Genomic DNA, 125,469 nt, shown 5'->3' on the forward strand with positions numbered 1-125,469 from the left:
TTTCAGCGACCTCCTCGCACCTCCCTTTTTTGTATTCCACTTCAAATAATTGTTTCAGCAAATCCTTTCCATCTTCCTCAATTTTCTGTCCTATAATTTATCTTAACACATTCAAACCTTATTTTTCCCTGTATTCCATTTACCATCTATTGTACTTAATTCTTTATAACAATTCTGCTAAAGCCATGTAACTTCATTTCAACATCTTTCTAACATTCATTAATTTTACAGTATTTCTGTAGATAATCTTTAAATTTCTTCCAATCTTCTTCCATCGTCATCATCATCATCATCATTTTATTATTTATACTCCACCCATCTGGCTGGGTTGCCTCAGCCACTCTGGGTAGCTTACAGCATATATAAAGGTAAAGGTACCCCTGCCCGAACGGGCCAGTCTTGCCAGACTCTGGGGTTTGTGCGCCCATCTCACATTTATTGGCCGGGGGCCAGCGCTGTCCGGAGACACTTCCGGGTCACGTGGCCAGCGTGACAACGCTGCTCTGGCGAGCCAGAGCCGCACACGGAACGCCGTTTACCTTCCCGCTGGTAAGCGGTACCTATTTATCTACTTGCCCCCGGGGGTGCTTTCGAACTGCTAGGTTGGCAGGCGCTGGGACCGAGCAGCGGGAGCGCACCCCGCCGCGGGGATTCGAACCGCCGACCTTTCGATCGGCAAGCCCTAGGCGCTGAGGCTTTAGCCCACAGCGCCACCCGCGTCCCTGTTACAGCATATATAAAAACATAGTAAAACATCAGACGTTAAAAACTTCCCAGTACAGTGGTACCTCGGGTTACAGATGCTTCAGGTTACAGACCTCCACAACAAATTGAGATCCATTCTTAACCTGAAACTGTTCTTAACCTGAGGAACCACTTTAGCTAATGGGGCCTCCTGTTGCCGCCATGCCGCCACCGCGCAATTTCTGTTCTCATCCTGAAGCAAAGTTCTTAACCCAAAGTACTGTTTCTGGGTTAGCGAAGTCTGTAACCTGAAGTGTCTGTAACCTGAGGTACCACTGTACAGGGCTGCCTTCAGATGTCTTCTAAAAGTTTGAGTTTGGATTTGATATCCCGCTTTATCACTACCCTAAGGAGTCTCAAAGCGGCTAACAATCTCCTTTTCCCTTCCTCCCCCACAACAAACACTCTGTGAGGTGAGGCTGAGAGACCTCAGAGAGAAGTGTGACTAGCTCAAGATCACCCAGCAGTTGCATGTGGAAGAGTGGGGAATCGAACCCGGTTCACCAGATTACGAGTCCACTGCTCTTAATCACTACACCACACTGGCTCTTTGTTGCATAGGTCTTTATCTCCTTGACATCTGAAGGGAGGGGAGGGACAATTGGGAAGCAAGACAGAAGGGAAGCTTGCTTGGGCCCATCCAGAGGTGGAGTTCTCCAGGGTGGAAGACCTGTTACTCTTTCTGCAGCAGGATTCCCGTCTCCAAGGTCCTTGAGCCGCCCTATCAGCATGTCGAACATGGATCTTCTTTGCCACTGAGAAGTCTTCTCACCCTTTGGGTTGACTGGAGATGAGTCAGCCACAGAGATCTGGCTGCTAGAGTCACTCTGGAGAAAGATGTAAAGGGACCCCTGACCATTAGGTCCAGTTGCGGACAACTCTGGGATTGTGGCGCTCATCTCACTTTACTGGCCAAGGGAGCCGACGTACAGCTTCCAGGTCATGTGGCCAGCATGGCTAAGCCGCTTCTGGCAAACCAGAGCAGCACACAGATATGACATTTACCTTCCCGCCGGAGCAGTAACTATTTATCTACTTGCACTTTGACATGCTTTCGAACTGCTAGGTTGGCAGGAGCAGGGACCAAGCAACGGGAGCTCACCCCGTTGCGGGGATTCGAACCACTGACCTTCTGATCGGCAAGTCCTAGACTCTGTGGTTTAATCCACAGTGCCACCCGTGTCCCTGGAGAATGATGTACTATGCGCGAAATCTAAGCATTTGGGGACACTGAAAACACAAGCTGCTTTGGTTTCAAGGGAATTACGTGCAAGTGGAACTTCAAGGAACACCCAACTTAAGTCACTCTTAAAGAAGTTTGAGCACTCCAACTCCTTTGCCCATGCACACGTACAGAAAATAGCTCTGCAACATGAGATCTGCCTTGATTGCTGCAATACATCCTCAATTATTATTATTGCAAAATTGTTCAGATTCTTATATAGATGGCATGGCTGTGGCTATTATGAACAGACCATGTTGCAGCACTTCTGGCCGGATATGGTTTTATTATCTATTGAATTTATATACCGCCCTATACCCAGAGGTCTCAAGGTGGTTCACAGAAAAGATCAATGTAAAACCCCCACAATTTATATATAATCAAAATAAAAACAACAACCCATTATTGAGACCCATTGCCTAATGGTTCCGTTGAAAGGCCAGGTGCAAATGTTCAAATGAAATCCATGCATCAGTATCTATGCTTCGGCATCCATGGAGAAATACGTGTTTGATGGATGTAATAATGGAATACTGAATGGTTTTGTTTATATAAAATATGCAGGGATTTATGCTATGCAAAATGAACCATGGAAGGGAAGAAGGGAAGTTTTTGTTATTTTACAGTTGTTTAAATGAATATTCTAAATTGTAAAACAGAAAATGTAATAAAAATTATAAAAAAGTAAAGTAACCGAAAAAGAAGAGAGAAATATATGTGCCAGCTTTGCAAGTTAACTTTCACATGTCAGAAGGCACCTTTTATCATATGTGGTGGATATGTAAAGTAGTAAAAGAATTTTGGGAAATGATTTATAAGGAGTTGAAAAAAAGTTTAAAATAACTTTTTCTAAAAACACCGAAGCTTTTATTTTAGAAATCCTAGGTGTGAAAATCTCGAGTGAGCAGAAAAGACGATTTATGTAGCGACCATGGCTGTGCAGATGGTATTAGCCCAGAGATGGAAAGAAGATAAAGTCCCTACCAGAGAAGAATGGCTGATTAAATCGATAGATTATGCCAAATTGGCAAAAATGACTGGAAGAATAAGAAATCAGGAGGACCAAAATTTTAATAAGGAATAGGGAAAATTTATAATTAAAGACCATTGTAAACGGCTAAAAGCTTTAGCAGGACTGGAATAACACTTGTAGTTTAATGGTGAATTTTGGACATCATGGAGATGTAAAAGATTTGTATCATCATAAAAGATGCAGGAGGAAATGATTAACAATAGGAACCACAAAGGGGAGGATATTCTTTGGAATCTTGTTTTTATGTTGAATATGCGATTGTAAAACTTCAATCTGAAAACCAAATAAACAAATAATAATAATAAACTTTCACATGTCAAAAACGTGTAAATTTGTTTCTGCAGGTAAGATACGCTTCAGGGGGCTGCATGCAGAAAACAGCAGAGCTTCTTCACCCCATAAAAACTGAGAGCGTATTGTTGCTTTAAAAAAACAACAACAGGAACATTTTGGAGCAGCAGCAGAAGAGAGAAAGCGGAGCCCCTGCTCCCCTGCTCAATCCACGGGCAAGTGAGCCGGCGCATGCGCACTCCGGCTTCCCGAAGGTGGGGGAGGGAGGGAGGCGAGCGCGCTCTCGCGCCGGGCCAGACAGACGGCCGAGGCCCCGGCTCTCCTGTCGCAGTTCGGCGGTGGCAGTGCGCCTGCGCGGCCGCCGCAGCAGGCCGGCGGGAGGCGGGGCCGCGCGTTTCGGAGCGGCTCACTATTTGGCAGGAAGGCGCGGAGGCCTCTCTCCTGGCAGCGGCGGCCGCGCAAGGCTGAGGGGGAGGCTCCCAATGTGGCAAGGGAGAGGAGGAGGAGGAGGTGGAGGGCTGAGCAGCGGCGGCGGCGGCGGCGGGGGCCGAGCGAGACAAGGGGAGCCGCCGCAGCAGCAACCGCCGCCGCCGAGGAGCTGAGCGGCCTGGCCGGGCGAGCGGGGGGTTGGCGGAGCCTCTGCAGCACTGGCACCCCCGCCGACGCCGCACCCCCGCCGGGCACCGCGCGCCCGCCCGGGTGCAGGCGGAGGCGGCGGAGAGGGCGGACGAGGAGGCTCGGGCAGCGGCAGCAGGTGAGGTAACGGCGGTGAGGGGAGCGGGGGGGGGAGGGGAAAGGGAGCGGGAAAAGGAGCCGCCGCCGCGCCGCCCTTGGCCCGGCCGGGCAGTACCGGCCACCGCCGGTGGGAGTCGCTGTGGGGGAGCCGCTCCCTTGGCCTGGCCCCTCCCGCCCCGCGTCCCTCGGGGCTGGCGTTATTTATTATTCATCCGAGGAGGGCGCGCGATCCTCCTCCTCCTCCCCCCCCCAACTCGCTCGCTAGCTCGCGCCAGGCTTTCCCCCCCCCACCCCGCTTCTTCTCTTCTCCCTCTCTTTCCCCCCCGGAAGCTGTTGCTAGGAAGAAACGGGGGGGGCAGCCCGGCGGGGGACCCTTTTCTCCTCCTGTGGGGTGGAAGGAGCGAGAGGGAGACGCTCGTGGTCTTCAAACCCCCCCCCCCAAATCTTCCTTATACACACATTGCTTCCCTCCCCGCTATTTTGTGTGTGTGTGTGTGGGGGGGGAAGCCTCCGGCCTTTTGTCATCCTGCAAAAATAAAATCCCATTATTGGAAACAGAGAGCCACGAGGGAGTGAGGGGCGGGGGTAGGTGAGGGGGAATTGTGTGTGTGTGTTGGTGAATCGGGGGGGGGGGTGATGGATCTGTTGTTGCTAGTGGTGCCCATGAGAATGTGGCAAGCCTCGTCTCTCTCTCACACACACAGGCTCTTGCACACTCACACACACACACACACTCAATCAATCACACAATCTCACAAACACACACAATCTCAGACAGACACACTCACACAGGCACACAATCGCACACAGGCACACACAATCTCACGCACTCACACAATCGCACACTCACAGATTCTCTCTTACACACACACACACACACCCTCCAGAAACTTCCCACTAGGTAACGAAAATGGCCAAGGAGAGAGGCAAACAAAGCTGCCCCAGTCCCTGCCACAGCAGCTCTGTGTGTGTGTGTGTGTTGTCAGGCTTTGCTGGGTTCCTTTGTCTGCTGTTGCTGCCTGTCTCTCCTCCCTTCTCTCCTTTCTTTCTGCTTTTCTCCCCTTCTCCTTCTCCTCGCCCTCTCTCCCTCCTCCCCCTCCTTTTTTTTTCCTTTTTCCTCTTGCCTTTCCCTCTCCCTCCCCTCCCCTCTTCCTTCACAGACTCCAAGAGCTGCTGCAGCTGCAGGTTTGTAAATACTGGACTCACATTCACACACACACACACACGCAAAACATGGCTGACGCTCTGCTGCCCCCCCCCTTCTGTAGGGCTCATTTTCTCTCTGCTTCTTGGTCTTTCATCCACTTGTGCTTTGCCTCCCCCTCTTTTATTTCCCCTCCCCCCCAACCCACCCAAAAAGGAAGGAAACTGCAGTGTGTGTGAGAGAGAGGGAGGGAGAGAGACTTTGATGGGATATAAAGGGAAGGGTCTTTGCTCTGGAGCTTTCTTTTCTTTTTTGTACAGTATGGTAGAGGAAAAGTCCAAAAGATTCTTGCAAGCTTAGAGAGGCCTGGGGAGGGGGAGGGGGGGTGAGTGGTGCGACCTCTGCTGAGAGGCTTGACTGGAATGTGCGTATCTGTCTTCCTAGGCATGGGGGGAAGGGAGGCTGATGCACCAAAAAAATGTTGGCGGTGATTAAGGCTATTAAATAGGTGTTACGTTAGTTAGCAGGATGCTCAGGGCCATTCCTTTTATTTTGGGATATGCCTCATTACCTGGCATCATACAGTATGTTAGCTCTGAACACAGGGTGGCAATTCCCCACCCCCCAGTCTGATTTATCCTTTTTTTAGTGCTTGTGCCATTCCAGAATCTGAAGTAATTGTTGAGCTGCGAGAGTTAAAACATGCATATGGTGATGGTAGTTCAGTTTTATACAATAACTTTTCTTCATAACGACAAGATAAGTGCATACAAGGAAGTGCTGCACCTCATTTTTTAGGGTTTCAGTGACTACACAAATCTAAGATTCCTCACTATCCTGTGTTGCTCATCGAAAGCATCCAAGACTTTAAAAAACAACAACCACCCCAAAGATCTTGGCCAGCTACCAGCACCTCCTTCTGGCTTTGACAAAACTTCATAAAACAGTTTTGAACTACACACAAACACATCCATCTTTAGTTGACAAGGCCCTTTGCAGTTTCTTCTCATGTAAAATGACCTTGGGTATAATTGCATGCTTTTCTTTAAAGGAGGGTTGTGCACAAGAGTTTTCTTTGGTTCTGTGCTGCCTGTGGGTGACTGGTTGCTACAAGAGAGATCCCCCCCCCCATTGTGCATTTTTACTTCTGAGCATGTTACTAACGTTTAGAATGTTGGCTTTGTGTTACTATTCTTTTGTCCACACAATAATTTTGTGGCCTTTGCATAATTTATCACCAGCAAAGTTAGTATCTTTCAAAAATACATAATGTAACCAATTGGAACTTAAATGCTTGGTGGTGATTGGTAAAATTGATTTTGAAATTGCAGAGCAGATGGGTAGAATAATGGAATATTTGTCAAGCTTTGGAAATTGGAACTCTTGGGTTAGCTGCCACATTACAAAATTATATAAATGCATAGTTGGGAGCCTTTGTTTGAAATATTTATGTTAAGTGGTACGGATATAGATTGTATAACTGAAAATAATTCTAAGTGGCTTACAAGAAAGAATACAGTAATAAAAGCACAAAGCTAACATATTGCATATTATGTATACATTATCAAATATGTTCAGTATTCCTGAATGAAGAATTGCACCTGTACTGAAATGAAGCTTTGATTAGTCTCTGCCCACCGATGGGACCAAGGAAAATTAGTTGCAGCCCAGGTTTCACAATTGGGAACCTTTTGTTCAGTTTTTGTTGGGCTTTGCATGCAGCATTCTTGTTACAGTTGACTTGTTGATCAGCAAATGATGCCCTGCATCCTGTTCTCAGAGCAGTTAATAGGGCAGTCTCCATGGCGGCACACCACTACAGAGTGAAAGTATATAAATATTTAGCCATACTGTATTTGTATTGACTTGTTTTTCTAACTTTGCTAGGTCTAGATGCAGAGGAAGCAAGAGTCAAAGGATGTTCATGAGGGGAAGTTTCTGAGAAGTCTGTAGAACCTGAACTCTTTAGGACGTTAGAGAAAAGACTGACCTCAAAGCTTAAAACACAGGATAAAAAAAGACATTTAAATGAACATTCTGATGTAGGAACCTTATCAACCCTTACAGACAAAGAATAATGGAAATTCAAAGGGTTCTGGAGTGGGTTGTGAAGTTATGAACTCAAATACATGTGAGGGAGCTAAATTAAGGCCTTTAGGATCATCCTCTTATAGGGACTACTTTCTCCATTGTGGCAGTTTGAGGAATCTCTGTCTTCTAACTTGATTATATGTTGATAGTGATTAATTGTAAGTTGGCTTTCCAGGGGAGGGAGTAGAAGTATGAACAGAAAATAAACAGAGCAAGTTTCAGCAGGAAGGTACTGGTTCTCTGGCCAGGGTTGTTCAGTTCCACAGGGAGGGGCTTAAGCAGAAAGCTGAACTGTGCTTAATGGCTATTGCTTTGCTGTTTGTAAGGGGTAGGAGTAACAGAGAGGTGGGGCTTCAGGATAGTTATGTATATGCAGTTGGTATGCTGTAGGTGATTAGGCATATAGATGAGGCTTTTTGCAAATTGAAATTCCCTTTGCCAGTCCAAGTCAAACTTTATGTTGAACCAGTGAGACCTTTGGTTAACCTGGTGCTGTTTATTGCATCTGAAACAATTTGAATCTGTACAGTGGTACCTTGGGTTAAGAACTTAATTCGTTCTGGCGGTCCATTCTTAACCTGAAACTGTTCTTAACCTGAGGTACCACTTTAGCTAATGGGGCCTCCTGCTGCCGCCGCACCGCCACCACACGATTTCTGTTCTCATCCTGAAGCAAAGCTCTTAACCCAAGGTAGTATTTCTGGGTTAGCGGGGTCTGTAACCTGAAGCGTATGTAACCCGAGGTACCACTGTACTTTGGAACAACGCAAGCGACCTCTAAGACTTCCCATTGGAACTCATACAGTGGACATATGTCTCCTTTATGCTACATTCTTCCTTCACTACTACCTGAGTGTAACCTGAAATTATCTTGCTGTGCACCCACCCAACCTATTATGCACTGTGCCACAGTATTGAGGCACAGATGTGCAGGGTTCTCAGTTTTTGCTGTAGCCTCAGCATGCTTCAGTTAAGTCATACCTCAGGCAAGCAGTCATTCATTTAGAGCTGGATTCCTCAACTTTTTGCCCTGCAAGTATTTTGGACTACAACTCCCATCAGCGCCAGCACAGCTGGTGGTCAGAGATACTCTTCTTCTTTGGCGATCACTCGTAGCCGAGTAAGATTGTCTTCCATAAACATGGTTTTAACAGTGAGTCCGTAAGTGACTGTGGAGGCCAATTCTGGATCCACACATCCTTCCACAGTGGGGACATTGGTTTCTGGGCGAGAGTTGATCACGGTCAGGGATACTAAGGAGTTGCAGTCCAACAACATCTGAAGTGTGCCATGTTGCGGAAGGCTGATTTAGAGGGATTGGAAATGTTGATAGTTGGTAATTCCAATGACTTTGCTGTTTAGACCTGAATAAGGAAGGCAGAGGTGGTTGGGTCATGTTCACTTGATAGCTTCCATAGCTGCTAGAACTTTAACTAATGGAAAGGTTTTGTATGTTGTATATGCCAGGTTTGCACCTCTAGCTGTATTCTAAATCAGAACTAAAAAGTAGTATCTAGTTGGCATATTTCAATCAGACACAAGCTCAAGACCATTCTCAAGTTAATCCTTGTCACTTGGTAGGTTTATTTCACAAAACTTAGCCAAATAATTTCCCAGGATATTTCTGGTTATCAGTAAATAGGAGGAGCAGAACAGTGGCTGGATAGGCCTTCTGCAGAGCAATTCTTCAGACCCGAGGTGGCCATTGTGGCACTTGTTAGGTACAGTGGCACCCTTGGGATCTAAATTTGGTGCTCACAAGGTGCACTCCCTTGCAATGATGGCAAAGAGGTGGGGCTCCTTTTTCTCCCAGAGAACAAATAAGAGAGTAGAAGGGAGAAAGGACATCTGGGTGGTTAGAGGGATGAAAATTTAGTTGTTGGGGTGCAGGGAGAAGGATGTGAGGGCGATTTGGCTGCAACATCTGTCACCCCATTGGTCGGCAGGGAAGGAGATGGGGTGCTACAGGAGTCAGGAGAGAATGAAGTACCAGATACAGAGAAGGCTTGCATGTGTTTGCACATGCACACTAGATCCTGTGAAATGAATGCTATTCAAAATGCATGATTTTTTTCACAGCTTCCCTCTCCCCCAAATCAACATCAATTTGCAGATCATTTCTGTCTCCATTGACTGAATAATACAAATCATGGTTTCAGTGTGCTTTAGCACTGCCCAGGTGCATAATCATGGATCTAAGGCAGGGATCCTTATGTATCATAAGTTTTACAAGGGATCATCTCAAACCATAACAGGTAGCTCTGTGTACACGGATGTGTTATGTTATTTGTTTTTTGCCCTATGAGGAGGATTGCTGCCTTGGATCAATGTTTTTGTTGTGCTGGCAAATTCCAGATTTATATATTTTTTTTCCTATGCAGTTTCATACTTTCATTTGATAGTGGGTTTGTTTTTTTAAAACCTTTCATACGCAAAAGAATCTGTTTTAAGTCTGTTGGAACTGACTTTTACCCAGGTTCCATGGAAAGCGTGTGCACATGCTTTCTGTCTAGTGAGATTCCAGCCTGGAGAGAGGAACAACCCAAGTTAGTAGTACCCATGGCACTCACTGAAAATTCTGAATGGACCAACAAAGGTTGGCTATTTATCTAGTGGGGGAGCCTGTAAGGCTATCTCAGTCTGACCCGTTGATAAAAAATAATAATCTGTTATTTGAAATTTTCCTATGACATCCTTTTCCTTGTTCTCCCAAGTATATCTTCCATCTTCTCTATTCTTATCAACCCATTATCTACATTTTTCTTGCCTTGGTTGTTAAACGTTATACAGTGGTGCCTTGGTTTACAGATGCTTCAGGTTACAGATGCTTCAGGTTACAGACTCCACTAACCCAGAAATAATACCTCAGGTTAAGAACTGCTTCAGGATGAGAACAGAAATCGTGCGGCGGCGCAGCAGCAGTGGGAGGCCCCATTAGCTAAAGTGGTACCTCAGGTTAAGAACATTTTCAGGTTAAGAATGGACCTCCAGAACAAATTAAGTTCTTAACCCGAGGTACCACTGTACTCTACCTTCATTTGTGACTTGTCAACTTATGTAAATTATCACTTGCTGGGAACCCCACCCCCTTAGTTGTAATTTTTATTGATGTTATTCAAAATATCAGCAAAGTTTGTTAAAACTCTAACCTGATTCAAGAGGACTAATTTTTGGTACTCTGTGGGCCAATAATGTAGTGAGGAAACGAGCAAATCGAATGTTTGGGATGTCTACTTGATCCTAGTGACGAGGCCGAAGACACTTAAATCAACAGCAGAGGTGTAAATGATATTTTTATGATAGAAAACAATTAGAATGAATGTCAGATAGCTTTCGTGCTTTGGAACAAACAGAAAACTCATTTCACTGTTCAATGTATTATGTGAGATTGGTGAGGCATCAAACTGCCTTAATCTTGTGGAAGTGGAGGAGACCAGATAAATCTTTGTATTCAGACCAGTCTAAGTCATATGGGCAAGGGTGGCAGATGAGTCAAACATACAAGAGAGTAACTCATACTGCATTTTTAATAATACACTATACTGGTGTTGGAAAGCTAGAAAACAGAGGGATATGCTCTAATTTGGAAGGGAAGAATGAGACTCTATAAATGCATGCCTTTGTCTCATTATAGCATGTTTGCTAGTAGCTACCCATCTCCTGTTTCATTCTTACAATTAGTTTCTTCCACTTTTCCTTCTGACCATATATGCCTACACACATGTCACCCAGAGAATTTTCCTGAGGACTTGTGTGGGTTAGAAGTGCCTTGGGTCAAATATGTGCTGCTACTCTTCCTTTGAACCCTCTCCATTTTTGGCTTAGGGCTCTTTTACAGGGTTCTTGAGTAGAGAGTATGCAGGGGGAAAGCAGAAATATGAATTAAGCCTCACACCTGGTTTTTTTTGGCTGCTCATTATAACCCATGAAAGGGTTGTTAGATTCTGATATGCTTTTAGATTCATAATTACAATATTTCATGCCTTATGCAGAAATCACTTTAGTACAATACTAAGACATATATATTTGCTTTATAATTGTTAATAATACTTGTTCATGTTAGACTTAACAACACATGATCAGAGTTACATGGTGAGAAGGCTACTCGAACCTATAGCTTATGTTCTAAGGACGCGGGAGGCGCTGTGGTCTAAACCACTGAGCCTCTTGGGCTTGCTGATCGTCAGGTCGGCAGTTCAAATCCACGTGACAGGGTGAGCTCCCATTGCTTTGTTCAGCTCCTGCCAACCTAGCAGTTTGAAAGCATGCCAGCACGAGTAGATAACTAGGTACTGCTGTGGTGGGAAAGTAAACAGTGTTTCCGTGTGCTCTGGTTTCCGTCATGGTGTTCTGTGCGCCAGAGGCAGTTTAGTCATGCTGGTCACATGACCCGAAAAGCTGTCCGCGGACAAACGCCAGCTCCCTTGGCCTGAAGGCAGGGTTGAGTGCCGCACCCCATAGTTGAATTTGACTGGACTAAACCGCCCAGGGGTCCTTTACCTTTCTAAGTACATTCTCTAGCCTGAGAAATTAGTAATAGGGTTATTATAACATGCTTATAGCCCATTTTGCCGTGTTTAATAACACTAAAGAAGACTTGCAGTATATTCTTTTTGAATTTCAACATTTATTTTTTGAAAATGGCAAGACAGCAGATAAAAATAATTTAAAAAATCATTCTTCAGGTAACCGGCACTATAGCTTTAGCTTGACAAGCAAAAGTTTGCAAGCAAAAGTCTTGGCTAGCAAAGGTTTGTGCAACTCAAACCTCTCTAGGTAAGCCATTGCATAGCCTAGGGACTACCACAAAGTGGCTTTCCCTTGTCCCCACTAGACACTTCAACTACTGATGGAATGCAGAGAAAAGCCCCTCTGCTAGATTTTATGAACAAGAAGACTCAGGGCTTTAAAGGCAAAAAACAGGTTGTTGTTTTAATTGTCCCCATAAACAGGCCAGAAGCCAGTGTAGCTGTTGTAATCGCATACTCCCAAGAAATTATTCCAGTCAATACTCAAGTTGCTGCATTCTAGACCAGCTGAAGTTCCTGGACATTTTAGGTGCAGCTCTATGGAGACGGCATTGCAGTAATTCCCTCTAGGTGGTAATTAAGGCATGTTATCTTGGCCAGATATGATCTCTCTAGGAATGGATGGATCTGGCACACCGACTGAAACTGTGCAAAAGCATTCTTGGCAACAGCTGCTCCCCAAGAACCCAGGAGGAAAACTGGATCTGGAAATGTGAGCCTGAGTTTTCACAGGGAGTTCTGCCTGTCTGAGTGGCTGATTTCTAATACCATCAATTAACCCTAGTTCAATTTCTCTGCCGTCTGCATAAGATCTCATAAAAAGTGATATTGGGTTATTATTTTTATTTTATATATTGTGATCTTTTCTGTGAACTGTCCCGAGACCTCTGGGTATAGGGCAGTATATAAATTGAATAAATAACAACAACAACAACTACTATCCAGGGACTTTCATGTGCACTCCTGAATTTAGAAAACAAACCCAAAACAATTTTGTATGGTACCGAGTCCTCGCTCTTCCTTGAATGCATAAAGCAGTGTTTCTCAAACTTGAGTCCCCAACAACTCCCAACAACCACTGGTCCTGCTAGCTAAGGATGATGGGAGTTTTAGTCCAACAATAGCTGGGACCCAAGTTCGAGAAACACTGACATAGAGCCTGTTGTATAGTGGTCATCTAAACCAACCCCACCTAGTAACCTTCTAGTTGTATGTACATCAGTGTTGGACAGTGTTTCATATTGTTTAGTACAGTGGTACCTCGCAAGACGAATGCATCGGAAGACGAAAAACTCGCAAGACGAAAGAGTTTTTCGTTTTTTGAGTTGCTTCGCAAGATGAATTTCCCTATGGGCTTGCTTCGCAAGACAAAAACGTCTTGCAAGTTTGTTTCCTTTTTCTTAAAACCGCTTGAAGAGGTGCAGTTGCGACTTGACCATGCTTCGCAAGGCGAAAAATTCGCAAGGCGAAAAAACTCGCAGAACGAATTAATTTCGTCTTGCGAGACACCACTGTAGTATTGACTTTGTCATTTCTTCCCAAGCTCTTCAGAATGTTTCTATTTCATATTAACGGCTTACATTGGAAATTGTGCTGAACTACAGTAAATTGGCAAGCTCAATACTCCTTTGGTCACAGTGAATCCACTAAACCAGTATGAGGGTTGAGGCAACTGGATAATCCCAGTCAATTTTTTCACAGAATTGTAGCGCCACTCTATATTGCAAACTTTTAATTCTTACAGTACTGACTAACTTGAAACTTTAGCACTTTCTTCATTTCTATGAAGGTACAATACAGAGAGCTTGGGGTCATTTTCTCTAGAGTAGTTGACTTTGCCATGTGGGGTTTTTAATTAGTCTGTATAAAAATAGTATTGGGACTCTCTTCAGAAATAGCTTGTTATTTTACCTATAATTATAAAGAAACCGGTGTGTCTCCTGGATGTTGTGAGTGCAAAACCTCAGATTTTTTTTACCCAAACTTGATGATTTGGATACAGGCTAAAGTAAAGATGTTTACTGACAAGAACATTTGCCATGCCTGATCATGCATAATAAGGTGAGCCAAGTTGGCTACTTCTGATAGGTCAGTGAAGTAGCCATCACTTAGTGGTAGATTGTGCAAAAACAAATCATTTGGCTTGATGATCAGGACTTTACAAGTGGGGCATTTCTCAGATGGAGAGGGATTTTTTATTTATTTCATAAATAATGAAATTATAGCACGTTTGAAAACAATTGCCAATCAAATTATTTAGGCAATAATTATTTAGGCAGTATGCATTTTCAAGTCCCTGTGTGTGTGTGTGTGCTACTAGAATAGGCAGATCGTAGAGTCAAACAGAATTGCATTGTAAATCCTATGGGAGGAATTGCACTAACGTGAAAGTTACATTAGTGCAAGCAGTTGAGCTTGCCTGACGGAATGTTCTCCCTTCTCTTCCTTGTGTACTGTTCTGGGGGTTCTCCTGACCGTGGGAACCAGTTGTGGGAGCATACAGGGAGGTAACACTGTGGCACTGGTAAAAGTCTTTCCATAGGCTTATACTAGTGGGATTAATTCGTTGAATCTGGTCTTAAGTGTACAGGACGATGATTTTCCCCATTGTATCTTGCATGTATGAATGGTAGACAAATATATCACATAACTTGTCATGAAGTAGTGATCCTGTGAGCAAGTATCACTGGGTGGGGCCCCTCAGGCAGGTGGTAACAATTAGTCCCCAAAGTAGGAGCATTTGATGGGGCTGTCTGGTTGCCAGCATTCCCCAGCCCCTATAAATATTCGCGATAACCTACCGGGGAAGAGAGAGAACCTGCCGTGTTTTAGACTTGCTGTTTGATGTTCTGTAGCTGGTGCCAGAAAATGAGCCAATAAAGCCTGGTAACCCATTCGGTTTCTTCATGTGAATGATTAGCAGCTTGGAGGGAGGACTCAGAAAAGCAGCCCCCTCCTTGACATTTCTAGTCCAAAACAGCTCTCTTTCTTGAGCTCAAGATGCTAAAGTCTACAACTTCTATAATTTGAGATTCTGATTCTTGCAGGGCTATCGAAGCTTGTGAATACACCCTACAGTTCTGTCTGGTAGTGTTGCCTCAAGTTTTTTAAAAAATAGATCTAGATAGTCCTATCGTCAGCTCTACCCTTTACTAGATGTATCCAGGTTTTCCCCTCTATTCTTCCTAGAAGCAGCAAACTTGCTTTAGATTATGAGATCTTCAACAGTCATGGTAGGGTGTGATATCATAACTTGAGTCTATAAATAACTTCTTTGGCTGTACACAGGCTGCTTACATTCCATTGCCCTAAAGGAGATTTAAGTAGCCTGTGTTCAGAATTGGAAAATAATTAGTAACTACATGCTAGACAGAAATGCACCCTGCTAAGATCTGGCACCTGGGTCACTTCTGGCACCCTTAGTGAGCAGCATGAGCCATTTTACTCTCACAAAAATGTGTTCCTGCCTTGTTTGTGAAACAAAAGATAAAATCTCATCTTCTCTGTTTGCTAAAGGTGCTAAATGTCCCTGCAGGCTAGACTTTGGTGTGTATAACAAAATTTGTATGCTGTTCACTTGTCTTTATCTCCCGGACGTCATAGGATCAGCACTAGTGATAGATACCGGTAGTTGCTGAGTGAACAAGTATATGTTGTTGCTGTGCCAGCACATAGGAAATTGGAAGTAGTAATAGTAATATTTAGGATTACCATTTCAAGATGATGATGATGATTATAAAACAAAATTTCCAAATGCAGTAAATAAATCGAACAGAAATACTTCATACTAACAGTCATAAAAAAGTACTATCAGATATAGTCCATGGTGGGATGCAAGGTTCATATTTATACAGAGTAGACATTTGCCAGATATAATAATATTTTAGTAGGAATGTACCAACCATGCTATGGTTTGGTTATATAAATAACAAACCACCCCCATATTACAAGTCTGAGGAGACTGCAACCCCCCTCCCCCGCGGCACATATCATATGGGTCAGTTTTCCAGAGATGGTAGTGAACATGTCTCTTTAAAACCAAAGAGTAACAAGATGACTCCTTCTATGCTTGACAGATAACTAAATAAGCACTGACCAGCAGATATAAAATTTGTTGTTGACAAATAATATTAACACCATCAAAAAGGGATAAAACACATAACTTAGCATCCAAAGTGACCTGTTTGCTAATAATAATACTAATTTCTGTTGCAGCCCGCTTTCAGAATTTATGTTATATCCCCACTACATATGCTAGCATGTTCCTCATATTTTATAACCCTGCTAGCATTAGGGGGAGACCAGATCTTACAGTATGAGCTAGTCGGACTGGCGTTAAAAACCAGTGGTGGACCACCTTCAAAATATCCTCCTGAATGTTAGCTGACATGGACCTAAAGTGGGTGAGTGGACCAGATCTTAAGCCATTGAGAATCTTTCAGTTCGCCTGTAGGGTCCATCTCCCACATTGATTTCCAAGTAGCATGCAGAGAGAACTGGGATTGTAACAGTAACAGGTACAGTATAACAATGAGAGACCCTGCTTTTTGGACCACTTGCTACATCCAGATGTTCATAACATCGTTGTGTGGCTGGACAATGCACCACAGGATCTTTCAAGATGATGTTAATCTTGTAGATGTGAAGCCAGTCTAAGCCTGAAGCTGTCAAACTTTCCAAGAGTTGTAATTCTGTAAGTGGCACATTTTTTAAATAATAGACTTGCAAGTGGTGAATTCCCACTTTATAAAGAATAATAGATATAACAGATTTATATTGGGCCTGAACTTGTGCTCTACAGGGAAATGGGATTGAGCTTGAGGGTGTGGAGGCTAATTTCTCAAACCATCTGTTCCACACCTCCATAGTACTGTGTGTTGAAAGGATTGGAAAGAGACTTCCTTGTCAACCTCATCTGGGGCAAAAGTGGAGATTACAGTTAAGAGCAGGCATCCCCAAACTCGGCCCTCCATATGTTTTGGGACTACAACTCCCATCATCCCTAGCTAACAAGACCAGTGGTCGGGGTGATGGGAATTGTAGTCCCAAAACATCTGGAGGACCGAGTTTGGGGATGCCTGGTTAAGAGGGAGGAAAAGGAGTCTTATGTCCCCAGCATGACCCAGGATGTTACTGTTGTTATTGCAGAGTCCTTTGCACAACGGAATGATGAACAGTACGTGCCACATGCTTTATGCTGCTTTATTTTCAGTTCAATGTAGAGAAATTACAAACATGCATCTTGCCTCTGCTGGAGCAGAGAAGCAACCGTCCTTCTCTTCGGAATAAAGAAACACCGAGAGAAACAGTGAAAAACAGGAAACCAGTGTACGTCACATCCAGCTTCCCATTCCTGTGGGAAAACCCAACAGTACTCTGACTGTGGAATGTAAACATTGTCTTGTGACAAGCACTCTGCTGCACAGTGAAGAGAGCAGAAACCAACATCCTCCCCCTTTCCGTGAACATCACTGGGCAGCGTGTTCGTACAATATCAGTACAAACCCAACTTCTGTACATAGGTACAGTGTTGATCCCTTGATACAATCTTGGACAATACATCAGCAGGAATTTCATTACCTGGCATATAGGACACCGTTACAAGTCCCTTCTGAATATATTCCCTAGCATGTTGCACCTTCAACTGCAAGTGCTTCGTGCTTTGCTTACAACCTTCCGAATTCAGCAAAGCCAAACATGCTTTGTTGTCCTGGTAAACCTGGATTGGACATTTGACAGGAATTTTCATGTCTTTGCACAATTGTAACAACCATTCACAATCCTTAAGTGAATAAGACAGTGCATTCAGTTCAGCTTCACAAGTACTTAAGCTAATTGTTGTTTGCTTCTTGCATGACCAATCAAATAGACCCTGATTGTACATGTAGCAAACTCCAGACGTACTTTTCCTGTCTGTAGTGTCACTTCCAAAACTTGCATCTGCAAAAATCTCAAGACCACCAGACTTCTGATTGTTAAATCTCAGTCTGTAATGCATAGTGCCTTTCAAATAGCGTGCTATGCGTTTCAGAGCTTTCCAATCCTTAACAGTAGGATTGTTAACTTGTCTGCTTAGCAAATTACAGCTAACAGCAATGTCAGGTCTTGAACATCTGGCAATGAAGTTTAGCTTGCCTAGCACACTTCTGTACAGTGTAGTGTCAGAAAATGCTTCTTCAGTGTCTTCTACCTGATAACCTGTTGTCATCGGTGTGTCTACAGGGTTAGCATCCATCAGGTTCAGTTTGCTTAACACATCAGCAATTTTCCGTGACTGGTGTACTAGAATATTACCACTTTGATCTTTCTCTATTTCCAGAGATAGGTAGTTGTTTACCTCACCAAGATCTTTCATGTCAAAGTGCTCTTTCAGTTGAGCTAGGGCGTTATTGTACATTGTGACATCTTTCCAAAAGAATAAAATATCATCAACATAAAACAAACAATACAGCTTCTTTTGCCCCTCCTCTTTGACAAATACACATGGATCAGCTTTCCCTTGCTGAAAACCTAGAGAAAACAATGCTTCAGTGAGTTTTGTGTGCCAACACCGTGCACTTTGTTTGAGACCATAAAGGGACTTCTTCAGAGCACAAACAAATCCCTGTTTTACCTGTACGCCATCAGGTGGAAGCATATAAAGTGATTCACCTAGAGATCCGTACAAAAACGCTGTATTCACATCGTGGTGACTAATGTGAAGATTCTCCTCTGCAGCTAGCTTGAGCATCAGCCTAATGCTCTCATACCTCACCGTGGGTGAGTAGGTCTCATGATAGTCTTCACCTGGTACCTGTGGAAAACCTCTGGCTACCAATCTGGCTTTGTGTCTGACTATCTTGCCATTTTGGTCAGTCTTCGCTTTGAAGACCCATTTGCTTCCAAGCAGTTTCATTCCTGGAACTACTGGAACTAGCTCCCAAGTTTTGTTCTTTTCTAAGGAATCAAGCTCAGCCTTCATGGCATTTAACCATGGCTCAGCTTCCTTAGAATCCAAATCCTGGATTTCTTGGAAACTTGAAGGTTCAAATACCTTCTTGGAGCTTTTAACAGCTGCTACTGCTGTCTTAGCAAATTCATCAGCAAATCTCTTTGGAGGTCTGCCTTTTGTGGCTCTTTGTGACCTGCGAATTAGCCTTTGGTCTTCAACACTTTCCTCTTCCTTCTTAGGAGAAAAGTGACCTATTGTGAACAATGGTTCTTCCAATTCCTGATCAGAGCTTTCAGAGGGTCGCATAGAGGCTTTCGCACTCTTGAAATCCTCTGAAGTATCCGATTCAGTTTCAGACTCAGAATCAGAACCTTCATCAGTGGGTGTGGGTTGTTTTTGCTTATCCTCAGTCTCATCACTGTCATCAGGATAACATTGGAAAATTCCCACATTCTCCCCCCACTTGGCATTGTACTCAACACTTCTTGTGAGCTTAATTGTCTTAGAGTCAGTCATCATTATTCTGTAAGAACCTTTCTGATAACCTAGAAAGATACCATGCAATCCACGTTTGCCTAATTTGGAGCCTTGTGGTGAGTGAATCCACATGTCAGAACCAAAAATTTTCATGTGTTTGATGTATGGTTTCTTGCCAAACATCTTCTCATACGGGGTACAACCAATCGCTGAAGATAACCTGCGATTGTAACTGTAAACAAAACACGAGAGAGCTTCGGCCCAATAACTCTCTGGAAGATTGGCATCATGCAGCAAGGTTTTTAACCCTTGAAGCAATGTCTGATTTGCCCTTTCGCAAAGTCCATTCTGCCATGGCGAGCGAGGACTGGACAAATCGTGTTGAATTCCTTTCTCAGTCAGAAAAGCTTCAAACTGCTGAGAAGTGAATTCTCCCCCGCGATCTGTGAAAAGAATTTTTATCTTCTTACCATGCACATTTTCCAACCAAGCACAGAATTCCTTGAACCTTGGAAAAGCCTCTGATTTCTGCTTGAGATTGTACACATAAATATACCTGGAAAATGCATCAATGAGAACCATGAAGAACCTATTGTCACCCAAAGAGGGCGATAGTGGACCAACTAAATCAGCATGAACAACCTGGTATGGTTCTGTAGCTTTCCTACTAGACACCTTACCTTTCGCAGCCATTTTCACCTTGTTTGCTGCGCATGCCTTGCACTTCATGTGGTACCTGCAGGGTTTAATAGTCATACCTTCAACCAAAGTAGGCATTTTAGATACTGCCTCAAAATGCAAATGACCAAATTTCCTGTGAAAATCATGAATACATCCTGCATGCAAACTTTTGTTAGAACCTGCAATGCAACAAGTATCATTCTGCACAACATCATCATAATACAAAACAAACAAACGATCAACACATTCAGCATGCAATACATAATCGTCTTTCTTTGTGATGGTGCATTTCTTGTTCTTGAAGGAAACGTCAATGTTCCGTTCATTCAGCTGCATAACGCTGAGAAGATTGTGTGTGGCATCTGGAACATAAAGTACATCCTGTATCGATAAGTCCAAACTGTGAAGAACAACAGTTCCGTAGCCTTGACTGGGGATCGTGTGGTCATCCGCCTGGTGAATCGCACCTTCCTGCGGTGTAAAAGACACGAACAGTCTCTTATCGTTGCACATGTGGTGGGTAGCTGCTGAATCAACAACGAAGAAAGATCTAGACGTCTTCTGGACCTTTGCAGCCTTTGGAGTGAAGCGTGAGACCATTGCCTTGTGCTGCGTTGTCCTGGACACTGGACCTTTGCCTTTGCTATGGCCTTTTCCACGCGATGAACTTCCGCTGCGCTGCTCTGTCTTGGCCCTGGGATATCTGCATTCCCTCTTCATATGGCCTAGACGTCCACACGAGTAGCATTTCACTGCCTTCAAAGCTTTGGCGCCCTCTGGTGGTTCCACTGCATTCTGGGATGACGTCTGTGAAGACTCCCCTTTATCCATGCAGCTAGCACCCCGGCGATCTGCTTCATTCTGGATCACGGCAGTAACATAGGCTACTGTGAGCTGAGCAGTTGGTTGAACAGCAATCTGAGTGGCAACGGACTCCCAACTTGGACCCAAAGAATGTAGTATCATGAAGGAATACACAGCCTCTGGAAAGTTGAGTCCTCTCTGTTGCAACTCGTGTCTCAGATTCTGCATCTCCATCAGATGTGTACGCACATCTCCACCTTCAGCAAGAGCCATACCATGCAGCTTGGCATAGTAGTACATTGAGGAACCAGCTTCTGTCCTCAAGTGAGCCTCTCTTAAAGAGTTCCAAATTTCTTTGGCTGTGGTCTTTCCACGCAACAGACAGAGCTCTTCTGGGGATACTATCAATGTAAGCGTTCCCCTTGCTTTGGAATCCTTAGCAATCCATTCAGCTGTAATTGGAGCTGGGGGGTTGTCTGTAATAACATTGAACAGACCTTCCTTCCGCAGAATTGCCTCTGCATACTGCACCCACTCCGTGTAATTTTTCTTATTGAGCTTAGGAATCCCAAAAGCTTCAGCCAGCTTTGCATTTGCCATCATTGCTGCTTTAATCGAGCTGCGTCACAGTACAGCTTCCAAAAGCACTTGTAAAAAGTACTTTCACTTTTCCAGCCATCCAAGCCTGTTAGCTTGTGCCTTAAAGCCCTTGCCTGTTTCGCGGCAAAACGGCTTTTAAAAGTACAAAGTCCAGTCATAAAGCCATAAACTAGAAACTGGCAGGCTGCTCCGGAGCATGAGCACATACCTTCATCAATCAAACTTGACGCGCAGAGCAGATAACGCGATCCGTTCCTCTGTACCTCTGCCGGCATTCCTCAGTTTGATTTACGTCTTTCTGGGCCCGGAACCAAAATGTTGTTATTGCAGAGTCCTTTGCACAACGGAATGATGAACAGTACGTGCCACATGCTTTATGTTGCTTTATTTTCAGTTCAATGTAGAGAAATTACAAACATGCATCTTGCCTCTGCTGGAGCAGAGAAGCAACCGCCCTTCTCTTCGGAATAAAGAAACACCGAGAGAAACAGTGAAAAACAGGAAACCAGTGTACGTCACATCCAGCTTCCCATTCCCGTGGGAAAACCCAACAGTACTCTGACTGTGGAATGTAAACATTGTCTTGTGACAAGCACTCTGCTGCACAGTGAAGAGAGCAGAAACCAACATTTACTAGATCTAAAATCATGGGAATGATCTGCTGAAGTTGGAGGGCTTTTTGTTTTGGCACCCACGACCCAGGTTCCAGGAGCCTTTGGGCAAATAGTTTCTAACACTGCATTAGAGGTGTCTAAAATGTATATTTTACAAAGCAGAAGTGGATAGAGATAGGCCTTTGCCCTCTCATATTACGCTAGAACTTAGGGTTATACAGTGAAAGCTGAAACATCAGTACAGGACAAAAGGAAGTGCTGCTTTACATAGTGCATAGTTAAACTACAGAATTCACTCACGACTTTAAAAAGAACTTAGATTGATTCCTGGGGGATAAAGCAATCAAATCTTGATGGTTATATACTCCTTGCAGGATCAGAGGCATGTGTCTTTGAATATCATTTGCTGAGGAACAACAGCTGGAGAGGGCTAATCCCTTCATGTCTTGCTTCTAGGCTTCCCATAGGCATCTGGTCCTGGGGGTGGTGGAATGGAATGCAGGACTAGATGAGCTTTTGGTCTGATCCAGCAGAGCCTTTTTTATGTTCTTATTATCCATGGCAATTGTCAATCCATGAAGTTTTTCCATCCTAGGAGAGGTTCTATTTCTACCTCCCTCTGACATTTGAATGTAGATTGAAAGAGTCCAGATCTTAACTGTTCTTCCTTCCATGACGCTTAAGGTATGATTCAGAAGGTCTGGGGTGGAGTGTAGACTTGCCTAGGTGGACTTTCAGGTACAGCTTGGAGTTGGTTATATGTATTTGTAATGGTATGGAAAAAAGCTGGTTCGCATGAAGTTCTTGCACAGGCCATCGACATTCTCATACACAGGTCTTTGTGTTGGGCTTGGCTGAAGACATTTTGGCACCTGGGGCAAACCACACAGTAGTGCTCCCCCCGACACCCACACCAGGGAAGAAGGAGTGAGTGAAAATCCACATCGGGAACAAGATGGGGGGATCAAATCAACCCCATCAGATGGCTGAAGTGGGAATCAAAGCCACCTCACCTTGCCCCATGGGCAGGCCAGCTCTGTATGGAATGGTTATGGCTGGAAAGTCATACAAGTAGATACAGCTGCAATCACCAAAAAGAGCTTCACAGATTTGCTCACCGTGAAATGTATTTGGCCTACTTTCACTGTGGCCCAAGAAACGGCTGTGCTACTGTGGTTAACTGGCAGATGTGCATGAGAAACCATGAAGCAAAAGCTACTCCTTTTTTGTAATTGTGAAGAAAATGTTTCCTTCAATTAACTTGAAAGCTGGCCTTTGGATATGGGCTACTTCTTAGCAGTTGAGTATGATGTCATTGGGTTAAGGTGCTGTGTTATCTAGGTTTATTGTGCTTTAAGATCAGGGAGGCGGTGTGCTAATTGGGAATTAAGTAGCTTCAGCTGTGGGGAAGTGCAGAGTCAAAGTACCAGAAAGTTCTAACTTCAAAACCTTCTACAGGTAATTGGTTCTGGGGAGTCACCCTACTTACTATCCTTTTTACAATAAAGCTAAGCTTACTCCTGATCTGTTTTTATTACGTCGTCTCTCTCTCTAATAGGCTATAACTGGTAATGTCAATGCCCTGCAATTTGTATAGGGTTGGGAGAAATTAGCATTGTTATTTTATTTGGGTTTATAATTTCTAACCACTTTGTGAATTTGATTTTCTAACGGTAGTTCTTATGTTGGGTCCCATTTTGTGCTGCTATCTTTAGTTTTGCTATTTATCTCGTTTAAAAATATTATTTATTATTTAGTAGGTGTCTCTCTACTTGGTACTAAATCCAGTTCCTAACTTGCTTGCTCACTTGCTACTAAATAAGTTTGCGACCCTGAGACTCGGGCAGCAGAAAGCCTTCTTTTTGGCTCTTGTTTCTCTGGAATCCTGCTGGTGTCTAGTAATGTCTGAGAGCCTCCTGACACAGGCTGGACAGAAGGAGTGGTAGCAGTGTAAGTTGCAGGGTTGATGTTGCAGGACCAAGTGACTGAATCACCAAGATCTGGATTCTGGGTTTGGGGAACTGGACTTGACTGTAATCAGTTGCGTAACTTGAGAAGAGTATTTCTTAATAAAAGGAAAGTATATGGGGTTTTCTTTGGGTGAGCGGGAGGTGATTTGAAATTAATGATCCACAAGATTTTGGAGAGGGTTTTTTCTTTAAAAAATAACTGTTTATGGTGCTGAATGGGGACCACTTGAAAGGGCCACAGTGAATTCAGAGTTGCTTGTGCAGAACAGTATCAAGAAGGTCTGACTGCGTTGGTGCTTGAACATAGAACAGCTACTTGAGAAATACAGGTAAACTGTGGCTTAAAAGAGGTACTAGGGGCTCTAGTGTTATCTCTTGAACAAGTTAAGAAAGCGAATAGAATGGAGCACACATGTGAAAATGGTGAACTTTTAGGTAACAATCTGCTTCCTCCCAGCCACAACAAAGGTGTAAAGAGCCTTGGAGAGGAATGGTTGGCTCAGAGAACTCTTGTCAAAGGTGGTAAGGAAAGCTCACCATGCAGGAAGGTGAAGTGGCTGGAACGACTAAAATGGTTAAGTTAGGCTATCTGTAGAATCTGCCACAAGAGGGTGTTACAGTGCTTATTTCCTAAAGGTACCAGTTGCATCAAGCATACTTGCGGTGTGTAAAACCTATGATTTATACTAATCCTTTTGAGGAAACTTTAAATCAGTTCCAGCTACCAAAATCATGCGCCATCCATTAGCTGATTTCTGTGTTCATAGAATTTTAACACTTACTACTACTGACTTGAGAGTTCAGCAACATTCGCCAAAAGTGGTCTTCAGGTACTAGTCAGAACTTCATATGTTAATATACATATAATATATCAAAGCTGTTAGAAATGAAACAATTGGAACAAACATAATAAGATTAAGTGTATAAGATCAATAGAAAGTTTCTGAACTTTTTTCAAAAATAGAAAGGATATAGGAACTGCTTAAAGACCAGAAGAGGCAATGGGGCTTGGCAGAGTTGTCACAAGGGAATTCAAGTATGAGACACCACTGAAAAGACTATCTTTGGTACCTGTCAATGGACTAGACATTTACAGTAGGGACTGTAGATAGTTATCTGTCTGGGACAGTGGAGTCATAAAGCCCTCAAACCCTATTTACAAGTACCGGTACCTTCTCTTCCCCTCTCCTCCCCTTGGCCTTCCTGATCAGAACAGAAAACCCAAGTCCATTGCATGTCTTGCCACATGTTTTGTACAGTGGTACCTCAGGATGCGAACGGGATCCGTTCCCAAGCCCTGTTCGCATCCTGAACATAATGTAAGACGTGACCATGCGCGGGTCGCGTTTCGCCACTTCCGCGCATGCGCTTGACGTCATTTTGACCGTCTGCGCATGCGCAAGTGGCGAAACCTGGAAGTAATGTGCTCCGTTACTTCTGGGTCTCTGCGGAGCGCAACCCGAACGCGCTCAACCTGAAGTGTATTTATCCCAAGGTATGACTGTGCTAGACATCAGTGGCAACAGGCCCATGGTTGCCATAGAGGCCATGAATTCCTGAGCAGCCCCAGGCAGAAAGGCTTCAGTATGGAAGTATTTGAAGATGACTAACTTTGAAGATCTCGGGACCACCCTAAGACCATCTCAGCCTGATCAAGCAGAGAGACTGTTAGGCAGTGGTGTGAATGGTGCATTAACAGAATCCCAATTAGGTCTCGAGAGCCCAGTACCAGATACAGTTTTGAAACCGAGAGACTTCTGTGTGTTTTTTAAAAAATAATCTTGATTGAACATACAACACAAACTTATACAACAATACACCATATTAAAAATTGTACAAACTGCATACACATACTTTACAAAGAAAGGAAAGGAAAAGGGAGAAGATAAAAGATAAAGGATGAAAACAATATAATTCTCATTGTACTATATCTCATTTTGTTATTTTATGCACAGCATCTTATTATTTATGTTCCCGGTTCTTTTCAAAAAATTCTATTATTTATACCTAAATGTTACAAGAGTCAATCAAGGTCTGCCAGGAGGTTTTTGCTATCACAATAATTTTTCAAATACTCTTTAAATACAATCCATTCTTTATTCACCTGTGAAACTGAGAGACTTCTGAGTGGGATTTTTTGACAGAAGAAATGTATCCTTGTGGACAACAATAGCCACTCCTCACTCAGATCACCCAGTTGATTTAAGAATTACTCTGTTTTTAAGCGTATTTAACTGAGGGGGAATTTTTTGCCTTGGAGGCACCCAGCCAAATGAGGGAAATGAAAATATTCTGTTGCTGACTTGGATACCAAGAAAGAGGAGAGGTACCTCCTTTTTCTCCAGGTAAGTATGTAAGAGTTGGTAATGTAACTCTTCAGCCCAGACAGAAGTGGGGAAATGAGGCAACAATATGACAGTAATGCTAGAATTGGGACATGGGAGGAAAAGAAGTGGGTGGGAGGTTGTCATGGTAAGGAGAGAAAATGCACGCTAGCAAGAAGCTCTTCACTGGCAAACTGGGTGCATAGAGTTTCTGGACATAGTTGCTTACATTGCTCATTAGCAGTCCTTAAAATCTTGCTATCTTTTTCTCTTGCAGAGTATTATAATTGAAAGAGCATCTGTTACACTTGTGGGAAAACATACTTCATATTTGGATTATTATAGTTACTGTTTCAAGACGGAGGAGGACTTCACAACACCACCCAGAACTGGATTTTCACCCTAGTTCAGCAGCTTTGCTGCTCACTTAAATACAGATGAATGAAGACCCCATTTGGAAAGGCACCAGGTCAGCGGTCCAGAGCTGATCCAGGTAAGTAATGTCTCTTAACACATCCCACAGGTGGATAAGAAATTTTGGTGACTGCAGATCCCTTTTTTAAAAACCCCCACTCCTTTGGCATATCAGACACACCTCTTGTGGAAGTCCATGTGCATAGAAGCCAACCTGCACAGGATTGGCACATTTACATATTTGGTCTACAGACACCAGGCCATTATGTGCTTGTGCCATCCAGCTTGTGGATGTTGGGCATTCTGATTGGGATGGGGGTCAGTTGATGGAATTGCAATTGCAAGTCCACTTACCACCAGGCATAGGTAATAATATTTCTGTAATACTAGCATACACCTGTTTTCAATGTATCTGCTACTCTCCAAACTGAACTACTCTGGTATGGCAAGTCTGATATTTATTATACAGTGCCTCAAATGTGGTTTTCAGAGATGAGAGCATGACGGGGCTTGCCCACAATGGTCTAGGTAAAAATAAATATAATTTTTTTAAAAATAAAATAAAATAATATATACTTGGTTGTATTCAGTGCTGCCTGTGCATGAGCAAAGTGGACTTTGCTCATGCAACAGGACTCCAGTTTCCTCTTCTCCCCTCTGTGTGCCCTCAGAATTGCTCCAGAGGGTTGAAGGAGCCTCTGGAGCAGGCTTTTGGGACGTGTAAGGGTCACAGGGGGGAAGTTGAGGAAAGCAAAGTCTGTTACTGCTTTTGCAACATTAGATTCTGCCCAGTATTCTAAACTCTGTGAAGGCTGCATATTTGCATTAGTAGTGGACAAGGTGTATAAAAATCAATGATTTAAAAAACAATATTTAAAAAATCAGATTTTTTTATTTAAATTGGATTTTTAAAATAAAATGTTTTTGGAAGCAAAATATAACTAAAGATTTTGTATTTACGTTACACTATAGTTCAAAGGCTATTCATCAGGAAATAAGGATTTGTTTTAAGTTTTTCATGTGTGCTTAAACTCAGTCTGGTGTTTTGTTTTGTTTTGCTTTGTTTTTAAAAAAATGTTTAACCACATCAGTTAACAAACATGGATACATTTGCAATAATGTTATTGTTTTAGTTAAATAAATTTTTATTAAGGAAATGATTTTTTCTCTCTTTACAATAAAGTACATCAGAAAAGTTGTCCAACTATAAACAGTTAACTTATTAAACCTCACCATAATTTCATAATTATCTGTCTATGTATTTCTAATAGTATAACCAAATCCAGCAATTTTTGATTTAACTGTAAAAACTACTCTGAAAAATTATTATTACAAAAATGAAACAGTCCTCTGGTTGTCAATATTAAGATGATACCAGCAAGAATGAGTCTTTCTGTAAAAAATGATTTAAATCAAGCCTTACTGACTAGTGATTTAAATCGATTTGATTTAAATCAAGTCCACCCTGGTGGTGGAACTTACCAGACTAGCTACTTCATATATAAAAAAAACTGGTCCAGCATTAATTTAGGCTAACTAGAGTGCTCTGGCAGTTCATCTGCTGTTTTGGTTGTAGCTGACATAAAACATTCCTAATAAGTGAATCAGAGTACTGCTTTATGCAGAATTAAATTAGTAATTCTAAAATTTACTATATTTGTTAAGTTAAGGCAAATATACAGTATTGCTTCACCTTTACATACCAAATTTAAGTTGGGGAAGTTGCACACATGGTAAGCAAATATACCAAAGGAGCTTTTAGTGATGTGCTGGCATTTAAAGTGGGTACTTTGGGGTGGGTGGGTTGTGAACTGGGAGGAGTGAATGTCTGCTTGCGTATTCTAATTTTCCAGAAACTACCGCATTTTTCGCTCTATAAGACGCACCCAAACAAGAAAAAAAACCTCTCCATCTCTGCACAGCACCTCTCCAGCGAAGCGGGAGGAGAAATGGAAGGGGCTCCGTTTCTCCTCCTGCTTCGCTGAAGGGGCACTATGTAGCTCTCCCTCTCTGCGCAGCGGCATTCGCTCCATAAGATGCACACACATTTCCCCTTACTTTTTAGGAGGAAAAAATGTGTCTTATGGAGCAAAAAATACGGTACTTAATATGAAAATGCTTCTGCTAAAGCTTCTATCAAAGTAGAATTGAAATAGGCCTAGGTATATGTGAGGACAAACGTTGCAATAACTTGGTTCCCTCAGTTTATATTGGGGTATGTCCCAATTATTTGGACCCTTTCAAAACATAGTGAAGAGAAGCCCCTGTGTGCACCATGTGTTGCCAAACAAATTTAATTGAAACAGTGGAAATTCCTCCTACATGAATAAGATTTCCTCATCTGTATGTAATTTAACATATTGCTATCTTGTGCATTAATTCAGCTGCTAGTCTTCAGTTCTAATAAGTCAACAGGAAAAACAGCTTGCTGATTCTCAAGGTTGGAAATCTGAGTTGATATCCACTCCTACTCCACAACCTAGGGTGAGCGCTGTAGTCTGAAACTTTGCCATCCGTAAAACATAGATAAGTGTCTTGTGTTGAAAAGAATACTGTGAGAATTTAATGTCAAGGCATCTGTTTGCACAGATCATGAGCGTCATCGGCACTTTTCTAGAAGTTCTGGGTCCTTCACAACACTAGCCTCGATGCTGTTGCATGCTTCGTTAATACTGAAAAACTATTACAAGTCAGAGATAATACCTAAGATTTCTGCTCCATCTGGAGCACTGAACTAATTAACTTGTTCAGATGAAGATTTGTGATCATCCTCTATGTAATAGGATCTTCAGTTTTTAACTAAAATAATCTTCCTCTGGGTTTTACCACAAGTATGTTTTGATGCTCCTATATCCCTGCAGGGTATTATTTCTACTCTCAAGTAAGAATAACTTTTGGGTAAAGGTCTTAACACAGTGTCTCTAAGAGTGCAGGTCTGTTACTCTCCCACTCTCACAAAGTCTTCAAGTTTATTTTCTGGGTTCATCTTAATATTATCATTCATCATTTATATATTAATGCCTTCAGGTGCCCATGATTGGCTTTATTTGCAGTTTTTAGTTTATTGAAGATTAGAGAATGACTTTAAAAATAATAATTCTTACTATCCTTGGGAGCTGTGTGTAGAAAGTTGGGAAGTTGATATAATAAATAATAAAGACTACTTGCATATCAAAACATATGCATATCATCTCTCAGAACTGCAGTAGTTCAGCATATGAGGATTTCCCTTGCTCAAAAAAACAAAACAGACAAGGATCAACAAGTAGCAGTTACAGTCATACCTCATGTTACGTCCGCTTCAGGTTACGTGTTTTCGTCTTGCATCCCGCGGCAACCCGGAAGTACTGGAATGGGTTACTTCCGGGTTTCGCCACTCACACATGTGCAGATGCGCTATAACATGCTTTGTGCATGCGCAGAAGTGCCAAATTGCGCTGCGCACCTGCACAGTCGCAGCACTCCGAGTTGTGGGCTTTTCACGTTACGGACGGGCCTCTGGAACAGATCCCGGCCGTAACACGAGGTACCACTGTATAGAAAAGAAGCCAAAATTAGACACTGACAGGCTTTGTGCCAGTTCCCCCCCAAAGCCTAAGGTACTAGGCAGAAAGTCAGTATTCCCTTATTGATTTCACACTGTTGACCTCGGGGCAGGTGTGGATCCAGCCAATGAAAAAGTTTAATTTTGAAGCTGCCTCTTCCAGGGTGCTAATTTTTAATGCAGATAAAGAGTATGTAGCTATTTGATTGCAGATATTTTTATTTAGACAGGTACTTATCACAATGCTACACATTGGATGGATGGAAAGTGTACTGGTCTCAAGAGATGATGGGTGCAATCCATATCTCTAGGGCACATAAATGGTTTCCTTGAATATGCACATATGTCCGCCTTGAAGCTAATTTTTATAGCTAATCGGCCTGATCTTACAAAGATCAGGGGCTTTTCCTGTGTCTATGATACAAGTTGTGCCTCATCTACGGACATCTGTGTGTGTGTAGCCTTTGATAGCCAGGCTTTGGGCAATATGCTTACCAAAACTGGGAAACGGTGGAAAAGCTACTGTGCAAGAAAGGCACCTTGTCAAGAGTCTCCTAGTGTATTAGTTCTGAGTATGCTTGAAGTTCCAAAGCATATTGATGATCTCAATAAATTGGACAGAAGCAAGGCCTGATGCACACTTTCTTTACACGCTAATAATTGGGTGACACATGATCTATATCTGGGGGTTTTCGGTTCTTATCTCAGATGAAACTGTGATAAACAGGGTTTGGCATTTTTCTCGGTATCGTGCAATGTATGAAAGAGATGGTGCATTCTAACTGTTTTTAATTTTGATTTTTATGTTGTTGTAACCTACCCTGGGACCTGCTGATGAAGGATGGGTAATAAATCTGATAAGAATGGTCTGTACCACACTCAGCATCTCTCTTCTGATTCTGTACCCCAGGCCAGCCTAACTAAGTATTTGAACACCTAAGGCAGGGGTTGTCAAACTGGTCCCTACCACCCACTAATGGGTGTTTCAGGATTTTAGGTGGGCGGTAGGGGGTTCTATAGTGCAAGCTGAATCCTCCTTCCATCGAGCACTGGTGGGCGTTAAGGAAATTTTACTATCAAGAAAGATGCATTAGTGGGTAGTAGGTATAAAAAAGTTGACTACCCCCGGCCTAAGGTGACTGAACTTGGTTTTGGTGGCATTAAGCACATACCTATGATGACATAAAGTGGGCAGAGAAGCAATTTTGGCTGGAGGGCTGCACACCAGCCCATCAGCTGACTTCCCATGCTGTCACGTGAATCCAATCCCGGCTGAAGCACTGCTGCTTAAATTTGGCACCAAATGCAAGCTGCGCTTGGATCTACTCAGCAAGTCTCAAGTGGATAAAAAGCCCTGGCAGAAAAGCAGCACAGCTTGCATTTGATGCCAAATATAAGTTGTGCTTGCAAAGGATGCGTTGTGGTTTGCAAGCACAGTGTGCATTCAGGGCTATTTAAATTTGGCACCAAATGCTAGTCTCACTGCTTTCTGCCAGGGTCATATCCACTCAGGAGCTTTTGAGTGGATACAAGTGCAGCTTGCTTGCCTTTTCTGCCAAATTTGCACAGCACTGAATGCGAGCTGTGCTCACAAAGTAACCATTCAGTAGCACACAGTAAGGCTCCTGATTCTTCCTTTGCAGCTGTGGCTTTACCTGTCCCATACCTGATGTCACCACATCAGATGAGCAACAGGTTGTTGTCATTAGTTATTGGACTTGTTTATTGACAAACCCCACCCCTCTTCACCCTAAGGTCCCAGATTGAGATGCAAAATTAAAATACAGCGTTAAAAATAGTTTAGAACAATTTGCAATCCTAAAAATAAGGTGGGCATTATCAGGGGGAAATGGGCTTCTGGGCCAGATTTAAGAGGCACGGCAGGTCTGATTTGTCCTGCAGGCTTCCCATCTGTGGCATGAACAGGGTGGGTGCAATTCATTTCTGTTAGCGTTTTTAATAGATTTGGTCCATGTGCTGTGTTAAAGTGAATGTCAATACAGTTAACAAATGCTGCATGAAATAACAATTAAGCCTGTGAGGTTAAAACCTGTTCCTGGTGACTTAGTCACTGTTGACATCTTCCTTGTAGGGCATGCAGGTGTGTCTGCCAGCGTGATGAAGAAGAGAGCTTCCCACAAGTAAGTGGCTTGGTAATTCTTAAAATCCCACGCCTGGCAGCTTTCTGTGAGGACTGTATTTTTGTGTCCACTTTTGTTACATCATTTTGTTACATCAGCTGTGTGGATTTTCTGTTCAAGAAGTTATAGTGAAGGTCAATGGGGTTGCGGCACTCAGTAACCATTTCTGTACAAAGTCAGAGGTCTTGAAAGTAACAAATGGAATTTCAGAAACCAAGGACACCTGTAGAACTTTCCTTGGGCTCCAGAACAAAAAATTATCTGATAGCAACTGATAACAGTGCATTGGCTTGAGCTTACAGAGTCCTCACTCAAATGAAATGTTGGAATTCAAATCTAGACTCTGTAAACTGCAGTTTGTTTCACTTGTGAAAATACACACCAGTGAGAGCGGGTGGTCCTGGAACAGATCCAGGTGCTGCTGCAGGAAACCCATTTTCTAGATCCATTTCAGTATGGGTTTTGGCCCAGAAACTGCTTTGGTCACCCTGCATGATGAGACAGAGACAGAGGGCCCTGTTAATTCTAATTTACAGCTTCTGCTGTCTATGCTCTGGTAACCTCTAGGTTAGTTTACTGCAAAGTATTATATGTGGGGCTGTCTCTGACGATGGTTAGGAAACCTCAGCTGGTGCAGAATTCGTCAATCAGGATGCTTACCAGGGCAAGACAGTTTAAGCCAGTGGTTCTCAGCCTTGGGTCCCCAGATGGGTCCCTAGCTCACAGCACCAGTGGTCAGGGATGGTGGGAGTTGTAGGCCAAAAACATCTGGGGACCCAGGGTTGAGAAAGGCTGGTTTAAGCGTATAACACCAATCCTGACCCAACTGCATTGGTTGCAGATTAGTTTCTGGGCCCAATTCAGAGTGCTGGTTTTGACCTCTAAAGTCGTAAGCAGCTCACGACCGCAGTATTTCAAAGACCATCTGATGTTGACCCTACAATTACTAGCTGAGGCCCTTCTTCATGTGCCCTTCCACGAGAGATGTGCTGGGCAGCAACATGATGATGGGCCTTCGGTGGCTCCCCATTTGACTAATGCTTTCCACAGGGAGGTTCACCTGATGCCTTCAATGCAGATCTTTAGGCGCCAGGTGAAAAACGTTACTCTTCTCCATAGCCTTTTAAACCGGGGTTGGTGGTGGTACTGTTTTTGTTTGTTACTATGTTAATGTATTTTTGTGTTTTTGTATTGTAAACTTCCCTGTGATCCTTGAATGAAGGGTGGTGTGTTAATTAAATAAATAAACAATTAGTTCACGTTTGAAATACAATATAAAATCCCATGAAGTGCAGTAGAAATATTTTGGAATTTAGTAGAACTAAAAAGAAGCAGCACGATTGAAATTTTCCATTGTCCCGTATAAACTTGACCTTAGGACTTGTCTGATTAGTTAGGGCTTCGTCGGTTATCAAGCATTTCACAATAAAACATGCCTTTAGTAGCTCTTTATGTGTTTCTCCGTGGCTTGGATCTCAAGTCCCATATGCTCGTAGACAGGGCCTCCATTCAGGCACACTAGGGTGGCTAATTCCTTCACAACCCCTGGTTGCTGCCACACAAGCATAACGGCTGCTCCAGATGGTTCCCCAGTGTAAGGGAGAAATCTTTGGGGAGATGCTGCCAAAAACTGGGAATGGAGAAGTTCACTTGCATGAGGCAAAGCAGCTCTATGCCACCTTGGGTCACACTACCTTGTCACCAGGTGGGTAAAAGAAGGGTTATGTTACAGCAGAGCTTTCCAAACTTTTCATGTTGGTAACACACTCTTTAGACATGGATCATTTCACGACATCAGTTCAGTTTTACTAACAAACCGGAGGTTAAATTAACCCCTTTCTAGCCCTGGGAGGAGCGCGGGGAGCATTCACCCGACACACCTGCACACTGCAGCCAACACACTAATGTGTTGTGACACACAGTTTGCAAAGATCTGTGCTACAGCTTTTGGGATAGCGAAGAGTTCAGACTCTATTAGAAAGAGAATACTTTCTCACATAACTTATTAGCAGTTTAAGACTACCAGTACAAAAATAAACATTTTCATAAACTACAAAACAGCAAATCAAAATAGGAAAAAACTTTCTGAAAGGTTTCAGAGAATATACAGACAGATATGTACACATTCATTAATTGGTAAGGCCTACGACAAAGTTTTGAGCATTTGCAGCTGTGTAGGCACTAGTGAGCAAAAAAACACAATATGAAAATGAGTGCATGTTAAGAAATAAGCTCCCATATATGTGTTTGACTTAGACTACTTTTCAGGCAAAATATGTCTCCAAAGTGATTTATAAATTATATATCAGCATGTACATATAAAACTATATTATTAGAGCCATTTAAAGCACTTAAAGGGACGCGGGTGGCGCTGTGGGCTAAAGCCTCAACGCCTAGGGCTTGCCGATCGAAAGGTCGGCGGTTCGAATCCCCGCGGCGGGGTGCGCTCCCGCTGTTCGGTCCCAGCGCCTGCCCACCTAGCAGTTCGAAAGCACCTCCGGGTGCAAGTAGATAAATAGGTACCGCTTACCAGCGGGAAGGTAAACGGCGTTCCGTGTGCGGCTCTGGCTCGCCAGAGCAGCGATGTCACGCTGGCCACGTGACCCGGAAGTGTCCCCGGACAGCGCTGGCCCCCGGCCAATAAATGTGAGATGGGCGCACAAACCCCACAGTCTGTCAAGACTGGCCCGTTCGGGCAGGGGTACCTTTACCTTTACCTAAAGCACTTAAACATAAATTTCCTCCAAAACATTTATTGAAAGCAAACATAAACAATATAGTAGCCAGCAAAGTGCTAATGATTACAGTTCCAATTCTGCAATCCAGGTCGCAGTTAACTTCTACAGGTCTCAGTGAAAAGATGGGTCTTAAAAGTATTGAGGAGTGGCAATCAAATTCCACATTTGTGGCGCCATTGCCTTGGTTTCTTTGGCTAAACTATAGCTTTTAGTTAGAATGGAAGTATTCATGGACTGCACCCAGATCCGCTGTTGCTGCTGTGGGTTCTGGACCAATACTGGAAATACAAAACGTGGCTGTATCTGGAAACATCAGGTAGGAGAGGAGGCAGCAAAGCCATTCACTTAGGATGCCACAATTCTGAAGGGGAGGTCAAGCATGCCTGGGCACGTCCTGAAAATAAGCTTGCATATGGCTTGGTTAAAATATATTCTTATTTTGAGGTGCTTCATTCCATAAACTAATTATTGCTTTAATAGTTATGTTTGTGTATCTGTAAACATAGAAAGCATCGAAACAACGTGGGACCAAGCAAACCAATGTCGCAACCTAGAAGAAATATTGTAGGCTGCAGAATACAGCATGGATGGAAAGAAGGGAGCGGACCCGTGACACAATGGAAAGGCACTGTCCTAGACCAGGTTCCTGTAAATCCCTCCCTCTACCTTATCAAATATGATGGATTTGATTGTGTCTATGGACTAGAACTGCACAAAGACGAAAGGGTTTCAGCACTCGAAGTGCTTCCAGATAGAGTTGGTAAGTGTCTCGATGGGGCTGAATTTGTGTGTGTTATTTAAGTCCCATATCCCCCAACTTTCATTCCAATAAAAAAACTCAAGGTAGCTCACAATGAATTTAAAATTATCAATTTCAAAAATACTTTAAAACCCCAGAAGAACCATAGGGAACAGCATTACATCAGTGGATTAAAGCCAATACAAGCTACAACCTAAACGGAAAGGTTTTGACTAATATCCAGAAGATGGTTAGAAGTGATGTGCTCTTTCCCCCCCTTCACAACCAGTAATGGCTATTTCTGTCTAATGATCTCAGTTAATATAATATTTATTCAACCTTTTAAAATAATGAGTACTGGGACCAGGATCCATTGTGGTGGTGTGGTTAGAGATAGGACCCGGGGAACCAGGGTTAAAATCCCCACTTGGCCATGAAGCTCACTGGGTGACCTTGGGCCAATCACGACCTCTAAGCCTAACCTACCTTGCAAATAAATAAATTCCAGTGAGCCACTGTCAGTGCTCCCTAGGGCTTATGCATGTATTTTCCATTTTAATAAAATACCATGTTGTCACATTTCTAACATTTGCCTCTCTTAGTTAGCAGTAAGTATCTTAGAACTAGAACAATGGGGTCCATGTTTCCCATAATGTTAAAAATTCAGTAAAGGGACTTTGGCCACTCTCTCGTTATCTCTTAAAAACAACAACAGAGATCAATCATTAGGACACCTTAAAGATTATCAATTTTATTATGACTAGAGACCACTTCATAAAAAGCATGAAAAACAGGCTTATTCAGTGCATGGTGCCTGAGTTAACTTTCGTGTGTCTAATTAGAATTTAGCTTCCAAAGGATAATGGCTGAAATAGGGGGACATATGGATGCCATGGTTAGAAATTGTTCAATATGTAGTCATGGATAGAAAAAAAACCCCTATACCTCAGTGTGGATTAAACCAGAAGAATGATGTAGCTTTGAATTCTGGGCAATACCTTTAGTCTTGCATTAGGCACACTATTTTCCTGGCCTCCTTTAAGATGTAGTAGCCATGCTTCTACCGGAATGTTAATCAGATATTGGTGTTTCTCTTCCAGCTTCATCTCGAATCAGTGATGCCCACCTGGCAGACACAATGATTGGCAAAGCAGTGGAGCATATGTTTGAAACCGAAGATGGTTCAAAAGATGAGTGGAGGGGAATGGTCTTGGCTCGGGCACCAATAATGAACACATGGTTTTATATTACCTATGAGAAGGATCCTGTCTTGTACATGTACCAGCTCTTAGATGACTATAAAGAAGGTGATCTCCGTATTATGCCTGATTCCAGTAAGTTGGCCAGTATTTTATCTTCTATGTAAAGAAAGAAAACACATTTAAAATGTCTGACATTGAGCATTGAGAGTTTGTAGAAGAATTGGAGCACTGTTTACCACTTGTTGTTTGAACTGAGACAAACCAAGAAAAAACTTCAGCTACAGTGAAGTTTGCAGTGAAATAAACTATGAGCCGTGGTTTGGCTTTAACACTAAACCAAACCATGGCTTAGCCCCAAGTAGCATAGCAGCAGGATTGGTGGAAGAATGCTGCAGCTGGGATCATCCGTTGTAGAACATGAAGGTTTGCACCAAGTCATGGTTTGGCTTGGCGCTACATGAGAATCTGGTCACTCACCTGTCATGATTTCTTATAACTACAAATCATGGTTCAGGATTTGATCGTGAGCTGTTGGGTTTGACCCTCAATTCTATGGAGCCACTGACATATACGGTATGTCTGAAGTGGTATTCTGCAGGCTTCAGAGGAGTATTTTGTGGTGCCTAATTTGTCCAACTTGGAAGAGGTGATGGAAAAGCCACCCTTCCCTCTTCTCGCTTTTAAAGGGTTATTTATAAAGCGATCTCCTTTGTTGTGGAGCATAAGGCCAAAAGAAGTACTATTTGAGGTAATTTGAGGTTTGGAGGAGAGCCCAGAAATGCTAGGCTTACCATACTAACTTTTCCCCTTAATTGACTATTTGGAGTCTAGGAAGATAAGATTCTGAGGGAGTTACTCTTAACTGATACTGTAATGCTTGACAGCACCAACCACAACGTTTTTTAAAAAAATGCTTTGTGGATTCTGATACTTGGAACATTTTGTAGAGCGAATATAAATGAACAGGCAAAGAAACTTCAGCATGGCTTTCACATTCCAACTTTTAATTCAGGTTGAATGTACAGCTTAACTACTCAGCTGAACAGGTTGATATGTTGTCAGATCAGCAGTATAGCCAACAGCTGATAAACCTCCAGGAATTAGGTTATGCAACATTCATTCTGTCTCTCCTTACCATAATCTGCATTTAAGATGGTTACTGTGAAATGGAGACAAATTAGATAAGAGGAATATCATATATGTATATCCAGTTGTTTATTTTCCCTGGGCTAGAAGACAAAACCATTGTGATCAGAAATACATTGCCATGAACATTTAATTGCTGAAGCACATAGTAAACTATTACTCGTTGAGCTGACTATGAGCATCTGTTCTATAAAATCCTGCTGCATTTTAACTCAAACGTTGTGTTCACAGATGATTCACCTCCAGCAGAACGGGAGCCTGGCGAAGTTGTGGACAGCCTAGTGGGGAAACAAGTGGAATATGCCAAAGAAGATGGCTCAAAAAGGACTGGCATGGTCATCCATCAGGTGGAAGCCAAACCCTCAGTCTATTTCATCAAGTTTGACGATGATTTCCATATTTATGTCTATGATTTGGTGAAGACATCTTAGACACCACCATGCAAACTTTTGCCAAACTTGTGGAACTTCAATGTAAAATTTGTAGACACAAAGACTTAAGTGCTTTCCAGTTTATTTGAAAGCTTAAATGTCCCTGCGAGCCCACAATCTCTGCCAGGAAAACTATTCCATTGTGAACTATACAAATAGACTTTTATGTGAACATGACACATTTTGTGTAAGGGAACTCCCTTTCTTGGAGGAAGTCTTCTGGTGGGTATGTGGATGAAGTTAGAGAAAACGGCAGCTGCAAATTCAAGCTGTGTAAAGCGGATCTAGCAACATAATCATTAATCTGATTTCCCCCCACCCCCCAAATATAACTTTCCCTCACCGTCTCACATAACTATTCAACTGCCACATGCAAGTCTAGCTTGATATTATTACTTTCATGTATGTATTAAGTTTTCTTGTCTGGCAGTCCTTGTTTTCACAGGGTTTGGGCAAAGATGACTATAATACGTTTAAAGCAGTGTTAAGGAGTGCCTAACCCAATTTAACATCGGTGTACTGTGTTCAGGTTAACTGTTGAGCTACTATCACATGAGAATTTTGTACATTTTAGTTGCAGGAAAATAGAACGTGGCATACATGTAATGCAGCTGAATGCAGAGTAAGAGCGCATATTTGCAACTGTAGGACCTGGTCAAAACATTCAAAGCAAGGATGCCTTCAGTTCTCAATGTCGTAGGGTGTTTTTTTTTTTTTTTGTTAACTTTTAGCAGAATCCAGGCGCCTGGTGCCCTAGCAGTCTAGAACTCCATGTTAATGTTAAATTCTCCACAGCAACTACTGGGTGTCTCAGTTTCAAAACTACAACCTAGATTCTTGTGTGTGGACTTAAATCTGTTACGTGTAAAGACAAACCTCACAAGAGAAGGGTCCTCGTACATTAAAGGCTTGTGTTGCAGAGAAGGAGAATCCCTCGTTGCCTTCTACTTTGATCTGCTGCATTCCTTCTCATTTTACTGTGTTTTGTTCAAGAAGGGCACCTACCTTCCCCACCCCTCACCCCTCTTTCTGGCCTTTCTTCTTGGGGTTTACCCAGACAAGACATTATACAAACTCAAACCTGTTGTCGCCTTTTGTGCCGTATGTTGTATTTTGCTTGAAGTATGCTGTTTTAACGTGAACTTCGTTAAAAGGACACTGGGGCTCTGCATGCTATAGTGGGGTACTGCCTGACAAAAGCTAGGCGGTCTCCATGGTCCAGTCATCTGCAGCAGATTGTGGATGTAAATAAGCAGCCCACAGCCACAAAAAGTTCTTCTTCTTCTCTCTCTCTCTCCCCCCTTCTTTCTTTTTTTCTTTTTTTAATTTGTAAGGTAGTAGATTGGTGTGGCAGCTTTTTAAAGTAATCAGTGGAAAAATATCAAACAGCAGCAAAGCTGAAGCAGGGCATTGCAGTCTGCACATGTAACTGAGAAGCAAGCACCATTGTTTATATATAGCTAGAAGGTAAAACAAAAAACGAGTGTTGCTGATCAGCCTTCTGAGGTCCAAATTACCTCTGGTGTGGGTATACATATTAAACTCCATGTGGTTTAAACTTCCTTTTTTTAATTTTGCCTGATTTCATATTGTAGCCTTAAGGCTTGTGCCTCATTAATGCTCTTTAATGGTAATAAATACCGTATAAATACAGTATCTTAAACTTTTCCTGTCCCATCGCTGCTGTTGCATTGTGTACAGTATTTCATCATGGGCAACCCCCAAGGCAGGCTGTAGTCTTTTCCATGAAGAGCTTCTCAAATGCAGTCCTTAAGCCCTAAGTACCTGAGTCATAAATGTTCCTGTGTTCTTGAACCAAGTGAGCAGATTTGCAACCCAGTGGTTTTTGTTTTGTTTTGTTTCCTCCTTCATTCTGCAGATCTGTATGTTTTCTATTGACTCTTTAGAGTCCTGCATGTAAATCTCAAAAGCTGAGCCTGGCTCCATGAGCCCAAGTTGATATTTGTGGCACAAGAATGAGTGAGTGTATTGAACCACACACAAGATACACGAAACATAGTACTTTGAATTGCGGGCTACATTAACGGTGAATCCCAGGTGTGCCTCCAGGATTGCTGAGGATTAGGTAGACCGAAAATGTTGCATTCAAAGAGTTTCCAATTGGAGGTTTTCTGCAATACACCACATTCTGCTAGTTGAGAGTGATCTATATTCTGTGTAAATTTTATGGTTTTTAAAGTGTCCACATTGTCTGCTTTTTTGATAGCTTAAACCACCTTTTTTTTTCTTAGGCTTGAGACTTGATTGTACTCCCTGCCAATCTGCTTTGGGCTTTGTTTTAGGCTCACGTTTCAGATCTGCATGCAGTGCTTGTTACCCTGGTAACTAAATGTTGGTTCCTTTTCTGAGGGGTTCAACATGATTTTCCGAGTTATCACGGGGCTTGTGGTGGCACAAGCTATGGATCTGTGTATAAAAAGTTACTGGCCTTTCTCTCCATTTACCTGCTGTAGTATTGTATATTGTGTGTTTCGCGTGATGTCAGGCTGCCCTGTACAATTTTAAAAAGACAAAACTTAAAATGCAGACCATCCCTTTTTTGCATGCTTAGAAGGTAGAATGTTCAATGTAACAAACTTAAAAGTTGCATGTTTAAAAAAATGTTTAGGTTTTTAGTTTCGGGTTTTTTTTTAAATTTTGTGTTCTTTGTGAATTTGCTTATTGTGCTGTTTTTAATGGTGGTTAGTAGGATAAATGCACTGGTGAGGCAAACATAGTGCCAACAGGAGGTAACTTTCCAGTTGTATGTGTCATGCAGCGTTTGAAGGGACCATGTACTTTGCTCAAAATGAAATAAAAAACCAGTAAAATTCAACAGTATGCTTTTTTGTGCCAAATCCTAAATTAAGTTGAAGTAGAATCATATTACGACACTCCCCTCCCCAAACAATGATGGAAAAAGCCTTTTTTTCACTGAATAAATTGCTTAGCCTTCTTAAATTGGTACATTTGAAAAATAAAGGCTTCTCCAGGGATACATTAATTGCAACCATTTCAGAGAACCCAAAAAAAGAGAAAAAGCTTCGATGATTTGTGGTTCCTTGGAAATGCTGTGCTTTTTTGTATTTTACATCATTAGTGCAATTTGGATGGTTCTTGGTATGTGTATAGTTCAAAGGTCTTCGTGTTCACATTTTAAAATTAGGTAAATGACTTCATCTCTAGAGCTTGGTTTCATTTTTTTATTTTTTAACAATGTAGACAGTTCCCTGTTCTCTGCATTTAGAAGTATAAACACTTTAAATCTGTTACTTAATTCTGTAAGTAATTTTTATAATTATGATGTAACTCTATCCTTAAAACATTTAAAATAAACCCTTTATGTGCAACTTACGACTGTAAATCTTGTTCTCATAAGGCAAATGTAGTGATGTGTTTAAAACTGAATAGGATTCTTTCCACTTTTATAATTAAAATTATTTTAACAATGAGCATTTATGCTGATATATACTTGCCTAAGCAGCTGTGCTTATTGGGCAATACTTTTGGCCAAGAATTGTAACTTTAAAATCATCCATTTAAAATGGATAGAATTATTTGGCATTGAAACAGCTTTATTGTACTTTCAACCCAAAAACCCCAAAAAGACAACATCTAAGGAAGTAAGGTAAGTAGGTGAAGCAGCCCCCAAAATATTTTGGAATATTGTCCCCTGTATATACACTTTATCCGGAATTTAGAAGTAGTGGCCTTGAAAACAAAATCAGATATTACAATATTTGCTTTGAATGCCTGATAAAAGTGTTGATATGAAAACTGTTGACTATGGTGATGACTGGTCCTTCAAAAACATCAAAATTCAAAATATATCCAATTTTGCCTTTTAAAACTGACAGACTTGAGTGGCAGGGGTAAGGCACAGTATCTGTAAAGAATCCTAAATACAAGCTGATTTCAGTAGAATTTACATGCAAGTAATTCGAGTTTGATGCTGTCACTTAAGCTAGGATTTAGTCCCACTGTTCTAAGTAGCATAAGAAGTTGACATACTAGATTCCTTCAGAAAGCTTTTGGAGAAAATGACAATTTCCCTCTTTCTGCCAATTTGACATGTAGTATGTGCTGGCAAAGACAACAATTATGCATGTAATGGGCTTCCATTACAGTATTTAACATTTCCCTACCCATTGAAACATGTTCTCCCTCCCTCATTAATGTGACACTTTTATTTTTAAAAAAATAAATACTTATATCTTACCTTTTCCACCAGTGGTGCGTAAGGCAATCACAACAAACTTGGGGGGGGGAGAGTAACAAAAGAAACTAAATATATTTTAATCTTTTTAGTAGATACATATATAAGTGTTAATTCCATTAATGTTTCATTGTTTTTTAAAAATGTTTTTAGCTGTTCTTATTTTATCTGTAAGCCGTCTTAAGTCCCTGTCTGGGGAAAAGGCAGTGGAACAAAAAAACACCAGACAGTTCTAGGTAAGGTCAGTCCCTTCGCTGGCCATGTTCAGGTCTATAGCTTATAGAATACCTACAGTTGTAATATTCTGACCTTCCGGCAGCAAACAGTCTCCTTGCAGCATCCCAGCATAGGCTAGGCCAGGGGTCTGCAACCCGCGGCTCCGGAGCCGCATGTGGCTCTTTTACACCTTTGCCACGGCTCTGGGGCGGATACTAGCGAGGGGAGGAGGCGCATTGTGTGCCCCGACACTCCCCACTGTGGCGGGCGCTGTACTGGCTGTGACGTCGCATGGGGGCGGTGCGTGCGTTAGTCACGCACCGTCCCGACATCACCTTCCCGCCCGCTGTCAGATCGCGGCTCCGGAGATATATTTGTTTTAAATGTCACAATGGTTTTGCGGCTCCCAGTTTTTTCCCCCTTCAGAAACGGGTCCAAGTGGCTCTTTTTGTCTTAAAGGTTGCAGACCCCTGGGCTAGGCTTTGGCCAAGAGCAAATTTGCCTCAAACACAGGTGTCTATAGTTTCGATTGTGCCAAGTTGCTCTCATATGCTTAACCAGGTGCAGGACGAAAACACCCAAAATTAAGCACACCTAACTTAAACCCTTTTTTGCCCTTTTCCCTCTGCAGGCACAAACCTCCTTATACATTAACAGAACAAGAGAGGTAAAATGACTCTCTAGGGAGAGCCCTCAAAGTATTTGGGGCTGAATCCACACTGACCTTTTTAACGCCATTAGAACAATATTGGATACATCGTTCTAAAACGTTGCAGGGCATGCCTGAAAATTAAAAGCATTTTTTGTTTCCCCCGTCAAAACACTAATTTCCCTTACTGCTGGTTGCTCTGCAGGGCCCTCTGGTGTCGCATTTTAATAGCACATTATGAACGTTAAAACCAGGGTGTTCTCTCTCCCATCTGTGTTACGAAAACCATTCCTTGACCCTTAACGTTACAAACCATGAGTGTCCATCTGCCCTGGGTGTGGCTGCCAAAAGTCCTTTCCCCATGTCTCAAGTGTAACTTTACAGTATGCAGATCTTCTCCAGAAGATGTTGAGCCCCTTTCCTGAGCTGCAAAGCAGCAGTGGATAACTGCAGGCCTAGGACCCAAATGCTGCTTCCCATGCCTTTGGGACTCCACCCAAGCAACACTTCTCCATAGGCCACGGCCTCGCCAACCCTGCTCTGCTCTCTTCCTGAGGGCTTTTGCCTGGCCGACACATATCCTTAAACTATGATGATGCCTTTTGCTTGCACGGATGAGGATGGGTTGGGTAGGGCATGCAAAAACTTCAGATTGTGTAGCCAGAATATCTCTACAAAGGTAAGAAACCGCCTAGTTGCTCTGCCCACTTCTGTCTCTATCCCTGCCTACTTCTGTGCATGCCCCCTGGATGAAAAGGTGGGAAATAAATGCAAAATAATAATGCTGCCATAGGTTCTCCATTGCTGCTGCCAAGGTTTATAAAGGAAGGAAGAGTTTTATCTGGGCTTGTCTCTGTGTGTCTTACCGAGGCTACGTGTTTTGAACTTGAAAGGCGAAAGGGTCCACTCTCAATGTGGCCCCCACTTGCTTCCTGCGCACTCCAGTGTGGTGTAGCCAGTGTGGTGTAGTGGTTAAGAGCGGAGGACTCGTAATCTGGTGAACCGGGTTCGATTCCCTGCTCCTCCACATGCAGCTGCTGGGGGACCTTGGGCTAGTCACACGTCTTTGAAGTCTCTCAGCCCCACTCACCTCACAGAGTGTTTGTTGTGGAGGAGGAAGGGAAAGGAGAATGTTGGCCGCTTTGAGACTCCTTCGGGTAGTGATAAAGTGGGATATCAAATCCAAACTCTCCTTCTTCTCCTCCTGTTGGTGCTCGAGTCCTGTGATGATTGGCCATTTACAAGGTCAGCTCCACATCTGGAAAATCACGGGCTTTCATAACATGTCTCCCTGGGTGCGGTATGGAAACCACATCAGAAGTGTGAACCAGTTTCCCCTTTAAAACTATTAAAAGAGCTTGGAGGCGTCACATGACCGGCACAACACTAAAATTCTAAACTGCCCAATGGGGTGTTTCTCTTTTAAAGGCTGGAAGGTTTCAAGCACGATAGTGGGTACATTTAAAAGGTTGCAGCCAGTGTGTGTGTGTACATGTATGTACAATTCAAACTGACAAGGTCAAAACAGCTGCCCTAGATGATAGAGTGACATATCAGGAGTGCTGGGATCAGATAATCAACAGGATATGGGGTGCCTTGAATAAGCATCAGGTATGTTTTTGTGGGGGACGCAGGTGGCGCTGTGGTCTAAACCACAGAGCCTAGGGCTTGCCGATCAGAAGGTTGGTGGTTCGAATCCCCGCGACAGGGTGAGCTCCTGCCCACCTAGCAGTTCAAAAGCACGTCAAGTGCAAGTAGATAAATAGGTACCGGTCTGGCGGGAAGGTAAACGGCATTTCCATGTGCTGCTCTGGTTCGCCAGAAGCTGCTTAGTCATGCTGGCCACATGACCAGGAAGCTGTACGCCGGCTCCCTTGGCCAATAAAGCGAGATGAGCGCTGCAACCCCAGAGTCTTCTGCAACTGGACTTAACGCTCCGGGGTCCCTTTACCCTTTACCTTTATGTTGTTGTGGAGCTCAGTGAATCACTGACATTTGAAGAAATGGCAAGGGAGGAATTGCTTTCAACTTGCCCCCTAAAAGGAGAATTTCCCTTTGCCCTCCCCTCCCCTGCTTTTGTATTGGTTCTGGCCTTTGAAAGAAATCTGGCTCAAAACAATGAAAATGGCCATTAGGAAAATTATCAGCCTTTAAGTCACATTTTCATTAGATGCAACTCTATCTTTCTTCAAGGTTTTGTAAATAGTAATTATAGGAGACCCTGTGCAACAGGGTGAGAAACATTTTCCTTCTTATATGCATAGGGTATAGGGTTGCCATATTTCAAAATCCAGACACAAAAAGACCTATTTTGGGGTGGGATGCAAAGTTGTTGAGAATGGGGTTTTTTTGTGTGTTTTTGAGATATTTTAAGGAAATTCGCCAAAATCTAGAATTCCAATATGGGTTGCCATACAGCCAGATTTCCCTGGACATTTCATTGATTTTTGCCCAGACACCTTATTTCCGACAGCCATATTTCAGCTATGTCTGGGAAATTCCAGATGTATGGCAGCCCTATTACACAACTTGCTACTGTTATATTCTGACTCCCAAAAATATTACTCAGTGTTGTTTGCGGTACTTAAATACTAAATACAAAAGGCCCTAAATAAAAATTTCAAAAGTATCCCAATTCTTAAGTCAAAATTGTAATTGCTATATAAAAAAGATCACATCAGTTCTAAAAATTCTCAGTAGTTTACAAAAACGAGTTTGCACTGCTGTACAGTATGACTGTTCCTGTTTAAAGCTTAAGTTATTCTCCAGAGTAAATTGTGCCTTTAGCTTTTGTTGTCACTACAACAGGAATACTTAATTTCTTTCTGACAATGCTTTCCTATACATCCAGCATTTATGAAGCTTCCCTTAGCAAATTGCCCCAAAACATTTTGTTCCCATATAGCATGTATATTAGATCCAATTGTACATTGTTATTATTTAGCATATCTGATAGAATACTTCATAGAAGTTAAGTTTCTCAAAGCAGAGTTTTGTTTTGTTTTTATTTATTAAATATCTATCCCACCCTTCATCCAAAGATCACAGTTCAGTTTACAATTTGGAGTCAGAACTCTGGGTTCTGGGAAGAATATCTTCGGGTGTAGTCATGTAACACTTACCTGGGAGTAAATGCTTTTAGAGGACATGCTATTAGTTCTACTAACTTACTTTTGAGTAGAAAGGCCTGGGATTGTGCTGTTGGTCATTTAATGGATTTTGTCAGCCATTTGAATCTCTTTGCAATTTATTTCCTTTTTTTGTCTAGCTTGGGATGCTAAGACGTTTCTGTACCATGTCGCTGGAGGGAAATCCCCATATGTGGGGATCAAAGGATGTTAACAAAATCACACTTTACATAGTGTGAGCCTTTTGAAAAACAAAAATGTTATTTTCTTCCATCAAAGGAAATATGTATCTCCCCCCTTTTGAAGAGGCTGATGAATTGTGCCTCATGTTAATTGCATGTTCTGAAATTGCTGCTCTTACCTGGTCAACAAGGGACACATTTCTTCTAAAGGACTCCCCAAAGGAAATATGTGGCCGTTGGCACTGAATTTACAATTACTGCCATTTTCAGCAGCAATTAAAGCCATTTTCAATTTGGAAAGGCCTCAGTGTTGCATAATACAAAACGTACAATGGTTCACAAAAGCATGATAGCGCAAACGAGCCATTAATGCACGACATATTCATACGGAAGGAATCCAATTACTACCAGAGTTGTACAGCAAGACTTGTACAGCTACTTTTCATAGAGGATGCTCACTCGGTAGTAGAAAGTAAACACAGTCTGCATGTCCTCCATTGGTCTTCTAACTTTCCCCCCTCAATAGCAGTGGGGGAAAGCTGGTTTCCAGAAATGGTATATGAATTCCTTGGCCTGCGAACATCAAATGTGCTGCATTTCAATGAGTTACATATTAGGGACGTGGGTGGCACTGTGGTCTCCATCACTGAGCCTCTTGGGCTTGCCGATCAGAAGGTCAGTGGTTCAAATTGTGAGCTCCCGTTGCTCTGTCCCAGTTCCAACCTAGAGTCACAGAATCTGTATCTACAGAAAAGCAGACTTCAGCCTGGAAATGTATTTCATGTCGTGCCCCATTAATGCTGCTAGGAATGGGTGATTTTGAAAATGTTGAAGGGGAAGCTGATTTAATAAATATAAAAATTCAGTTCCATAGTAACTGGGTTATTCTATTGTACCCTAGCTAGTTTTTCTCTTAGTTAATACGTTGCAGCCCCAACATTTTGGATTATGTCACTGAGAGAATGGAAAGGCAAAACAAGAGTATATATTCCATATATACAAAACAGGCCATTTCTTATCAGCAGCAGATGCTATAACCAGCTAATGTTTGCTGGATTAACTCTTGAAGTGGGTCTACTGCTGAAAGCTTAGAAGGAAAAGAAACAAAAAAAGAACTGTGCTATGAGAAATGTATTTTCTTAGTCGTTTGAAGTTATTCCTAAGATCATACAGGGAAGTAATAATAATTTTATTATTATTTATATGCTGCCCAGCTGACTGGACTGCGTGAGCCGAACTCTGCGCAGCTTCCAACAAAATATTAAAACACGAAAAACCTCAAACATTAAAAACATCCCTGTACAGGGCTGCCTTCATTAGAAGACCTAATGAAAGATAAGCAGATATATTGAGGTGCAGTCAGGCCACATTCCAGATCTTGTAAGGTATGGTCTGGGTATTAGGGCTTGTTTGGCAGGATACCCCAATGATGTAAGAGGAGACTGTATAAATGAAATTAAATGGCAGGATTTGAACTTGTTAAATTTACAGCAAAGGCAGATATATGATACACCCTCCCAACATCATGATCTGGGGTTACACACTTTGATTACCTGCAGAGACTCGAGATTAAGGGACCAGTGGGAACAGACAGGGTAGGGAATCTGGTTTGAGTAGCTGTCTGTCAGGGATTGGACTCAAGAGGACGAGACGGAAGAGGAGTGGTAGAGATCGCACACACCCTTCTCCTGATGTTGCAGGAGAAGAGTAATGTAGCACTGATTTACAGCAGGGAGTTGAGGGGGTGGAGGAAGGTTATGACTCGAGAGATAGATGAACAAAATAGTTGGGCAGTTTTAGAAGGGGGGTGGGTGGGATTGTGACAGGGCAGCCAGCTGACATGTCACTGGAGAGTATTTCAGACCCCCCCCTTCCCCCAGAACTCGGCGTTCATTAAGGGTACAAGAATAACGGGATCAGAGACTTTTGGCCCCAAGCAGACACTTGGGAGATGTTGCTGTTAGGAATGTGGGAGGTGGAGCCCAGTTTTGAGCAACGCCATTGTTGTTCTTTTGTCTCTCGCTATTAAGATTGAATAAAACTTATTAAAAAGGTCTTAACCTTGTTATCTCTACTCTTGCTGCAACCGGGAAAGGAACAGCTTTCCAGAAGCCTTGATACTAACTTTTGTTGGCTTTTTTCACAGCAAACATAGGGAAGTGGCTGCTTTCAATGTTAGGTATGGAAAGGTAAAGGTAAAGGTATCCCTGAGCGTTAGGTCCAGTCGTGGACGACTCTGGGGTTGTGGTGCTCATCTTGCTTTACTGGATGAGGGAGCCGGTGTACAGCTTCCAGGTCGTGTAGTCAGCATGACTAAGCCACTTCTGGCGAACCAAAGCAGCGCACGGAAAGGCCGTTTACCTTCCTGCCAGAGCGGTACCTATTTATCTACTTGCACTTTGACATGCTTTCGAACTGCTAGGTGGGCAGGAGCAGGGACCAAGCAATGGGAGCTCACCCCGTCACAGGGATTCGAACCACCGACCTTCTGATCAGGAAGCCCTAGGCTCTGTGGTTTAGACCACAGCGCCACCCGCATCCCAAGAGGTATGGAAAGTTAACTACAAATAGTTGTGTGAGTAGGGAATGAACTGCATAGATTCTCCATTCCTGGTGCGGACAATACTGAGCTAGGCAGACCAGTGGTTGACTTGGTACAATATGCCTATTGAAAACTGTGTCACGTGTAGACACAAAGTCAGAAAAGCTAAAGCACAGAATGAACTCAGGCTTGCTAGAGAGGTTAAAAGCAACAAAAAAGGCTTTTATGGGTATGTTCGTAGCAAAAGGAAGAACAAAGAAACAGTGGGGTCACTCAGAGGAGAAGATGGTGAAATGCAAACAGGGGACACAGAAAGGGCTGAACTCCTCAATGCCTTCTTTGCCTCAGTCTTCTCCAATAAAGAAAACAATGCCCGACCTGAAGAATTTGGAGCAAATGATTCAGCAAAGGAAACACAGCCCAGAATAACTAAGGAGATAGTACAAGAATACTTGGCTAGTTTAGATGTATTCAAGTCTCCAGGGCCAGATGAACTGCATCCAAGAGTATTAAAAGAACTGGCAGATGTGATCTCAGAACCACTGGCAGTCATCTTTGAGAATTCCTGGAGAACAGGCGAAGTCCCAGCAGACTGGAGGAGGGCAAATGTTGTCCCTATTTTCAAAAAGGGGGAAAGAGAGGACCCAAATAATTACCGCCCAGTCAGTCTGACATCAATACCAGGGAAGATTCTGGAGCAGATCATTAAGCAAACAGTCTGTGAGCACCTAGAAAGGAATGCTGTGATCACCAATAGTCAGCATGGATTTCTGAAAAATAAGTCATGTCAGACTAACCTGATCTCGTTTTTTGACAGAATTACAAGCCTGGTAGATGAAGGGAACGCAGTGGATGTAGCCTACCTTGATTTCAGCAAGGCATTTGACAAGGTGCCCCATGATATTCTTGTAAAGAAGCTGGTAAAATGCAGTCTTGACTGCGCTACCACTCAGTGGATTTGTAACTGGCAGGAGTCCTCTGATGGTGTTTCCTGCTTGGCGGGGTGTTGGACTCGATGGCCCTTGTGGTCTCTTCCAACTCTATGATTCTATTATCTATGATTCTTCCTTTATCCTTCGTGGGCAAATCAATGTCTTTCCGAGGATTGCAAAATAAACACGCAACCACTGTTGAAAATACAAAGAAAGACACACAGGTATTCTCTAATCACACTATAAATAGATGGTGAGTGTTTTCATTGCCTGAAAAGGCTGCTGGTTGGTAGTGGCCAAGACATGTTTGTTAGTTGTCTAATACACAGTGCCATCTTGGTATCAAGTTAAAGCTAATTTGCTCCCTTGACAGAAGATCAGGGACTCTGTATAAATAGAGGCATGGCGACAAACCTCAGAGCACCTTACAGACAAGTAAATAAATACATCTGAAGAAGTAAATACACATAGGCTATGTTGCTGTGACCAAAAGAGATGTATCTCCAAAATGTAGCAACCTCTTTGACATTTTCTCAATGAACTCTTTAATAACTGTTTACACATGTAGTTCTCTGCATATATCATGCAGTTCTCTATGAATTGTGCATGGTTTCTGGTCGAGTCGCAGAGGCCCAACACTGGCAACAGCAAGGGAGGTTTTCACTGCAGCTAGTGCGCTATTGGGAAGTTTGCAAAACGCTGACTACAAATGTACATTTATATGACCTTCTCTCTGTTACTGCAATGCCCATTTGTGAACTATAGCTTCCATCACCCCTGCTCAAAAATCTGCGCCACTAAAGTTGGTACAGTGGTACCTCAGGTACTTAATTCGTTCTGGAGGTCCATTCTTAACCTGAAACCATTCTAAACCTGAAGTACCACTTTAGCTAATGAGGCCTCCCACTGCCGCTGTGCCGCTGGCACGCGATTTCTGCAAAATTCTTAACCTGAGGTACTACTTCCGAGTTAGCGGAGTTTGTAACCCAAAGTGTTTGTAACCCAAGGCGTTTGCAACCCAAGGTACCACTATATTTGCTTATATCACACTGAACTGCCATAACATTTGTCAAGTATAACTTGGATGTAGCTGTTACACATTACCATCCCAGGAAGTAGAGACTGTGGTAAAATCATCAAGTGGTAAACCCATATTGTGTCCTTAATGGAAAACCCTGAACTGGGTTTGAATGATTTAGAACGAAGATCTGAAACAAAAAGTTGGAGTCTTGCTCCTGTTCAGAGGACGCCATTCCATTCAGCACCGCTAGCCATCCAGCATTCCGTGTCTACTGAGCATGCTCAGTCCTCACTGAGCTGAGTTCCCGTCCCCCAATATGCTTCTCTACTTCTGCAAATCTTGAGGTTCCTCTGAGCTTGTTCTGTCTTGCATTCAGATGATGCTGTTTTAACTACGCATGTAATGAGGACTACTTTTTGGCATATAGGATACTGCTTTGAAAGTTTGACAGCAAAGCTGATTAAGACCAAAAAGCATTGTGTGTCAACAGGAAAGATGGTCAAAGACTAGAGCTGCCTCGAAGTTGAAGTGCTGTGGTAACGATGGCTTTATGTAAAACGCCATTCAGGTTTACACTCCACCCAGAAGGCTATGTGAACACCAATATATGCCCAGAGCTCTTGAGGGGGCAAGCTGTCCTTTCATTCCAAGATATAGCTCCAACTGCACAAAAGGAATGAGTGGAGATCTGCTTCTCCCAGTCAATCCATGGGAGAAGCTCTTGTAGCTTTGAGCTTCGCATTAGAGCTCCACATCTGAAATACATCAGTGCTTCAGGATGCAAATTTGCAAGGTTATTTCCCAAACAATACCTTCTTTATCTGTTACTGCACCCAAGCAAGTTATTCTTTATTAAACACCTTCAGCATATCAGGTAGTAGGTAATTAAGTAAAGATAACATTCTCAGCCTAATAGGCTCCTGAGGTGGCTTAACAACCAATTAACAACCATATAAATACTACCACTGTTAAGATTAAGTGCAGACTCTACAATCCCCAACAGCTAGGAACTGAAGCTGTAATTCTAGCACACTTACGAAGGAGTAAACCTCATTGAACACAGTAGAACTGAATTCTGAGTTAAACATCTAACACTGTGCATTTGCTTCTGCCTTAACCTTCCAGGATTTGTCATGAGGCCCCAGGGTTTCCCAAGCTCCTTTCTTGAGCTTAGATTTCCCTTACTGGCCTCAAAGAAGTAAAGCAGGCATAGGCAAACTCTGGCCTTCCAGATGTTTGGGACTACAATTCCCATAATCCCTTACCATTGGTCCTGTTTGCTAGGGATGATGGGAACTGTAGTCCCAGATATCTAGAGGGCTAGAGTTTACTGTCATTGTTAATGTTAACCAGGACTCTGTTTTTATCTGGATTTGAAACCAGTTTCAAACGCTGGTTCCAAAATTTAGTTTGTCTACAACTGACCGGGCACACTGAAAAATATTGATTTCTAACATGTTCATGTTTCAGTAGCAGCCAGTGTGCTGGAGTAGAGCTTTGGATCCGGTGTTATTGCCTGAGGCAAAATGGGAAGGTGCTGTCTCACTTTCTGGGGTCTCAGAAAAGTTGTGTGAGGCCTTTGAGTGGAGGCACCCCTTAGATTTTGCCGACATGAGACAGCTGCCTCAGTCTGCCTCATGGATGGGACAGCCCTGTGTGTCACCGTAGCTCACCTGGATGGGGAAATGACAGGGCAGAACCACAGCCAATCTGGGATTCCCATTGGACGTACTCGTGGCTTTGAATAGTGAGGAGACAATAGCGAATGTTGGTTGGAAATAAAGAAACGGGTTGTTGGAAGTTTTTGATTGAGGTAGGTCCTTTGGCTGTCCATCATGTAAGTTGCACTGTGCTAAAGAGAACCAGAATAAAAGTATCTGTAAGTAAGTTTCAATCATTTGAACTGCTTTCAAAAATGGAAATTAAAATAATTCTGGGTATTGCAGCTCACCCCCCATTAACCCTTCACAAACTACAGTGCCTAGACTTCTTTGAAGAAAAGAAGGCACTTTCAATGTGCTTTACAGGTAAACACAGCCTTTGGCTTAACGTCTAGCCCGAGGAAGAATTCTCATGAACTCGACAACTTGTCCACGACTCTCTGCGTTATTGCGCAACTGTCGCTTGTCGGTGTAAGCCGGCAGAGCAGGATTTTATAACTCCTTCCCCAAATCCCCTCCTTTTTCTTTTTCTTTTTGCAGGACTCTGCGAGCGATCGTGCCTTTCTCTCGCCTGCCGGCTTGACGCTTCTCCGACCTGCGCAAGGACCAGCTGAGCAGACCTGTTGCTTCGCCTCCTGCGCGAAGAAACCCGCCCCCTTGCGCAATCGGATCTCGGGATGCTCAGAGAAGGAGCTTTCCAACCTCGCCGGGCTCGGGAGGGCTATTTTTAGCGAGCTCATCCATTTATATCCGCGGCAAACAAAGGCATCGACCTTAAGACGCTCCACGGCTTGGATAACCCAGAGCCCCTGCAGTCCTCTCGCCTGACGCTGCCTCTCCAAAGCCACGCGCAAAATCGTTTCTCTCCCGGACGTTTGGGGTCGCGTTGCGCCTTCATCCCGCTTCCTCCTCCTTAGGATCTTCGGCTTTCTGGAGGGGAAAAAAGCCCATTCGGGAGCTCAGGAAAGTAGGGTATATGCCACCACCCTCTCCATTTGGTTCCTCGCTGCTGATTTCCCTCTGAAGCAGAAACATTCGCTCCATCCAAACTTTGGAGACGCCGCGCGCGGCGGATCGTATTAGAAATTCAGATCCCCGCTAGCACGTGGCTTCCCTCCCCCCCGGGGGGGGGCACTCAATTTGGGAGATCGGCAGCCGGGGAAAAAGGATCCCCAACCAACCACCACTCCCGGATCTTCGTCGCGCCGGTGAGAAAGAATGGTGGACATTTTCACTGGGCATTTCCTGGTGAACCGGGACGGCCAAGCCGTGGATCCCGAGCAAGCGCTGCAGAACAAGATCGTGGGCTTGTACTTCTCGGCCGCCTGGTGCTCCCTGTGCCGGGATTTCACGCCGATCCTGTGCGACTTCTACAGCGAGTTGGTGGAGGACGCGCCCTCGCCGGCGCCCTTCGAGATCGTGTTCGTCTCGTCGGACCGCAGCCGCGAAGAGATGGTGAATTACATGCAGAACATGCACGGGGAATGGCTGGCGGTGCCTTTCCAAGACACCTTTAAGCAGTGAGTAGGAGAAGGGAGTGGCTTGCGGGTGGAACACGTGTGTGGGAATGCAGAAGCCCGCGCAGAGGAGTTTGAGGAAGAGGAAGACCTCGCTCCCTCCCCCGCGTATGTAGATCTGCTTCCCCTCCGCCCACTCAATGGTTAAGCCTCGCCTCCTAATTCCAGGTGTGTGCAGGAATGGGGGAGGACATCCTCCGGTGCTGCCAGGTAGGGTCAAAGCCCTGTTTAGCGTTTATAGAGGTGCCTATTGCCCTATATATGGTCCCTATAATTTATAGAGGTGCCTATGGTCCTAATATATGGTCCCTGTAAGGGACGCGGGTGGCGCTGTGGGTTAAACCACAGAGCCTAGGACTTGCCGATCAGAAGGTCAGTGGTTCGAATCCCCGTGACGGGGGAAGCGCCCGTTGCTCGGTCCCTGCTCCTGCCAACCTAGCAGTTCAAAAGCACATCAAAGTCCAAGTAGATAAATAGGTACCGCTCCGGCGGAAAGGTAAACAGCGTTTCCGTGTGCTGCTCTGGTTCACCAGAAGCAGCTTAGTCATGCTGGCCACATGACCTGGAAGCTGTCTGCAGACAAACGCCAGCTCCCTCGGCCTATAGAGCGAGATGAGCGCGCAACCCCAGAGTCGGTCACAAGTGGACCTAACGGTCAGGGGTCCCTTTACCTATGGTCCTTTACTGGTTTCATGTCATAAAAATTGTACACTGCTTTATTGTAAAACAAAGCAAAAACTCACAAAGCGGTATACACACACACACACACACACACACAAAATGCTACAACAATAAAATTAACAAGAACAATAAGACGTTCAAAAGTTAAAATAGCAATAAGCGAAAAACGGATTGTATCAACTTTCTAAATATCTGGGGAGGCCTGTAGGAACAAAAATGTTTTTAACAGGTGCAGAAAAGAGTACAGCAAAGACGACTTCTTTTTTGGCGATCCCTTGTAGCCAAGTAAGATTGTCTTCCATGAACACTGTCTTAACATTGAGTCTGCAAGTGACTGTGGAGGCCAATTCTGGATCCACACGTCCTTCCACAGTGGGAACATAGGTTTCCAGGTGGGAGTTGATCACGGTGAGGATTTGCCAAGTGTGCCTTCCTTTTAGCACGTTTCTCCCTTTCGTCCTGAGTCTGAGCGTCTTCAGAGCCCATGACACCTTTGGTAAAGGCTGTTCTCCAACTGGAGTGCTTACAGGCCAGTGTTTCCCAACTGTGTTTATACTACATTTTTAAAAGATTTGCCTAGAGAGAGTCTTTGAACCTCTTTTGTTGACCACCAGTATTATGCTTTCCATTTTTAAGTTCAGAATATTTGCTTTGGAAGACGATAATCAGGCATCCGCACAACATGACCAGTCCAACGAAGTTGATGTTGAAGAATCATTGCTTCAACACTGGTGATCTTTGCTTCTTCCAGTACACTGGCATTAGTTCGTCTTTCTCCCCAAGTGATATGTAAAAATTTTCGCATCAATAGGCAGGGAATTCCAAAGTTTCAGTGCTGGCAAGTGCTGCCCTTACAAATTTGAAAGGGGTGCTCTGTGGCCTTTCTATCAGTTCTGCCCATTTGTCAAGGTTTTTAACAACTTGCACCTGTTGGTTTGAGACAGGCATGGGGAGGGGACAAGTCTGTGGCCCTCCAGATGTTGCTGGACTATGACTCCCATCATCCCTGGCCACGCCAGCAGGGACTGAGTTGGAATAGAGGGGAGGGAAGGTGCTCTGGTAAAGAACAATATTTGCAAGTAGAAGGACTGCAGAGGATCCTCACCTGAGACCTTGGAGATCCACTGCCCAGTAACCCAAGTGAGATGGCCTGCTATCCTTGCATATATTTTGAGCAGCCACAATTCTTTTACCCTGTGCCAGGAAATCTCGTTGCTGGACTTGGTCACCATATATTGAATCTCTGTGTGTAAACTTGCTCTTTTCCGAAATCTCCCATTTTGAATTGACACTTTGGTTTAAGCAGGTTTGTCTGCAGCACCTGAACCCATCCTTCCTTGAAGTAGCAGCATACAAGGGGCTGTTTCCTTTTACTGTCACAACAGTCCCTTGAAGTACTTTAAGAGAAACTGCTCTCAGGTGAATCATAGAAGGGAACCTGAAGGTCTAGCTGTTCCTGACTCAGCCTATTTCGCTACACTAATTCAACTCAACCTACCCACAACTTTAGCCCAATTCACTCCCACCAACCACCCAACTCCCAATGAACTCCTCCAATGAATTCCCCCAGAGCTGGTTTTATAGTCCCTCTGACTCCACCCCCTTGGGTCCTGATTGGGTAACCTGTTTAACTGTTTCACCTCCAGCACTCTCATGTTAACATCACACTGACATCCAAAAACATGACATCCATTCACGTTTGTGCCCTGGCTTCAATCCACAAATATCCACTGGCTTCTGTTGACTGTCTTCCAAAGGTGAACTTCCATCGGCCGACATCCACAAACATCAGTCTGCTTTAGCCTTGTAGCCTCCACTGACTTCTGAATCCAAAAGCCACTGGCTTCCATCCACCAACATCTGCCAGCTTCTCTTAGGTCCATCATGAGATGTCCACCAGCTTCCAACCACAGATACCAGCAGCCTTCAAGCAAGCAAACTTGCCTTATTATCACTCCCTAGCATCCCACCGTCAGCGGATTGCCTCCTTCCATTCACCAGTTTGCCTCCTCCAAGTGGAAGAAACCTGGGCAGTGCTGAATGTCACATCCATTGCCAGGTGTGTCCTGCTAAAAACAGAAAAGGGCTTTCCCCTTGGCCTGCCTTTATATCCACTCAGTTGCCAAGTGCCTTTGTGACATCACAAGAAACCCACAGCCAATGGCAACGGCTGGGAAGGCATCTTCATTGCTTTGAGTCTCACAATGGCGGGTGGACCTGTCAGTGATTATGTGCTTGTTTACTCAGGAAGCAGGTGGCGCTGTGGTCTAAACCACCAAGCCTTTTGGGCTTCCCAGTAAGAAGGTTGGCAGTTCGAATCCGCACAACAAGGTGAGCTGCTGTTGCTCTGTCTCAGCTCCTGCCAACCTAGCAGTTTGAAAGCACGCCAGTGCAAGTAGATAAATAGGTACCACTGTGGTGGTAAGGTAAACAGCGTTTCCGTGTGTTCTGGTTTCCATCTGAAGCAGTTTAGTCATGCTGGCCACATGACCTGGAAAGCTGTCTGTGGACAAACGCCAGCTCCCTCGGCCTGAAAGCGAGATGAGCGCTGCAACCTCATAGTTGCCTTTGACTGGACTTAACTGGCCGGGGGTCCTTTACCTTTACCTTAGCTGGATACCCCTGGTGCATTAGAAACCCAAGTGACCTTGGTGGTTGGGAGTGCTTTTTACCAGCTTCATCTAGTACATCGGCCATGTCTGTATCCAGATGGGGATAACTTGGCCACTGTATTCTATGGACTAGGAGCCTCAAAACGGATTATTGCAACACACTTTATGCGGGTTGTTGTGTCCTGTAGCACCAGCAGCTAGACTTCTGGCAGGGTCAGATGGCCAAGAGCATGTGATACCTCTGCTAAAACATTGGCATTGGCTGCCCAAATGCCACACAAGGCTCTTGTGTTGATATACAAAGCCCAAAACAACTTGGGTCTATGATCCCTTAAGGAGCCATTATATCCCAGCTCAATCATGGATATCATCTGACAGAGGCATGTTAGTTGTCCCTCATACAGTCTTCTATGGCACCTGGCATCTCCACCACCTAGGGATAATTGGATCTGGACTGTTTTCTTTTTTAAAAAATATATTTTTATTATTTTCTTTCTCAAACAATATTTTCAACAATGCAATAACAAACATAAAGCTTTCTGCTCTGCTGAGCATGCGAATTCCCTCCTTCCCTTTGGCAGGTTTTCCGCTTTCAAGTCCTGTCTCGCATTTTCGTTCTTTCACTTCTATTATCCACATTGAAGGATTTATTTCAGTCCTGCTAGTGTCTTCAGATTTTGCAGTTATGATTCAAATATAGAATAAATTTACTCCAGTCCCTTTGAAATTTTTGATTGTCCTGGTCCTGAATCCTGCAGGTCAGTCTGGCCAATTCTGCAAAGTCTGTCATCTTCGCCTGCCACTCTGCAATCATAGGTACTTCCTGTAGCTTCCACTTTGTGGCCATTAAAGTTCTCACTGCTGCTGTGGCGTACATAAATAGTCATTGATGTATCTTCATAATTTGCTCTCCCATCAAACCTAGCAAAATTGTTTCCAGTTTTTGTTTTTGTTTTTTTGAGAAAGGTATATCTAAACATCTTTTTTAGTTCATTATAGATCAATTCCCAAAATGTTTTTACTTTATCATACGTCCACCACATATGATAAAAGTCTCCGTCTGATTCTTTGCATTTCCAGCATGTTTTGACTCTCATTCTATACATCTGGGGATAATTGGATCTGGACTGGTTTCATTCACTAATATTCTGTAGAATTCTATCAGCTATATTTTATCTGTACGATTGGAACAGATTTCAGGAACCAAAAACGCTTTTTTTTGCAGCCTGAGCAGTCACCATTAAGAAAAAGAGGCTGGAATAGAATATATGTGTGGACTGTCCATTTCTTCTTTTCTTTTCTTCTTCTTTAACATTTCTGCTTTTCTGCTATAACTTCCCACAGCTCTTGACCTAGCTCAAGGTCGTCATCTGAACTAGCCAGATGTTCAACTGAGAATCAACCACAGAATCAATCATTTGAAAAATCAGACTTTAGAGCTGTCTTCCCTCCAAATGGCATCTAGACATTCCATTTTGGTGACTGCAACCTTGGGTTAAGGAGCCATTTGGTGCCTAGTTTACATATCTGGGTTTCCAACACTGCCCTCATGTTACATGTTACGGAGGCCTAACTGGTCCCAACTACAAATTGGGTGTAATCTTAGGCTGTGAAACAATCTTCCAGCAGAGATTCAGCAGGCAGATGTGTATAAGTACTTTTATAAACAAATAAATTAAATAAAGAATTCCTGAACTTGCTTCATCCCCCAGTTTGTCTGTATAATCCAGAGGCCATCCGGAGATTTAAGCAAATCCACAGCATCGGGATAAGCGCTGTAGTATTCATTCTCTCTCTCTCTCTCTCTCTCTCTCTCTCTCTCCTTTGGTTTGACTCTTTGTCTTCAGATAAATGAGCATGTAAACAGCATGCAACATTATCTCTGATGGATGCAGCCCATTGTTTTGCACCACCCAATCACTTTGAATGTGCCAAAGTCTCAATGAGATGACTCTACTGACTGACTTTGCATGGTGCAGCGCATGTTTACCCAGAGGAGGAGTCTGGCTGTTTTCAAAACAATAATGCGTAAATCATTTCTCGCACTCCATACTCCTGTAATTGGGTTGGGAAACTGCATGGATGGAATCTAAATTATTCTGAGCTTGAAAACCCAACACCCAAAAAGCCCCTAATTTAAGGGGGGGAAATTATGCTCTTACAAGCTCACTCATACAAGCTCGATCATGCTCCAAAAAACATGGAAATGTTTAGTTAAGGCTTCTGCAGTCATTTTGGTTTCAGTGCTATGCACCTGGCAACAAGCTCTGCCAAATGTAGTGGAAGTGAGTTCTGTACAGTGGTGCCCTGAAAGACGAATGCCTCACAAGACGGAAAACTCGCTAGATGAAAGAGTTTTCCGTTTTGGAGGTGCTTCGCAAAACGAATCTCCTATGGGCTTGCTTTGCAAGACGAAAATGTCTTGCGAGTTCCTGCGGTTTTTTCCCCTTTTCCCTCCCTTTTTCTAAGCCGCTAAGCCGTTTATCAGCTGATCCGATAAGCTGATAAGCCGCTAATATAGCGCTAATAGCGCTAATCCTCTAATCCGTCAATGGGCTTGCTTCGCAAGACGAAAAAACCGCTAGACGAAGAGAATCACGGAACGGATTCTTTTCATCTTGCGAGGCACCACTATATAAGTATTCATGGGAGTGTGATATTAATGTAACATCTCGTTCTGGTTTGAAGAGTGCTTGAAATTTTTCAGAATATTGTCTGTGTGTGTTATAGAAAACGCTTCTGTTATTTGAATTAGCACTTTAAACCAGGTGACTTTTTAAAGAGACTTACAATAAATTGTGTGGTTGTTTTTTAAATAACAACCCTATTACAATTCTTTTAACCAACTTTAAGTAAAAATAGATATTCAATCACGCTTAATCCACTCTATTTTCTCTTGCACTTTACACCCGTGTGTTCCTCTTTTCCTGCCCCCTCTTTTTCTTTGCAGTGAGCTGAAGAAGAGATACAACATCACAGCCATTCCTAAACTTGTGATTGTTAAACAAACTGGAGAAGTCATCACCGATAAAGGAAGGAAACAGATAAGGGAACGGGGACTCAACTGCTTCCGAAACTGGCTGGAAGGGGCAGACATCTTTCAGAATTTCTGCAGCTGAACCAGTGGTGGGAATTTCATACAAAGATAGCTTAGCTAAATCCTTTGTGTAATTGGAATTCCCACCTTCACAACTAGGCCAAGCAGAGAAATGGCTTTTTCTTCGGATGGTATCTAACCAAATTATACCCAATTCAGACCCATTGAAATGAATGGACGCGACTAACTGTGGTCCATTGCTTTCAATGGATCTACTCTGAGTACAACTTAGTTGGATACCCACCTTTGTTTGAACGTCGTTTTGCTTTATTTAAAATTCTGTGTGACTGGAAGAATTAAGCATAGCTGGGTCCAATGTACTCTTCCATCTCTTTTGTATTATTTATGCTTTTATTACATAGAACATAACCAAAGCTGAAGAATTTGGTAAAGGCTAGCTTTATCTAGGAAAGAGGATTTTGGCAGTTAGAAAGAGTGCCCTCTCCAATCTATGCAAGCCTGTTATTTTTTACAAAGGTAAAAACTCTACAGGGAAAACTATATTTCTTGGCAAGAAGACTTTTTTGGAGTATTGGTTTATAATTTATATTACTAAAATAAGAGAGTATTTGCTTTAATAAATCCATTTATAGCTTACTTGATTCCTTTACTGCGTACCAAATTGAAAACAAAAACTCGATGGCCTGTTATCTAATGCTTCTCTTGCTACTAGTTCATGCTTTCTTCTCTCTAGTAATATATTTCCCTCTGGAGTTTTTTGGGTTGCTTCTTATTCCACCCTGATCTCTTCACTGCTAACAGGTGTTGGCCTTGCAAATGCTATACAACTTGTGAATCACCGAGCCAATCACAGCCCACCAGTCATGGATGGCAGCCTGTCATGAGCTTGATAAACCTCTCTATTTTTGCTCAGTTGTGCGGGCGCCGTCAAGAGAAGAAGATGCAACCTCTGTGCTTACAGAGCAGGCTTCCTCAACCTCAGCCCTCCAGGTGTTTGGAGACTAAAATTTCCATCATCCCTGACCACTGCTCCTGCTAGCTAGGGATCATGGGAGTTGTAGGCCAAAAACATCTGGAGGGCCGAGGTTGAGGAAGCCTGTTGTAGAGTCTTCACATCCACTGGAGACAAGAGAGAGAGCCACTTTGGCCAGTCTAAGAGATCAGGGAGATGAATATGGAAGAGGCACTCATTACGGTCCATGGATGATGGTCTAGGGCAGGGTTATCCAACTTGGTGCCTTTCAGCTGTTGTTGAACTGCCATTCCCAGCAGCCCCAGACAGCATGGTTGATGGGGAGAGACAATGCAAGCTGTACTGTGGCAACGTCTGGAGGGTGTGACATTGGCCACCCCAGTCAGGTGACTTGATTCTTGCTCTGTGTGAGAGAGATTCCGGATTAAATTCCCGGATAAGCCCAGGGAAGAAGAAGAAGAGTTTGGATTTGATATCCTGCTTAATCACTACCCGAACGAGTCTCAAAGTGGCTAGCATTCTCCTTTCCCTTTCTCCCCCTCAACAAACACCGTGAGGTGAGTGGGACTGAGAGACTTCAAAGAAGTGTGGCTAGCCCAAGGTCACCCAGCAGCTGCAGGTGGAGGAGTGGAGATGTGTACCTGGTTCACCAGATTACGAGTCGACCGCTCTTAACCACTACACCACACTGGCGTAGGGAAAAGAGGGGCTGCAGCTTTAGGGTTGAGGGGGGCATTGTTCAGTGATTTTGCATGCCAAAGGTCTCAGATTCAATCCCAATTACAAGGACAAAGGAGCAATGGACACAAAAGACGTTTGGCGGAGACCCAGGAGAGCCACTTCCAATCCAAGTAGACTCTGGATGGACTCTGCATAAAGCATTTATTCCTGGAGATTGCGATGGGACTTTCAAGCCAGAATATAGACGAAGCCTGGGCATTAGAAGATGTGTGTATGACACCTGTGGCCTCTTAATTTTATGTGGCCGTTATGATGGGATGATTAGCTGCTTGTGCGTAAAATCGTGCTCCCTCAGAGTTTGTGCGGCTCCACAAACCTCTGTGTGTGACAGAGCTCCTCAAACATGTCTGCCCTAGTCACTCGTAGATTCCGACAGTGGCTGTCTGCGGAAGCGCTTCCAGCAAAGAAGCTCCTTAACGGAAACGCGTCTTCTGGACTCACGACGTGGCAGCTTCCTGCGAAGCATGGGTCTCCCTATAGGAGCTTCTGACACCTCCCCGCTGTTCTCGCTGGACGTGTCCCTGATCCCTCCCTCTTCCCTGCTAGTTCCTGCTTTTGCTGCTGCGTCTCTCTCCGCATTCATGAGACCCTCCTCCAGAGACCCCTCTCTCCCCCTGCTGGTCCCTGCTTTCGCTGCTGACTCCCTGCCAGCCTCTGTGAGCCCTTCCACCTCCCTTTCCTCTGATGGCAGTTCCCTGACATCCACCTCCCCTCCAGGGCCCCCTTCCCCCCCGCCCATTCTCTCTCCTCTGGGCGGTGAGGAGATAAAACCCCGAAAAGAATCCTCTTCATCTTCAGACGTCTCGAACATTTCCCTCCATCGGTCTTCGTTCCGGCTCGCTGAATCCTCCTCCGCCTCGGAATCAGAGAACCCCTCCAACTCTTCTTCTTCGTCGGTGGTGGCAAAGTATTCCCTCCGGAACCTCGCCACTGGCTGAGGTTTACGAGGGAATCTCTGATGAAAAGTTTCTATTAAAACCTCGTCATCTACATCCTCTGCCATGACCCAGGTGTTTTCCGACTCCGGCTCCCCTTCCCACATTACCAAATACTCTACTTGATCTCCCTTCCACCTGGAATCGAGAATCTCCGCTACATGGTAGCTGTGTTCCTTTTCCTCCATTGCTGGTCCCCTATTGACCCTCCCTTCTCTGTCCCCTTTATACGGTGACAGCAACGACCTGTGGAAAACTGGGTGCAGCTTCATGTGGTTCGGTAACCGGAGTCTGAAAGCCACTGGGTTGACCTGCTGCGTGATTTCAAATGGGCCCAGCCTTTTGGGTCTTAACTTCTTACAACCCCCTTTGAATGGTAACCCTTGGGTGGACAGCCATACCTGGTCCCCCACCCTAATGCTTTCCCCTTCCCTTCTGGTTTTGTCTGCCTGCCTCTTATATTCCTCCTTAGCCCTGTTTAAGTTAAGTTGGAGCTGGCGATGGATCGCTTCCATTTCTTCAACGAACTGTTCTGCAGCTGGAACGCTCCAGTTCTCCTCTTCCCCCCCTGGGAAGGCTCGGGGATGGCACCCGTGATTAGCCAAAAAGGGGCTCATCCCCGTGGACACGTTCTCTGCATTGTTGTAGGCAAATTCTGCCAACGCCAGCTTCTCCACCCAATCATTCTCTCTGTCATTCACATAACACCTCAAATATTGCTGGAGGACACCATTAGCTCTTTCCGCCTGCCCGTTGGTTTCTGGATGACGGGCAGTTGAGAAATTAACCTCTACATGCAGTAAGCTCATGAGTTTCCTCCAGAACCTGGAAGTAAATTGTTTCCCTCGGTCTGAAACCACCCTCAAGGGGGCGCCATGCAACCTAAACACATTTTCTACAAACAATTTAGCGGTTTCTTCTGCTGTGACCGCATGTGAGCAGGCTATAAAGTGGGCCATCTTGGTTAACAGGTCTACCACAACCATGATGGCTGTTTTCCCTCTAGACCTTGGCAGATCAGTCATGAAATCTATTGCCACTGTTTCCCATGGTCTTTCAGGTGTGGGTAGTGGTTCTAATAACCCTGCTGGCGCCCGCCTCTCCCCCTTGGCTCGTTGGCATTGGTCACACCCTCTCACATACTCCCGCACATCTTCCCTGACCTTGGGCCACCAGAATTCCCTGGTAACCAGCCACATGGTTTTGTGTTGCCCAAAATGCCCTGCTGTGGGGCTATCGTGCAGTTGCTTGAGTACCTTTTCCCTCAATTCCCCTTCAGGTATATATAACGCTCCCTTGTAGTACAACGCCCCGTTTCTCTCCTCAAAACCCCCGGGTTTGTCTCCCTCCCTCCTGAGACCCCTGAGTTTGTCCTGGGCGTATTCATCATGCACCGTTCCCTCTACCAGTTCCCTTTGCCCCACCAATGCCGCCCCACACACCCAGCGGTCCTCTGGAATGACATGGGTCTCTTCGGGTGCTCCCTCCCCCTCCAAATATTCAGGTTTGCGTGAGAGAGCGTCCGCCCTAACGTTCTCTGGACCTGGCACGTAACAAATCTCAAAGTTAAATTTGGAGAACTCCTGGGCCCATCTCAACTGCCGTTGGTTGAGCACTCGCGCAGTTCTCCAATACTCTAGATTCTTATGGTCCGTGCACACTTGCACCTTATGTTGTGCGCCAATTAGCAGGTGCCTCCATCTCCGGAAAGCCTCATGAATAGCAAGAAGTTCCCGGTCGTACACCGTGTAGTTCCTCTCGGATTTGTTCAGCTTGCGCGAAAAGAATGCACATGGTCGCCACTCTGACTCCTCCTTCCCCGGCTGCAGAAGAAGAAGCACCGCCCCTATGGCTCTGTCAGATGCGTCTGTTTCGACCCTCAGCTTTTTTTGTAAATCCACATGCAGAAGTTGTTCTTCAGAGGCGAAGGCCCTTTTCAGTTCCTCAAACGCTCGCTCCGCCTCCGCCGTCCAAACAAACTTCTTTTTACTGCTGAGACAGTCCGTGATGGGCGCCGTCAGGTGGGCGAAGTTTCGGATGAACTTACGATAAAAGTTTCCAAACCCTAGGAACCTCTGCACATCCTTCTTGGTTTTGGGTGTTTTCCCTTCCAGCACTGCTTGAACCTTGCCGGGATCCATGGCCAATCCCTTGTCTGACAAGCGGTACCCCAGGAATTCCACCTCCTTGGTATGAAACTGACACTTCTCCAGTTTCACCCACAGCCTGTTGGCTTGCAGCCTGCTCAACACTTCTCTGACGTCTCTCACATGTTGCTCCTCATTCTCCGAATACACCAACACATCATCTAGGAAGGCCACGCAATTCTTGTAGAGCAAAGGCCCCAGTACGTGGTTCATAAACGATTGAAAGCACGCGGAGCCTGCTTGTAATCCAAAAGGCATCACGAGATATTCAAATGCCCCCAAAGGGGTGAACATGGTGGTTTTCCATTCATCCCCTTTCCTTATACGTATTAGGTTGTACGCCCCCCTTAGGTCCAGCTTTGTAAAAATCTTTCCCTTCCGCACCATGGTCAAAATATCATCAATCCTGGGCATAGGGAAAGCCACCGGTTCTGTCACTGCATTTAACCGCCTGAAATCACATACAAGTCTCGGCTTGTCCGTGTGCTTTTTATCCACAAAAAACACTGGGCTACCCCCCGCTGCTTTGGACTCTCTGATGAAGCCTCTCTTCAGGTTCTTGTCAATGAACTCTCGCAACTCCTGCATTTCCCTGTCTGACATGGCATACAACTTGCCTACAGGAAGCTGTGCTCCAGGGAGTAAATTGATCTGGCAATCAAAGGGCCTATGCGGGTGTAGTTGGTCAGCTTCCTTCTCGCTGAACACGTCGCTGAGATCTGCATACTGTGGTGGTACCTTCACCTTCTCCATTACTTCAGTCCCTGCTAGGGTGGCTTGGGCCCCTGCTGAACCCTTTTCCCCCTTGCAGTGTTCTAAGCAATGTGCTGAACCGAAGGAAACCACTCTTTGATGCCAGCCCACCAGCGGATCATGTAGGGCTAGCCAGCTCATGCCCAAAATAATGGGAGCGCCTCCCAAGGTGGCCACATTAAACGCTATCAGTTCTGTGTGCCTTGCCACCCTCATTATCATTGGGACGGTCTGCAAGCTGACTCCTCCTCCCAACAGCTCCCTGCCATCGATCGTGGTCACCTGCAGGGGGTTGCTTAAAGGGATCGTCTGTATCTGGTGTTCAGCAGCAAACTCCTTGCTCATAAAATTGCAGGAGCTGCCTGAGTCCAACAGCGCCTTTATTTTTAGGGGGTGTCCATTTTGCAGCTCTAGCGACACTTCAATCACTAGAGCAGGTTGAGGAGCTTCTGGCACGGGCACTTTCACTGCTCTTTGGCCTGGCTGCAGTGCCCCGACTGTGGCAACCAGGCGTTGGCTTTTACCTGCTCCGTTTCTCCCTGCTCTCCTCCCTCAACAGCTCCCACCATCCCTTGCCATTCCTTCCTCTGGGGGCAGACTCTGGCAAAGTGGCCTGGCTGTTGGCAGAGATAGCATTTCCGGGCGCCCTTTCCCTCCTTCTTAGCCCCCTCACTGGACTTTGAAACTGCGCGCGCGCGCGCTGTTCCGATTTCCATCGGCTCTGCCGGCGGGAAAGCTGGCTCAGGAATGTCTGGAATGCGGAACTCCTTCCAACGTTCCCCTCTCCCTTCCCGCCTCTCCAAGGCTCTTGCCTCCTGGCGCGCTCCTATGGTCAGCGCAGATTTGGTCAGCTGATCCATAGACACCGCCCTGGGGCTCCGGGACAGTTCGTCTTTCACAGCCGAAGGAAGACCTTCTTCAAATAGCATCTGAATGGGGGCCGCCGATAAATCCCACCCCAATCTGTGAATCAGCATGGTAAATTCAGTCCAGTACTCACGGACAGATCGGCTTCCCTGCTTGCAAGCCATTAGCTGTCTGCGCACCACCCCTTCCTCAATATCGCTGGAAAACATGATATCCATTGCACGAAAGAACTTCATAGTGTCCTTTAGGATATCATTGTGCGTTGCCATCAGGGGTCGAACCCAGTCCCGCGCCCCCTTCTCAAGATGCCCAATTACGAAAGCAACTCGCGATTCCTCATCAGGGAACTCATCAAACCACATTAAGGGCATATTGCATCTCTGTCCTAAAGGCATGGTAATCCTTGGGGTCCCCCCCAAACTTCTGCACCAATCCTGGTACCTTTCTGGGGAACTGAGTGGTTCTCCCCTTCTTGTCTGCATCCTGAGCCCTTCTCTCCTCAAGCCTCGCCGTCTGCAGCGCAAGTTGGACTTCCAACGCTCGGTACCTTTCTTCCAAGCTTGGACCAGCTCCAACCCCTGCTTCTCCGGTTCCGGCTGGGTCGCTCATGATGCTTTCTCCTGCACAGGCAGCGTACAGAGACTGTCAGACTGCTATGATGGGATGATTAGCTGCTTGTGCGTAAAATCGTGCTCCCTCAGAGTTTGTGCGGCTCCACAAACCTCTGTGTGTGACAGAGCTCCTCAGACATGTCTGCTCTAGTCACTCGTAGAGTCTGACAGTGGCTGTCTGCGGAAGCGCTTCCAGCAAAGAAGCTCCTTAACGGAAACGCGTCTCCTGGACTCACGACGTGGCAGCTTCCGGTGAAGCATGGGTCTCCCTACGGTTGCTTCTGACACCTCCCCGCTGTTTTCGCTGGACGTGTCTCTCACCCCTCCCTCTCCCCTGCTAGTTCCTGCCTTGGCTGCTGCGTCTCTCTCAGCATTCATGAGATCCTCCTCCAGAGACCCCTCGCTCCCCCTGCTGGTCCCTGCTTTAGCTGCTGACTCCCTCCCAGCCTCTGGGAGCCCTACCACCTCCCCTTCCTCTGTTGTCAGTTCCCTGACAGCCGTCAATCTCATTTCAAAAGCCCTCTGCAAGTGGTAAGTTCAGACTTCTGTCAACACCATCTCTCCCTCTCCAGCAGCCTGCTGGCTGGGGAAGAAGAGCGGGGAGGCTGAGAAAAGGGGTAGCCTTGCCCACTTTTCTGCCTCACCTCCAACTATTGTTGTTGTTGTTGTTGTTGTTGTTGTTGTTTTGTTGTTGTTGTTGTTGTTTTGTTGTTGTTGTTGTTGTTGTTGTTGTTGTTGTTATCATCATCATCATCTGTTGAATTTATAAATTGCCCTGTACCTGGGGGTGTGTGTGTGTCTCAGGGCACTTCACAGAATAAAATCAAGATACAAAATCACAAAAAATAATAAAAATAAAAACAACCCTCCCCCCCAAAAAAAAAACATTTCAAAAGGGCATAGGATGTAAATCAGATAAACCAAAGGCCTGGTTAAAAAGGAACATTTTTGCCTGGTGCCTAAAGGTGTATAATGAAGGCGCCAGGCGAACTTCCCTGGGGAGGGCATTCCACAGATGGGGAGCCACTGCAGAGAAGGCCCCGTTCTCATGTTGCCAGCCACCGGACCTCTCGAGGAGGGGGCACACGAAGAAGGACTTCATCCCTTCCAGCTTTTGGCACGTGGCATTCAACATTATCCCAAAGCGACCCACAACAGAAAACGGTGTCCACCTAGGTGTGCAGAATAACATGCAATGTGGATGGAAAGAGGCCACCTGGAACCAAAATCAATGTTAGAACGCTCTGTGATGTTTCCAAAGCCTACAATTAAGCTAGAGCTCTATAATTTTTTCTCCCCCTTCTGTCTTTCTTCAAGGGCAATGCGAATTTGATATAGGAATGGCCTGCCCATCTTCACCACCTTGATTTCTTTTATCACTGGTGGTCCAAGAAGCAGCTCACATTTTACAACCTGCAAGCTGTGCCTTTGATAAGTAAAATGCCTTTAAGAGGCTCCCTCCTCTGTGCAGATATGAACCTCTGGAGGCTTAATTGATAGGGATGTGGCTTCTGGTTAGCAACAGCCATCTGTGCTGTGGGAACAAAAGGCTCATATTTCTCTTGTAAAGTTCAACTCTGATATTGTTGTTGATCAGAGGCATTACAACCAGATACTTGGCGTAACTCATAAGATACCCTTCTGCACAGAAGGATGTGCCTAGCTTTCAGGGCACCTCAGACTGGTGGTGGTGTTTTTATGGGTGTATTCTGCACCATATTCATTGACGCAGTAATAGAGCACCACTGGTTTACTGGATCATCCACATATCATTTTTCTTTATTAGCTGTTTTGTGGGGCTTCTCCAGTGTTACTGCATTGTCGCCAGCCAGAGGGGCGCTCCTGTGCTATAATGCAAGAAAAAGGACAAAACCCAAAGCCAAACACCCAAGAACAGATTTTTTTAAAAAAAATATTATTGCAAAACAGTTTACATAAAACAACACAGACAAACAAAACAAAAAACGAACAGTACATCAGTAACAACTACACACACACTAACAACAATTTTTTTAACTTCATACACATTTTGGACTTCCGATTCACCTTATTGTGCTTTCTACATATTCTTAGCCTATAAGCCAGGGGTTAGCAAACTTTTTCAGCAGGGGGCCGGTCCACTGTTCCTAAGACCTTGTGGGGGGCTGGACTATATTTTGAAAAAAAATAATGAACGAATTCCTATGCCCCACAAATAACCCAGAGATGCATTTAAATAAAAGGACACATTCTACTCATGTAAAAACACACTGATTCCCGGACTGTCTGCAGGCTGGATTTAGAAAGCGATTAGGCCAGATCCAGCCCCTAGGCCTTAGTTTGCCTACCCATGCTATAAGCACTTCCTGATATATACATTGCATATCACAAATAAATTTTTAAGTTTCTAGCATTCCTTAATAGTCAAGATTCAGTCCAAACCTGTCAGGAGATCTGCATTTTCACCATATTGTTTTATATATTCTTTAAATATTACCCAATCTTTACTCACTTTCTGATTTGTGTTTCCTCTTATTCTCCCAGTCATTTTTGCAGGTTCCAAGTATTCTATCATCTTCACCTGCCAGTCAAAGAACAGGTTTTAATGGGCACACACCCATCACAAGCAAATGAGTATGTCATTTGCAAAACATTTGCAGACACAATTGATACTGAAAGCATTATTGTGTAATGACTGCCCCAATTAGCACCATGAAGACAAATCATGATGAATGCTGAATTTAAAAAAGGATACCTGGAGGGGCATTGAGATCCTTGAAACTGACTGAATTGGCAATGTTAACAATTTTAAGCATTGTACCCATATTTCAAGAAGTAAAAATCTGGACACAAAAAGTTGTTGAGCTTTTGTTGGGAAAGTTGTTGAGCTGTTTGGTGATTTCCCAAAAATAACCCGGATTCTAATTCAATCATTGGAATCCCGGACATGTCTGGGAAAATCTGGACATATGGCAACCCTATACACAAGCCCAATAAAGTTGTTGATTTGGAAGAAGGACAGTGCCAAGGGCCTTCTGGCGGTTCCCTCCCTGCGAGAAGCCAAGTTACAGGGAACCAGGCAGAGGGCCTTCTCGGTAGTGGTACCTGCCCTGTGGAACGCCCTCCCACCAGATGTCAAAGAGAAAAACAACTACCAGACTTTTAGAAGACATCTGAAGGCAGCCCTGTTTAGGGAAGTTTTTAATGTTTAATAGATTATTGTATTTTAATGTTCTGTTGGAAGCCGCCCAGAGTGGCTGGGGAAACCCAGCCAGATGGGCAGGGTATTATTTTATTTTATTTTATTTTATTTTATTTTATTTTATTTTATTTTATTTTATTTTATTTTATTTTATTTTACTTACTTACTTACTTAAACAAACCCTGCTTGACTAGGATCCAAGGAGTTTCTTCATAACATGTAAGGGACTTGCCATAGTGTGGAAACATTGACCTTTTCACCTTTTGACATCGCCAACAGTTTTAAAAAAAACATTGGTTTCAAAAGCAGTTGGGTGGGCAGCATCCAGGACTATTGATGAGCAGAGCAAATCTAAAGTACACACCTTGGGCTCAAAGGCTGGACATCCAAGGCACTGCTGCCCATTTGCCGGCGCTCTTTTTTCCAACCCAATCCAAACAACTGTGTGAAGGGACTAGCTCAGGGGTCAGTAAACCTTTTCAACAGGGGGCTGGTCCACTGTCCCTCAGACCTTGTTGGGGGGCCAGACTATTTTTTTTTGGGGGGGGGGAATGAACAAATTCCTATGCCCCATAATAACCCAGATATGCATTTTAAATAAAAGGACACATTCTACTCATGTAAAAACACGCTGATTTTTACCGTCCAGGGGCTGGATTGAGAAGGCAATTGGGTCAGATCTGGCCCCTGGGCCTTAGTTTGCCTACCCATCAACTAGCTGCTTCATCTCCTCATTGTTTTCAAGACAGGGCAGGTGAACAGACGGTGATAGCAAGGAAGAAGAGCTATAGAACCAGGAGACTCCAGAGAGAATGGCAGTGGCAGGATAAATCACGCTTGCACGAACACCATACATTTAAAACACATGAATTTCCCCATAGAATCCCAGGAGCTGTACAGTAGTTTATTAAGAGTGCTGGGAATTGTATCTCTCTGAGGGATAAACTGCAGTTCCCAAGAGTCTTTTTTGGGGGGAGGGGGACATCTGATTTAAATATACCGTATTTTTTGCTCTATAAGACTCACTTTTTCCCTCCTAAAAAGTAAGGGGAAATGTGTGTGTGTCTTATGGAGCGAATGCAGGCTGCGCAGCTATCACAGAAGCCAGAACAGCAAGAGGGATTGCTGCTTTCACTGTGCAGTGATCCCTCTTGCTGTTCTGGCTTCTGAGATTCAGAATTTTTTCTCTCTTGTTTTCCTCCTCCAAAAACTAGGTGCGTCTTGTGGTCTGGTGCATCTTATAGAGTGAAAAATACGGTACTTTGAATGTATGTTGTGCACACAACCAGGACACATTACAGAGGAGGTCCTGTGTACTATGGCTTCCTTGTGTTTGCAATAATCTGCGTTTCTGTCTCTAACTTTTGGAAGAAAACCGTTTTTAAATATTAGTGGTGGTGATGGCAGGAACAGTAAAGGTATACTTTCTAGAACTGATTGTGTCAAAGCACTCAATCTGAGAAGAAAATTCTCTTGGCTGTCTGCTGGGTTTTGAAAAAAAAAATTATTTGCAATCACTGTAGCTTCAGCCTGTTCATATTGCTTTTATTAATTTGCAGGATGGCATTAAAGAAGGTCAGTTCAGACAGATGTTTGTACTGAGCAGGTTCAAGTTGAGGCTTTCCTGTAGTCTGGCGGTGTGTGGGTTGCTGCAGATTCTCTGCTGTCGACTGCTATAAAGACAAATATACAGATCGTCGAATGCTCCTCACAGAAGGATTTATTGTCGTCATCTTTCTTCTTGTTTTACTATGCAGTATATTTAACATAAGCGTCTCAGACATAAAACATGCTTTATGATTGGGGTTTTTTTTGGCTTTCGGAAACGAGGGGTATATTTTAGAACTCTAAAATCCAGAGTGAAGAGGTTGCTATGGAAAACAGCCAGAAGGTGAAGCACAGCAGGCTGTTTCTGTGTCATAGAAAAGTTAAATTATTTCGGACAGGTAGCCAAGCTTTGGTCTGAAGCCAAGTCAAACTGAAGTCCTGGAGCCCCTTAAGAAACTAGCATTTTTATTGTGGCATATAGTGCAATAAAATTGCTAGTCTTGAAAGTGCCACCGGTTGGTGTATTTTTCTTAAATGATGGCATACTTATCCACAGAGGTGTGTATAGATGCTAGGAGAGGGTATATTTTTAAGATATTATCTTTCTTCCTGCACGTTTGTGAGCTCAGCAGAGTGTATCCATTGCAGCTTCAAAGGGAAGCTTGTGTAGGTTAGTTTTAGCCTTTTAATTTAAGTAATCCAGGGTGCTTTAAGGCAGACTGGATTTCCCTGCTATTTCCCCCTTTCCTCCCACTTCAAACAATAATCACACAAAGAGTCTTATAAAGGTAAAAACAGCATTTACTCACCTCAGAGTTTCAAATGGTAATTCCATTACAAAGACATACTTAAGGCTAGCTTAAGAGGGTGTCTGAACAATGGAGCTCAGGCATACAGATTTTTCTCATGTTTCTGGTTTGGCAATGAGATGAAGCAGAGTGAAGAGAGCCAAACGAGGATGTGCCCAGGCAGGTAAGGAGAATATATACATGGCTATGCCCTCTCCCCGTCAGGGCACAGTGGGAGTGACTCTCACAGAGTTCTAGCAAACTTACAGGAAAACTCTGTGAGCTTCACCTCCTATCATGTGCCCATCTAGCAAACAATGAATCATTTGTTTGACTGCCCTTTGACTACCCCACACTATGTGAACCCTCCATTGGTTGCCAGTTCATTTCTGGGTCTAATTTAAAGTGCTCATGCTAGTGTTTAAAGAACTATGGGCTTTGAAGATGCTCAAACTAAGGATGAAAGGGAGAAACGTGCTAAGAGGAAGGCACGCTTGGCAAACCCTCACCGCGATCAACTCCCACCCAGAAACCTATGTCTCCACTGTGAAAGGATGTGTGGATCCAGAATTGGCCTCCAGAGTCACTTACGGACTCATGGCCACTGGGCCCATCACCTCCTGGCAAATAGAAGGGGAAGAAATGGAGGCAGCTCCATGATCACTGCAGATGGTGATAGCAGTCACGAAATTAAAAGACGCCTGCTTCTTGGGAGAAAGGCGATGGCAAACCTAGACAGCATCTTAAAAAGCAGAGACATCACCTTGCCGACAAAGGTCCGTATAGTTAAAGCCATGGTTTTCCCAGTATTGATGCATGGAAGTGAGAGCTGGACCATAAAGAAGGCTAGTCGCCGAAGAATTGATGGTTTTGAATTCTGGTGCTGGAGGAGACTCTTGAGAGTCCCATGGACTGCAAGAAGATCAAACCTATCCATTCTTAGGGAAATCAGCCCTGAGTGCTCACTGGAAGGACAGATCTTGAAGCTGAGGCTCCAATACTTTGGCCACCTCATGAGAAGAGAAGACTCCCTGGAAAAGACCCTGATGTTGGGAAAGATTGAGGGCACAAGGAGAAGGGGACGACAGAGGACGAGATGGTTAGACAGCGTTCTCGAAGCTACCAGCATGAGTTTGACCAAACTGTGGGAGGCAGTGGAAGACAGGAGTGCCTGGCGTGCTCTGGTCCATGGGGTCAGGAAGAGTCAGACACGACTAAGCGACTAAACAACAAATCTTACTCAGCTATGACTGATTGCCAAAGAAGAAGATTAAGATATGCTTGAAGTCCCCAAATATCTCTAATAATGCAATCTTTCCCTAAGGACCCTCTTGGGTGTTAAGATGGGCAGAGAGGGCACTCTTTGCAGCTCCATCAACCTCAGAAGCTATGGGGTGGTGGCCTAGGAGAGCACATCCTCTGTGGCAGCCCCTACGTTGTGGAATTCCCACCACACAGAAATGCTTCTGGAATGCTCATGAAAAGTTCCTGATGTGTACTGGAGAAGCACCGCTACCTTGGCCTTTGAGATATGTGTTAGCAGGATCCGCCCTATCCCCGTGACTGTAATTTGTTTTAACTTCAATTTTAAATTGCTGTAAGCCACCACCCTCGGACCTGCTGGTGGAGGGTAAGTAAACACAAAGAAACAATCATGCAAAAATAGGTGCTGAACCCCCAAGGGAGCAAAAAAGACTATTTATGTATGCGACCACAGCTGCGTGGATGTTATTGGCCCAGAAATGGAAAGGAGATAAAGTCCCTACCCAGAGAGGAATGGCAGATGAAATTTATGGACCATGCCAAAATAGCTAAAATGAGTGGAAGAATCAGAAATCAGGAAGACCAAAATGTTAATAAGAAATGGGGAAAATTTATAACTTATCTTAAAGACCATTGTAAAGAGTTAAAATCGTTAGGAGGACTAGAACAGGCATAGGCAAACTCCAGCCCTCCAGATGTTTGGGACTACAATTCCCATAATTCCCATAATTCCTAGCTAACAGGACCAGTGGTCAGGGATGATGGGTTTGCCTATGCCTGGACTAGAAAACCACTTGTAGTTTAATGGTGGACACAATGGAGATGAGAAAGAATTGGATTTTCATAAAAGACGCAAGAGGAAATGATTCATAATAGGACCCACAAAGGGGAGATTGGAAGTCTAGGAGATTCCTTGGAATCTTTTTTTTATATTTAAGTTTTGATATATGACTGCAAATTTTTAATCTGAAAAACCAAATAACTACATTAAACAAACAAACAAACAAACAAACAAACAAACTACTAATAATGTGATTGATTCTCAGCTCAGCTTTCTGAGCTGAATGGCTTGGGGCATTATATAAACTTCTTGGGTCAGCTCAGCTCTCAACCTTGACCTGTCGCCGTCTACAAGGTAGTGCTGCCAGAAGATTAAAAGAGATCAGTGGTAGAGAGCCATGGGTCTTCGGGAACACATTCGAGATAATGTTGCCTGTCTGATTTCTGCATTTCCTGTTCATCCTACAACCTTGAAATATATATATTGTCCGGTAGCACCTTAGAGACCAACAAAGTTTGTTCTTGGTATAAGCTTTTGTGTGCATGCACACTTCTTCAGATACAGTGAAACAGAAGTCACCAGACCCTTATATATAGCGGGAGGGTGGGGTGGGGTTTTTCTCAGGAAGGTAGCAGGAGATGGGTGATTGATTCAATGGGTATGGTAAACCTGTTGACGACTGTTAACGACTGCAATTAGTCCTACAGGAAAAAGCAAGGGATTGTATGCAGACGATTAGCATATGTAATGAGACAGGAATCCAGTATCTCTATTCAGACCAGGTCTCTCCATAGTTTTCAGTTTAGTGATAAGTTGTAATTCAGCAACTTCTCTTTCAAGTCTGTTTCTGAAATCCTACAACACTGTGAATAGTTCATAAACCTACGCAGAACAGCACTGGGGTAACTTCAGGCGATGGAAATCAACATCTCCCCCCCAAAGAACCGAGTTTTTTGGGTTTGGGGATTGTTGTTTTTTAAATGCATCATTACAATAAATATGCAAACTGTAAATATTGCAGAGAGAATTCCATCTCAAGGACTATTCTCTCTTGTTGTGTGAACTGATTTAACTGTTGAGGGAATACGCAGAGCTCTGTTAGTTATTGAGGAGCATTCACTTGAGACTCTGTTTCTTCAAGGATCACAAAACAGATGATTTTAATCTCAGGAGGCAGGCTCTTTAAACAGCAAATGCTTCTCTTCAGCTAATGTAAAGATTTTCACTGGGGTCAGCAATCATCAAGTTTTTTTTTGTTTTTCCAGTTACTTCTCAGTATTAGCTTTTCTTTTAAGCCTTGTCATAGTGCCAGTCCCTCCAAGCTTGTACAGCCTTTGCCAGCACAGAAACTTACTTTCTGTGATTGCTGGGCAAAGGGTTAGGATGCTACCATGACAGGAAATTCTGTGAAAATAGTACTGGGGGCAAGAGGATCCCCATTGTTGCAGAGGATTACAGGTAAAATCAGGCTCTTCCCATCTGTTGGGGGGCCTATTACTTTGAAATCCATTAAAAGACACCTCATTCCAAACACATATCCCCCCAAAAACACATCTTTGAATTTCCAGAGAGGATAAGAAAGTGAAACACAGCTGCCACAGGCAGGTTTGTCAGATTGAAAAGAGCCCACCAATGGCACACAGCTGAAACAGTCCACAGAAGCCTTTGAAGTTCAAAGTTGGCATCGTTTCTTTGAAGGTAAATGTTCTAGGGGGTAACAGATTATTATTTCCAGATGTCCCGCTAATTAACCTGAGGAAAAAACTGTGAGGCAATTACTAATTTGAGCATGCAGAATTGTCCAACTGGAGACTGTAATTGGATATGGAAATGTGTTACCTAGAAACATCGGTAATTAATACATGTAAATCTGCATCTGTGGAAAAACAGGATCACAAGCAAACAGGGAGAACATTCTAGCGTCGTCAACAATCCCTCTTCACAATATAGATATACCATCATGCATGCACAAACCCTGCTGTGTTCAGTTGCTGTTCAGTCTCTTTAATCTCCCATTTTAGCCTGCCACTTTTATTGTTAGTGAGGTCCATAGACCCTACCAGAACTAAATATTAAATATTAAATCAAGATATAGTGCAGTGATTTCCAACCCTTCTTTGGCCATGCCCAACCTAAGCACCTCTAAAATCCTGATACTCCCCCCCCCCGACATATAATTCTTATTATTCAAAAAGTGAACTCCTATTCACGTGGAGGAAGCCTAAAAGGCCATTAACTCGGTCTACACAAGCTTCTGCAGAACATGGCATCCATGAAAGAGAGAAATAAAAGAACGAAAGGACAGTTCCACACACATATCCCCCCAAAAACACATCTTTGAATTTCCAGAGAGGATAAGAAAGTGCAACACAGCTGTCACAGGCAGGTTTGTCAGATTGAAAAGAGCCCACCAATGGCACACAGCTGAAACAGTCCACAGAAGAAATCATTAAGACATTGTTTAATAACAATAATATGAAGAGATATGAAAAAATAGGAAATAAAGTTTCAAAACATATAATGCAAAACTGAAATGCATAAGTATAAAATAATTTTAATGGAAGCTTTTTCTGTAATACTTTGATCATTTTAATTACTACACAATAAAATAAAGGTACCTAACATATTCCTTCCCCCTCTTTCTGTAGTTCCTGAAATTTATTTTTAATATCTTCTGCATATCCAAATTAACTTAATTTGCTCATTTTTTCATTTACTTTAAATATATACTCTTATCAAACTGAAGGTTATTACAATAATTCTGGCAATGTTCTTATCTGCAATTTGTCTGTAAATATTCAATAAACCATTTCAATTCTGGGGGGCCCCGCTAGGGGCGCATTGGAAGATGGCTGATAATACCATCTCTCTGGCTCACAAGAGGTAATTAAGAGGCTGATATGGGAATATGCAGCCTCCCTTGTTACCCCAAGGAAATGGGGAACACTGCCTTGTCTGTAGTTGCCATAAATCACCCCCAGATTCAAAAGAAGGGGGTGGGGGCACTAGGCACATAGCCCTCGTGGGAGACAGCTCTCCCTGAACTTGTCTCTGAACGCGCCTACTAGTTGCAGGAGCTCAAAATAAACAATTAGAGAGAAGCAAATGCACATATTTCGAGTGAAGATCGGGAGATAAGACTGCTAATTAAAGGGATCTCTGTGAAGTGGAGCGACGGGCTGGATTCAACAATAAATCAAGAAGAAGATTCATCAAAGGATTGGTATGTCGGAGTGGGACTGAAAAGGAGGGGGACTTTTCTTTTTTTTATCTTATGTGAGTACCCAATAACCCTCCCCCCAAGAAAGAACTGTTGCAATTACTGATTACAAGCAGGATGATTAAGAACTGTGTGAAAATAAATTACTAATCAAAGACATGGCTTGTGGGAACATCGGGAAAGGAATGGAAGCTCTTTGTGACGCAGTTATAAAAAGAGATTTGTTACGGCAGGCCTGGCCACAGGATGATCGAGGGGGAGGAGGACCATGGCATGTTATTATACTGGACTGTGAGTTTGACCTGGCAGTGCCCCCTGAGAAAATTGAGGAGAGACTGGCAGGCCTGTGGAAATTAACGGACAGACTTTGGGAATGTTTTGTACGGAGGTGCGGAAATGGCGTCTGTCTATCTTGATATGGCTCTTGGAGGAGTGTAAAATTCACACAGGATATAACAACATTTGTTTTCAACCCGCTTGTGGAGACTACCAGAGATCACAAAGAAAGGAATATATGATAACAACAAGAAGATGAGGAAAATAACAAAGAGAAGACTGAACAGAACTGTGAATACTATTTGGACAGAACTGTGTACATTAAAGCAGCAGCAAGAGAGATGTTTGGATCCCTATCTGAGCTCGAAGCATGGGTACCCCCAACAAAAAAATTAAAAATTTGGCTGTGTAATTTGGAATTAATGTGATTTGATTGGTCTGTTAATAAAAATTATTTGAAAAAAAAATAAACCATTTCCATTCTTTTATAAAAAGTTTCTTATTCTTCTGGTACATTTCACCATTTCTGCATATTCCGTAAGTTTTTATATCCAATCTTCCTTTACTGGGACTTCTGATTCTTTCCATTTTGGGGCAAGTAACATTGTTGCCACTGTAGTAGCATACATAAATGAGTTTCTGTACAGTTTTGATAGTTTTATCCCTATAATTCCCCAAAGAAAAGCTTCTGAGTTTTTTTACAAACGTTATTTTAAACATCCTTTTCAATTCATTACATATCGTTTCCCAGTAAGCTTACTGCAAGACCACCACATATGATAAAAAGAACCTTCTTTCTCTTTACATTTCCAACACTTACTTGATTTAAATTTACACATTTTTGCCAGTTTACTCGGTGTTAGGTACCATTGATATATCATTTTTATATATTTTCTTTTAGACTATAACATGATATACATTTTATATCCACATTCCACAATAGTTCCCATGCTTCCATGTCTATATTATGACCCATATCTATTTCCCAATGTATCATTGAGGATTTTACTTGCTCATCCTTCATCTCCCCTTCCAATAATATCTTATACATTTTAGACAGCACTTTTACATTACATTCGAACAGGTCTCTCTCCAGTTGTGATATTAATGGAAGAAGGATGGTTGGTGGGGGAAACAGAGACATTTTCAGCACTGCAAACACCCTCAGTTTAAATTCCCTACATTGGCAAGGAAGCAAGAAGCATCTCCAAAGCTATGGATTGATTTAAAGGGCGCTCTCCTATTTTGTTTTCATTAGATAGATCAGTAGTTCTTCTAATACAGCTTGGTGCATTATATGCCTAGTCTTCTATGAAGCCGTTTTCTCAGACAAGTGGAAATTGCCTTTCAGATCTCTCTCCTCTGTTGCATTCAAAGAGAAAGGCAATTCTCTTTTAATGTCGATTCTTTGTGCAAAAAGTGCGACAGAGCCTTCTTAGCTCTCACTTTGCCGTTTTCAGTCCAAAATTTGTTTATTATTCAGGGGTGGGGTGGGGGCTACATTAAAAAAAGGGACTTGAAATATATTCATGTCAGGGAACTCACATCGGAGCTAGAGGCAGAGGGAAGGCTCTCAAATGATGCTGGAGAAGGGCCCAGCAGGGAGAGAGGCAGCTCCGCAGATGGGGAAGCAAATCAGCGCAACACCAGGGATATAGAGGGGCTGATGGGGGAATCGGTGAGAGGGCTCCAAGACTCTTCACCGGACACCAGCGGGGAGAGCACGGGTCCTCCGCTACCCACGCCCACCCTGTGCAGAAGACTTCCACGCAGAGAGAGTAGGAGGAGACTGGGTGTCAAACAACTTTTATGTTGGAAAAGATTTAAGAAACGCCCACTGACGGATTCTGCCAGCGACTGAGGCAGCCACGAAGTGAAGGGCTGCCCAGACTGAAAGGTTTAGCAAGGCAACAAAGCCTGGAGAGGCGGCAACTTACGCACAAGCAACCCATACACAATACAATTCATTTCCTCAATTTCCCACTTTTTGAAGTGTCCCCCCCCCAAAGTTAATTATATGGAAGATAGAGGTGCAAGGCAGGAAGTGTTAGTGTTTGAAAGGTAAGTGCTTATCCATATATTTCAAAGACACTTAGGAAATGCATATCCATTCAATTTCTGAAGTCATTATTCCAGACCTGCGGCCAGAGAGCAGTATTCTGCCACTATTTTGTTGTTGTTGATTAGTCGTTTAGCCCCCATTAAACTCCCCATTAAAATGTTTAGCCTGGTGTCTAAAGGTACATAACGAAGGTGCCAGACAAACTTCCCTGGGCAGAACATTCCACAGACGGGAGCCACTGCAGAGAAGGCCCCGTTCTTGTGTTGCCACCCTCCGGACCTCTTGAGGAGGAGGCACATGAAGGAGGCCATCAGAAGATGATCTCAGGGTCTGGGTAGGTTCATATGGAAAGAGGCGGTCCTTGAGGCATTGCGGTCCTGTGTTGTTTAAGGCTTTATAGGTCAAACCCAGCACTTTGAATTGTATGCACTGGTGCTAACCTCCTGAAATCATTAATGCTCCATCTTTCTCTGGCTCTGAAGCAACACCATATGATTGGCTGTGAAGAGCTCTGAGATTTTGAATGCCTTTTACAAGAAGTATTTAAAATCTGACTCGGAAACCCCATCCCACTCTCTTTTGTGAAACTGGCAAGTAGAAAAGAGGAACATCTTTTTCTTCAGAAGTTTTTTCCCTTAAGTTTCCCAAAAATTCACACATACATTTCAATACATAATAACTTCCAACTTCCAACTTCCCACTCCCCTTTTCCATGGTGATTCTATTTCTCTACCTCTGAGGCAGCCTGTTTTCGATCTCTTCAACCTTAACAGAACTACAATAATCCCCTCTGTTGCTCATAGTTCAAACCCTGCTCACGTGTTCATCATATAATAATGTTTCTTCAAATAATCTGTAAATTCTTCCACAAAACCTTCGGCACTAGGTTCTCTTATTTGAGCTGCTAACCTTACCAATTCTGCATAATCCATCACCTTACTTATCTACTCTGCTTTGCTGGGTATTTCTGCTTCCATTTTTGTGCATAGAGAATCCTTGCTGAAAAGAAAAACGTCTTCTTTTGTGCACCCAGAAATTGCTATTCTGGGATCACGGCATTCTCTTGCACTTTTTAAGGCTATAACTATCTCGGATGCCTCGGATCCTCGGATGCGATTTCGTGCACTGCGATGCTGATAGATAGAACACTTCTGCATTTTTTGTATTCTCCATTGTAAGTCGGTTCTTGCATCTCTGAATTCCTGCACTCCAGGAGACTCCAGGAAAGATATTGTTGGGATGAACTCTGCCTGCCTGACTGGAATGCCATACTGAGTGGCTTTTTCTGTGCTCCCACTTCCAGCAGTCACAGTGGTACCTCGGGTTACATACGCTTCAGGTTACATACGCTTCAGGTTACAGACTCTGCTAACCCAGAAATAGTACCTCGGGTTAAGAACTTTGCTTCAGGATGAGAACAGAAATCATGCTCTGGAAGTGCGGCGGCAGCAGGAGGCCCCATTAGCTAAAGTGGTGCTTCAGGTTAAGAACAGTTTCAGGTTAAGAACAGACCTTCAGAATGAATTAAGTACTTAACCCGAAGTACCACTGTACTGTGCAGCGAAGAAGGATGCCTCACCCTGGGGCTTCTACATTACACACAAAACCTACTTAGAATCATAGAATCACAGAATTGCAGAGTTGGAAGGGAACCCAAGGGCATCTAATCCAACCCTCTGCAATCTTGGAATCTACTTGAGTAGAGGAGGGCAGCGAGGGGAGAGCCAGCACAATGGTCCCCACTCTCTTCCCAAGCATATTAATTTAACCCAAAAGCTGAAAGCTTGAATAGCACGTAAATTGTCAGGAATTCAGCCTACACTTGAGTAAGACCCTGGCAGAGACACATGCCCGACTGGCATGTTCTCTCCCTCCTGGTCGATCGTTCGGGAGCTTCAAAAGCTTTCTTCTGCCTGAACATCACAGCGACCGATGCCAACCGACACCAGCACACTTAGGGATCTGCAGAGTTTGCGCATCATGTGTAACAGACCTCAGCAACTCAGCATTTTGGCTAATCTACTTTTATTTGCATATAAACACTCACGGAGCACTGCAACATGGCTCCCTCTCTCTCTAGCATCAGACAGCAAAGAGAAAAAGAACAAAGGACAATAGTCCCACTTCACGGAACACAGCAACACAAACATCCTGTCTCTGTCAGTTCCCAATCTGTGGAGTCAAAACATATACCGTCATGTGATAGACAACAATCCCATGACTGCAATCATGGAGCAGGAATTCTAACATCCTCCCCCAATTCACGATCTGTGTTGCAGTCATCAGTGTAACTGCAACAACCATACAGATGTCATACACACAGTATACCCCTGTATCACCCGTTCCACCCTTGGAACTACCTGCAACTGGATTAGCCTTGGGCCTCACCATCTTGCACTTCTGACTAGTCTTGGCATCATAACCCTTCTGACTATCAGGAAGTTTCACACCTGGCTTTTTTGGGACCCTAGCCTCGGTCCTCTCTGAGGAATCACTGTTGGCACACAAGGCGTCTGGACGTGCTCCAGCTTCCTTCTCCAAGGCAACAGTGTCTACCCTTACAGTCTTTGGCATGGTTTCCCATCCCTTGAGGACAAACCCTGTACCCCTTTCAAGACTCTGGATTTCAAGACCTGTGTCGAGCCACTAACCACAGCTAAATCTACAACAGCTGTGTTAGCAAACTCCTGAGCATACCTGGTGGGCACCTCACCCTTTGTAGCTCCTCCTGAGCTGCACACTTGGCGCATCTCCTAGCGCACCTGGCGCATAAATAACCCCATAAGAATTCTAGAAAATAATCAGCCACAGCATGTCTACTTGTATATTAGTAGTGTAAAACTGACGAGCCAGCATCTCTATGAAACTTCTCACCATCCCAAGACCGGAAAGATGCTTCCGCGTGACATAATTTAGTGTTTTCTGACATCTCTTGATTATCTCTTTGTTGCAGCAACTGGCAGCTGCATCTCGCAGGCCTCAGAGTGGATACAAAATTCATTTACTGTAGTCCTTATGATACATTTCCACATATTTTCAGTATCACATGTGACACACAGCAGCCAGGCACAACTCTCAACCCGGAGAAGTGAGTCTGCTGATGGCAGTCTTGTATCCAGTCTGGTCAGCACACCCAATCCTTTATTATTATTATTATTATTATTATTATTATTATTATTATTATTATTTGAATTTCTATACTGCCCTATGCCTGGGGGTCTCATGGCGGTTCACAGAATAAAATCAAGATATAAAACCACAAAATACGTATTGAAAATAAAAGTAACAACAACTCAATAACACCTCCTCAAAAAACACCACGTTTTAAAAGGGCATGGGATGTCAATCAAATCAACCAAAGGCCTGGTAAAAACGAATGTTTTTGCCTAGTGCCTAAAGGTGTATAATGAAGGTGCCAGGCAAACTTCCCTGGGCAGAACATTCCACAGACGGGGAGCCACTGCAGAGAAGGCCCCGTTCTTGTGTTGCCATCCTCCAGACCTCTCGAGGAGGAGGCACATGAAGGAGGGCCTCAGAAGATGATCTCAGGGTCCAGGTAGGTTCATATGGAAAGAGGCGGTTCTTGAGGTATTGCAGTCCTGATCCAGAAGATTGACAATTTTCCAGTTCCATTTCTCTGTCAAAACTGCCGTTCTACCGCTCAGAATCCAAATATCCTGCTTCTGTGCCTGCGAGTTAGCAAGCATTATTTTGCACTTTAAGCGATATTCTTTGGGGAGCTTCGTTCCAGATTTTTTGGTGTGTTCCACAAAACCATGGCCATATGTTACAGTTTGGTTCTGCTGTACCTCGTCCAGTGTTGTTCTCGGTTAAATAGCCTTCAAAATACACCACAGACCTTTTGGGCAGGAGGATCTATTTGGTGCTAACCATTTCTGGTTGTGTGAGACGGTAAGTTGGTTTGTGTCCTTGCTTAAAAATAATAAATATAATTTTCACATCAGTTTTAGAAAGTCAAACAGAAACTTTTCTCTCCCCAATTCTTCCAATATCCTTCTCGTTTTTCTGTTGGATCTCCTCTCGTAAGTGAAAATGTGTTTCCTTTTAGGAAGGTTTCAGTTTGCCAAACCTCAGAGGAATTATAGTTATTTGCTATCTGAACTCACGGTAAACAAATCAGGAAGGCCGATCCTAGAAGATGCCAAGGTGCCACATATTTTGTGAGAGATGCACAGACCCAAAGTTTTCAGGGAGGTTTTTGGATGTCTTTATGAGGCAGAGTGGATATGTGACTGGCCACTCCTCAGCCGTGAGTGAAAAGACCCATTGCAATATTATATAGTGCTTTCAAATTCCCACTTCAATGTTTAACCACAAGAGGGCAATGTCAATCTTAAATTCAGCATTTACTATGGCATGTAACACAAAAGACAACACAAGTCTCCAGTATCTTTCAAACTGCAGCACTGGCTAACTATTAGTACTTCTGCTCTCATGACCAAATATTCTGTTTTATATTTATTAGTGATATTTTCATAGGCGTCAGGGAGAACATTCAATTTAGCTTAAGGGTGAAGGTTGAGAATACAGTGGTACCTTGGCAATCAAACTTACCGTATTTTCCGCCCTATAGGACGCACTTTTCCCCCTCCAAAAATGAAGGGGAGATCTGTGTGCGTCCTATGGGGCGAATGCAGGCTTTCGCTGAAGCTTGGAGAGCGAGAGGGGTCGGTGCGCACCGACCCCTCTCGCTCTCCAGGCTTCAGGAAGCTATCAGCAAGACTGGGGAGTCCGCGGGAGTTCCCACAGGGCTCCCTAGGCTGCGGATAGCAGCCTGCTGCCCAGCGCGTGGGGCGCCCTGAAGCAGAGCGCCCCTCGCGCCGGGCAGACATCCGCAGCGTGGGGAGCTCTGCAGGAGTTCCCGCAGGCCTCCCTACGCTGCGGATAGCAGTCTGCTGCACAGAGCGCGGGGTGCGCTGAAGCAGAGCACCCCGCGCTTCGGGCAGACATCGGGCAGCCCCACAAGCTCGGGGGCCAGCGGGGAGGCGCAGCGCCACCATCCCACTGTTCCCCAACCTGGTTTGGAGGCTGGCGCTGGGGAGAAGTGCGCTTCTCCCCAGCGCCAGCCCCACAAGCTCGAGGGACAGCGGGGAGGCGGAGCGCCGCCATCCCGCTGTTCCCCAACCTGGTTTGGATTCCCCGACCAGGTTTTTTTGGGGGGAATAAAGGAAATCCCCCCCTTTATTTCCCCCCCAAAAAACTAGGTGCGTCCTATGGGCCGGAGCGTCCTATGGGACGAAAAATACGGTAATCCGTTCGGGAAGTCTATTCCAAAACCAAAGTGTTCCAAAACTAAGGCACACTTTCCCATAGAAAGTAATGCAAAACTAATTCATCCGTTCCAGACTTTTAAAAACAACCTCTAAAACAGCAATTTAACATGAATTTTACTATCTAACGAGACCATTGATCCATAAAATGAAAGCAATAATCAATGTACTGTACTATAAAATAAATAAAACAGTATTGTAGGTGATAAAAATTAAAATTATTTTTCTTTTCTAACCTACACTGATTATAGTCATTGTTTGGATGGGGGGCTTTTATCCATTTCTGCAGTCAATCAATCAATCAATCAATCAATCAATCAATCAGTAGCTGAACTGGGATCCACACAGTCACAAAAACAAATTAACTGTAAAAGCCTCAAGAGAAAAAATGCAAAATAAATAGCAAACACAAAAGCACCAAATATAAGCTCCAAATATAAGTTCAGAACACTGCAATCGGAAACAGAAGGCTTGAATTAGAATAAGGGGACGCAAATTAGCATGTATACTGGACCAAGGCCGTTTAGGGCTTTAAAGGTCAGCACCAACACTTTGAATTGTGCTTGGGAATGTACTGGGAGCCAATGTAGGTCTTTCAGGACTGGTGTTATATGGTCTTGAGGGCCACTCCCAGTCACCAGTCTAGCTGCCGCATTCTGGATTAGTTGTAGTTTCCGGGTCACCTTCAAAGGTAGCCCCACGTAGAGTGCATTGCAGTAGTCCAAGCAAGAGATAACTAGAGCAGTGTTTTTCAACCACTGTTCCGCGGCACACTAGTGTGCCGCGAGATGTTGCCTGGTGTGCCGTGGGAAACATTGAAAAATTCAAAAGATTTTTTTTTAAAAAGTCACATTTTTGCCCACTAGGCGGGCACCGGATTGTGTCCACCCTATTTTCCATCCGTCCTGGGTTGGGATCAGATCGGATGGGATCGGATGAGAGCGGACAGGCGGTCCGCTCTCATCCGATTCCCCATAGAGAGCAGCGGGGCTCTGACATCTCCCTCTCCGCACACAGTGCAGAGACGGAGCTGTCATCCGCCGGCTCAGCGGGGATCAGCGGATTAATCCTGCTGAGCAGAGAACGGTCCGCAACGTTCGATTCCAGCCAGAATATCAGCTTTGTGTTCAGCCAAACAGGCCCAGGTTGCGCACTGAATAAAGTATTTTATAATTTTTCATATTTCTGTTTACTTACTATTTCATAATAAAGTAATTATAAAATACTTTCTTTGTGTTTATTTGATTCCTATTCAAGAGAATTACTTTATATATAGTCAATATAGGCACAGAGTTAAATTTTTTAACATTTTCTAATGGTGGTGTGCCTCGTGATTTTTTTCATGAAACAAGTGTGCCTTTGCCCAAAAAAGGTTGAAAAACACTGAACTAGAGCATGCACCACTCTGTCGAGACAGTTTGGGGCAGGTAGGGTCTCAGCCTACAAACCAGATGGAGATGGTAAACAGCTGCCCTGGACACATAGCCTGAAAGCAGTTGCTAGCGATAACCATGACATAGTGACTTATCTGACACAAAACTATCACTTTGTGAGAAAATGCACTGCAACCATTCAGAACCGGAGACCTCCTGTGGCGCGATGGGTCAGTGTGCCTGGCTGTTAACCAGAAGGTTGGTGGTTCGAGCCCACCCAGAGATGGCTGTGGGCAGAATTCCTGGATTGCAGGGGGTTGGACTAGATGACCCTTGGCCCCCTTCCAACTCTATAATAATAACAAGTTATTATTTAGACCCTGCACTACAATTCTCTACAATTCTATGACTCTATAACTCTCTAAGGCACTGTGGTGTAAACCACTGAGCCTCTTGGGCTTTGGGATCGGAAGGTTGGCAGTTTGAATCCACAAAATGGGGTGAGCTCCCATTGCTCTGTCCCAGCTCCTGCCTACCTAGCAGTTTGAAAGCACACCAGTGCAAGTAGATAAATAGGTACCGCTGTGGCGGGAAGGTGTATGGCATTTCCGTGCGCTCTGGTTTTCGTCATGGTGTTCCGTTGCACCAGAAACTACTGTTAGGTCCATCATGAGACGTCCACCAGCTTCCAACCACAGATATCAGCAGCCTTCAAGCAAGCAAACTTGCTTTATTATCGCTCCCTAGCATCCCACTGCCAGAGGATTGCCTCCTTCCATTCACCAGTTTTCCTCCTCCAAGTGGAAGAAACTTGGGCAGTGCTGAATGTCACATCCATTGCCAGGTGTGTCCTGTTGAAAATAAAAAAGGGCTTTCCCCTTGGCCTGCCTGTATATCCACTCAGTTGCCAAGTGCTTTTGTGACATCACAAGAAACCCACAGCCAGTGGCAACAGCTGGGGAGGCATCATCTTCATCACTTTGAGCCTCACAATGGCGAGTGGACCTATCAGTGATTGTGTGCTTGTTTATTCAGGAAGTGGGTGGAGCTCTGGTCTAAACCACTGAGCCTCTTGGGCTTCCCAATCAGAAAGTTGGCGGTTCGAATCAGTGTGACGGGGTGAGCTCGCTTTGCTCTGTCCCAGCTGCTGCCAACCTAGCAGTTTGAAAGCATGCCAGTGCAAGTAGACAAATAGGTACTGCTGTGGCGGGAAGGTAAACGGCATTTTTGTGCGCTCTGGTTTCTGTCACAGTGTTCCATTGCGCAAGAAGCGGTTTAGTCCTGCTGGCCACATGACCTGGAAAGCTGTCTGTGGACAAATGCCGGCTCCCTCAGCCTGAATGTGAGATGAGCGCCGCAACCCCATAGTCGCCTTTGACTGGACTTAACCATCCAGGAGTCCTTTACCTGTTACCTTTACCTAAGAATAGCTTTATTTGTGAAAGGTTGGGTGCTTTCTGATGATGTGCTACAGCCAAGGCTTGTCTGGGCATCTGCTGAGAGCCCATAGCACCCCAAAGGGCCCCCTGGCCACAACCCCCTGGATCTGCTCCTCTTTTCACCATTGCAATTTGTTTGTTTATTCCCCCGCCTCTTGCTCAGGCCCAGACAATGGCAGTGTTGAAAAGTTGGTTCCAAATGCAGTTGCACCATAGATTTGTATAACAGCGGTATGATATCAGCGCTTTTGTTCTCAGCTGCTTTCCTAATGGTCCCTAGCATGGAATTTGCCTTTTTCACAGCCAGCACACACTGTGTTGACATCTTCATTGAGCTGTCCGCTACGGCCTCGAGGTCTCAATCCTGGTCAGTCACCGACAGTTCAGGCCCATGAGCGTTTATGTGAGGCGCAAACCAAACAAATAACTTAACACACATGCCGGAACAAAAATATCAAAGCTAGCAACATATTTAAACAAATATCTACAGCGTGAAAAGATAGCTAACCAACCTCTTTTGTGTAGCTACTAAATAACATGTCTGAAGGCAGCAGAGGTAAGCATATGGCTATCCTGAATGAGAGTTATGCAAATGATCAAGTAATTAGCTATGTAACTTAGTATGTGTGTGTGTGTGTGTGCATGTATATATACAGTGGTGCCCCGCAAGATGAATGCCTCGCAAGACGGAAAACTCGTTAGACGAAAGAGTTTTCCGTTTTGGAGGTGCTTCGCAAAACGAATTTCCTATGGGCTTGCTTCGCAAGACGACAATGTCTTGCGAGTTCCTGCTGATTTTTTTTTTCCTGCTGATCCGATCAACAGATAAGCTGCTAAAAGCTGCTAAAAGCCGCTAAAAGCCGCTAAAAGCCGCTAAAAGCGCTAATAGCGCTAATCCGCTAATCCGTCAATGGGCTTGCTTCGCAAGACGAAAAAACCGCTAGACGAAAAGAATCACAGAACGGATTCTTTTCGTCTTGCGAGGCACCACTGTATATATATATATATATATTTGCTTTTGTAGATTTTCACGGGTACAGGAATGCAGGTTTTGGTGTCTTCGGGTGTCTTCCCGTGTAAGAGTTGGGGTGTCTGGGCGACGTTTCGACGAGGTCTCACTCGTCATCTTCAGGCTGGTGCTTTCGGCTTCTTGTTACTGGAACAGAGCAGGGTCTTAGTGTTTGAGTTCCTATAAATACTGTTGAGGGGGTGTGGTGTATAGCCTCCAACGTTCTGGGCAGAGAGGAAGTTCCTAGATTAGTGTGCCTTTTCTTCTTTTGTTCCTTAATTACTTGAGGGATATCTTGAGTGATTTCATGAGTGATATTCTGAATACCACTTAGGTGGGTCATTAAGTGTGGATTAGTTGCTAAAGCTTTCGTGTCTTGACCTCTTGAGCTTGTGAAGAGTTTTTCGACTCTTCACAACATCCCGATGACCTACTTGTAAGCTTCGATGTTGTATCTCTCTTCACTCAAGTGCCCATTAATGAAGCCCTGACAGCCATTCAAAACAAATACAATCCCCCCGAATACATCCTGGACCTGACCAACCACTGCCTAACCAACACGTACTTCATCCATAATGGACAAAGATACAAACAGATAGAAGGAGCACCTATGGGATCACCCCTCTCACCGGTCATCGCAAATTTGTACATGGAACACTTTGAAACCAATGCTTTAGATAAGTCAGAACACAAACCCAAACTTTGGCTCAGATATGTTGACGACACCTTTGTAATTTGGCCACACGGGAAAGAAAAACTAGATAGCTTCCTCACACATCTCAACAGCCTACACCCCAAAATACAATTCACTATGGAAATAGAAGACAACAACCAACTCCCCTTCCTTGACGTCCTAATCTACAAAAAACCTGATGGCTCCCTAGGACACACTATCTACCGGAAAAAAACACACACCAACCGCTACTTACATGCACAATCACACCACCACCCTGCACAAATAAACTCCGTAGCCAAGACTCTCATCTCCAGAACCAAACGCCTGGCTGACAAAGACCACTTGACAACTGAGTTACAAAATCTCTCTAATGTGTTAATCGCCAATGGATACCAGCAAAACAGGGTTACCAAGCTAATCCAAAAAGAAACACCCCCCAAAAACCAAGACACAGAAGAAAACAATGGCATGGCCCTCCTTCCTTATATCAAGGGCACTACAGATAAAATTAGCAAAATCCTCCATAAACACAATATCAAAACAGCCTTCTGCACCAACCAAAAAATAGCCAATATCCTCAGAAACCCCAAAGACAAAATCCAGTTGGAAAACCAAGGGGTCTATGAAATACCCTGCAAAGTCTGCCCAGCCACGTACATTGGACAAACAAACAGACGAATAAATGCACGTATCGCAGAACACAAGAATGCCGTCAAAAAAGAAGAAAAAACTTCCTCTCTTTTCCAACACATGAAAGAAACAGGACACGAAATTAATTTTGCAGATTCCAAATTGCTCTTTAACATGGAACATCACCACAAGAGAATAATCATGGAAGCCATCGAGATAGAGAAACACCCTCACAACATGAACAAGCGTGACGACACGTCCCGCCTGCCAGACATCTGGAAATTAGCCCTCCCCACAAAAACCGACACCAGAACCAGAGGCACACAGAACGCCGTCACCAATCAACCACACCAGACCCAAACCCAGACCCTCTCCACAGATAAATTACAAACTCCATCCAGTAGCCAAACTATAGTGGCACCTCCGGATGCTGCACCCCCCTGCAATCCCTACACAGATCTGGCTGGCACAGGGCACAAAACCACAGCTCGCCCCTATACACGAAGCCAAGCCAGAGCACAACTAAATGCAGCACAGCCATCTTCGAAAAACTCTTCACAAGCTCAAGAGGTCAAGACACGAAAGCTTTAGCAACTAATCCACACTTAATGACCCACCTAAGTGGTATTCAGAATATCACTCATGAAATCACTCAAGATATCCCTCAAGTAATTAAGGAACAAAAGAAGAAAAGGCACACTAATCTAGGAACTTCCTCTCTGCCCAGAACGTTGGAGGCTATACACCACACCCCCTCAACAGTATTTATAGGAACTCAAACACTAAGACCCTGCTCTGTTCCAGTAACAAGAAGCCGAAAGCACCAGCCTGAAGATGACGAGTGAGACCTCGTCGAAACGTCGCCCAGACACCCCAACTCTTACACGGGAAGACACCCGAAGACACCAAAACCTGCATATATATATATATATATATATATATATATATATATATATGGTAGGTCATTCTTTTCGTTATTAGTCTCTTTGATGCTTACAGTTAACCAGTAGAGTATATTGAAAACCAACTTCTGCACGCATGATAATTTCATGAAGGGACTAAACGTCTATTACGTCTTTCCATCCTTCTGTTGTCTCTCTGAATATGCTCAGGATATATATATATATATATATATATTCCCCTCTCCTTTGCTATCTCCTCCCTTTTCTCTTTAGTTTATCCCGCAGAGCCACAGAAGTGCTTTTATTTAATAAGATGACCTTTTAAAAAGAATCTGGCAATTGATGCAATTTCAAAATAAAACATACTCTTGGCTCATAATTGCTTCCTATGGAGTCTGTATTCATGCAAAATACAGTTGCTGCCCATCAAAGATGAAGGGTGAAAGGCTGTAATTTAAAGTGGAATGACTGGGTTTGTTTGACTTGATCCAATTTTCTGACACATTATGCTAGGAGAGTGGTTGGAGCAAAATAATGGTTTGGATCCAGAGTTCGCCTATCATGTTTAGAGAGGACCCCTTAAAAATGACTGGCACTTAAGCAAGCTATGACTATCAGCACAATCCCATGTCTGTTTACTTGAAAATAAGTCCCACTGTGCTTCAGGGTGTTTAAGATTGGAGGCTATGTCTGGACCAAGCTCAATATGTTTAGCCTATTTATAACTCCTAGAAAGGAGAGTTGTTTGTGTGTTACGGGTATAAACTCATAGCTTACTGGTATATGGGAAATATTATTAAGATTCCCCAGAGGCAAAGAGCCATAGATTTATTTTTAAAATGGAAAAAAAAACCATGCATTTTAAGTCAAGGACAGGAAGAATGATTTTTTTGGTATCTGTTTGGAAGACAAGGAGAATGGAGAATGGAAGAGGAAGAAAGAGTTCTTAGCAAAATACTCTGTAATTTCTTCCTCCCAAACCGTAATACAAACCTGCCGAACCAGCCAAAGATAGACAGCACAGTGTTGGATTGGGATGGGAACAAAAAGATCTGTGGCAAATCACGATAAGGTCACAACATAAAACATACGGAAGGCCTTGAGTAAGCTTGCTAGAGGGCCTTCTTGGTAGTGGCGCCGGCCCTGTGGAACACCCTCTCATCAGATGTCAAGGAAATAAACAACTATCTGACTTTTAGAAGACATCTGAAGGCAGCCCTGTTTAGGGGAATTTTTAATGTTTGATGTTTTATCATGTTTGTAATATTCTGTTGGGAGCCGCCCAGAGGGGCTGGGGAAACCCAGCCAGATGGGTGGGGTATAAATAATAAATTATCATTAATCCAGGGACCGTCAAAGTGGTGCCCTCCAAACATTGGACTACAGCTCCCATCAGCCCCGGCCAACATGGCCAATGATCAGGGCTGAACCACAATGGCTACCCATACTTTAGTCTGATCACATTGACAGCACACCAGGAAGAGCCCAGACAACTAAATGTGGATAAATAGGTTATATTTATTAAATAGAACAACTTGAGGATCTTAAAAACAAACTAGTTTCAACCAATGGAAGAGTCCAGAGTAACCCAAGGCCACCCCCCACAAATATCATACCTACATCACAGAAAAGGCGGTCTATAACGAGAAATTTGAACGTTGCTGTTTTTCCTGTCTGCCAGGTTATCTGATAATGCCTTATCTGATTGCCTTTCCTGGTAGTTTGACCATTCCTTTGAGATGGTGATTACCCAATTCCTGAGACAATGGGAAGGCTCCCTGACCCCCTCCCTCCTTGCAGAGAAAACATTTGGTAAGTTTGGGAGTCAAAAAGGTTTCAGGATGGTCTTCCTGTGCTGCTCCAGACATGTGGTCCACATATCTATGTACATGCTTGGTTGGTACATTTATGAACATTTATTATATATATGGGGACGCGGGTGGCGCTGTGGGCTAAAGCCTCAGCACCTAGGGCTTGCCGATCGAGAGGTCGGCGGTTCGAATCCCCGCGGCGGGGTGCGCTCCCGCTGCTCGGTCCCAGCGCCTGCCCACCTAGCAGTTCGAAAGCACCCCCGGGGGCAAGTAGATAAATAGGTACCGCTTACCAGCGGGAAGGTAAACGGCGTTCCGTGTGCGGCTCTGGCTCGCCAGAGCAGCGTTGTCACGCTGGCCACGTGACCCGGAAGTGTCTTCGGACAGCGCTGGCCCCCGGCCAATAGATGTGAGATGGGCGCACAAACCCCAGAGTCTGTCAAGACTGGCCCGTTCGGGCAGGGGTACCTTTACCTTTACCTTTACCTTTATTATATATATAAGACCTTATTTTTTTTTATTACAACAGAAGCAGTTTGAATTCTTTGGACTTGTCTCTGCAGGTTGGACAAAACCGTCCTCGGTTCATGAGAATCTGTTTTATTTATTCAGCCACCATCAACAAATAGCCAGTGTTCAAACGCAAGCCAAAGTTTTCTTTCCAAAAATGTAGTTGACTGCAGTGAACCCTGAGCAGTCAAGGGCACAGATCCTGTGGGTGATGTAAAGCTGGAATGATTTCCAGCACGAGATTATAAAGGCTTTTGCCAGCAAAACCAGGCATTGCGGGGGTTTCTATTTTTACAGCTTACCGATGCAACGCCTTCGAGTGCCCCACTTGCCATCACTGTGTAATATATAGGCTTGTTAGTGTTAAAATATGGCATCCTGGCCAGCTCCCAACTGCATTGCATGTTGCATAGGTAAGTGTACACAATCTGTCATCTTCGCTGGTATGCGTATGTGGGAAATGTGCAAGGACCAAATTAGGTTTAAATCACAAGAGGGTGTGTGTGTTAGATTGAGAACATATTGCAGGCTAATACGGCTTACGACGACATTCTGGGAAACGGTCCAAACTTTGCAACGGTGTGGTGGCGGGTTTCCCCGCACCCCCCAGGTTCTGCAGTTGAAAGCCAGAAAGTGTCTGTCCCAAAGAAATAAACGAAGCTGCTGAGAAAGCACAAACGAGGAGCCATGGAAATAAGGCACTCATGTGTGACTCACTCTGGCACCAGCGCCTGCCCAGAAAGGGGAGCGCATGCTGACCCTTCGCGCAAACAGGCAGACATTTCTGGACCCAGTCCTGCAAGACAAGAAGTCCAAAGAGCAAAGGCTGTGGGCAGCGGAGCTTTTATAAGGGGATCAGCCAAAGTTGTCAAGCTTTTTTGGGAGATGTCGGCAAAACTTCCTTAGTTGGCATTTTGAGGGGCAGACAGTTGCTCCACTGCTCTTCAGTGCCCTGAGGCCCCCCGCCACCCAGTATGCCCTGACCCCCGCTTCCTTTGCTACTGGGCTGTGGCCAATGCATTCTAAGCAGTACCGCATTTACATATAAGCTATAGCTTAGGGCCCCACTCTCTTGCCCCCCCCCAAAAAAAAATTAAAGGGAAAAAACCTGGATGTACATTTCCAAAATATAAGATAAAAACAAATACAGTGGTGCCTCGCAAGACGAAATTAATTCGTTCTGCAAGTTTTTTTCGTCTTGTGAGTCTTTTCGTCTTGCGAAGCACAGTTTCAATTTTTTCAAAAAAATCTTCAAAAACCTCAAAAAAGGCTACCACACCGCGTGCTATGAGTTGGTCCCCGAAGTCAAGTCGCAACTGCACCTCTTCAAGCAATGCACCCTGTATTACTGTAACGGTTTTAAGAAAAAGGAAACAAACTTGCAAGACGTTTCCGTCTTGCGAAGCAAGCCCATAGGGAAATTCGTCTCGCGAAGCAACTCAAAAAACCAAAAACTCTTTCGTCTTGCGAGTTTTTCGTCTTGAGAGGCATTCGTCTTGCGAGGTACCACTGTAAAATAAAAATAAAACAGTGTTTTGTGTTGTGTAGGCTCCTATGATGTAAGTAATAGGCCCCGCCTGCTAGCCTGGTCCCTAAAATATCACTGGTTTGCTCATTTCTATATATAGGATGCCTACATTCTGCAATGGACTGGTTGCATGGCAACAGGTGCAAATGGCTTTAGATGATGAAAAAGAAGAGTTTGGACTTGATATCCCGCTTTATCACTACCCGAAGGAGTCTCAAAGCGGCTAGCATTCTCCTTTCCCTTCCTCCCCCACAACAAACACTTTGTGAGGTGAGTGAGGCTGAGAGACTTCAGAGAAGTGTGACTGGCCTAAGGTCACCCAGCAGCTGCATGTGGACGAGCGGGGAAGTGAACCCGGTTCACCAGATTACGAGTCTACCGCTCTTAACCACTACACTACACTGGCTCTAATACCTATTAGGTCTATAAATTACCATATAGCATATATTCAACACCAAAAAGAGCGACAATTTGTTGTTGACAAAGGACAGCTGGACATATAAAGGGCCCCATTACCTTCAGTAGCTGAGGGCCTCATCAAACCTAAATCCGGCCGTGATTCTAAGCCTATGAAAATGGAAAAGTTTTTTAAATGGTTTTTCTGGAGGAGGTTTTCATTTTCATCGGGGCCATCTCCTGACTATGGCTAGCATCCCATTGCAAATGGTGCATCATTACGTATAATCATTCCAGAGTCATTCCGGGGGGAAGCAGTAGCTGCCAGGAGACCTGCCTCCCCTCCTGCTGTTAAGGATGCTAGTGAAGAGTTTATGATGTGGATACAGTGGATGTGGATATCCATGAAGCAGGAGCAGGTGCAGACAGTCCATTTTGAATCTGCCACAAATGCACTTTAATCATGTAAGTGGCACTGTGGTCTAAACCACAGAGCCTAGGGCTTGCCAATCAGAAGGTTGGCGGTTCGAATCCCCATGATGGGGTGAGCTCCCGTTGCTATGTCCCAGCTCCTGCCAAACTAGCAGTTCGAAAGCATGGTAGTGCAAGTAGATAAATAGGTACCGCTGTGGTGGGAAGGTAAACGGCATTTCCGTACACTCTGGTTTTCATCATGGTGTCCCATTGCACCAGAAGTGGTTTAGTCCTGCTGGCCACATGACCCGGAAAGCTGTCTGCGGTCAAACGCCGGCTCCCTTGGCCTGAAAGCGAGATGAGCACCGCAACCCCAGAGTCGCCTTTGACTGGACTTAACCGTCCAGAGGTCCTTTACCTTTACCTTTTACCTTACACTCACTGTGAACAACCCATCCCGATGCTCCCCAAATCTATATATTGCTGTTTTGCAAGCAGGATTCAATGGTGGATGGGCAAATCAAGGTTCCACAACTGAAACGGATTTTGTGCTCTTGCACAATAAACAAATCCCTTGCTTATTTTTTGCAGTAAAGAAAGGAATGGGAAAATGCTGTGGGAACGAATTTTTAGTGAATGGATAGCTTGTAACCTCCTTGCAAACATTGCATAAATAAATCAGAATGAATGCTCTGTGTAAATAAGCAACCTAGAAGTGAAGAAACAGATCATCTAGAGTTTTTATTTTGTTGCTGTTCAGTGCCTATCTTGCTTTTACAGCCTCCTTTCCACCTACCTGTCTGTGTTCACCTGTATTGCTCTACCTGTCCCTGCCTTCCTGGAACCACAGCACTGAGCACCCGATATACAGAAATACTTCATACGCCTCCTTGTGTTGCCTGCAGATCCAGAAGCCAGGAGGGCTTCCTATCTATGTTGCAAGAAACAATGTGTGTGCAGTGTGGTGCAGTGGTTAGAGCACTGGACTTGGCTCCCAGGTCCAAATCCCCACTAAGCCATGAGGCTCACAGGGAGACCCTGGTTCAGCCACTGTCTCGCAGGATTGTTGAGCCTTGAGCAACTTTGAGGAAAGGGATTTAAGAATAATATATTGATACGTCTCCAGGATTCAGAAGCACTGGGTTTCTTAACTTCTTCGTGTGGCAAACAATTTACAAGGAAAACAATATATTGGCACAGGATCATGCCCATTATATCCACTGGAAATAAACCCAATGCACAGACACAGATACATTTCGGAGCATAGCTCCATTTACCCACGATCCATCTAGCTCTTTTCTTGTTTGTTTTTAAGTTTTTATTTATACTTTTCAAGTTTATACATTTCATTAGCTTCACAATCAATTTAACATTTCAAAGTTTGACTTCCTTCCCCCTCTTTCTGCGGTTCCTTAAATTTATTTTTTAGTATCTTCTGGATATCCAAATTCATTTAATTTACTCATTTAATCACTTTAAATACGAAACTGTTTTATGAAACTGCAGGTTATTACAATAATCCTGCCAATGTTTCTATCTGTTTGCAATTTATCTGTAAATATTCAATAAACCATTTCATTCTTTTATAAAAAGTTTGTTGTCTTTGTTGTCTAAACAAGCTTCCGCAGATCACGGCATCCTTGAAATAGAGAAATAAAAGAATGAAAGGACAGTTGAAGTACTGAGGAAATCACTAAGAAATTGATAAGAAGAAGAAGAAGAAGAAGAAGAAGAAGAAGAAGAAGAAGAAGAAGAAGAAGAAGAGATATGAAAAAAAGCAAATAAAGTTTCAAAACATATACAGTGGTACCTCGGGTTACATACGCTTCAGGTTACAGACTCTGCTAACTCAGAAATAGTACCTCAGGTTAAGAACTTTGCTTCAGTATGAGAACAGAAATCGTGCTCTGGCGGTGCAGCGGCAGTGGAAGGCCCCATTAGCTAAAGTGGTGCTTCAGGTTAAGAACAGTTTCAGGTTAATAACGGACCTCCGGAACGAATTAAGTACTTAACCCAAGGTACCACTGTAATGCAAAACTGAAATGCATAAATATAAAATAATTTTAATGGAAGCTTTTTCTGTAATATTTGATCATTTTAATTACTACACAATAAAATAAAGGTAACTAACAAATTCCTTCCCCCTCTTTCTGTAGTTCCTTAAATTTATTTTTAATATCTTTGGCACATCCAAATTAACTTAATTTGCTCATTTTTTCATCTACTTTAAATATATACTCTTATCAAACTGCAGGTTATTACAATAATCCTGGCAATGTTCTTATCTGTTTGCAATTTGTCTGTAAATATTCAATAAACCATTTCCATTCTTCTATAAAAAGTTTCTTATTCTTCTGATACGTTTCGCCATTTCTGCATATTCCATAAGTTTTTATATCCATTCTTCCTTTGCTGGGACTTCTGCTTCTTTCCACTTTTGGGTAAGTAACATTCTTGCTGCTGTAGTAGCATACATGAATAAGTTTCTATACAATTTAGGTAGTTCTGTCCCTATAATTCCCCAAAGAAAAGCTTCTGGGTTGTTTCCCCCCCACAAGTTATTTTGAACATCCTTTTCAATTCATTGTATATCATTTCCCATGATCCATCTATTGTAGATGCTGTGGTTTGAGTCAGGGACCTTCTACATAGAGCTCTATTGCTGCTCTATGGTCTCTTGATTCCGAAATCACTAGATTAGGAGGCTGCTTGATACCCAAAATCTGTAACATCCTATTAGCAAATGGGGTTAATTCAAAGTAAATGGTAGCAGATGGGCATTGGTTAGAAATAAGAAATTTCTGGATTACTCAAAAGCTAATACTAAGGAATGATCGTGAATTGAATTATGTATTTTGAACCCAGCAGGCGAAGAGATGAACGAATATTGGGTCAATATGCAATCTAAGTAGCTTAGCACAGGCAATGCATCTGTTTGCTATTAACTTTTCTTGAGATAAGTAAAGGTCAGGGGTTTTCCTGTGGTTTAATTTGAGAAGCAATTTGGATTTCCTGCCCTCAGCTGGAGACGTTGTTAGTATGAGACCAAAAATGGTCTCAGCCATCCAATAAAGGCTTATATTTCACAAAGGAAAACACCTACGGAAATTTCTGTGGCCTATCAAAAGAATGATGTAAGGAGGGTTTTTTGGGGAAAGAAATGCTTGTCACTCCTTCGGAATAATTGTTAAAGAGGGTGAAAATTCAATCAAGAACTAATACATTCCCTTCCTACCCCCCACCCCTTCTTCACAAAAGAATCTGACACTAGAAAGACAATATTTCCCAAAAGTTCAGTTTACATGATCAACAATGCTATTTGTTCAGGTGCTGAAGATTTTTTTGGATAGGATCAGCTGCTTAGTTCAGAGAGCAAAGCTGTCCGATTTGGTCCCCTAGTCTTGAGAGAACAGCGACAGAGATGGAGTCCCAGTCCTGACATATCGAAAATGCATCTGTGTCGCAAGGCGAGACCTGCCCTGCCCCGATGCAATAACTCAGGCATCCCCAAACTCGGCCCTCCAGATGTTTTGGGACTACAATTCCCATCATCCCTGACCACGGGTCCTGTTAGCTAGGGATGATGGGAGTTGTAGCCCCAAAACATCTGGAGGGCCGACTGTCAGGTGTGCATGCAGGAGCCAGGCCCTGTATTGGCGGCTTCACAAGACTGGGGCTTCACAGGTAGGGCTTCACAGGACTGGGGCTTTCTTAAGTTTGTTCTTAACTCACAGCACCTGGTGGCAAGAGCTGGGAAGGGATATAAGGTCAGCATTTTCCTTTGGCACTTTGCCACAGCAGCACGTTCCCTGCCCTGCTGCGTTTGGCTCCTTGACTCCTTGTTTCTTGATCCTTGGACCCCTGACTCCGTGACTCCTTACTGCTTGATCCTCAGACCCTTGGCTTCTTGACTCCCGGCCTTCTGACCCTCAGGCTCTTGGCTTCCTGACTCCTGGCTTCCAGACTTCCATTCCTGCTCCCACCCCACCACCTTGCCCCTGGTTCCAACGTCCCCAGCCAGGCCTTCAACCACCCATAAACCGGACCGTGATAAGAGTTTCAGGATGCCTGCAAAAATTTCTTCCCCAACCACTGTAAAGCACTGCTGTGTGAAGCCAGCATCATTGAACTTGGCTCCTGGTCTTGGGAAAAGAGGATAATCTCTTCCCATTGTGCATGACACCCCAGAAGGCCTTTTATGTTGCTATGGCCATTGGCTAATGTGAATAAAGTTTATCTATTTATCTTGGGTTACAAACACTTGGGGTTACAGACTCCGCTCACCTGGAAGTAGTAAAAAGGGCATTCAAATGACCAAGATTATTGTTCAGGTAGTGGCCCTTAATCTCATTGCACCCTCAATAAACCTAGCAACCTTTGCTGTTGTTTAATCATTTTGATCTGATAAAAAAAAGAACAATGTGGCTGCAGATGGACGGCCTGGGATGGTAAGTAAGAGTGGGGTGATGATCTCATTCCTCAGATCTTTATAAAGGGGACAGGACAAGAGAACATGAGCCACTGTTTCCAGATTGCCATCTCCACAGGGGCAGAGTCATTTCTCAGTTGGAATCTTTTGGTATCTGCCCTCAACTATGGCCACAATCGCACTATTTCTGTTCTCATCCTGAAGCAAAGTTCTTAACCCAAGGTACTATTTCTGGGTTAGCGGAGTCTATAACCTGAAGCGTATGTAACCTGAAGCATCTGGAACCCGAGGTACCACTGTATAGTGCAAAATAGAGGATGTGATCCAAGCATCTAAGAAGTACGTCCCAGGGATGGCCATGGGATAGTCCAGCCCAAAACTCTCTTGGCATGTTGCGGACAGTTTTGAATTCATGAAGCAGAACTAAGAGGCTTAATCTATGAAGGTTCTAACAGGGCACAATGGAGAAAACCAATGAAAATTAATTGATTTAAATTGGGAGCTATGGAAGGCAAAGGACAGCTAAAGGGAACATTGGGCTTTCTGGGGAAATGAGGCAAATCTAGTTGTTGAAGGATTGTTCTGCATGACAGAGCACCTTTTGGCAGATTAATGATACGTCATTCCTTCGATCCCAGCCATTGCGAGGCTGTCACAAATCATGGCAGCACAACAGCGTAATGGTGGAGGAACAACCTTAAAAAGCCAAGCTCTTGGAAGAGGAATTTGGCAACTTGAAGAAGGAAGGATGCTAGCATAGATGAATGAAAAGAAACTAAAATAGAGTTTGTGCCAAGAAAGCACTTTGAGCAATATGATGGAAGTCCATTAAGTCTCAATATCACCATGCGGAACTGACAAATGGTCTTGTAGAGAAGATCTGCAGCGCCAACAAAATATGCTCTTTTATCTTGTCCATTGTGTAAGTTCCTCTTCACAGTCTAGGGGTAGACAAGAAATTTGATTCCGTTTTCACTTAAAGGCAAACCTAACTAATTTGTACTGTCCAAAACAATAAACAAACGAAAGCATAGCCATCCTTTGAAATTCACACTTCTCCAGATTTTGCAATGTAGTCTCCATCCGAGATGTATATATTAGGGCAAAGTGTACATAAAAGTGCACATAATATAAGAAATAATAGAAAAATTGGATTATGCTATGGGAAATTGTTTTTCAAAAATGTATATATTAGGAGAAAATCACACTAAAATGCTGGTGAATTTTTTTTTTAAATTGCAAACTGATATGGAAATGTGAAGAACTAAACTTACAACTCCAAAAATGAGAAACTGGGAGAAAAGTGAAATTTACAAATTTGCCCATCCCTACTTAAGAGTTACCAAACAATCTCTTTTGAGGGTTAGTCCTGCCTCTCCTCATTCCAGGGCCGGATCTAGGTTTGATGAGGCCCTAAGCTACTGAAAGTAATGGGGCCCTTTATATGTCCAGCTGTCCTTTCTCAACAACAAATTGTCACTGTTTTTTTGTGTTGAATATATGCTATATGGTAATTTATGGACCTAATAGGTATCTAAAGCCATTTGCACATAACAAAGTATGTATTTTATCAAAGTAAATGTTGAACTGAAGTACAATTAAGAAGTATATTAATAGTGAAATACAATTAAGAAGTATATTTGGGGGGGGCAAGAGAGTGGGGCCCAAAGCTATTGCTTGATTAGCTTATACAGTGGTGCCCTGCAAGACGAATGCCTCGCAAGATGGAAAACTCGCTAGACGAAAGAGTTTTCCGTTTTGGAGGTGCTTCGCAAGACGAATTTTCTATGGGCTTGCTTCGCAAGACGACAATGTCTTGCGACTTCCTGCTGGTTTTTTTCCCTCCCCCCCTTTTCTAAGCCGCTAAGCCGCTTATCAGCTGATCCGATCAGCAGATAAGCCACTAAAAGCTGCTAAAAGCCGCTAAAAGCCGCTAAAAGCCGCTAATAGCGCTAATAGCGCTAATCCGTCAATGGGCTTGCTTCGCAAGACGAAAAAACCGCTAGACGAAGAGAATCACAGAACGGATTCTTTTTGTCTTGCGAGGCACCACTGTACGTAAATCTGGCACTGCCTTATTCAGATGGGGGGGCGGGCAATATTCAAGTGTTGAAAACCACAGAATTGCAGCCATATGAAAAGGAGCGGGAGACCGTGCTAGCTGGGTCCCAGACCTACATTGTTCATGCACTGGGGAAATGGAGAGGCCTGCCAGAGGCAAGTAAGCCTTCCTCACAACTTGGAACTCTGGATAAATGAAAGCTGTCTTTGGCAAGGTCTCACAGACACGTGGAAATGCTGAATACAGCAGAGATTCAGAACACTGCATTTTGGGTTATGATGGTTCTCTGGCACTTTCAAGTCCGAAGCTGGACTATCGTAGTCTAACGAAACATGCTTAGTCTTGTTCTCTCGTTTCATGTACATCACCCCACCACAACGGCGGTGTCCGTTAGCGTCTCTGATTCAGGTGAACGAAGGGACGGATTAAGGTTCAGCTAAAGTGGAAGGCATTAACTTGTTCAACTTATTATCGCTTGACCGTGTTAGACGGATCAAACCCTTCTGCTTCACTGGATGCCAAGACGCCAAGTCCGGCACCAAGAAGCTATTATTCAGGCTGACATTTCAAACATTCTGCTCATCAGCAGGGGGCCCTGAAACCGCCATGGTGACATTTTAATGAGTGCGTAACAAAACCGAAGTCCTGGATTTGTGTAAACCTACTGGAGTAATTTACTTGCACGTCCAAAAGGATGACAATATTTATACACAATTTAGTGTCGCAGTAAAAGGACAGCTCAGAAATGAGTCTTCATAAACAAAGGGCAACGAAGCCATGTACTCTGGTGTGCATATTTCAGTTTCCTTGGCCTGAAATTGTGCTCTCTCATAACCTCATGCGAAAGCTCCTTCGAGCCTGTATAAATTTCACAACTTCTTTTTGAAAGCAACATGATTAGGTGCTTTAAGGACGGACTTGGAAATCGACACAGTGGTGTCAAGGTTGTAAGCTGGCAGCAAATGGGCTGGGTCTCAAAACATACAAATGCAGCTAAGGTCAGGCTCTCAAATGAGGGTTCCTGACCTCTGGGATTGGTGTTTTATCAAAAAAATAATTCTGGAAGCGTGGAAATGAACCCAAAGATTTCCCCCTCCCCAAAGATTTCAGCGTACATTGGACATTTGCCAGGCTATTATGTCTTCATATAATGGCAGACCGGCCCCCTCATCTCTGCTATGTATATTTAAGCAGTGTGGTGTAGTGGGTAGAGTGCTGGAATTGGTTGGACTTCAGACTAGAGCAGTGGTTCCCAACCTTTTTTTGGCCATGCCTCACCTAAGCATCTCTAAAATCCTGGTGCCCCCTGACATATAATTCTTATTATTCAAAAAGTGAACTCCTATTCACGTGGAGGAAGCCTAAAGCATGGGAGCCACAAGACAGTGTCATACATTCCTTCACTGATAAATCACGAATTTCCCAAGGTATCTGAATTCCCGCCGATCACCAGTGCTCAGAGCAGGTTATGATGGCCGAAAACACATCTCTGAAAACTGAGCAGCTACACAGCAGCTGCATTCAGGGAGAAATACCACAATTTTTGACTGGGCACTCCTCCCCCTGAATGTGCCCAGTATATTTTCTGTTTAGATAACCTTTTCTGTTTAGATAACCTCTCCATTGTCACCAGCTGACAGCCATGTACATTTTAATTTTAAAAATGTGTAAGTCACAATATATACCGTACTTTTTGCTCTATAAGACTCACTTTTCCCCTCCTAAAAAGTAAGGGAAAAGGTGTGTGCATCTTATGGAGCGAATGCAGGCTGCACAGCTATCCCAGAAGCCAGAACAGCAAGAGGGATTGCTGCTTTCACTGCGTAGCGATCCCTCTTGCTGTTCTGGCTTCTGAGATTCAGAATATTTTTTTTCTTGTTTTCCTCCTCCAAAAACTAGGTGCGTCTTGTGGTCTGGTGCGTCTTATAGAGCGAAAAATACGGTATTTATATACAGTATATGAGGTTCCTAGAACCAAAAGAAATGCAAAAAATCCACTGTCAATAACTCATTCTCAAATTGCCCTCCTTAAAAATCAAATTGCCCCGCTTTGGGGTGTGAGCCCCACATTGGAAACCATGGGACTAGAGAGCCCAAGGTTCAAATCCCAACTCAGCCATGAAGCTTAATGTCACTATCCTAACCTAATTCGCGGGGTAGTTGTTATGGAGGGCCCAGCACTGATTTCCAAACCCTGCCAAATGTAGTTCACACTTACAAGCTTGCAGCAAGGATGTGTGGTACAATGCCAAAGTGCCCATGTCTGTTTCGTTGTGTAACTGGGATTTGCCAGATACACTTAAATATTTGAAATGTGAGGTGCTGGGCTCAATTTTCCTTTTTTCTTTCTCCTTCTGTGATGGAACTCCTATTTGGGGACTTCCCTGGCTCTTTTCTGGCCCACGTAGAACCAGTCTGGATAGCTGGCCTTGGTGAAGATTTGACGTTTTCATCCCCAAAAAGTTTTAGATTTGAGTTTCTACTGAAATGAGGCTGCATTTTAATGTTGTATTTTAATCTTGTTTTTAAGTTGTATTTTAATCAATTGTTTTTATACCTGGTGTTAGCTGCCCTGAGCCTGGTCTTGGCTGAGGAGGGCGGGGTATAAATAAATTTTATTATTATTATTATTAACTCTGATTGAAAGTAGGACACTTTGCCCTCAGAGTTGCCTCCTCTTATCCTGGCTTTTCTCAGTTGTGCAGTGGTAAAAAGGTAAAGGTAAAGGACCCCTTACCATTAAGTCCAGTTGCGAACGGCTCTGGGGTTGTGGCACTCATCTCGCTTTACTGGCCAAGGGAGCTGGCGTTTTGTCCGCAGACAGCTTCTGGGTCATGTGGCCAGCATGACTAAGCTGCTTCTGGAGAATGAGAGCAGCGCACGTGTCAGGGGATGATTAGCTGCTTGTGCTTAAAATAGTGCCCCTTCAGAGTTTGTGCGACCCCACAAACCTCTGTGTGTGACAGAGCTCCTCAGACATGTCTGCTCTAGTCACTTGTAGAGTCCGACAGTGGCTGTCTGCGGAAGCGCTTCCAGCAAAGAAGTTCCTTAACGGAAACGCGTCTCCTGGACTCACGACGTGACAGCTTCCGGCGAAGCATAGGTCTCCCTGCAGTTGCTTCTGACACCTCCCCGCTATTTTCGCTCGAAGTGTCTCTCACCCCTTTCTCTCCCCTTCTGCTTCCTGCCTGGGCTGCTGCGTCTCTCTCAGCATTACTGAGATCCTCCTCCAGAGACCCCGCGCTCCCCCTACTGGTCCCTGCTTTAGCTGTTGACTCTCTCCCAGTCTCTGGGAGCCCTACCACTTCCCTTTCCTCCGATGTCAGTTCCCTGACATCCACCTCCCCTCCAGGGCCCCCCTCTCCCCCGCCCCTACTCTCTCCTCTGGGCGGTGAGGAGCTGAAACCCCTAAAAGAATCCTCCTCATCTTCCGACGTCTCGAACATTTCCCTCCATCGGTCTTCGTTCCGACTCGCTGAATCCTCCTCCACCTCGGAATCAGCGAACCCCTCCAACTCTTCTTCTTCGTCGGTGGTGGCGAAGTATTCCCTCCGGAACCTCGTCACTGGCTGGGGTTTCCGAGGGAATCTCTGATGAAAAGTTTCAATCAAAACCTCGTCATCTACATCCTCTGCCCTGACCCAGGTGTTTTCCGACTCCGGCTCCCCTTCCCACATTACCAAATACTCTACTTGCTCTCCCCTCCACCTGGAATCGAGAATCTCCGCTACATGGTAGCTGTGTTCTTTTTCCTCCATAGCTGGTCCCCTATTGACCCTCCCCTCTGTCCCCTATATACGGTGACAGCAATGATCTGTGGAACACTGGGTGCAACTTCATGTGGTTAGGTAACCGGAGTCTGAAAGCCACTGGGTTGACCTGTTGCGTGACTTCAAAGGGGCCCAGTCTTTTGGGTCTTAACTTCTTACAACCTCCTTTAAATGGTAACCCTTGGGTGGACAACCACACCTGGTCCCCCACCCTAATGCTTTCTCCTTCCCTTCTGGTTTTGTCTGCCTGCCTCTTATATTCCTCCTTCGCCCTGTTTAAATTAAGTTGGAGCTGGCGATGGATCGCTTCCATTTCTTCAACGAACTGTTCTGCGGCTGGAACGCTCCAGTTCTCCCCCTCCCCCCCTGGGAAGGCTCGGGGATGACACCCGTGATTGGCCAAAAAAGGGCTCATTCCCGTGGACACGTTCTCCGCATTGTTATAGGCAAATTCTGCCAACGCCAGCTTCTCCACCCAATCATTCTCTCTGTCATTCACATAACACCTCAAATATTGCTGGAGGACACCATTAGCTCTTTCCGCCTGCCCGTTGGTTTCTGGATGACGGGCAGTTGAGAAATTCACCTCTACATGCAATAAGCTCATGAGCTTCCTCCAGAACCTGGAAGTAAATTGTTTCCCTCGGTCCGAAACCACCCTCAAGGGGGCACCATGCAATCTAAACACATTTTCCACAAACAATTTAGCGGTTTCTTCTGCTGTGACCGCATGTGAGCAGGCTATAAAGTGGGCCATCTTGGTTAACAGGTCTACCACAACCATAATGGCTGTCTTCCCTTTGGACCTGGGCAGATCAGTCATAAAATCTATTGCCACTGCCTCCCATGGTCTTTTCGGCGTGGGTAGTGGTTCTAATAAACCTGCCGGTGCCCGCCTCTCCCCCTTGGCTCGTTGACATCGGTCACACCCTCTCACATACTCCCGCACATCTTCCCTGACCTTGGGCCACCAGAATTCCCTGGTAACCAGCCACATGGTTTTGTGTTGCCCAAAATGCCCTGCTGTGGGGCTATCGTGCAGTTGCTTGAGTACCTTTTCCCTCAATTCTCCTTCAGGTACGTATAACGCTCCCTTGTAGTACAACGCCCCGTTTCTCTCCTCAAAACCCCCGGGTTTGTCTCCCTCCCTCCTGAGACCCCTGAGTTTGTCCTGGGCATATTCATCCTGCACCGTTCCCTCTATCAGTTCCCTTAGCCCCACCAGTGCCGCCCCACACACCCAGCGATCCTCGGGAATGACATGGGTCTCTTCGGGTGCACCCTCTCCCTCCAAATATTCAGGTTTGCGTGATAGAGCGTCCGCCCTAACGTTCTCCTGGCCTGGTACGTAACAAATCTCAAAGTTAAATTTGGAGAACTCCTGGGCCCATCTCAACTGCCGTTGGTTGAGCACTCGCGCAGTTCTCCAATACTCTAGATTCTTATGGTCCGTGCGTACTTGCACCTTCTGTTGTGCACCAATTAGTAGGTGCCTCCATCTCCGGAAGGCCTCATAAATCGCAAGAAGTTCCCGGTCATACACCGTGTAGTTTCTCTCCGATTTGTTCAGCTTTCGCGAAAAGAAGGCACACGGTCGCCACTCGGACCCCTCCTTCCCTGGCTGCAGAAGAAGCACCGCCCCTATGGCTCTGTCAGAAGCGTCTGTTTCGACCCTCAGCTTTTTTTGTAAATCCACATGTAGAAGTTGTTCGTCAGAGGCGAAGGCCTTTTTCAGTTCCTCAAACGCTCGCTCCGCCTCCCCCGTCCAAACAAACTTCTTTTTGCTGCTGAGACAGTCCGTGATGGGCGCCGTCAGGTGAGCGAAGTTTCGGATGAACTTACGATAAAAGTTTCCAAACCCTAGGAACCTCTGCACATCCTTCTTAGTCTTGGGGGTTTTCCATTCCAGCACCGCTTGAACCTTGCCGGGGTCCATGGCCAACCCCTTGTCTGACAAGCGGTACCCCAGGAATTCCACCTCCTTGGTATGAAACTGACACTTCTCCAGTTTCACCCACAGCCTGTTGGCATGCAGCCTGCTCAACACTTCTCTGATGTCTCTCACATGTTGCTCCTCATTCTCCGAATACACCAACACGTCATCTAAGAAGGCCACGCAATTCTTGTAGAGCAAAGGCCCCAGTACATGGTTCATAAAGGCTTGAAAACACGCGGAGCCTGCTTGTAATCCAAAAGGCATAACGAGATATTCAAATGCCCCCAAAGGGGTGAACATGGTGGTCTTCCATTCATCCCCTTTCCTTATACGTATCAGGTTGTACGCCCCCCTTAGGTCCAGCTTTGTAAAAATCTTTCCTTTTCGCACCCTGGTCAAAATATCATCAATCCTGGGCATAGGAAAAGCCACCGGCTCTGTCACTGCATTTAGGGCCCGAAAGTCACATACCAGTCTCGGCTTGTCCGTGTTCTTTTTATCCACAAAAAACACTGGGCTACCCCCCGCTGCCTTGGACTCTCTGATGAAGCCTCTCTTCAGGTTCTTGTCAATGAACGCTCGCAACTCCTGCATCTCCCTGTCTGACATGGCATACAACCTGCCTACAGGAAGCTGTGCTCCAGGGAGTAAATTGATCTGGCAATCAAAGGGCCTATGCGGGGGTAGTTGGTCAGCTTCCTTCTCGCTGAACACGTCGCTGAGATCAGCATACTGTGATGGCACCTTCCCCTTCTCCATCACTTCCGTCCCTGCTAGGGTGGCTTGTGCCCCTGCTGACCCCTTTTCCCCCCTGCAGTGTTCTAAGCAATGTGCGGAACCGAAGGAAACCACTCTTTGATGCCAGCCCACCAGCGGATCATGTAGGGCTAGCCAGCTCATTCCCAAAATAATGGGAGCGCCTCCCAAGGTGGCCACATTAAACGCTATCAGTTCTGTGTGCCTTGCCACCCTCATTATCACTGGAGAACATGATATCCATTGCACGAAAGAATTTCATAGCGTCCTTCAGGATATCGTTGTGCGTTGCCATCAGGGGTCGAACCCAATCTCGCGCCCCCTTCTCAAGATGCCCAATTACGAAAGCAACTCGGGATTCCTCATCAGGGAACTCATCAAACTGCACATTCAGGGCATATTGCATTTCAGTCCTAAAGGCATGGTAATCCTTGGGGTCCCCCCCAAACTTCTGCACTAATCCTGGTACCTTTCTGGGGAACTGAGTGGTTCTCCCCTTCTTGTCTGCATCTTGAGCCCTCCTCTCCTCGAGCCTCGCCGTCTGCAGCGCAAGTTGGACCTCCAATGCTCGGTATCTGTCTTCCAAGCTTGGACCAGCTCCACCCCCTGCGGCTCCGGCTCCTGCTGGGTCGCTCATGATGCCTTCTCCTGCACAGGCAGCGTACAGAGACTGTCGGACTGCTGTCAGGGGATGATTAGCTGCTTGTGCTTAAAATAGTGCCCCTTCAGAGTTTGTGCGACCCCACAAACCTCTGTGTGTGACAGAGCTCCTCAGACATGTCTGCTCTAGTCACTTGTAGAGTCCGACAGTGGCTGTCTGCGGAAGCGCTTCCAGCAAAGAAGTTCCTTAACGGAAACGCGTCTCCTGGACTCACGACGTGACAGCTTCCGGCGAAGCATAGGTCTCCCTGCAGTTGCTTCTGACACCTCCCCGCTATTTTCGCTCGAAGTGTCTCTCACCCCTTTCTCTCCCCTTCTGCTTCCTGCCTGGGCTGCTGCGTCTCTCTCAGCATTACTGAGATCCTCCTCCAGAGACCCCGCGCTCCCCCTACTGGTCCCTGCTTTAGCTGTTGACTCTCTCCCAGTCTCTGGGAGCCCTACCACTTCCCTTTCCTCCGATGTCAGTTCCCTGACAGCACGGAAACACCGTTTACCTTTCCGCCAGAGCGGTACCTATTTATCTACTTGCATGTTGACGTGCTTTCGAACTGCTAGGTTGGCAGGAGCTGGGGCCGAGCAACAGGAGCTCACTCCGTCGCGGGGATTCGAAACCCCGACCTTCTGATCAGGAAGCCCTAGGCACTTGGAACATTCCGGAAGGCCCTTGCTTCCTCACTTGCATGCTACAGAGGCAACATGAGGCTGAGGAACAACACTTTGAAAAACTTTTTGCTCATAGGCTCCCACGAAAACTGAAGCCAGCTTTGCACGACTGAGTTAATCTAGTCTTCAAACTTTTAAATTGGAGTAAAATGTAAAGATTAGGCAGAGTAAGAGCAGATGAATGAATAGCTAGTCTCAGTATTTATGCAGCAAAACACAATCACCACTCTTTGGTCGCCAGAAACTTCAGCGAGTACAAGGTTATTCCGTAAAGTGTATTTCCAGAAGTCATTTTCCTTCCATCAACAAATCCATGAAATGTCTGACAACTGTGATAGTTTGCATCAGTGCTCCCCCCCCTAAAAAAGTGTTTAGGGGTACTCTCATTTTCCTACTCATATTGAAATACTGCCCCTCATTGGGGCCCAACTTAGATTCACAAAATGTTTAGGGGTATGCGTACCCCCACATACTCCCAGAAAAAAAAGTACTGGTTTGCATTATCTGTAGTTTTTCTCTGCCCAGCCTTACCCAAACCCTCCTCCCCTCTCCCAAATAATTACAAGTGATTCCATCTTCCAACAAGGAATCTTCTCTCTCTCTCTCTCTCTCTCTCTCTCTCTCTCTCTCTCTCTCTCTCTTCTCTCTCTCCTTCTGTATGTTTTTCTAAATATCTCATGGCTCTTATACCATGGTGCCCAACAGAGCCTCTCTAAACATTTCTTCCCCTGCATTGTACGAAGGAACAATTGTGTTCCAAATGAATTAGGGCAACGCTGCTTCAGGATTCCTGAGGTTGGATGGCGTGCTGTTTCATTCAGCCGCCTTTGATAACAGGAATGTAGCCTCCGGGGCAACTTATTTGCTTCACTCATTGTGTCCTCCTCAATGGATATGAAAGAGCTGCGTTGAGCCTTGACTTCGTTTGCCACTTCAGAGCATCACATCTGACATTTATTTTATTTTTTTATTTGCCAGAGAACAGAAGGGGGAAGGGGAGGAAACTGTTCAAAAACTGTCGTTTCACAATTTTCATCGTGAAGAGACAAAGGATCAATTCTCTGTATGCCAAACAGCTGCCACTGGAGTACGTTCTGGGTGAGAAATTGCTCTGTTTATTCAGCCAAGAGACAACTTCTTTCCTACCTCCAAACTATTGTTCTTTCCGCCAACCAAAGCAGTTAAGTAAACAAGAGCTCTGCCCCCCCAAAACCCCAACTCACACTGGTCATGCTCTCACTGGTATTTATGGCCCATGTGATAGCTTGTGAAGGACCTTTCGTGACACGCATTTGATCTTTATTGCTTCCATCATAGCCTCGCAGATTGACAGGGCTTCCAAACTTGTGCACTGAGCTACAAGGTTCAAAGCTGTGTCTCTGGATAGGGCACAATCTAGTGAAACTTACCCACACGTAAGGCTTGGTTTGCAAATACTTCGTCATTGCTGGACAGCTTCAGCATTATGTGGTGGCTTCCTGGGCCGAGGGCCATCGCAGAAATACAACACAGCAAAAAGAATGAATATCAACTGAGACCCAATGCTTTTCAGTCAAATCAGATCGTGGAATCCTAGAGTTGCCTTCTTGGAAGACAAAAAGCAGACAAAAACTTCAAGAAAGAATGGGGGGAAATTATAATTTATTTAGGAGACCACTGTAAGCAGCTGAAAACATTAGCAGGATTCTAATTACACTTGGAATATAACAAATACTATGGACAACATGGAGAGATATAAATATGATGAAATAATATGCAGTTGAAAAGATTGACAGGAGAGTGGGAAGTGCAGAGATTCAGAGAAATTGGGTCCTCCCTTAAAGAGGGCAGGTGTTGCGGTGAGACCTGGCAACCAAATCCTGTGTTGTGGGTGGGTTCAGTTGAATAGCCACAACACCCAGTTGGTAGGTCCCTTGATGCTGGGTTTAATCAGGCCAATGGGACGCAAGCTAAACGGATCAAGGGACCTATTTATGCCCATGCACGTGACCCAGAGCTTACCCTTTCAGCGCGTACATTCAAAACACCTGCCTACCTCTCCCTACTTTTAGGGCTTTGTGCTTGACCATGCTATACCGTCGTGTGTCATCTGTCGTTGGGACAGGGGCACGGCAGGAATTTCCCCCACTTGGCTGATTGGCTGGTGCCATTTGGGTTTCGCCTGCTGCGTAGCAAATCGTCACAACTTGTAAGGTTGCGGATAGGCTCTGGTTCAGGTGATAGGGATGGGAGAACGCTCTCGCCATCCCTATGTGAAGGGTATTCCATTAAAGGAATGTAGGGACTCGATGGTTTGGTCAACCCCTGTGAGGGGGTTGTGCCTGTGCCTGAGTCCAGGGGGGCATTTGGGCGGCAGAGTTAGCCCGTTCCCGGCTTTCTGCTTATCCAGGTGTTCACCCTTGGCTGACCTATGATAGAGCTCTGGGTCAGCGCTACCTGCAAGGGTGCAGGGAGCTAGTCGAACCAGAGCCTATGCAACCACTCACTTGCTGTAATCAATAAAGTAGTGGACTAAATTCTGCCAAAAACCGAAACCAAAATTTGAGTCTTGTCTGCATTTATTTAAGGGGGAGGTTTAAAGGTCTGAACATGCAAATCTCTAAATATGGACATTTAATTGGTATTGTTATAATTCCTCACTTGTAAAATCAAATAAATTTTATTTTTAATTTTTTTTAAAAAAAAAGAATAATAGGGATGTCCTTAGGGTCATCTAGTACAAACCACCACAATGAAAGAATCTTAACTAAAGCATCCATGACAGATAACCACCCAACTTAACCTTTAAAATCCCTGAGGAAGGAGAGTCCACCAGCTTCTGTTAGCACCAGACTGTTATTCTGTTATTACCAGACTGGACAGTGCTTTCCTTTTGGATAAAGACAGTGGCAAGGTAGGCGTTGAGCAGTTTCACCCTTTTTTCCTGTCACCCAGTAGCATTTCTCCATCTTCTCCACCCAGAGTGCCTACTACTTGGAAGGGTATCATCCAAGTCTTCAGTCTGGCTAGGAGGTCTATTTCCCAGTTTTCACTCTTTCTTCTCCTTTCTTTCCAGAGATGCCTCTTTTGGAATTGTTTTTGGAAGTCTCGATTTAGAAGGCAGTCCTTGTGTGAATTATTACCATTGCCAATATTAATTTCTTTTTTCCCCTGGAGCATTCTTGGCTGGCCACCATCCTGAAAGACCATCAGAAATTCTCATGTTATAATTTGATCTCTTTTAAAACATTAAAAACAAAAACAAAACCCCAAATCTACTCCGCTGAGATTTTTTTTTTACTGCTAATACAACAGCAGGTTACTTGGTCTCAAATGTCAGATCTCCGAAGTCCAGTCGCAAAGGGTTCAGCCAAGATTAGCTTGGACCATCACAGCATTTACTAGAAAGCCAGAAATTGGTGCCATGATTTACCTTCCCATGACAAGAAAAGTTGGAGGATCCAGCTATTAAATATTCAGGCTCCAGCGTAAAGTCTTTCAAAGTCAATCGACATATTCCTCCCTATTAGCATCTATAATGGTTTGCATGTCACCGTAAACTGTAGTAAATGCCTGAACAAGCAGTGTGCTGGTGCATATTACTCAAAGGTTCTTGCTTTGCCTCCCTCCAGCTTCTGGCTGGACCAGGAGCAACAAACCGTAAACCTGGGCTTGGCATGTCACTCAAAACTGGGTTAAAACAAACCATAACTGGAAGCCAAGGTAAACCATGGTTGGCTAACATTAATGTGACTATGTTTGAACACGACACACAAACCAGGTCATTGTAAATACACCCTCAAGTTTAATTGTTGCCTTTTTTCTAATAGTGTTTCATTGGTATTAATATTTTATTTTATTTTATTTATATCCTGCCTTTCCCTAAGAAATGGGAGTAAAGGCAGCTCACAAAATTTTAAACAAATACAGATATCGCTAAAAGCACATAAGCGGTTATTAAACCCTCCAACATTTCTCTGTTGAAAATAGGGACGTCCCATTCCATAATGATAATTTTACTTCTTATGTTGTTGTTGTTGTTTAGTCGTTTAGTCGTGTCCGACTCTTCGTGACCCCATGGACCAGAGCACGCCAGGCACTTCTGTCCTCCACTGCCTCCCGCAGTTTGATCAAACTCATGCTAGTAGCTTCAAGAACACCATCCAACCATCTCATTCTCTGTCGTCCCCTTCTCCTTGTGCCCTCCATCTTTCCCAACATCAGGGTCTTTTCCAGGGAGTCCTCTCTTCTCATGAGGTGGCCAAAGTATTGGAGCCTCAGCTTCACGATCTGTCCTTCCAGTGAGCACTCAGGGCTGATTTCCTTCAGAATGGAGAGGTTTGATCTTCTTGCAGTCCATGGGACTCTCAAGAGTCTCCTCCAGCACCATAATTCAAAAGCATCAATTCTTCGGCGATCAGCCTTCTTTATGGTCCAGCTCTCACTTCCATACATCACTACTGGGAAAACCATGGCTTTTACTATACGTAAAACCATGGCTTTTACTTCTTATACCCCACACATATTACTGGGTTGCCCCAGCCATACTGGGCAGCTTCCAACATATATAAAAATGTAATAAAACATCAAAACAAACCTTTTGTATACCGGATTGCCTTCAGGCGGCTCGGGGGTTGGATAACTCCATACCCTCCAACATTTCTCCAATGAAAATAGGGACGTCCTAAGGAAAAGTGGGAGATTCCAGGATCAAATCAGAAACCGGGATGGCTTCTCTAAATTTGGGGTGTCGCTGGAAAAATCAAGGATGTCATAGATACCAATCCATTGTTTTTCTTTCTTAAAATAATAAAATTAAATGGGCTTAAAATAATAATAATGCAACTCTTCTTCTTCTTCTTCTTCTTCTTCTTCTTCTTTTTAAAAAGGTTATCTGTAGTGGGCTGTGGAAATTTCCTTTCCTTTGATAGCAGATTATTGTGAGATTATTCCTCAGATAAAAGGCATTGGAGAGAGACAGCCTCTCTGCTAATGAAGTGTTAGCACAATATCACTCCCACTTCTATGCCAGCCCCAACTCTATTTATTTAGCTTCAGAAATAGCTATGGAAATGATCCGAATACAACAACCTGCAGCTTTCCAACAATGAATTTTTCCCTGCTTTAGATATATTGATCTGCTCTTGTATATCACCTATAAAGGGGAACAACGTCCGTATACACTAATCACAGTAAAATCCACTCTGTGAGGCATTTTTAAGAAACAGAAATCACAGTCTAGTGAAAGCCGGTAGGGAAACTCTTCTAGACTTTTACAGTAGAGGATCAAATTCATGAAAGTGAAGAGGAGCACAAAGAGCCCTTATTTCACTAGTAGCGCCCCTGCCTGCCCTGTGGTGTGAAAAACCTTTAATGGGGAAGGGAAACACAGTGGAACCTTTCTTTGTGCAAAAAGGAGAAGGACAATTGTTTGTCTTCCTCCATCAAGCAACAGGAGCACTTTTAAGGGCCAGGCGGCTGCAGTCTGGCCTGTTTTTTTACAACATTTCCATTTGACAAACTTCCAGCTTTGATGGCAATTACCCTTTTTTACTGTTCCTTCAAACTGCCCAGTAAGAAACCTGTACTCCGCAAGAAAAAAAGAAGCCGATATCATTTTGGTGTGTGTGTGTGGAATGTGACAGATTAAGTTCCCACAATGGATTTAAGAATTCTTCAGATGCTCTCAAAATAGGATGACCATGTGTCCTATTTTACAGAGGACAATGGTATTGAAAGGTTGCTCAATCTAAGTTCAGTTTCAAGCTAAAGAACCACAAGAACGGAGAGCAGGGACCTTGAAGTTGCCCGACTGCAGCACCTGGACAGTAGACTGAGCAGGTAAAAAGGTAAAGGGACCCCTGACCATTAGGTCCAGTCGTGGCCGACTCTGGGGTTGCAGTGCTCATCTTGCTTTATTGGCCGAGGGAGCCTGCGTACAGCTTCCGGGTCATGGGGCCAGCATGTGGTGAACCAGAGCAGCACACGGAAACATCGTTTACCTTCCCGCCAGAGCGGTACCTATTTATCTACTTGCACTTTGACGTGCTTTCGAGCTGCTAGGCTGGCAGGAGCAGGGACCGAGCAATGGGAGCTCACCCCGTTGTGGGGATTCGAACCACCGACCTTCTGATCGGCAAGTCCTAGGCTCTGTGGTTTAACCCACAGCACCACCCGCGTCCACAGGTCAATAGGGCCATGGGCACCATCTTTCCTGCTAAAATGCAACATTGGGAAGGAGAGATTTTAAGCCAGGCATGTCCAAAGTCTGTTTTGGGGGCCTAATCCAGCCCTCTGATCAGTGTAGTCTGGCCCCCACAGGCAGTTCCTTCTCTGGGTTCTAAAAAGAAAGGTTAACAACTTTGGTGTAAAATCCTTAAAAAAAACACAACTTCAATCCTAAACACCGTTGGTCGGCCCTCATGCATGTTTACTTCATCAAATCTTTGAAAAAAGTTTGGGCACTCCTGTTTTAAGCTGAGAGGTGAGAGATCTTGCAATTTTTTTACCCTTCGATTGCACTCCATGGGGCAAACTGAAGAAAAGATGTTTTAGGATGAAACTGTGAAGCCGTCCAGAGTGGCTGGTGTAACCCAGTCAGATGGGTGGAGTATAAGAAATTATTATTATTATCTGGAAAAGTCCACACTTACAGTCGAGTGTTAAAAATTCACCTCACCCAGAGGTCTTCTGTTGCTCCTGTTGGTCTGCACAAAACAGCACCTTCATGGCATAAATCGCAAGAAGTCACCGAGAGGACGACAATACTTGAGTTCTAGCTGTACCAAGGGAGAACCACCACCCCTACATGCTGTCATAGCCCCATAGCTACTGTTTAAGAGGACTCTGGTGGAGGCCATGGGCTTCCTACCTTAATCCTACTGCTTCAATCTTTCCAACATGTCTTTCTGTGTCTGGCTGGGGATGGCAGTATGGTCCACAACTTTGTAGGGGAGCGGGTGGTGCTGTGGTGTCAACCACTGAGTCTCTTGGGCTTGCTGATCGGAAGGTTGGCAGTTCAAATCCGTGCAATGGGGTGAGCTCCCGTTGCTCTGTCCCAGTTTCTGCCTACCTAGCAGTTTGAAACCACACCAGTGCAAGTAGATAAATAGGTACTACTGTGGCAGGAAGGTAAACGGTGTTTCCATGCACTCTGGCCTCTATCATGGTGTCCCATTGTGCCAGAAGCTACTGTTAGCTCCATCATGAGACATCCGCCAGCTTCCAACCACGGATACCAACAGCCTTCAAACAAGCAAACTTGCCTTATTATTGCTCCTTAGCATCCCACTGCCAGAGGATTGCCTCCTTCCATTCACCAGTTTGCCTCCTCCAAGTGGAAGAAACCTGGGCAGTGCTGAATGTCACATCCATTGCCAGGTGTGTCCTGTTGGAAATAAAAAAGGGCTTTCCCCTTGGCCTGCCTTTATATCCACTCAGTTGCCAAGTGTTTTTGTGACATCACAAGAAACCCACAGCCAGTGGCAACAGCTGGGGAGGCATCATCTTCATTCCTTTGAGCCTCACAATGGCGGGTGGACCTATCAGTGACTGTATGCTTGTTTATTTGGGATGCGGGTGGCGCTGTGGTCTAAATTCCTCTTGGGCTTGCCGATCAGAAGGTTGGTGGTTCGAATCCCCGCAAATGGTGAGCTCCTGTTGCTCTGTCCCAGCTTCTGCCAACCTAGCAATTCAAAAGCACACCAGGGCAATTAGATAAATAGGTACTGCTGTGGTGGGAAGGTAAATGGCGTTTCTGTGTGCTCTGGTTTCCATCACGGTGTCCCATTGTGCCAGAAATGGCCACATGACCTAGAAAGCTGTCTGCAGTTAAACGCTGGCTCCCTCGGCCTGAAGTGAAAGGAGCACCACAACTCCATAGTTGCCTTTGACTGGACTTAACCATCCAGGGGTCCTTTACCTTTTTAATATATACCACAGCTCTGTTTACTCCTGCTGCAAATCGCAATCCACACATGTTCAGTCAGCTCTTGAATTACAGGTGGGTGGCATAGGGGATCTGTTCCCATTTCCTTTGGTGATGGTCATCCATAGCTACAATTTTTAGAAGACTGGGGAACAACATGTTTCTGTTATACCTGTGGAGGAGTCAGAGATGAGACTTGTGGGTTTCATTAAGAGTTCCGCTATCTCCTGCCTCCTGGATTTTGGGAGCTACTATGTGAAAGACATCCAGGAAGAGAGAGCCTCCTACCCTCTGGATGAAACCAAATGAGAAAGTTGCGATGAGCTGATTCATAGTAGACCAGTAATGGATGAACTGAGAATTTCCAGAACTGCTTAGCTGGCACATCATGAACCACAACCCCTGGCACCAGGTCAATTCAGAGTGGTATCATTTTCTGTCAGGGTATCAACGCAAGTCCCAGCATGATTCTAGATTTTTCTCAGGCAGATCAAAATAGGCCTAAGTTTTTTTTCTGTTCGCCTCTCTATGTCTATAGCCTTGCTAAGTAGCTTGTCTGAACATACAAATGGGTTCTCTGTTCCTAAAAAATTATTTTGTTTAAAGGCAATTTCTTTCTGTGGTTAAATTTCCGTCCACCCCATCTGCTTTTCATTAACAAGCTTGTAGCCTAAAGGCAAGATTACCTCATTCCAACTGGGATAAAGTAAGTCAGGATCTTTCCTGGGATAAAGGCACAGGCTTATTAAATATAGTAACTCCCTCCCCTCCCAATGCTTAGGTTATAAAAATGTGTTTGGATATTTAGCTGAAGGGTGCAATCTACCAATAATTTCTCAACACTGCTGGAAAGAGAGGCAGTGTTGAACTATTAAATTCATTGTCATAGGATGTAGGAATGGCTGTTCACTTGGATAAGCTGAAATTTTTCCCTAACTGTTAATTTGAGCTTTCACTGTTAATAGTTGAGCTTTCATACAACATAGAAGCCTCTTCCAGAGGGCAATCTCACCATTCATTTCTGTGTTGTTTGCAAATAATTTTTTGCTTCCTGGAAGCAAATAACACAGAAATGAGGGTCATATATTCCACCATATTTCTGAAAAGGACTTTAATGTTGTGGGAAAGTTCAAGTACAGTGGTACGTCTAGTTATGGACACGATCCATTCTGGGATGCCGTTCGCACTCCAAAAAGTCCGTAAGTAGAGCACCGCTTCTGCGCGTGTGCAGGAGCGAAGTGGCGAACCCGGAAGTAAACACTTCCGGGTTTGCCGCATTCATAACATGAAAAAATGCAACGTAAAGCAAACACAACTCGAGGTATGACTGTACAATGCAGACATTAACATATGGTAACCACACGTCCCTGCTTCCCGGGGACAGTCCTCGGGACAAAATGCATCCCTGGAATGTCCCCGGATTTCATTCAGTGTCCCTGGATTTATATTTTAAGTGTTGTAGATTTATTAGTAGGGAATGAATGTTGTGTGATTGGTTCAATGGCACAAGACACATCATATGGGGACTTCCAGTGAGGCAAAATGGCAGGTGCCATGGCAGTGAGCAGCTCCTGAAGCTATTAGGCTGAGGCTGCCGCTGCCACTACCAAAGGGGAACTGGGGACTCCTGGCATGTCAACTGGGGGAGCCGCTGCCCCCCAGCGACCCAAATTGAGCCAGGAGCGAGAGCACCCAGCCACCTGGCTAACTGCCCAGGGGCGCTCCGGGGCCAGGAAAACCCTGGAGCCAATGCAAAAGGAAAGGGGAGAGGAGAAGGAGAAGGAGGAGAGAGAAAAAGGAAAGGGGACAGGAGGAGGAGGAGGAGGAGAGAGAGTGTGTGCATGCGCCCCAGGCACCAACAATCCACGTTACGCCACTGGTCAGTGGGGAATATTGCCTTCCTGTCCTACATCTGGGCTTCCCAAAGGTATCTGGTTGGGTACTAGAGAAAGAGGGTGCTAGACTAGATGGGCCGTTGGTCTGATCTGACAGGGCACCTCTTATCTTCTTATGTTCGTTCCTTCTATAGGTATATGGTGTAGGAATTGGGCTAATGAACTACAGCAGCAATAGAAGGCAACAAACCAGCCAAGCAGGTCCTTTACAGGTGAAACTCTACCACACCCTGCCAAGAATCCAAGTACAGCCCAACTCTTAGATGTTCTCTGATGCAATCAGCTGTCCTGCCATTTTGGCTCCCTCTCTCTTCAATGTATCCTCAGTCCCCAGGCTTGGATTTTTGCGGCTTTCGCTTCTACCCAGCAGTGGGAAGAGACTCAGATTGCCTCATCTTCCAGCACAGCTGGCTTTCCCATGTTCCAATGGACTTAAATGGGCATAGAACCAGGCTCCCAGCTAGCTAAGCTTCTCAGAAAAACAAAAACAAACATTTCAGCTTTGGCAAGGCCACCTTGTCCCAAACCATGCCCATGTGTCACAGGCAATATGCGCTTCTGCAACAAGCAGGGTTATGATTATGGTATTCCCCACGTGTATTTGAAGAAAACAAGCCATAAAATATGTTGGCCCATTGCACATATTGCCACAGCAGTAATTATATGCATGGTAAGGTTGGGAGAAATTTCATTTGGTGTATGCCCAGCTCTTCTAGAATTGGGAGTCCTGGTTTTATGCTAGAGTATAATTTCTTTGCAGGGAAAGTTTTATTTCTCTGAGCTGGGCTGCCTGTTTCTTGCCATCCTCCAGGCTGCAGCAACAGCTGAGCCTTGAGGGGAAACCTTTCTCGGTTTATGCACTGAACATACAGGCAGAAAAGGGGATAGCTAGGGACTTAAAGAACTTGGAGCACACCTATGACGCAAATAAAGATAGATAGATAGATGATAGATAGATAGATAGATAGATAGATAGATAGATAGATAGATAGATGATAGATAGATAGATAGATAGATAGATAGATAGATAGATAGATAGATGCATGCCTCTGGGCAATTCAGATGATGGGACAGTGTGCCTGCTCCTGCTTTGATAACATCTCTTTTGTCATTCGAAATCCCAGCTTTCAGAGAGCTTTTCAACACAAGATGAGAATATACAATATTAAAAACATTTATTTATTTTTGCACACCCACACACCCCTGTATTTTGTTGTTGCAATAGCACACATGAATCCACTGATTTGAGTATTGTTTTGGTTTTTTAGCTATATCAGTTAGTGATATGAACATATATTTGGGTGTCAGGTATAAAATCTGATCCAGGTTTAGTCCATATTATCTCCTCCTGTACGTCAAACTTCTAGAGAGGCTGTGGAATGTTAGGCTTGAATCAACATATGTGGTGGACATGTCAGAAAGTGACTCAGTTCTGGGAAGGAAGGATTTGTTGAAATAAAAGTGATTACCAGACAATACTCCTCTGAATGTCCCCAGCTGGCGCTGTTCAGTTTTTTTACAGGACATAATAAACCCATAATAAGTTATATTTTACTAGTGGCCAGACTCTTAATAACAAGATACTGGAAGAACTTGGAGGGTGTTTCTTTGTCAAATTGGTGCTATAAAGTATGGCAAACAACACTTACGTAAAATTTGACTAATAAAATATAAGTTTGAGGCATGAAGACTCTTTGACAACTGATCAGTATTCCTTTGTTGGGTACATGGATAAAACGGAAAACAGAAAACTCCTCTTACAGTGTAAAACCGTTTAGTTACCACATACATTGTCTTCTTTGCACGGGGTTGTCTGAGTCAGGAACTTGTTATTTTATTTGGATGTCATTTCTGAGGCATCCCCTAAACATCATCTTCTTGCTTAGGGTGGGAAATTTTATTTCATGCTTGTAAGATGCTGTGATGTGCTGTAAAAAGTGAAAAAATAAAAATTGCAATTTAAAAAATCTGATCCGGTTTAACAGCTGTCATTATGTCAATGGCTTTAGTAAGCAGTTGTAGCTCACTTTGACAATGATGAAAGTTCTATCCAAGTCATGAACAGAAGTGTAGGATTTGTTAAGGTCAAGGTCAAGGACGACTATGGGGTGTGCTGTGGCGCTCATTTAGCTTTCAGGCCGAGGGAGTGGCTGTTTGTCCACAGGCAGTTTTCCGGGTCATGTGGCCAGCATGACTAAATCGCTCCTGGTGCTATGGGACACTGTGACGGAAACCAGAGCACACAAAAATATCGTTTACCTTCCCACCACAGCGGTACCTATTTATCTACTTGCACTGGTGTGCTTTCGAACTGCTAGGTTGGCAGGAGCAGGGACAGAGCAGCGGGAGCTCACCCAGTCACAGGGATTCGAACCACTGACCTTCCAATTGGCAAGCCCAAGAGGTTCGGTGGTTTAGACCACAGCGCCACTTGCATCCCTTAAGGTCAAGGCCTCATAACAATGCTGTAGATTTCACAAAGTCTGAATAGCCAACTTGGTAATGGGAACCTGAATCAAAGGGTGATAAAATTAGCATGTCCCCAGCCCTTCCATCATCCCATCAGTTTCTGAGGTAAACATAAACATAACCACGTGCAATTTCCCATAATATAATGCATTTTTATGTCATGTTCACCAACTTATGCATTTTTATGTACACTTCCCCCCTAATATATGCATTTTTGTCCATGTTGTTTAATTGGAGAACTGCAAGGCAGAATTCGGAGAAGTAACAATTGCAAAGGATCACTGTGTTTCAATTTGCAGGTTGGCTCAATAAGTGTGAATTCGGATTTTAATGAAAAAATACCTATTTCTCCTCTCCCTCACCCCCCAGTTCTTAGGCACAAATGCCTGGAGCCACTCAGACCTGGATTGGATCCTGCCCCGGTTCCATGTGTTGATCATTTAAGTAAATTCAGAGTACTTTGGGGGAGAGGGGAGAAGCTCAGACCCTCGAAGTGTCCTTATTTTCCAGGGACATCCCTGATTTACAGAAGCCATCTGGGTTTCTGATTTGATCCTGGAATGTCTTACTTTCCCTTAGGATATCCCTGTTTCCATTGGAGAAATGTTGGAGGATATGGAGTTATCCGACTCCTGAGCCATCTGAAGGCAATCCTGTATAGCGAAGGCTTTTTTAATAATAATAAAGTTTAATGTTTTATTATGTTTTTATATATGTTGGAAGCTGCTCAGAGTGGCTGCGGCAACCCAGTCAGATGTGTGGGGTATAAATAGTAAAATTATCATTATGGAATGGGCCGTCCCTATTTTCATCGGGTAAATGTCGGAGGGTATGGAAGCTTCAGTAAAATGATGTATCCTGCCATCCAGATCTTTATGGCAGCTGAAGCTTTTATTTCATCGGGCATTGGTGGGAATCAGTGAAAACTCTGGGAACTGCATGATTCATCCTAAATCTAGCTCATGGATTTAAGATCCCTATGATGAATTCGGTTCCCATCTGTGTGAGAACCAATGCATGGGGTTTAAAATGAGGCAGAACTTGCACAAGGGGGAAATTGCACAAGGGGTGGAGGGGGTGGAGGAAAAGAATTGAACCTGGCCTGTTGGGAGTCGTATTACTAAAATTACTCCCTACCAGAGCACTCACTCAAAACAGCTGTCCTCAGAATTCCGAGGAACCACATGTCTGCTTTCAGTTCAACAAAAGAAAAGGAATTCCCCAGAGGATTCAGAGGAATTCATGATGTGTTTTCTTACTTCACATCTGAGCAATGTCCCTGTTGACTGCTGCCGTACTGAAATGCAAACAGATGTGTGTCTGAAACTCCATCCTGGATCTTGGCTGGCCTCCTTCACCAACTTCAAAGGGATGCTGGCTCTTTTTGGAATAAGCAGAGCTGTCCTCCTAGGTAAAATAACCAGAAAAGGAGAATGGGCCAAGTGTCTCACCAGGTGTTTCTTCCTCACGTAAAGGGGACTCCGTGCAACAACATGAAAACACCAGTATCCTATCCACTGAAGCATGTCAGCTGTTTCTATAGTGGATGGTCAAAATGATGAAACATCTGTGATTGATAAAGATGAATTATGTTGGGAAGGCCTGGAGTAAAGGGCAAAGGTCATATACCTTTATGCCATAAAAATGCACCCCATAAACTTAAACAAGCCAGTGCTCTGACACTTTCCTCTGCAGTAAAATGCTTCCCACAAGGACTCCTGATTCTTGAGAGGCAAAATCACAAAATCTTGTCCTAAACCAACCTTCTTAATGTATTAATTGCATAGAACGAGATTGCCACTTATTTAATGTTTCTACAGCCCATCACCTGTTATGCC

At 44.2% G+C, this 125,469-nt stretch overlaps 2 protein-coding genes across 3 annotated transcripts; both read left to right on the forward strand.

Moving 5' to 3' along the window:
- Positions 1-3,680: 3,680 nt before the first annotated feature.
- SPIN1 (spindlin 1) lies at positions 3,681-41,899 on the forward strand. Of its 2 annotated transcripts, XM_082241665.1 has the most exons (7): positions 3,681-4,044; positions 26,468-26,683; positions 28,989-29,088; positions 32,241-32,289; positions 35,534-35,787; positions 36,867-37,100; positions 38,346-41,899. In XM_082241665.1, exons 4-7 carry the CDS (start codon positions 32,267-32,269, stop codon positions 38,543-38,545), a joined length of 711 nt encoding a protein of 236 aa, XP_082097791.1. In that variant the 5' UTR covers positions 3,681-4,044; positions 26,468-26,683; positions 28,989-29,088; positions 32,241-32,266; the 3' UTR covers positions 38,546-41,899. The 2 variants fall into 2 exon arrangements, with proteins under 2 accessions (XP_082097791.1, XP_082097790.1); XM_082241664.1 differs by lacking the exon at positions 28,989-29,088 and having other exon boundaries at positions 3,683-4,044.
- A 2,933-nt stretch (positions 41,900-44,832) lies between these two features.
- On the forward strand, positions 44,833-61,596 carry NXNL2 (nucleoredoxin like 2). The gene is made up of 3 exons (XM_082241687.1): positions 44,833-45,237; positions 53,633-54,612; positions 60,853-61,596. Exons 2-3 carry the CDS (start codon positions 54,311-54,313, stop codon positions 61,019-61,021), a joined length of 471 nt encoding a protein of 156 aa, XP_082097813.1. The 5' UTR covers positions 44,833-45,237; positions 53,633-54,310; the 3' UTR covers positions 61,022-61,596.
- The last annotated feature ends 63,873 nt before the right edge of the window (positions 61,597-125,469 follow it).

Source organism: Podarcis vaucheri, assembly GCF_965113315.1.
Source record: "Podarcis vaucheri genome assembly, chromosome: 11".
In the NCBI taxonomy this organism is placed as follows: domain Eukaryota; kingdom Metazoa; phylum Chordata; class Lepidosauria; order Squamata; family Lacertidae; genus Podarcis; species Podarcis vaucheri.

Bases quoted from the DNA above. Each gene is read 5' to 3' on its own strand.
- SPIN1 (XM_082241664.1), top strand. From the start codon at position 26,632: ATGAAGACCCCATTTGGAAAGGCACCAGGTCAGCGGTCCAGAGCTGAT. The intron at 32,290-35,533 runs GTAAGTGGCTTG...CTGTAAACATAG, and splicing joins AAGAAGAGAGCTTCCCACAA to AAAGCATCGAAACAACGTGG. The intron at 35,788-36,866 runs GTAAGTGTCTCG...TTTCTCTTCCAG, and splicing joins AGTGCTTCCAGATAGAGTTG to CTTCATCTCGAATCAGTGAT.
- NXNL2 (XM_082241687.1), top strand. From the start codon at position 54,311: ATGGTGGACATTTTCACTGGGCATTTCCTGGTGAACCGGGACGGCCAA. The intron at 54,613-60,852 runs GTGAGTAGGAGA...TTTTCTTTGCAG, and splicing joins TTCCAAGACACCTTTAAGCA to TGAGCTGAAGAAGAGATACA.